At 44.8% G+C, this 113,467-nt stretch overlaps 5 protein-coding genes across 11 annotated transcripts; all 5 read right to left on the reverse strand.

Moving 5' to 3' along the window:
• Positions 1–5,332: 5,332 nt before the first annotated feature.
• kdm5ba (lysine demethylase 5Ba) lies at positions 5,333–48,073 on the reverse strand. 3 transcript variants are annotated; one of them, XM_088921006.1, is made up of 27 exons: positions 47,696–48,073; positions 35,644–35,721; positions 34,607–34,729; positions 33,830–34,000; positions 31,794–31,928; positions 31,240–31,333; positions 29,308–29,408; positions 28,494–28,652; positions 27,054–27,173; positions 26,608–26,766; positions 25,659–25,840; positions 24,874–25,036; positions 23,665–23,784; positions 23,303–23,497; positions 22,720–22,901; positions 22,113–22,237; positions 21,438–21,588; positions 19,579–19,693; positions 18,131–18,486; positions 13,803–13,941; positions 12,913–13,092; positions 12,163–12,321; positions 10,984–11,472; positions 9,010–9,118; positions 7,843–8,036; positions 6,971–7,243; positions 5,333–6,252 (listed from the first exon to the last, which is right to left on the reverse strand). In XM_088921006.1, the coding sequence occupies exons 1-27, from the start codon at positions 47,849–47,851 to the stop codon at positions 6,115–6,117; spliced, it is 4,566 nt and encodes a 1,521-aa protein (XP_088777132.1). In that variant the 5' UTR covers positions 47,852–48,073; the 3' UTR covers positions 5,333–6,114. The 3 variants fall into 3 exon arrangements, with proteins under 3 accessions (XP_088777132.1, XP_088777133.1, XP_088777131.1); XM_088921007.1 differs by having other exon boundaries at positions 19,579–19,678; positions 29,299–29,408; XM_088921005.1 differs by having other exon boundaries at positions 29,299–29,408.
• A 6,684-nt stretch (positions 48,074–54,757) lies between these two features.
• On the reverse strand, positions 54,758–62,991 carry tuba5 (tubulin alpha 5). 2 transcript variants are annotated; one of them, XM_088921009.1, is made up of 5 exons: positions 62,811–62,991; positions 58,933–59,155; positions 57,029–57,177; positions 55,772–56,452; positions 54,758–55,225 (listed from the first exon to the last, which is right to left on the reverse strand). In XM_088921009.1, the coding sequence occupies exons 1-5, from the start codon at positions 62,811–62,813 to the stop codon at positions 54,932–54,934; spliced, it is 1,350 nt and encodes a 449-aa protein (XP_088777135.1). In that variant the 5' UTR covers positions 62,814–62,991; the 3' UTR covers positions 54,758–54,931. The 2 variants fall into 2 exon arrangements, with proteins under 2 accessions (XP_088777135.1, XP_088777134.1); XM_088921008.1 differs by lacking the exon at positions 58,933–59,155 and adding an exon at positions 59,224–59,449 and having other exon boundaries at positions 62,811–62,988.
• A 6,386-nt stretch (positions 62,992–69,377) lies between these two features.
• rabif (RAB interacting factor) lies at positions 69,378–72,597 on the reverse strand. 2 transcript variants are annotated; one of them, XM_088922114.1, is made up of 4 exons: positions 72,451–72,597; positions 72,146–72,309; positions 70,843–71,096; positions 69,378–69,690 (listed from the first exon to the last, which is right to left on the reverse strand). In XM_088922114.1, exons 2-4 carry the CDS (start codon positions 72,281–72,283, stop codon positions 69,573–69,575), a joined length of 510 nt encoding a protein of 169 aa, XP_088778240.1. In that variant the 5' UTR covers positions 72,284–72,309; positions 72,451–72,597; the 3' UTR covers positions 69,378–69,572. The 2 variants fall into 2 exon arrangements, with proteins under 2 accessions (XP_088778240.1, XP_088778241.1); XM_088922115.1 differs by having other exon boundaries at positions 69,378–71,096; positions 72,146–72,597.
• Positions 72,598–74,992: 2,395 nt separating this feature from the next.
• On the reverse strand, positions 74,993–92,865 carry klhl12 (kelch-like family member 12). 3 transcript variants are annotated; one of them, XM_088921421.1, is made up of 13 exons: positions 92,543–92,854; positions 91,263–91,382; positions 88,582–88,788; positions 86,087–86,240; positions 84,706–84,923; positions 82,323–82,472; positions 81,144–81,258; positions 80,432–80,538; positions 79,353–79,548; positions 78,354–78,512; positions 77,861–77,959; positions 77,379–77,565; positions 74,993–75,766 (listed from the first exon to the last, which is right to left on the reverse strand). In XM_088921421.1, exons 2-13 carry the CDS (start codon positions 91,341–91,343, stop codon positions 75,640–75,642), a joined length of 1,800 nt encoding a protein of 599 aa, XP_088777547.1. In that variant the 5' UTR covers positions 91,344–91,382; positions 92,543–92,854; the 3' UTR covers positions 74,993–75,639. The 3 variants fall into 3 exon arrangements, with proteins under 3 accessions (XP_088777547.1, XP_088777548.1, XP_088777546.1); XM_088921422.1 differs by lacking the exon at positions 91,263–91,382 and having other exon boundaries at positions 92,543–92,865; XM_088921420.1 differs by lacking the exon at positions 92,543–92,854 and having other exon boundaries at positions 91,263–91,588.
• Positions 92,866–94,471: 1,606 nt separating this feature from the next.
• Positions 94,472–110,280, reverse strand: LOC148830807 (adiponectin receptor protein 1-like). Its single transcript, XM_088921010.1, has 8 exons — positions 110,159–110,280; positions 107,035–107,243; positions 104,653–104,781; positions 102,915–103,086; positions 102,524–102,710; positions 101,216–101,403; positions 98,627–98,820; positions 94,472–97,197 (listed from the first exon to the last, which is right to left on the reverse strand). The coding sequence occupies exons 2-8, from the start codon at positions 107,179–107,181 to the stop codon at positions 97,069–97,071; spliced, it is 1,146 nt and encodes a 381-aa protein (XP_088777136.1). The 5' UTR covers positions 107,182–107,243; positions 110,159–110,280; the 3' UTR covers positions 94,472–97,068.
• Positions 110,281–113,467: the final 3,187 nt, after the last annotated feature.

Below are 113,467 nucleotides of genomic sequence, written 5' to 3' on the forward strand. Positions count from 1 at the left end.
ATAATCCCCCTGTCTGAACTGGCTTCACCATTCTCTTCTCCCCACTGATAGCTGGTGTGTGGTGAGGGTACTGGTCACTATGACTACTGTCGCATCATCCAGGTGGGGCTGCACACTGGTGGTGCTGGAGGGGAGACCCCATTACCTGTAAAGCGCTTTGAGTGGAGTGGAGTGTCCAGAAAAGCGCTATATAAGTGTAAGAATTAGTATGAATATGACTATGTAATTAAGGGGGCACAGTGGTCACCCTTACAGCACTAGTGCTCTGGGTTTTGCTCCCTGTGTGTATTTTGTTCTCCCATCTGTTCATGGTGCTTCAGTTTCCTCCAACAGTCCAAAGGCATCCTGGTATATATGGTGTGAGTAAGTGCATGTCTGTGTGTTTGTCCTGCTATAGACTGGCATCCCATCCAGAGTGTACCCTGCCTTGCCCCCGTTGCTTGCTGGGATAGGCTCCGGCTCCCCTGGGACCCTGAATTGGAAGAAGTGGTTAGAATTAACATGTAAATTGTCATTTACACTTGCCTACCTTTTGTGTTCTGGATTAGGTACACATCTTAACAGAATACCTTGATGGGCGTAGGGAAATGAAAGCGGACTGGGCAGGACAATGGATAGATAACAGTTGTTTCTAGGTTTTCATTTGCAGTGACTTCCAGAATGTTTGTCACTTGGAGGCTGTGTTTTACAGTGTGTGAATAAAGGGAAAAATTCGGATTCATCCACATACTATGGTCAGACAGGTGGCACGAGGCTGCCCTGAAGACAGTACAGAGGTGAGATACCCATCTCCAGCACTGCCTTTTGGGTCCCACGCAGATGGTAGTCTCCTGCACCAGAGCCACCAGTGGAAATGCTAAGGGGCAGAAAGAAACTGGTGTTCGTGTTTTGCGATCACTGCATTTCCACCAGACACCTTGCCCGCAGTACTCCAGAAGGAGGAAGTCTGGGAGAATGAGAAGGGGGCAGCACTGTTTGGGGACTGCGGTCGGCACCACGAAGAGAGAGGGGCCCTGTTGGAGCTCGGACAGCCAAGACCACTGGAGTCACAGACAGGAACTCTCCCAGGAGTCTGATGGTGAGGGGGTATGGAGCTCTTCTGCCTGTGGGGGGCCTGAAGAGATCTGAAGTCCTCCATGTCCAGATCCAAGAGCTCTGCCATCACCACCCGAAAACTTTCTGCTGCAATGGGAAGGGCAGGGACTTGAACCCTGGGTTCCTGGCTAGCTTGCACTCAGGGATCACATACCTGGCCTGTTTGAAAGTTAATTCACTCGGTGAAGCAGTTTCTCACTCCTTTACCTGCTGTGTGTGTGTGTGTGTGTGTGTGTGTGTGTGTGTGGGGGGGGGGGGGGGGCTTCAATACAGCGATGAATAAAATGGGTCCCCTTCCCCTGTATAAATTGCTTTCGAGATCCTTTCGGATAAAAAGCTCTATACAAATGCAATTACAATGGCTGATAATATTTCAGTGGAACACAGTAGTGCAATGTGGTTTGCACTGCTGCCTCAGAACTCTGGGGCCCCAGGTTGTATTCTGGACATGGGGTGCTGCTTGTGTGGAGTTTGTATGTTCTCCCCATGTTAACATGGGTTTCCTCCCACGGTCCACACACATACAGGTGGGGTCATTGACGTGAGGGAAAAGTGGTCCGGTTGCAAGCGAGGGCATGTCTGTGTCTGCATGTGCCCTGCAAAAGGCTGGCTTCCTGTCCAGCGTGTACCCTGCCTTGTGCCCATTGCTTGCTCGGATAGGCTCCAGCTCCTCCAGGACCACCATGGATGGGTTACAGCATGGTGATCTCACATCTCTTTTACAATTGACCGATGTTGAAAGACTACAGGAAAAAATGTAAGCTTAATATTCAAATATCTGAAAACTATAAAATATTTCAAATAAAGTCTACGTATTAATGGTCACTACACTTTATGAGCAATGTACAAAGCAGTGTCCAGTTTCCATTAAGATTTTGGAATGGGCCTATCTGGATAAATGACTTTCACATGCACACAATAGCAAGAGAGCAGCAGGCTGAGACAAGATGGTGGCCCTTGTCTGGACCACATTCCCCAGCATGCTGCAGCAAATGAGCTGCTGCCCTCAGGCACCAGAATAGCTGCAGGAAAACAACTGGTCAGCGACAGCTTAAAAACCAGGAAGCAGAGGTTTTCTGGGTTGACTAGATCCGCTCTCTAGAGGGCAGAAGGCAGCTCCTCTGTAATGCTAAACCCACCAGCAGAGAGAGAGAGAAAGCAGCAGCCGAAACTGAGGGAAAGGAAACTTGTGCGACTATAGAACTGTGAGTTTGTTGCATTGTGGGAGATTCTGAGTTTGAGAGAGGGCTTTGAACGAGTTTGTACTATGAAGCCAATAAGCTGCTTAGGTGCCTGTTGTGCTAGATCTTCAATTAAGAGTTATGCTTTTGTTCAAGTTTTTCTTTTGGTCCCTAGCTCTGTAAATAAAAGAGCAACTGGTTTGTACTTTGCAGCCGCATTACAGTGGATATAAAAAGTCCACACACTCTTAATGAAATTGCAGGGTTTTGTGATGTAAATGTGGTGCCACGTTTTCTCCACTTATTGATGATAGTCTTCACAGTGCTCCAGGGTACATCCAATGCATTTGATATTCTTTTATACCCCTCTCCTGATCGGCACCTTTCAACAATAAGATCCCGTAGATGTTTTGTCAGCTCCTTGCAGACTATGGCTATCCCAGTAGGATACAACCATGAACGTTTCAAGGCAATCCAACAGGAACAGCTGATTTTTATTTGGGGTTACTCAGAATCACTGTCATTGGTGGCAGGGAAGGTGTATGCTACTTACCTTTGGACATGATTTTGAATGTGATTGGTTAACTCCGAACACAACCACAGCCCCCATTATAAAAGGGTGTGTACACTTATGCCACCAAGGTGGTGTAGGTTTTTTAATTTCAATTATTTTTCCTAATAATGATCTATTTGTTTTTCTCTTGAATTTTGCTGGTTGGAAGGTCAAATTAAAGATGGAAAAACGTCTGACATGATTTATCTTGATTTCTGGCTTTACATCACAAAAACCTGCAATTCCAATAAGGGTGTGTAGACTTTTTATATCCACTTTGTGTTTTACAGAGCAGGCCTATTGTAAAAGATTCCATTACAACATGCACAATCGGGCAGTCACAATATGTAAACATGACTTATCTCTTCTCGTTTTGAACATTGTGAAAGATCATATCACTCAGGGCAGAATCTGTTCTAGCAAGAACTCACCCAGGCAGGAAATGTACCAACCAACCAACCTTCAGTCCACATTGTGGGTAGAAAGATTGGGTCTGCAGATTTGAATTGAACATTTACAAGGCATAAAACTATTCCTCTATTTGTTTTTAAAAATCTCATCACACCACTGCGAGTATGACGTACTGTAACAGAGCTGCAAAAACAACTCCTAAAATATTGAGTCCAACCACAAATGACAATTTAATGAAAAGCTTAGATTGTTTCTTGAAGTATCATGAACCAAACATGACCCCCTCCAAAGAAAATACAGGGATACTGAGGAATAAGGATGCTGAGCAACAACAGAAAGTGATATCAATGCATGTTTTTAGAAAAACTCATGTATGTGAATATGTATACATTTGATGACTTCAATTCAGCAGTCGTGATTCACAAATGACACACTGTGCTCAAATGACCTTGTTGCAGAAGCACAATATTACTTTTCTAGACTATAAACTAGGGAACATGCAATGGTGTAACCCGAAGAAAAACAAACCAGTATGCCCATCTTGGAACAATACCCTTGTCATTGGTAAGTTTGCAGCAACACCTCAGTTGGAGCCACCGACTTGAGCCAAGTCCTCCTTAGCAATCCAAGTTTCGTGTAGAGCAGCCTGATGGAGGACAGCAAGTGTGGTGCTGATCTGCAGTACGATGCTTGCGGTGTACAGCAGACCAATCCATGGGAGGGTCAAGAGTGATGGTCTGGGAAGGAGTGTCTTGTCTTGACAGAACTCCACTCCTCAGCAGTTGATGGAAACCTGACTGCCTGGTGCTCCAATGAGAAAGTCCCTCGGCCGTCCCTCCTTGTGGGCTCAACCTGATGGGATAACAGTCCAGAGGGACGATCTTTGTGCAACAGTGGCTCTCAAGAGAAATGGGAATGAAAGTTACTATGCTGTGGGTGCCCTCTGAGCTCTAACACTCATGAGATGCATTGGGATAGGCGTCATCCTAGGCTCCGAGACCAGAGAACAGACACATGCTTGAGCACGCTCTATAACAGGAACAGACAGATCCCACACAACAGCATGTGCAACCTAATTCACAGCAAGCATCACATTTGTTTAACTTGTATCGCGTCCAGCAGTGGCCACACCATCCACTAGCCTGAGACTCATAGTAGATGTACTGCTGATTAACACAGCTGATAAGAAATGACAATCTGTATAATATATGTTTGTGTACCTGATACAAAAAAAGGAAGTCGTCGCAGCAATAAGTGGTTTCTTCCTTTGCAGAGTATGTTAAGGAATGCATCTGGAAATATTTTGATGAATGCAAACATGGTCTTCACAACATATTAAAATAATACCAAAACCTATATCCTTTTCACTCTCATTCCCATAAAAAAAGTATGTTATCGTCACCTTATTAGTGGGCTTTCACCTCCTCGCACAACTCCTCCATCTCTTTAATAGTACATTAGATTTAGGTTAAATGGTGTGATGTTCCCTAACTGTGGCCCTAGGTTTTTATTCTAGTTGAGCTATGCATCACCAGAGGTAACCGATGTGCTTGCTTGTGTAGACGTCTGGTTTATACTTGTTTCTGCACTCCATCCTGTGTTTCAGATGAACCCACTTCAAGCATATTGTTTCCAACACATTCAGCACACAGAACCTACCGATCTTATTTCTGACATCACACCTCATGACCGATGATCAGTTTAACAGACGGGTGAGAAAGATAGTGTATCGGACAACTCCAAAGAAAGCATTTGTAGATTCTGCTGCAGAGGTTCAGCTGGTTACACGTCAGGCTGCACTACTGAAGGAGGGGAGTTCTGAAAAGTGGATTGGTACAGAAATGATACCAATTACAAACTGCATCCAGAGCTGTCAGAGATGAACACACAAAATCTGGCTTAACACAGAATTCAGAATTCAGCCTGTGGTTAAAAATCCAGCTAGAGGAAAAAGAAAGAACAGCAGTGCTTCAGGACCAGAACTGGTAATATGAGAAAGTCTCTTGAGCTGGCATTCTGATTTGCCTCTGGCAGCAGCAACAAACAAGACTAAAAATGGACCACTCCTCCCCAAAATAAAGGGGAAAATGAATAACAGAACAAAGGGTTTTATTCCACAATATAAACTGCAACATTTGAAACAAGCTACCCCCAAAAAAGAGCCAAAGTACAGCTGTGGCAGTTTTACTTTACAAAGTTCTTCCTGTCTGCTACATCACTAGTCCATCTGTGCGTCCCTACAGTCTAACGGTGAGCGTTCTGTACATCAACCAATGCTAAAGCACCAACACACTGTTCAGAAGAGATTTCAAGCCACTGAACTCAGACATAGACCAGTTATTGCTCAGATAAATAAACCTAAACTACAAAAAAGAAAACTATTTCATATTATCCAGATGCTAGTACTAAGCAGTGGGTTTCCAAAAAAAATAAGTTTCTCTTGTACTTTTTTTTTTAATATTTGGTGAAAGATTCCCTGCACCCAGTATTCTCTGGTTCAGCATGCAGGACAATCCCAGAGGTATGAGAAAGAACGCTGCTCTTCACAAGGTGCTTCACTGATCTCTCTCTCTCTCGAGCCAATGGGATGGAAACCCCTGCAGCACACTTCGGCATCCTGTGACTTTAGACAACCACAAAGAGTTCATAGGAGGAAGAAATCAAAAAATACAAAAGTGACCAAAGAGTCTGAAAGTCCTGGAAAACAGTCCCATGAGGAGGGAAGTAGCACCGTGGTTTTCTTGTTGATTTTTTTTAACAAAGGGGAAGGAGAGAAAAGGGGGAAGGATGGGGGGGGTCAGTTACACACCCAGCCCTGTGGCTTACAAAACAAACTGGTAGGTCTTCTAGTCCCCCACTAGACCTCTGTGCTCCTTATTTCCTTATCTGGCCATCTTTTACAGTACAGCGGACACAAATATAGTCCTCCTTCTCGGCCAGCTCCGAGGAGACGCCCACGCAGATCTGGTGGAACCACTGGTTACAGCTGCCGTCACACTGGACCCAGTCCACCTGCAGGGAGATGAGACAGCCTTGCTCAGAGCAGTGCTCATTGCATACAATCCAGAAGACCACAGTTGATGCGCACTTCCCAGTTTAAACCTGCTGAGCATGTTATACCAAGTCATTACATCTTGGTATCCTTATAGTTCTGGATGTGAACCTTGTAGACAGTCCAGTTGGAATAAAGGCAAATATTTGTAAAGTTGTGACATAGCTAACATCCAGATCCAGTACACAGATTGATGAAGCTGGGTCACAGCATCTTCTCCACTGCCTGGAAAGTCACACTCCAAGCCACAAACACACTATGTAACTCCCTTAAACTGATCTTTGTGCTATGAGTGGGCTGTATAATGCACCTGCTTATTCCATCAACACAAAATGCACGTGTATCATCTTACAAGTATAACTTGTCCGTCTATTTTCTTTGGCCAAATCTCCATGGTGTCAAAAGGATCACATGAAGGAACCACATTTCATTGCATTTGAGAAAATGTGATAAGAGCAATTTTAAACCTGTCCAATTCTGTATGTACATTGCATAGGGCATTACGAAAGGATATGCTTCCCTAAAAACAAAGCCCACTGAACACGAATACCAAGAAATAGCAGAACTGTTGCTTTGTAATACATGATGTAGCATTAGCTGCAGAACCACCAGCTGTGGCATGGTTAGCCACCAAGCCGGAGAGACTACAGCGTCAGCTGCCCCAGTAGCAAGACTGACCTCCTCTCCCTCGGGCTGCTGGCACTTCTCTGCCGGACACAAGGCCATATCCTCCTCCGAGTCATCCGAGTGGGAGAGGTCCGAGTGTGTGGAGGGAGAGGCGGAGGCTGCTTTGCCGTCCCGGGATTTCTCCTTGTTCAGTTTGGGCTTCTTCTTCTGGGGCTTCTTCACTCTGTCCCTCCTCTCGCCACTCAACCCATCCTTCTCCAGACGCCGCTTCTGCTTCTTCTCCGCCCCATTCACAGCTTCCTTCTTAAGACTGCAGCTTCCGTCCTGTGAAAACACGGCAACACTCAGCCACACAGCGAATGCCAGAGTCCTGCATGCTTCACAGGTTCTCTCATTCAATTAATTAGCCCTAGCATTTAATTACAATCAGGGATGGAATGGAAACCAGAGGGCCCTGCAGGATGTAGAAGCACAATGAAGTCTTTTCCCCAATCAATTCAGTTCTGAAACATCTCCCCCACACTGTTCCCTTCAGGCAAAGTTTGTTGCGCTTTCATTAAATCCATATTAACATTTGCAGTATGATTTACTAATGCTAAGCTCTTAGAATCATGAAACAAGTCACGTTGAGAAGTCTTGCAACAAAAAACCAGAAAATAAATCCCCAATCAGTGGGATTCAGACACACTTGTAACTCTGGAGTATGAGGCCTGTGCCATTCAGCTCTGGTTCCTGGCACACCTGTGGCTGCCGATTAGGAAGCAAATGGATGGCATGGTATGATTATACCGAGACGTGCCTAATTGATAGCAACACTACAAATGGATAATTGTAGCCAAGGTTTGTTTTAAGATCTACAGACTTCCAGCAGTTGCATCCTAACCAAACACCTGCAAGAATTTTACTGCCTTGATGCTCAGCACCTCATTTTGTGGTGGGCTTCGTCCCTGAGAGTTGTGCTGCTTGGCTCCAGTTCTTTCACAGTTGGGCCCTGCTGGTGAGGTGTGCTGTCTGGTCAGTCCGTTCAGCAAGATCTGATAGAGCTGCTGGATTTCTGGCAAAGACACCTGCAGCAGGAGGCCTTCTACCATCAACTCCTCCAGCTCAGGACTCAGATCTGAGGAGAAAAAAAGCCACAGTTAGTTAACAGGCCCTATTGAACCTATTTTATGGAGATACTGGCAAGTGCATTTAGCACTTACAAAACAGAGGAGACAGTCTAAAATAGTCTTGTAAGAGAAACTACAACACTCAGGAAACAGGCCTGGAAAAAAAAAACTCCAAACAAGTTTAAATCATGGTTTGGAAACCAGGTCCACAGCTTTTTGTGTCTGTCAGAATTTCTTTCAAAAAGCCCTTAAATGCACCTTTTTGTGGTTTATTTATCGCTCGGTTATCAAGTCTAACCAATATTCACAATATCATACTGCAGCAGAGTCTGACAGGGAACATCACTACCGTTTGAGTCAGAAAAATGAGAGCAAAGCCTTCAGGATACCGCTGCTGTTCTTGCCAAAACCTGCTGCTAAATTACATTTAAGAAACCATGAAGAGTAATATTTCTTGATTTTAATACGACAAGTAAGAGGTTAACAAAATAAAACTTTGATTCTGAGTAAACCGAAGTGTGGCTCTTCAGCAAAGCAGTGTTAATTCATGAGACCCGTGTACTTGGAGGCAGTAAACAATCAAATGCACCTGATCAGCCTTAAAAGCACAGTTAGAACACAGAACAAAACAAAATACCTAAACTCTGCTAGACAGAACTAGACAGAAACTACCAGCTCGGAGCTTCAGATCTCACCCCATCGATTTTCTTGGGTTTAAATGCCCTCTTAATTTCTACTGGCATGCTGAATTGAACGCATGCTCCATGCAGTTTACAGGTACTGGCTTTTACACCCTCTGTGGTGCAGAACTGCTCTAACCACAAGAAGCTTTATATTACAAACCAGGCGTGACTGCTCAGCGTGAAACTGTTCCACGTCTCTACTCGTCTCCGAAAGCACTTATTTAAAAATGCGCATACAGTGCAGGCTGAAAGACAAAGATCAAAATCCAGGAAAATCCCATGTGGCCGCAGCACTGACCCTGAATAGGAATGCATCGCTGTTCCGTATAAAAGGCCGTCTGAGGCTGGCCTGCCCTGTTCCACTCCTGAGTCGATGCAAATGTGGCTGCGCCAGGGCAATGTGCCGGCTGCAATAAGCAAACACAAGAAATGAATGGGGGGAGGGGGGGGGTGGGGAAGCATGGCAAGTGCAGCCTTCAGAGCACAGATTTGAAACACTGCAGAAAGAAGGAAGTGTTAGGAGGAACTGTAAATTACATCAGGTCCCAAGGCATCACTCCACATCGCTGAGGGTACCTGCCTGGCACTATATTTAACAGTAATCAGTGTCATTAGTTCTGCATCTGCAGTGCCTTGAGAGTGATGGAATGAATAATTTTCCTTCCAGCCAGTACCGCCTGTATCAGCCAGAAACACCAACAATCTCTCCATGTATCATCAGGATTTGCACAGATAAAACAATGTCAAAAACAAAAAGATGTAGAGAATTAAAATGTTTTCATAGGCTACAAAAAAAAGTGTAAAAAAATAGTGTAAACACAAATAGACCAACTTGACCTCCAAGTCCAGCTCAGGGCAGTAATCCAGGCTGTACAATTTCAGGGTCAGCAGTAGTTTTTAAGACATGTCAAATCGCAGTGTAACAGGATTGTACCACCGGGGAACAGCATCGGTTACAGCAAACCACAATGGAGGTTAAATAACATTTGAAATCCCTCCGCATTTCCCTTAAGGAGATTTAGGGTTTGACTTCAGTATACGAGCATCTGTCTGGGGTGTGTTCATGTTCATTCTGTGTGAGAGGGAGAACGGTAGACTGAAGCTCGGCCTCTTGCATGTGTTCAATAACTGTACAGTGTGTACATGACAGGAAGATGGGCATGCACCTCATCTGTGGATTCAAAATCGGCCTTCTCAAAACCAGCAGGGAGAAAATTAGAAAAAAACGGTTTTATCTTATATGCAGATCCACCATTAACATTAAGTTTGCATCAACACCTTTCAACTATCTGGTCTTTACAAATTTACTCATGACCGACCCTTTTAAACAAACTGTTTTTCTACACTTATTACTTAATTTAGTATTCTCCCTCAACCCATCATGGCAGTCCGTATGGAAGGCACATAGCATGTCCTCCAGCACCCAGTGATCAGTGTTTTTCAGTAGGTGCTAATGGGACACAAGCCCCACTGTTGCCACTGACTGCTCAGGCTCTCTGTCCCATTGAGCTACGGGGGCCGGTGTTGTTGTGCGAAGAGAAGGCGGCTCCGTGCCTACTTCGTGAATTCTCTGTTATTCAGCCTAGACCAGACATGGTTTCTCTAGTGTTTAGAACTTGTTCCACATCTTTGAGGAGTTTTGTTACTAGATAAACCAAATGGGAGTTTATCTTTTAAAGCAAATCCGGGAAGAAACAATTATTAATTTTACAATACAGAATAGTAAACTCTGTTAAGAAGTCTTTTGGTCTGTCGCTTAAAACGCACTGCTTTCATTTACCCCTTACAAGATGCTTTACTTGAAAGGGGAACTGCAACACTATTGTCATATTTCACGGTTAGACAGAATCAGCATTGATGAGTTCATTTCAAACTAATAAAACATTACTTTTGATTTTGAGACGGTTTTGCAGACAAATAATACTTGTTAACTGTATGCAGATCAAGTTGCAATGTCTGCTGTCTCTATCCGCTCATACATCACATTACATTAGTCATTACAGAGACCAGCGAGTCGGAAGGGGGCTTCACGTCACAAGTCGTGGGAACTCAGTTGGGACTGCAGTTCCCCTTTATGGCTACAGCACAGAACACAATATGCTGACTTGCCAAGCTACAATTGCAACAGTATGCATTTCAAACTCGGGTGTTTAAGAGTCATATTTTCAGGTTATGACTTGGACTGAACAGAAAGGAGGGACCCAACACGCGACAATGACCATCACCACACCACACCAGCCTCGCCGGCGACGAGGAGGACGGAAGGGCCTACCTTTCCATTGGCCTCAGCAGTGTGGAGTGCTGTCCCTGGCCAGTGGTGCTGTGTGGGCGAGGCCCCCCCTCGCTCCCGCAGAGGGGGGAGGCTGTGTGAGGAGAAGACCTGCTGGGCCCTGTGCTGCCAGTTCACAGTCCGTTCGATCATGTAACGTAGGGCATCCCCCTCGGGCAGCCGTACTCGGATGCGCTGCAGGGAGGCCAGCAGGGGTAGGATTTTCTCAAGTGGGGGCTTCTCCGAGCGCTGGCAAAGCGGACACAGCCAGGCCTGGGCGGCCTGTGGATGGACGGGCCCCGGCACGCAGATGCTGTGGAAGGCGTCCCTGCAGAGCTCGCACTGTAACATTGCGCCCGCGGGGGGCTTCAGACACACGCACACCTTGAGGTCAGCACAGTCTGCCGTGGGCAGCAGTTTGGACTCATTGGCAGCTCTGAGGGCACCGAGTGCTTCCATCTCCTTTAATCGAACCTCAGCCAGTGTTGCCATCTGTTAGAAGAATCAAAAGGACATATAAATATAAATAAGGATTTGAGTAAGGTGACTTACTCAGCTGGTATGTGAATTAATTATGCTATAAAAACCACTAATTACATAGCAATAGTTCTCTCAGTCAGCATGCCCTGCCACCAGGGGACAAGAACATCCAATAATACCAGACATCCCGATTCTTCCTTAGGGTAAGACATTACCCCTGCTCCCCCTGCAGATGCAGCATGCCCCGCCAACATCACAAATGTCCCATGTTTTAGGTTTTTGCGTGGACATGGGCAGGAGTTAAATGCAAGCATCTCAATCATGCATCAGAAATGCTAAAACCAGGGTTTGTGAAAGCTCCATTTTCTAGGTCAATTGCCGTTTTGAAAGTTATTGATTTTCAAGCAGATAATCTGCTTGATTAAGGAAACCCTTGTCCCCGAGAGCTCAACATTACTCAGTTCATCAAATCACCTCCTTATGTAGATCACAAACGCCTGCTCATATATTAAAGGTTACTGGACGGGGGGGTTGGAGGGACCTGCTTAACCACCACATCAGTCAAAAATCTCACTGAATCCAAACACAGAAAAAGTAACTAAAACCTGAGGAGGCCTTGAAAAAACGTGAACCGCAGAAAGGATTGGGGTGATGCAGACTGTCAGCCGAGCTTTGCCCAGTAAGAAGCGCTGCTGTACTCACAGCAGAGGCCGAGTCCTTGCTCTCCGATAGGGCTCTCTCCACATCACTCAGACAGTCCAACCTCACACACCGCTTCTTTCCACATTGAGCCGCCTCCTTTGCCTTCTTTGTCTTTCTCTTCTGAGCCCCAGTCCCGACCTCACACCTGGGGCACAACACCTTCAGACACAAACAGGCCGATTAAGAAGCCAGAACTCCATATGAAGGCTTTTACCTGCCTATCACAGTAGCAGTGTGCTACGATATAGGAATTACTACTAACACGATACTGTGCAAAAGTTAAGATTATTCCACTGAAAACTGGAATAATTTTATTGTTCTTTGTAATTAAGTTAAATGTGAACTTGTATCAGTCATGAATAGGCAACTGCATTAGATTGAAAGCCCTGTGTCCACCATTTACCTTTCTCTCCATCTGTTAGAATCACATTTACAGTCCAAGACCAGAAATAAAAGTAAACAAATAGTTAATTTCCAAATGATTTGTAAAATACAACAAAGGTAATTTGTTGATTTCTTCCCCTAGTTACAGGTAGCTCCCTATGACTTCAATTCACTTTCTGGCAAGTCCTTATAATCATTTCAGAACAGCAGCTTCTCCTTTGCTGTCAAACTTTGCTGGCAAATTAAACACTGTGAACTAAGTGCAAACTGGACTGCCGTCTTACATCAAGTGGAATGGGGTAATGCAGGAACGCAAGCATGCAGTCCCTTTTTCTGGTGCTCCCATGGCACCCTGCAGTCCATTACCTCCAAGAGAGAGTAGGGTGAATTCTTCATTAGGAAGGTTTTCGCTGCACACTCCTTCCAAGCCTGAACCTCGGAGACCAGAGACTCCAGGCGTACAAGGGAGTCCAGCTGGACTGGAATGGCTCGACCCCGCAGCACCATTTCAGAAAGGGTGTCTAACACAGGAACACGGCCGCCAAGCTGAGAGATAAACACAATCATGTTTTTTTTTTTTTATAAGTGCAAGACATAGTTGTTATAGCTGAAAACCAAAAAAAACACAGAGGATGCCACGTTTTGATGCACATCACAGAAATTAATGTAACACGCATTACTTCTTTTACACTAAAAATCATCTCGAATATCTTCTCTTTTAAGCAATACATATATACATACACATGTAAATTTTGCTTTAAATTGACAAAATCCCTATTACTCTTACATAGTAATTTTGACTTCGGAAATCCTTCTTAGGTGCATGAATTTCATATCTTTGAAGAAAGAACACAGAGTGCTTTATGCTCCCACTGACACTGTCCATTTACACAGGCAACCTGTGTAAGCTGCATTTGCACTGTCCTGCATAATCATGGCGGCTTGCGACCGTATCAGCACCATCTTTGGAATGACCCCACCAGGGTTCTCAACATGAGGAATGGAAACGATTGACAGCTCTGCCGCCAAGAACAGCACGCAAACTGATTGTTCTACTACAAGCCTGCGGGCAGTGGTAGCTCCCATGAACAATATATTGTTTGCTCCAAGTACTCTAGTTGAGGTGAAAAGATCTCTTTGTCCCCAGTTCAGAACTGCCACAGGTGCTTAGCCAGACACAGAACGGAGCCAGCTTCAAAGCAAAGTAATGGATGCATGTGCAAACATTCAATAAACCACAGAATGAAAGGCCGTACCTGCAGTGCCTCCACCTCCTGAAGCCACTCTTTTGCCTTGTGCACTGAGTCTTTGAGCATCAAGCAGTTGGGCAGATAAGCAGGAATGCCTTCCGACTCCTGAACAGCTGCTGCCAGGGTCTCCAGGCTGTGATGGGGCCTTGTAAAAAGAATGGGGTCAACATGAGAAATGGCCATCACCCTGAAAGCTGTCTTTTGTGTTATCACACTCCACATCTTCTAAGAGCTGGGCAGTGCAACACGGTTCTCTTACACTTTTACGCTTAAGTTGCAAACGTGGACGTCAGAATTAAAACAGAACATTACCAAGATTATACAACCGTGGAAATATCAAAAAAATACTGTTATGCCATGTACCCATAATCCACTTTATCAAAAAAAATGGATCTAAGATTTCCAAAGCTTACCCTTTAAAAACAAAATGTATGCTTGTTACAAGATCAGTTAGGTTTTTAACCATTGGATTTTTAACAACCATGAATACAGGATAAAACTGTTGAGATCACATATGTGAACAATCTTAGAGAATCGTCCTGCTGATTTTTAAGAAAGCCTTCAGGGAAAATAAAACTGCATTTTACAGTAAACAACTTGTTCTGCTGCTCCTCTCACTCCCACCCAACATACTGTTACTGGAAATTTCCAGTCGCCACTGATGATCAGTCGATACTGGTGTATGGTACTGCATCTTACTTGAACCTGCAATAGACTGGTGGTATACTTTATCTAACCGTGCTTGCTTATGTTAAAACTTAAACTAGCTCACAATGAATGTGTCCACCATGACTAAGCACTGGCTCTTAAAACCTTTCCCAATTAGGTTTTAAAACACAGAAGTGTCTCACACATCCTCTTACTGAATATTTCATACTAAATATTGTCACAATTAGGCTTTGAAACACACTACCATGATTTCTGAAAGCAGCCCTATTTGATACAAGACAAGAGTATAAAAACATAGGCTGAAATGAGGGCTTGGTACATGTGTAGGATACCCTGACATTTGGTTTTAAAAAAATACTTTCAAAACCTGAATGAATGCATCTAAAAATATTTTACTATAATCCAAATTAAGAATTAAATGACTTAATATTTAGTAGTTGGTGAACACAGAATATGAATATGAACACGAACACAAGCAGTTTACTTCCATTGTCTTGGAGAAGAAGCGCCGATAAAGTTACTGAATTCAGAATGCTTTAAAACATCACAGCCACAAAGGTCTTAAGAGTAGCATCTAGTAGATGCAACACGAGTTTCAAGCTTCAAGTTGAATCAACTTTAAAACAAGAGAAACACCAATCTATGCAGGTCTAGTCATGAAGTGCAGACCTACACACAGCAACAGTGAGCCAAATACTCTTACAATCATTTGATCCTGTTAATCTCTCAGGAAGTAGCCCTGAACTCTAAATGCAACCCTTGCACATTTTCTGCTGCGTATCAATGGCGGATTAACTTTTCAAGCAGCTTTTCATAAGATACGCGTCAGTCCTGAACCCCTCACAAATGTATCACCAGGCTTCATATTATCACGGCTGTCTCAGCAACTGAGACAATTCACCTACGTGGTGACTATCCTAAACTAATGGTTAAGGTCTCGTACTCCAACAGCTGTGTCCCACAGAATTGCTGGCCATCACACTTTTGATATGATGTACACCAAGCAGTGCCAATCATTTCCCGTCTCATAAAACCGCAGCAACAGCAGTCACAGAACGAGGGGACTTGATAAGTATTCAAAATCTTCAAAGGCTCCGTCAAAAACATCCCGGTGGACCTTTTCAAAACCAACAGTGAAACACAAACAAGACGATGGAAAGGAAACAAGAACAAGAGGAACTTCTTTGCTCAGTAGGGTTATGGGAATCGAGGACAAGCCGTCCTCGCTGTGGAAACTGACAGCCTGGATTCTTTTAAGAAATGGCTGAAGGAGATCAATCTAGCTACTTAAATCCAAATGGGCTAGATGGGCTGATGGGCTGTACTCATTTGCAACCTGTCTTATGTGTCAATAACGTTACAAATAGAGGCAAGCGTGATGAATCTGAACAGCTTATCCAACAAAATGCAATGAAAGCACTGAAATGACGAATTAATGCCAATCCGTTTTAAACCAAAGCACGAAACAAGCACGTGCCTAACATTTAAGCAAGATCATAAGCCCGGTTTGTAGATTTCCAAACTGGTTGAAAGTTAAAAACCTCTCACCATGGGCTGCAGTGCCCACCATTAATAATGACAAAATGACATTCCTCACTGTCCATATTCTCGATCATGCCAAGCTGCAGCTTTGCAGGTGTAAAAGAGCAGGAGCGCACATTCCATCACACACAAGGGATTAGTTACTCAAATATTTCACAGAAGTTCCATGGCTTGCTAACGAAACTAGGCGGTTACGCAGGCAAAGTATGAATAATTTTTCCCCCACTCGCTAAATAGCCAACTGAGGGACTAAGTACAGCAGGGACCTTAATTTAATCAGTTTAGACTGAGAATCTGTTGTACTTTAAAAAGTGTAAGCGGTACTTGATTACCAAATAAACTCTTACAAACCTTATTGAACTGCATGCCTTCATGCCTTTCAGCTTTGAAGCATTAATATAAAGCCTGGTGTCGAACTGTAATGAATTTAAAGTTTGCTAAAGTTTTTTGAGGATACTGAGTTTATTACCTCGAGCGCCAGTAACACGCCTGGTAGCACATTACTGCAGTACAATATGTTCTGAACATGAAGTTTGAAAGAATGGTGTTTTATGAGGCATAAACAGCCAATCAGCTGTAGTAAAAGAAGCAGTAGGATTTTGGTTCATGTGATGCCAAAATAAACAAATCTGTATTGGCTGATCATACTGAAAGTGTTTCCTAATAAAGTTTAATTCCTGAGAGTAAGCCTATTTAATACTCCTATGAAAAAAAGAGGTTTTCTCAATGACAAAAGTCTCTCTTAACCTCAACAGGGCAGGCCTAGCATAAGCTAAGAATTTAGACATACCTGTTTTGAGCTTTTCTCATATTAGTAAGCCATGAAAGAAAATTCCTCTCCGATTAATGTCTGCCTCTTTCAAAGTAGCCTGTCACCATGCTGTTTTCTTTAAAACATCTTTATTTTACATTAAGTTTCATAACTAAGCATTTCTAGCAGCTTTTTAAATAAATGCAACGGAAAATTAAACAGGTTCTATCCAGCCAGATACCACCATTGTAAATTGAGACACTCTTCCACTTCCTACAATTCCCCATTAAACTGACTTCAAATCAAAGTTAGTCTCTTATTACCCAATGCAATGTACTGTTTGCAATACCCTGCACTGAGCTGAGACATGTCTAGAAGGCCTTCACATGTCGGCTCTGCCATGTGGCCCACTGGTTTCACACTGTAATCCCTGAAAGAAAATGGCAGGAGTTCTGTGCCTCCAGAGGACAACATCACTCGCACTGTTAGGCCCCACAGGAGCCCCAGCTTAGGAAGGAAAGTGTGTACGGATGTGGGTTGGGGTCTGGTGCAAGCCAGCCCTAGGTTTCCTTAGACAGGTCTACATGGCTCTGGACTGCCTCTAGTCCATTAGGAGTACAACCTGAATAAACACCCTTCAGACGATGAGACATACTGGAGTCACAAAGGAGGAGAAACTCCATTTCCAGATGGCAATATCATGCACAATCCAGCTCTAGGAAGATGTGGTACGAATATATATATATAAAACCAAAAGACAAACAATAGCCTAGAAGTTATGAAGCCGATAAATGTGCAACAATAGTAGGAGCCATGCCATTAAAAGCTTTTTCGGCTGAAGGGTGACACCGATTATAAATGCACTGGGAGCTAATGGAATGATGTCAGAACTAGAGTGACATGCTCACTTTTTGTTGGTCTTGTTGAAAAGTCTAGCAGCAGCATTTTGCACTAGCTGTAATTGAAATGAAGCATCATCAGGAACACGGACAAAACACTGTTTTGCAAAAATTAATAACAGCACGCTGATACTTTGATCACGGTAAAAGCAAGTCAACAATCTTCGCCAATGCACAGACAACAATGGATACCAATGTATTTCTGAGAAAGGGCTGGACTCAGTCCAAGCAGCAACACACATCTTTCTATTTTAATGTCTGGTGTAAACAGGATTTTCTTTAGCAAGTTCCGATACTATAGCCGTGCTTTCTTCATGCACTATTACGAGTCTGCAAACATCTATTAATAAAAAAAAAACAATTACTCAAAACAAATATGACACTGGAAAGTGTTCTCTCTGAAGGCAAGGCAACACCCAGGTTACTCTGACTTCTTGGCAACAAATCAGACATCTCTGTTGCTGGACCCTCACCTGGCCTTGATCAGGCTGTGGGCCTTGTCCTCCCAGTGCTCGGAGACAGTGAGCAGCTCCTGCAGGCGCGCCATGGCCTTCTCCACCGAGGGGTGGGGGCTCAGGCCCACACCCTGGTCGATGAGCCTCCGCATGGTGTCCAGAGTCAGGCTGGAGGGCTCGGCGGAGGCCTCCTGCACCCCCTCCAACCAGCGCGCCTGTTCCAGTCTCTCCCGCAGTAGCGGCAACTCGGGCAGCTCCACATCAAAATCAAAGCTCACGTCCAGGAGGCGCTGGATCTCCGAGGCTTTGGGTGTATCCTCATTCAGTACCTTCTCACTGTGCTGCTGGAACTCCTCCACCCGACTGAGGAGGTCCTGTGAACACGCACACACATATTTCGGGACCAGGTAAGCTGTCTGACAGGATGACCTTTGAAGACAAATGCTGTGCGATCCCATGTGCAATTACCTTTTCAGATGTTAAGCTGCTGGCACAAAACAGAATACATTTTTACAGCAGCAGCTAAAGGTGTCTGCAGTACAAGCAAATTAATGTATAAAATAGAGTCTGAGCAGATTATGACCAATCAAAACCAGTGCCTAAAACATGAACAAAACAGAAAAAGGAAAAAAGAGCATCAGGCAACTTTATCCAGCCATCACTGGGTAGAATGTATTGCTAATAAGATACTCCTGTAACTAGATTTCATTCTGAACATGTAAAGACATACAGTATGTCAAGTGGTGGTATCCCTAAAAAGGCGAATAAAGTTCTATGTGTTTCAGTGTGATGGAGCTGGTTAGCTGAAACCTAGAACTAAATGCCATCCATCCATCATTGGGAAAGGTAAGGATTATGGCAACCCGGATCCTATAGCAGCAACACAGGGTTCAAGACAGGACTACACCTGTCACCTGTCTATCACAGGGAACATGTATGACCAAGCACACAGGGATAATTAAGACAATTTGTCTTGCCAGCATATGTTTGGAGGGCAGAAGGAAGCTGAAGCACCCAGAGAAAACCCATGGAAACACTGGAAGGTCTTCACAGAGAGGACACCCCAGTCAGCATCAAACCCATGACTCTTGTGCAAACAAGCAGAATTTAATTCAGGCCTGAGAATTTGCTTTCTCAAGCAGGAGGACTCCTCCAATGTACTGACATTTAAGACTGAAGTTTGCATCTGTTAAAACTGAACAGTATATAAAAAAAAAACTACTGACAAAATTACAACATAATCAAATTAAAAAATGAATCCCAAAAAAATCCTGGAAAAATATATTTTTTTCTTCAGATGATGCATCTAAATATGCAGCTTTGGCACCAAATGTAGCTCTTTTACCCCTTCGGGCTAAGGAAGCTACATTTTCCTCCAGAGACAGGGTCTGCTTGACATGGCCTCACATTTTATTCTGTGTCCTTGCAAGACACAATGGCCTTCCTCTGAGCCCCCCTCGGCATACCTTCAGTAAGGGGGCCTGGCTGATCGTGCAGGGCAGGGTGTAGAGTTGCCTGACGAAGGCCTGCAGCTCCTCCACCGTGAGCTGGTTCTGAGATTTCCCTCTGCAGGAGCGATACCTGAGATTCACACACTCGTCAGGAGAAGGACACAGCAACACTGTCCACAGATGCCAGGACGGTACAATTCCTTCTTAAAAATAGTTCTGCTCCTAATGCGTGTAACAGCAAAGGGACTCCATGTTTCATCTAAGACCACCAGAAAAGAATGGACGGAGCTCGTTTTAACATTTTTCTTAACAAGTGCTACTTTTTGACACAAGAATCATCATGTTGGAAGATTCAACAGACAAGCCTTTCCAAGCGGAGAGTGAGAAAAACCTGATAAAGATGAGGATGTTTTTCAAATTCATTTTTACTTCCAAATTTGTTAACATTTTCTCTCTCTCTCATTATTTGAACAATTAATTGATGCCTCTGGTTTTAAATAATGTACTGATGTCATGTATAATGTAACAATCATGGCTATGGCCTTCTGCCCAAGTGCAACAATCAGTTAAATGTGAGATCAGGGTTTAATGAAGTAGAACACAGCAACCTTGCTAGCAAAGGGGATTAAACAGGCTGGTGTAATTAGAAAACATTATAGTGGACATAGGAATATCACAGTGAAATACTTTTTAAATGTGCCAAATTATTTGGATACAAAATATACCTTAGTAGTTTAGTTGTAAAACTTTATTAAAATGACCAAGAAAATGTTAATCATCGCATTTATGGAGGCGGGACCTCAGTTCAAGCCCTCTATCATTTGGATTCAAATGTTCAACAGATTTCCTGCCTCTGTAAATGCAATTAATTACATTATTTAATTAATACATTATTATAACTAAATACATTTAAAAGCAGAGGTATCAATTAATTGTTCAAATTAAGAGAGAGAAAAGTTTTGTGACCAAAATCTGGAGGTAAAAATGAATTTGAAAAACAACCCCAACTATCACTCTAGTTACAAATCTTTGCACAGAAGGGCAATTTACACAATATTTTGTAAAACAAATCCACCTAACACAAACAAGTCACAAGAAACACTGTTTAGAATGTTTCCATAAGGTTTCAAGTTAACCTTTAACCATGCTTTCTTGCACAGCCCACTTTGCCTTAATTCACTTCATCATTCACAACTACCATTTACACTAACGCTCACTCAACAGCTTTTACAGTCAGTTGTGCTCATCTCCACTCCCGCACACTTGCCTGCTATTATTAAAACGGTGAACCTAAAATAATAAATCGGAGCTTTATTGTCATTCTTGGTTAACGAGATTAACTTTTGTTTGATACTGGCAACGCAGATCAAATAATTTCTTTCCTTTATCATGTGTCCTATTTGGTGTGCATTTGAATTATTGATTCCAGATAATTAGCACTTTTCAACATGACTTTCTAGATTTTTCTTAAACCAAAGGATTTTCTTAATCTAGTGTCCCAGCTCACTATTTCACTCGCCACTTCTAAGTCTTAGAAATTCTGCCTTTAGAGCTCATGAATTCACACTTTAACCACTCAGCAACACAATCTACCTACATTTAATTTATTTTCCGTTCACAGTGCCACATTTATTGATCTGCTCTTCCCGATACAGAAAGTGACACTTGAAAACTTAAAATAATAACACTACCGCTCTCAACACAATTAACAATGAAGGGTCCCAGCACTAGTGTTAGTTCACTTTGTCTTAAGAAAAATGAAGGAGACAATAAATTCTGGGAAGGTTCAGATGGGAAGGAGGGGGAAACAGGGATACAACACTGCTCTTAACTACATTTAAACCAGGTGATCTGGTGTGATCTGACATGGTTACCTGGTTTGCCTTTTTCCATTTAGCAGCTGCTGTGCCACAGAGGCACACTTTTCTGCATCCTGAGTCACCAGACGCAGGTGGCGCAGGAGATCGTTGTCTGGAAACCTCTTCATCTCGGATTCCTCTATCAAGGAACGAAACTCATCTAGACCTGTTATTTAACAACAGACTCACATTAGAAAACTGCAATGTTCAGCCAACTGGCCTGTTTTTATAACAGGATGCTCACCGTGACCGATTCTCCTCATTTCAAATGCCCTTAATTTCAGACTTTTTTCTCTAAATGTTAGCCCCATCAGGCTTCATATCCTTTACTGACCTTACTTAACACCAGTGTTTTAACATCTGGAAAACCGCAAAAGATAGAACACTTGCTTCTACTGCATGTTTTTTAGGTAACAATTAATAAGTAAATGTCCATGTGGTATAAAATCCTTTTGAGGCTGGCAAATGTTTTAAATGCAAAAGCAATCCAAAAGGTAAAATTAAAAAAAAAATGGGATTCAAATAACCTCTTATCAAAAAAGCTACACCCAGTTGGGGAAACAATGTTGCTAAAAAGAACCACTTCTTTGAAATGTATCCAGGGACTCGTGTTGGGAGTAGAACTGAAAATGACAGCTTATTAAACAATCCACATTTATGGGACTACAGGGATGAACACTGACAACTCACTTCTCTTCTTGTCCATTTTAGCTTCCAGTAACTCGGTCACATGACAGGCCCAATCATCGTAGGATTCTGCACGCAGCTTTATGGCATTCATCATTGGATACAAGTCATCCAGTGTATATCGATACCTGTCACACAGAAAGTATGGAAAACAAAGGTTTAGCAAATACATAAACAGCGGGAGCTGAAAGCATCACGTTTTATGTTTCCAAGGCCCAATTAAACGCTATGCACAAACTTGCCTTACAGATGAGATTTGGTTTTGAACATACTGGGGGATCTAACATTGCACATCAAGCTCCAATACTGGCTCTATTTTTAATGGTGTCAATTTTGCCAAGAGGCTGAAAAACTGAGTCTTGTCCTATTTTGCAGGGGTACAAAACAGGGATTGATTGAGATTGAACCTCAATAAATATCAAGCCAGTGACAATTATGAGACATACCAATAACTGAAAAAAACCCTGCTATGGAAACATAACTGATTGACATAAGCTGCACTGTGGTGGATTCAGTAGCATTTTAAGGGTATAATGCATAGACAAAACAGGCCAAACAACCATCTTCAATACTCTGGATAAAATAAATGAAGCGGAAGCTGGCAACATACTTCAGTGTGTAGTTCTGCACAGGGCAGCAGCAGAGGTCCTTAAAGTGGTAGAGACACACAAGGCTTCCAGGGCTGCAGGGGCAGGTGACAGCAGACAGGAAGCAGGTGGTCCTACATTTGGCACACTGGCGTTCGTCGTCTGGGAGGAGATCATATTCCTCCCTCTCCGACTTAACCACCCCCTGCGGGAATTCAATATCCTTTCATCAAGTAACCGGTTGCGTCCCCACAAACCTCCCACTGCAAATTCCACGTGACTTTGCTATCTGGATTGGAATATACAGTCCCCTCCAAAACTGTTGGCACCTTTGATAAAAATGAGCAAAAAAGGCTTTATGGTGGATAATAACTGTGGAGTTGTCTGTAATCTTTATACGAGGAATACTTTTTAGTGCTTGCTTAAGAGCAAACTGTCGCGATGAATTACCGGAATGAGAATATTAACTAGCTGTAGCTGAACAGTGCTGAAAAGAGAACATTCTAAACAGACTTACAAATTCTGTTGATGAAGTCGTGCACCTGAAGTGTAATATATTCTGGAGGATAAGTCTTGTAAGGGATTTTGCGTTCAGAGGCTCCTCACCATATTCCTGACTTCCTCGCGCATCGCCCGCTCCGCTTTTATCATGACAGCCATGTCCTTCTGAACGGCAGAGGCCAGGACCACATCAAGGGCATCGGCTTTGGAGGCTATTTTGCAGATCAGCTCATCGTGGGAGAAGACGCAGTACCGGTGGAGGAGACGGTAATGGTCCACACACTGCCGGCCCAGCGGCACCTGAAACACAGGTGGACTCAGCTCTGTGCTCACATTAGAAACATTTTTTGTCAACACAAAATTACTTCGAGCCTACCAACAACAATCTGTTAAAGATTTACATTTTTGCTATTGATGTTGGGATTAGGGCTTTTATCTTTGTAATAAAAAATTAAGACAAGTCTTACCCAGTCCACAGTACAGAAATTGACAGCCTCTGCGAAGTTAAAGCCCTGATTGAACCCACTATGGTAGGCTCTGGGAAAGGTGATCACAAATTCGCCTGCACACTGATTGGTTCTATAAATCTAAAAGAAAACACAAGGACGGTATTAAAAAAAGAGAATTTTACCAAAAACCTGATTAAAGTCATTTCCATATAGGAGATATTCACACCTCAGAAGGAAAAATAAAGCTTGTATATGCACGTAACCAGAGGTACATGCACCCAGGCTGTACAGCTTTAAAAACAACACTGTCCTTGGGATCACAGACAACATAACTGAAGACACCCATAGCACAGCAGTTTGAGCCATTTCAGGTTAGCTGCAGGCTCTTGGCCCTGGACCCAGGTAACCCCAACACCTCTGCTTTTACCATCACTGCATGTGGCAGACTGGTTGCAATAAAAACCCTCTAAAAAACAAAAAGAATTGAGATACAGATGATTCTTGAGAGAACACCTGCCCACACCTACTGTAACAATTTTGATTCCAGCCAGACCATAAGAACAAAAAACGAAGAGCTGCAACTGATGGTTCAGAATACAACTATCCTTCATCCCAACTCCACCCATACCCATCGCCAGGGCCTTCCAGAACAGTTTTGCACCAAAAGTCCCCTTTTCACTAAACTCACAAAAGAAAAGCCAACCCTAGTACCCATGAGGGAAGGACTGTATATTCTAACTTGGGAGGTTCTTTTGAGAAAAAGAGCTGATAAATGACCTCTTTCCCACCCCATATCACATGATATCCTGATTTTACAGTTACTGGTTTACTTCCAAGATGTATTTCCCGCTATTGCCCAAGATAAAGAAAAACAAATATCCCTTGTAAAGAGGACGTACCATACATATTTAACACAAGATCATTTTTTCCCCCACTCAGACATACACATAGGTATTTTTTTCAAAGGTAGTAGGAACCCTTCCAGTATGTTCCTGGGTAAATTTCTATTTCTGTCCTTGAGTGCTGGAGTCCTGGAGGTGTATTTCAAATAGCAACTCACTAAGAGATGGGTGCCTGTAATTGTGATCCAAATAAGACATTAGAATTGGAGCAGGAAAGCGAACCTGAAACCCTGCAGGTTCCATGTCTGGCCCATTTAAGTTGGGGTAAGGAAATGCAAGACAGTCTCTAGCTGAAAAGAGGGGTGTGTAGCACAAGTGCACTTACTGGCACTCCGTGGGCCATGAGTGTGTTGGGGTTCATGATGGTGACAAGCTGATGCAGCAGGTCGGGCTGGGACTCAAACAGCTCTGGGGCGAGCTTCTTCATCACGTCCTCCAGCTGTTCAGCTGCATACCCTGGAGCTCCATACCAGGTTTTTGGCTCACCCCTGAAACAATAAGGTAAGTAAAGCCACTGCTCACTGACTTAACTACATATTTTACAGTATTATAGTACAGAAGTAAAATCAAATTCTGAAGACTTTGCAGATAAAAATAAAGAACATATTTGAAAGAGCTAGGGACCAAACACAATTAACTGTATTATTTTAAAACAAATGTTCAGTGATGAGAGAGTCCAAGCCATGGTAATATTCAGGTACTTCCAGACAAGTCAAAACTTCACCTCACCTCAAACTTCAGTCCTGATTAAATTTAAAGTATTAATAACTGATACTGGAAATTTAGGGAAGAACAAATACTTATCAATTACATAACACTGTAACTGAGCGGAGTCTAAAGGAAAAAACCCATTGAGGAACATATTAAACCAATTATTCTTTAAATTATTGACAGAATTGTCAAAATCAGCGATTAAAACATACAACAGAATGTTACGAGATTGGTTTAAATTGTTCAAAGTTACTTTCCTATGCTGTGTATTCCTAATTACAATTCAAGCTTCAAATAGTACTTAAAATTATTTAATATTTGACACAAACAAAAACGATACCTGCTGCTTTTGACATTGAGAGCTGCAAAATAATTAATCAGTGAAGTGAAGTCGCATACCAGTGCAGGTAGTTAATGGAGTAGCTCCAGTGGTCCTCAATGTGCCAGCAGAAGGAAGAAAAGCACATCCCCACATACAGCCAGGGTAGTTTCATCCCACAGATGTCAGCAGTGACATGAGTAAGGACAGAGGGATCCATCACTGGCATGTTGTTCAGGTTCCAGCCACAGCTGAGGTAATTCTGAACAGAGAGTAAGGTGTGTTCAGTCACAAACTCCACACATCTAAGGGGCTGAGATTGCTGCCCACTTAAGACAATCACATACCTAATGCCATATTCAATCAAAAGAAAGCAGCACAGCCCATTTTCAATTCAATTCCCTGTGCTGATTACGTACAGGATTGTACTTAAAGAAGGACTAATTGAGAACAATATGACATATCCAAACCAGCGGTTCTCAATGCTGAATTTAGAGAAACACTGTCTTCTGCTTTTTTCCTCCTGGAAACTTCTTAACAGAGGATTCATTTCAGTTTTCTATTTTAGCTGTCCTTTTTAAAACCTTTTGAGCTCTTAAAATACTGTATTGGGTTTGCAAGTGGTATTAACCCGGTTTCAGAACTGTTCATTCAGGTGTGTTAGCTGAAATGTAACACACTGGACTTTAACAAATACTTATTGTGGGAGAATTTGGTACATTGCCATGCCCACTGATCTTTATTCATCTTGAACTGACTGCCAATTAAGTGTCTGTGTCAGAATAAGGGATTAAAGTTATGGAGAGACTGCCTGAAGTTCCATGTGCTGAAACGAAGAGCTGAGTGCACAAAAAAAGCAAGCAGTTTCATTACCTGCTTCAATTAACACAAGAGATTAAGGGTCCAATTGGTCCTACCTACAGCAGTCCCTCAAGACCAGGACAGAGAACCACTGATCAAAACTATTCCACTTTATTTTATTCTACCTCATTACGCAACACTAAATCTCAGTTTCAGTAATCTCCGCACCTCATCTTCAGGGGCAACTTTGAACCGGCCATCCTTGATAGGGAAACCACTGCCAAATTCCTTGGATGCGATATCTGCTCCGTATTCCACAGTGACATCTTCTTCAATGGTGCTCACCAAACGCCAGAACTCCTTCTCCACCAGTTCGGTCGGCACCATCTGTAACAGTAACAGAGCAACAGGTTAATGAATTCAGAAACAGATAAACCACATATAAATTAGACTCATTTCTTGTTAATATTGTATATTGCACAGTTTTAGAGAGCACCAAAAACTTAAACTTACTTACCTTAGTAAACGGTAACATCAAGGTGGAAACTAAATGTTCTTGGTTTTAAAAAGCATTTGACTTTTTATAGCCATCAGGATTTAAAATAACATTCAGTTTAACAGAACAGTAATAAACATGAATCATGCCTCACTCATGAGAGGGTATCCATACTTACATGAACTGGCATGTTGAAGTAATCTGACTTGAACGAGTCGGCCATCTCTCCAAAGGCACGCAGGGTGTAGTCTCTGTATGCCTGCTCAAACCCAAATGCTTCCTGGGGCTTGCTGCACTCCTATGAGCAAAAGTTAAAAAGATAGTACGTTATGTACTGCCTTTAGGGTAATCATCCATTTTCTAACTGCTTCTTCCAATTCAGGGTCACGGGGCAGCTGGAGTCTATCCCAGCAAGCAGCGGGTGCAAGACAGGATACATCCCAAACAGGACGCCTCTCCATCACAGAGTACACACAGATACAGACACGCACACACCAGGGCCAGTTTTCCCAGAAGCCAGTTAACCTACCAGTATGTTATAGAGAACACAGCCTTTGGCAGTCACAAGACACTGACTCCTTTCACGGCCTGTCACACACAGGACTGGGAAGCACTCTAAAAGAGTGTGGTCAAACAGCGCTTCTCAGGAAAGTCAGAAACTCATTTCTCTTATGTCTTAAACTGAATAATAACTAGGGAATCTTAAAAAGGACAATAACTACCCATTCTACTTTAAAGACAAAATAAAAACCTACAAGTTCCAATTTGCATCTCCTTCTAATCAAAGGAAACGGCTTTAGTTACCTCTGGCAGGGAACAGTGTGCGTGTCATGCTCACCACAGAAAGTGAGAAATAAAACATGATACTTCACAATCTTGAGTTTTCCATTGACAGAAAACCTGTCAGGATTCTTTTATCTCATCCCCCCCCGACCATTCCCCTTTAAAGAGGTTCCCTGTGGAAGTGAACAGAGGCAAAATATGGGACAACCTTGTAAACCCTGGGGGTCAGAATGCTGTGTATTATGGATTAAAACATTCTACCTTCTTAATATAAATAGTAGGTTAGTCATTATATACAAGTTCAAACAGTGTTGCTGTACAATGTTCTGAAAATGTGCTAGAAAAATTAGTAAGTCCCTCAGGTGAGATTCAAAGCCAAAATCTGGCATGGCTGTGGAACAAAACTCCCTTTCATGGTTGGATGGAATGACCCTTGTTCATTAAAAAAAGATAGATAGATAAATACTTTATTGATCCCGTGAGGGAAATTGCAGAAAGAGCAACTACTGCTGCATGCTGTACTGTTGTGCATTTGATAAATAAACTTTGATTTGAAAAATGTAGACTTTCATTCTCCTTAATGCTAAGCTTAATGAGCTCCTCAGTGGACACACAGTGAATGGACATCTATACACCTTAAATTGGAACAGAAAACAAAATGCCTCCACTCTCAAGGAGAGATCCGTTTTAAATGATCAGATCATTAAACAGAGCCAGAATCCTGTAGTACTAGTTCTCCTGCAGACACTCCTGCTGCCTTCTGTTCCTCTGGGGCATGTTAACTCACTGAAGGACACCTGATAATTGCTTTCATTTTAGAAAGGGCGCTCATTACCTGAGCCAGGCACTTGGGACACCTCCAGTCTCCCTTGGGAACATCGTGGAGGGGTGGGATCAGACAGAAAGTGTGGTAGCTGTCATCACAGCCATCGCAGAGCAAGAGACGGTCTTCGTCATTTCCACTGCCGCAAACCAGACAGACATACAGGTCCACCTGGTTACAGAGAAGAGAAGCCTAAGTGTCTCGTGTCTAACATACCTCCTAGGCACTGACTGATCAAACACACAGAACACTAATTCTAAGTGAAGCCCACTTCACAACACCAATGGGTTACACAAACATACAGGTAAGAAACAAAGCCCTATTTTGATCCAGAACGTGACAGAGATAGGAAATATCAACTAATAAACAAGACACACTAAGAAGGGCAGTAAGACAGCCCTAAAACATCAAAATCTGTTAAAATGTCATAAAAAAAATCCATTTCAGTTCTTGTATAACATCCTACAACTTAGTCAGCTGCACACACTTAAAAGTAGATATGGGGAGATTAACAGATAGGACTCATGGCAACAAATGGCAGTATTACAAGGATCTATTATCTAGCATTTAGAAGAATTTCCACTTATTTTTGGAACTTCAAGGGACAGGAAAATCATACCATCTACACCATTCCTTCAGCAACTAAATGGGGTAATGGGAAGAGCACACTTCTCAACAAGTCTTCTTGTTTCTTAGACCACTGCTTGAAACACGGCGATTTAGATATATTTAAAGGTAGGGGAAGAAATCTAAACTGTTACCTTGCCAGGTAGAGATCTGCATGTCACAACAATGGATCAAGAAGTCCCCCACTTACTATACTCACTGCTGGGAGATATTTTTTATTCCGCAGCTTTGCTTTTTCTGGCTCAGTTATCAGCTCCTTTTCAATGGGCTCCTGTTTCACCATCACAGGAATCTCTTTCTCTGTGAAAAGACAACACAGCTCTGAAACAGCTAGCACGGGGCACGTAGTTTATAATGAATTGGTGATTTATTGATTAGCAGATCTGTATGCTGTACAATGAGGCGACTGAAACCAGCTCTGGATATAAATAAGCCTGCAGGTTTCCAGTGCCCTTAACCCCTCCGTTTTTCAAGATTGAAAAAAAACAGACAACTGACCAAGTAATTCATTCAAATAAGAAATGTAGGAAAACTGAGATGAAAACCAGACACCCTGTGGTTTAGGAAACAGCAAACCCATAATCATTCACAGCTCCTCATGCTGATTAGTTAGTTCAGTGGTGGACAACTCCTGACCACATGATTTGATGAATTGGCTGTTTCTCTTCCCAATTCTTAAAACTACTGAGGCAGAAGGAAAAGCCGAGTGAGCACAAAGTGAACCAAGCTCAATTCACTTGGAAACATCGGTGAGATAAACAAACATAAACGGTGAGATAAACGTGAGATAAACATACAGAATACTAAACGTGTAAACTGTGTCAATGTCAAAGAGGACCAAGTTCTTCTCACCAGTTAAGCAAATTTTTTTGTGGACCAAGATTTTGTTTACTTTCATACTGCCATGTCAAAAGCAGACTGGGTAAAAAACAAAAAACACTGCATCCTGGGATACTGCTGAACAATGAAAAAATGGTATAGCTCATTGAATGAAAATCATTGCTGAAGATGACTGCAAAGCTGTGCAAAGACATTGCCCTAATGTGTCTTTTTGTGCTGGCATTGAAGCACACTTGCCAGTCACAAAAAAAATAATCACAGAATTACATAATGATTACCCCAACATCATTGTCCATCACATTTTTTTTGTGTGGCAGTAAAGCTCTTCTGAAAGCCGATCACAGTCCCTCAGCCTGTTTGTATCATCGATGCAGATGGACAAGCACATAGACAACCTTAATTACCAGTGTGGTTTCATTGAAAAGGGGGCACAAAATCACAGTGCATTCATATTGCACAAAATAAACCAAACTGAGTTCATGCGACCAAAAAAAAAAAATCACCGAAAAGGCCCCAGTTCAGCTTCATTAAAGGAAGATCGGAAAAGAGCCAATTGCTTTGGAGTTCATGTTGTACTTCCCAACTGGGTGTGGTTTGTTTAGTTTGGAAATACAGTCAAAACAAACTAAATGAAGTGTGAACACTCCCAGAAAAAAAATCACTGGACTATGGATCTCCTTGGTTGCCATTGCCTGGAGACATTTAAAAATTGTTTTGCGATGCCACAACTTCACTACAAACAAAACACATTTCCTGCAGCCATCAAGCCTACTGTGCAGTTATCAACACTGAAAAGCATCAAGCAGTGGAAGCGTATGATCGTGTGGATTACGAAACTGTACATTCTTTATAAAGGCAGAAATACCTTTCCTGGTGTTACTTAGTTACGTTCACAGAAGTAACTGACTGTTCCTTATGACGGATCACACAAATTATACAGCACAGGGCTGCACTTGAATTCCACCACAATTCCTTGCATGACAACACTTTTATAGTAAGGCTAGTGGCTTGTGAAGTTAGGAACAAGGCTGTGCACAGCTTGAAATGAGCTACAGAAAGCCCATGGTTTTCATTTCATAACATTTGTTTTCCAGATGGGTCAAAGGAAGAATGAGATTTCCTTTTCACATTCTTCACAAAACTGACCTTCTGTTCAATTAAAATTTGAGAAACCACAACCAACCCTGACATATCTATCTCATCTATCATAACGGTGTATCTAAACCTTCACCTACAACCACAATCTCAAGCAAGTCCTTAACTGTAAGTTAAAGAAAAGAACGGTGATTACCTGGCTCATTCTTCACAACAACAGAACCCATCCTCCTTCTCAGGTTGGGTCTGTTGTCACCAGTTTCTCCAGGCTCAGTCTTCACACAGTTTCCCTTGAAGGAGGAAAGAAAAAGAGGTTGTAAGTCAGCGCAGCAGCATTACAAAATGTGTTTCTCCAAGAAAATGTATTGTTCTGTAGTCTTGTAGTAGTCCTCCAGTCCTGTAAAACATCCATAAACCATGACGACTTCCAACAACTCAATGGAGGAGAACAGAATCCTCACATAGCCTTTCACAAGAACAGGGTACAGCACCAGATCCCTTACTAAGAGCACAATCAACCGATTTAACCTCACTGAATGGATGAGGTTGTGCCTTTTATTTGCATTAAAAAAGCTAAGCTTTTTTAACAGGTTTTTAATACTGCAAGCAGCTATCATTTTTTCGGAATTCCACTCGTTTTTCTAAAGATGAGAATTGTTTGCGATGGGCGTGATCCCTATGAGAGGTAATAAGGGTAAGTAGAAGGAGTTCCTCTGAGACGTTCATGAAGCTCTGATCAAGGGTCTTCACCTCAGCTCTCATCCGCTTGGCCCTGCGTGCGGGGGTGCAGGACTCCACAGGCTGGAAAGACTGCCTCTGGGCCAGGTCGTGGGGCTTGTACTCTCTGTCCTTCGTGTCGTTCATCAGCGTTGGCTTCTGTACACACTGGAAAACGAAGACACACAAAACAACTTGACATTAGACAACTACCCCACTGACAAAAAAAAATAGGTGTGTCTTCTCCACAAGGATTTAATTAACAGGACTAAATTAGGAACAGATAAGACTTAGAAAAGCTGTAAACATAAAAAAGTGAACACCTCAAAGTTTCATAAGCTGAGCTCGCAAAACAAGATCGAGACTATAAACTTAGCGTAGTTTAATGCTCAGTTGTTAGAGTTCTGATAAACACTGATGTATTTCAGAAAATAAAGGAACAACAGGGCTAGCAAATGTTTTGCATCATAAAAGTAAAAAAAAATTCAAGGACAGTATGAAGTGTAGATATATGCACTTAAACTCCCCCATGTTTGCTTTTGATGTGCGACCCATACTTAAGTGCATTTTAAAGGTTACATTAAAGCATTTTCTAACATGTTCAGTCGACAAGTTGTAGGTTTTGCATATTTCCACTATCCTGTTACATGGAATTAATATCTTAATATACATTGTGTTTAAATATATTAAAAGTAGACTTCAACAAACATTGAAAAACAAAAGGTTATTATGTTTTAATTATATATTTGATTTTGTGCTTCAGTGCTTGGTTTACCTTTTGGCATAAATACCTGGTATCTGCATTGTCAATTAAAAAAGCCTACCATGTGGCAGCAGTTCTTAAAACAGCACTCTATATTAAGCAAGCCTGATGAAATGCAGGCCTGTCTTTGGAGTGGCTGAGAGCAGCGCTTCTGCTTGTTTAAGACAGGGAAGCTGGTTATGGCAGTTGTCAGCTCAGAAGGCTGAATGTCTTCCACCACAGATAGCAGGACGACTGAGATCACTGTCTGACAAGGGTGCAGAGGGTATTGAGCAGAGCGACTGGAGGATGAGAGCATGCACTTCAGAAGGGAGGAGCTGTCAGCCACACAAACCAGATGGGCCCCAAGCTTTCAAATGTCAAAACGATATAATGCACAAAGAAAAGAGGAAAGAGATCAGTAATAAAAAAATATAGAAGCAATCAAGTCTTCATTAAAAATTCTACCGCCTGAAGAAAAAAAAAAAGTGGTCGCTAAGACATTAGTATATTTGCAGGTCCTCTAATTGCATGTTTCAGAGTAAGTGGCGAAATACTCAATAGTAGCTAGGCCCTTGTCATCACTCAGTTTGTTACAGCCACTGCTGTACACTTCAAAGTCCTCTGACTCAGGAATTGAGATATATCCAGATCTGGAACTGCCAATAAACTGCTAAGGCACCTAATGCAAAAGAGAACTAGGAGAGTTACTCAACAACATATGTGACCTCTTAAATGTAGGTCACTCACAGACCACTGAAAGGCCTGACTGGTTTCATTTTTATTTTTAGATCAGATGGTAGCAATTATTGAGATATCTTCTAGTATTACACACTTCTCTACTTAAAAAAGACACTTGCACATGCTGATACTTTACAGGTGTAATTTCAATTTTCTAGAACAAACTTAATCTTCATAGTAATTTCTTCCACATGCAAACAAGACATCTTTTTGTCACTGGAAGACTAGTCAGTGGTTTCCTGTGCCACTATTAAACTTGTGAATACACAAAATGTACAGTTTTAGAAAGGCTAAAAGATCAACATTTTTTACACACAACTACATTCAGATAAAACCAAACGGCATTTTAAAGGCATTGTTATTTTCAGAGCTACAGTACGTCCCAACCTGCTCTGCTTCCTATTGTGTAAATGGTCTCCTGCACGTAAGAAAGAAATCAATACACCTTGAATTTACAGCTTCAATCTCAACAGGCGAGTTAGCTCATCTGAAAAGCTCAGAGCACCATCTGCTAATCCAACAGGCACCTCCGCCCTAATGAGGAGAGGAGAGAGGAAGCGGTTTCCCACAGGCTTTCATCACTCACCAGAAGGTTGGCTCCAGCCTGGAATAGGTTGTAAGGGTAGAGAATTCGCTCGTAGTGGGCACGCAAATGAGAGCCCACAGCCTTGCCAGGAGCAAAACCCATCCTCAGTGCTATCTTGGTCCATCTTCTCTCTTTACACACAGCGTCAAAGCCCCCTTCTTCAGCCACCAGCTACAAAACAAAAGCACGCAGGCTGTAAACCTGTCTGCAAGCACAGGCCTCACATGCACCGTCGCCCACAGACACCGTGATGCAAGAGCTTACCGCGTCTTGCCATTCGATACTCAGAGGCGTGCAACGCTCTCAGGAAAACCTGTGACACACTCAGGAAAACCTCCTTGTTTTCCCCAACAGGATATCAGAGTTTTCGAAACAGTCAACACTTCTCGAGCCAACTGCATTTCATGAGTTAAGACTTGGTCTTGCAGCTAGGCTAACACAGACTATCACCTTTTGTAAAAAATGTTTAAAACACTTCAGGATTAGTGCTAAAACTATCCACAGACAACTTGAAATTGAATTCAGCGAAGGTCATTTTTCACAGATTAAAATTCTTAAACATAAAGCTGCAGTTAGGAAATAACACTTTATGAATAATCTAGCATCAGCAACAGATATATTACATTCACAACTTCCATGCATTACTTATGCTGAAGTATTCTGTTCACACTTTAATTCAAATCAACTTTAGAGAGAAGTAACATTGCTTTCTACTTTCTTCACCTTATAGCATGTCATTAACATCACTCAAATGGAAGTTGTGCAAGGTGTTCTTACCTTGTTCAGTTGGTATAAATCCAAAATCTTCCTTTCTACATGTGGAATTTTTAATGTGCACCCCTGGAGCTCCCAGAATTTTGCAATCTGATCAAGGAAATTGAGCTTTACTCTGGTCTGGGCCTAAAGAAGAAAATTAAAAGCGAATTATTTTAACCCAACACACTCAACAGTCCCTGCTAGATGTTTTGCACAACATGCAAAAACAGATTTCATGAAGTAATTAAACAAACCACAATAATAATTAAAATAGAGAACATGAATTTTAAAATTTTCTACATGCTATTATCACTTGATATGCAAAGCTCCCACTCTAATCTAATCATGATTTCTGCTGATCTATAAGTCTAGCCAGCACCTTTGACCCAGCTTGACAGGTGCTCTCTTCTGACTAGGCTCCAGTATTGTTGTGGGTACAATAGACTCCCTGGCTGGAAGTGATGAGACGCGTCATGCTGTAGCCTGTAAGCACCAGCCATCCCCATACAAACAGATCTGCTATTGCTTCCTCAGATGGAAGAAATTACAGATAAGTACATGTAAGAAAGTAACACTGCGCTACATTAAGTAATCAAGGGTCCGGGTGGAAAGATCCAGAGACCTGAGTTGTGTGCCTCTGCCCAATATGTCACTTAATTGAACTCACTGTATGCTTACATGGACAAACTGAAGCCATTTTCTTGTTTTAAAGAAACTGGAGATTTTAAAATGCCAATAAGACCTGCTAGACAGGAGCTCCATAGGACTGGAGATGGGCTCTCTTGTTACAGGGGATCCTGAGTGGTTCAATCAGCACCTGTGGGCTTGCAGTTATATCAGCGAGAGAATTCACCAATCAGTGCCAGCTTGCTTCTAAGGCACTATGGGAGCACATTGAAGGACAAATGTCAGAGGAGTACACACGCGCAGGACCTCCTGCTGGACGACTGAGGCCCTCATTCCACAGTGCGCGAGTCGTAGTGAGACAGCAGAAGGCTTTCAACCTGGATGAAGTATTGAACAGAAACTAGAACAAACCTTCCCAAGTTAAAAGTTACCTCTAGTTCATTGAGCCTCTGGATCCGAGGGGTGAAATGAAGCTTATCAACATCACATGCAAACGGAGGCTGCCAGTCCTGAAACACAACACAGGGGATAAGATCAGTGGAGTCCGACAACACCATTCTGAACAGACAACCTGGCACCAGCTCCACCTACCTCTTTGGCACAGACATGGAACTTCATTTGGAGTCTCGAATCCCAAGAAAAGCGGCAAAGCTAAAGCAGGTTCACTTTGCAGATTCCATCGCTTGTTTTATATTCAATCAGCACCCGTGGAGCAAGCTCAACTGCAGAATGGCCACGACTAACATTTAATTTCTACTGATAAACTCAGGGTCTAGGGGTTCTGTCATGTTACGCTACATGTAAACTTCACCGTTAAGGTTTATATTTCTGAAGTCAGGTTACATGAGTATAAATTAAATGCTGCATTACATAAAAATATATATTTTGAAATTCAGAGCTTTCTGTAATTAACAGACACATGGACAGTGGTACAAAGTGAACTTTTTTTTGTTTATTCTGTCCTATTTACATCGTAATTCAAGAGACAAAACACAAAAAACCTTGATAACTCCCCCCGCCTCTCTAAAACACAGCACATCACCAATAAATGCAGCATGCAGAAAGATGTAAAACCTATACATCAATTCAGAGGACTGAAAAATCACAATTCAAAGACAAATTGTCATTTAGGACACGCGAGTGGCAAACCAATGCCATCAAAAAAAAGCATGGAGACTTTTACTCGGACAACAGCTTTACACATAGATGAAAAGACGGATCAAGAACTGAATGGGTGTCCAGCAAAAGAAGTTACATTCGCTGGGAACATGACAAGGAAGAAAATCCATCCCTGATCATCCCCTGGACTTCTACCAGGAATAGTAGTACAGTACCCAGGACCAGTCTGGTCCTAGAGACTGAGACACCTCTAGCAATATGACAACTGTGAAGAGGCAACAGAAGCCACACGTTGGCTGCGATGGATTTACAGGTGACAACAGTCTCTGACATCATGGACACATGCATCTGCAATCACTTTCTGGAGGGATCCTTTCCAAGAGCTTTGGTGAGGTAATCTTTGAGGAAGATCAAGACTATTTTATACTATAAAGGTCCCTTTTCCTGTGCTTTAAGAAAAAAATACATTTTTTTCTCACGGGAAGAACACACTCCCCATTTTAACCAAAGTGCTTTCCTTTAGCCTTTTTTTAATGAAATGCTAAAATAGCCCTTGTACAGGCCATCATGAGAAGAACTTGTAGGTTAAAATCAGAATTCTACAGATTCTGCAAGTGCGCTTTTTTGCATCAGCTATTAGGAAAAAAGGCTGTTCAGCACTCTGTTAGTGCCACCAAATGATTTATTTATATTCTTTATATTTTTTGACTCCACTGTCCACAGCAGCGTACTATCAGTAGTTCTGATTTGAACTAAATTCAGTTCTGTGAAAGACATTTACAAAACTGTGCGTCATCTGAAGGATTAGCGTAATTTAAAACAAACTACAATGAAAAATAGTTGCAGCAACACTAATTTTATTACATCAGTCATTTTGCGTGACAGTTGACTGAAGTAGCCCCCGTTGGTATACAAATCAATTCTACACACTTTCACATCTCAACAGCTGACAAAGAATGAGTTTAGTCTCTCAATGAATTCCCATGAAGTTCTTCCACCCAAACTCTATCCAGTAGTCAGATGAACGCATTCCACAATATTAAGTCATTAAAAAAAAACTTCTACCACATATGACAAAACTGCCAATCCAAAGCTTACAGCATGCAGGAGCTGTGGTACACATCTGCAGGCCTCCTCTTGAGCTGGACCCTTTGCTCCCAAATAACCAGAGAGGAGGCATCAGCAGTGCCTGGAAGTGCACACCCACATGTAGGTAACGTGTTGGTAGAACCGCAGGGACAAGGACCCACAGGTCAGACAACTCTGCTCTGGGTGGGTTCGGAACACTTCGAGCTAGCCTGTGGTATTTGAAGTCAAGGGTCTGTTATCTGAGAAAAATTCTCCAATAATCTAGATCTCATGCAAAAGAGTTATCTTCTGATTTTTTTCAAGGAAAAGTAATACCTATCAATTAATCCTTCCAGTAAATAAAGAAATTGATATAAACACACTTACAAACATAAATACATACAGAAACAAGTAAAGGCTTAGTCCATGCTGAAAAGAGAAGAAACGCACTTTTCCACAGCTGAAATGTTGGTACTTTTCTACTCTTTTCAGCATGGAATAAACCTTTACTTGTTCCTTTGCAGCCTACGCATGCTGACGCAGCTCCCTGCTTGAACTACATTTGGTATACGCAGTATATGATGGTAAAAGGGCCCATCCTAACAGCTCCTTGCAACTGCACTTCTGAGGTTCTGCACATTAAACCACTAATTCTAATCAAAAACAAAACTTACACAACATAGCAGAAAAGCGCAAACACGCAAAATTTGAATTTCAGATTAAAGAGGCCAATATTCACCAGGTACAGCACAATAACGCAAACAACCTTGGTCAAAGTAAGTCAAAACAAGAAGTTGTAAGACTGAGATGAGATCTATGACATCTACTGAAAAACATCAGGGACAAAAGCAAATGAAGGAGCTCTACAGAGAAAGAAGAGAACAAATATATCAGTTGTTCTCCAAATAAAGGAGTGTCCCCTTCTCAACACAAGGATCACAATAAACACCAAAACAGACAGAGGCCACAAACCAATGAAGAGCAGCACTCTCCCCCCTTCCCAAACAGTCTAAAATGCAGACAAAAGACACCTTGGGCTTTGTTTAGGGAAGCAGACAGCTGCAGCTAAGGGGGGGGAGCAGGCCTTGTGGGACCCGTGCTTGGCAGGTAAACACTTCCTTCTGTCCTCCAACCTCGACACACCTGGCAACAAACCTCCAGTTCACACCAACAACACTGCCGCAGCTTTACACCTCCACCTCTGCCTCCACCTCCTGCTCTTAAGAAGAAAAAGAGCACTGCCTTCAATAAAAAAAGAAAACTGTGGGCGGCCTGTGTGGTCAAGACAGCAGTTTGTGCAGTTGACAAAAGCCCACAACACAAAGTCAGCAAGCGAGGCGACTATTTCCGTTTCGATCAAGAGTAGAAAAACGGCCAAACCAAGCCCATCTACAGACCACTGCAAGTCACATTTTTCACATTGCACGACAGTTTCCCTTCTCATCCAAGCCCAGGCTGACCAGAGGCACTGTTCCGCAAGAATCACTGTGACAACACTGGTGTTACCAAATCCACAGGGCTCTTCAACACAGTCTTGAAGCCTGAGCCAACACTCTAAAGCTTTCTAGTGTAGCGATTGCAAACATGAAGTATTTGAATGTAGCTAAATGGAAAAAGACACTTCAAAATGACCTCTTTACAAACATACATGTTAAAGATCTCTCACGACACCTTGGATCAGTTTTGCTACTGCAAAACAGCAGCAGCTAAATAATACAGCTGAACATCTATAGCAAGTTTTCAAAAAACAGCTCTACCTTCTTTATGCAAGTTTGTACAAGCTACAGTACATCAGAGCTCACTGCACAATACAAATGTTTCCTGTGCATTTGGATAAAGTCAAGTATTCTTTACTAGTACATTTCTTAACGGACAGTAAAGCATAAGATAGGAGCTTACACTCCCTATGGCTTTTAATGAACCGTTCTTGAAGTCTATCACCACCTTGAGGTAGACGCATAAGCCTAACAGGAAGCAATTATCTACTGCCCAAACACCCTCAAGGGTGTCATCCTTCGTGTTCACGCTTGAAATTTAAAACACTACACAAAATATTACAGAGGATAACTTAGCACATCTTAGTATTTTACCTGCCATCGCCAACAACTCTACTATACAAAATAAAACAAGGCTGCAAGTGATAAGAACAAAGACAAAATCCCTCTGACTTCAACAGAAGGAAGAGTGCTTTACAGGTCTTCCTCCAGGAGCTTGCAGCTACTGCAGCATGTCAGCCATGAACATGGTTGTCACGCACAACAACAGCCATGGTGCAGCTCAGAGGCTGTTACATCAATATGGCACTCCAACCACTCAGCTTCCTATGCAGGAGCTAGATGGAGACTTGGGTTGATTCAGAATCCCGGGACACTTTACACTCTACAGTGTCACTTATAATGTAAAAAAAAAACACTTTGTAGCTCGAGTTTCTTTTCAGATTTTAATAATAAAGGTGGAAAGGGGGGAGGTGGGAAGAATCAAGCAATCAGATATGCAGGATGGATGGCCAAGGAGCTCCACACACTTACCTTCTCAACTGTTACTTTGTGCCCTACAGACAAAAAACACTGTGCATTCAGGAATTCTAGGGTCCATTCGTCTTGGACTGATTACATTTGCTGGGAAAAAGCCTTCCACAAAATCTTCCACAAAAAACAAACTGGATTCAGGTTGCAGTACTTCAATAAAAGCCTGATAAATTCATTTCAACATTGTATGAAACCTGTTCCCCTAGAAGTGTCTAATATTAGATACAGAAACTGTGTGTGCAGAGTAAACTGCACTGGAATAAAGAGCCTTACTGGTAGTTAGTAAATGGGACTTCACTTCATGATTAAGATAATGGACACCAAAAGACAGTGAAGCCAAGAAATGGACCCATAAAGTCATTAGAAAAGAAATGACATGCGTTTCCTTTTTAAATTAAACTTTCGGTTACATCATGACTAGATTACAATGTTACAATCTAAAGAAAGGTTGGGTGCTCTTATTATTTAAGAGTTCTGCTTATAAATTACATTCCCAAGGATACAATTAAGTTGCTTTAATGTTCCTTCTAGACTCCGGACTTAAATTTATTTTTTTGCCCCACAGCTAAGTTTGGTTAACAAGACAGCAAGCAACACAGCTGTTAATCTGTACCAGGGTGGGGAATTATCTATCTCAACCAGACAGCCCTTTGATTCCTACAGATGCCATTCAATAACAATGGCGACTCTCCAAAGACGTACTTTGCTTGCAAAACAGTTGCAGCTCCCGCCTGGAAGATCAAATCAGGTAATTCAGAATGTCTCTGGTAACCAACGCAATCCACCCATCCACCCATTATTAGCATGCTGCTTATCCTCGTGGAGGCTGCAGAAAGTCTATTCTGGAAGTATGAGGCACAAGGAGGTACCAAGCACAAAACTACACATGGCCTCCGGTGTGACACTGGGAATGGCTTTGCTCAACTGTTCCCGTCAAACTCCAGGCAGCAGGCCTGCATGAGAAGTGACAAAACCAGGGTACCCCACACAGGTAGACTGTGCAAGCCAAAATCGAACACCCAGGATCTGGCACCTCTGAGACAGCAGCATAAACTACCACACCACCCCCCTGCCCACTCTGTCAGAAACCCACCAAGACCTCACCAGGGGTAACAAGTTATGGCAGCTAACAGCAGAGCTCTTGGCTGCTACTTCTAAAGGCTCAGCAGTGTCCATTGATGACTACATATTCCTGATGACTTGGCACTAGAGTCATATTCTGATTATGTTTCCTAAATAAGATTACCCTGATGATTCCCAAAAAGATGGAAAAATTCACCTAATTAAGTTCTCCCGGGACCCCCAAAGTTTCTTTCAGAGGTTTTATAAAAAAAACAATCTTCATCTTTATTTAAAGTGAAAGTAGCATTAATGTCAACAAGATTTGTTTCTTAATTTTAAACAGTAGCATATCTACAATTAATCTAATATTAAAGTATTCTTCCAATAATCATTGATCAGAACGCCTTTTTTTTCCCCACAAAAACCACCAGGACTTATAAAAAAATAAACTCCATTTAAACATATATACCACTTTCAACTATAGTTCTGGATGAAAGGTTTTAATCTTCTCAGGCAATCACTATGTACTTACAAAATTAAAAACTCACCTATCAGGCCATGATATATTATGCCTTTTTCAGGTGGAGCATTTTATTGCAATGGTTATTTGCAGACTTGCTTAACTTGTGAATCGACTGTCATGTGCCCATTTACAAACGCATTACCATGCGTCTATTTGCGTACATATTTCCATACAGAATCATCAACATTAACTATTGGAAACACTTTCACATAGAATTTAGTGTTCAGGAGCAGCGATTATCTCTGGAATACACAGCAGACGATGTCCTAGTCATACCAAATAAAACAGGTTTCATGAATGAAGCAACCTAGCCTTGGTGGAGAAAAATGAAAAGGATTTCTGTATAAACACAAGCATAAAGTCCAGACAGGTTCGATTTTTCAAACACCAGCTTGGTCTTTCTTTAATTTCCACAGTTTTAACGGCAAGACCTGCTGTTCCAAAACCCCTCAGCCTGCAGCTTCTTTCCACTGAACGAACACTCTCAGCAAGTTTGTCTTCAGTTTAATGCAAAAGTGTAGTGAAGTCTTTCAGCTGTTTCTTTAGTTATTCAGCCTACAGGACTCAATAAGATAGGCGTCACTTTATTTAGACAACTGCATGTTGTCAATAAAAAGGAAATGTTTTAATGTATGTGACTTTCAATGGGTGTGTGCTACAGCCAATTTCAGCTTTGGTTCAGATTGAGGGACAGCTTCAAAAACCAGATTAAAAACAGCCCAGACTTCTGACAGGAGAAATAACTAGAAGGTGTCTAAGGATCCCATACCTCTACTGGTCTGGAGACAGCTGCTGTAATGAACCACACTCCTACAGTGTAAGAACCAAATAAACACACAAAGACAGCCTTAAATCACCAGTATCAGTTTACAGATATTTTTAATCATGGACACAGTAGAATTCAATGACCTGAAGCTCTGGTCATTCCTGTCAGGAGCACCGGAAGATAGCTGTAACCTCCCATTACTGCAAACATGGGCTCGGGGTCTCAAGACGCTTAGGGGATAGCAGCATTTCTGATGCACAGCTCCACTAATTGTACCACTTCCATCACTCACAGGTGTCGGAGGCCTTGTGGTTGGAGTCAGTAATGTAATCTGTCCGCTTCTGCCGAAAGCCACAACTCAGCACTCTAGCACAGTCCTACTTATTTTGATATATCATTTTGAGTACAGTACAGCCCTGAAAGCATCTCAAATTTTGAAACTATTTTATTTAGTAGGAATAAACAACTTTGTGATGATGTATAGTCACGTACAGTTTCCTAGAACCTGCAAGAGCTTTAACTCTTCCCTGCTGAGCTTTCATTGTGTATCAGCAAGCAAGCTACGGTCACTTCATCTTTTCCCAACCTAACTGAAAGCTGTGCCCAATAATATCCCGATTATAACAATGGGTTCAGTTTGCTTCTTTTTCATTTCATTTTACAATCAAGCCTGGCGGAGTGAAAGTGATGCCTGATGCCAGTGCTGCACTATCTCAGAACCAAAATGCTGATCTTTCCTCGGTATTTAGTTACACGACTAGTTTCTCTGGCCTTCCTTCTCTGTGTCAAGTTAATTGAAAATAACAGTTTGGCACCACACTGCATGCTGCATAGGTTAAACAATGACTGTGAAGCATCAGGACTGAAAATTTGGCACAAGGGCAGAAAAAAAAGCCAGCTGCTGATCACCTCAAAACTTCGACCCATGGTGTCAGATTCATTTGATCAAAAGCAAACCAATTGGCCAACACAAACTGAACACGCCTCGGCACTGATGAGCAGCAGTTACTGCTTACAGTCATGAATACAGCTGGGCAGGTTTCCTGCACAGCCATAACCCCCATGCAAATCCAAAACACCTTTACCCTCATAATATTTCCGTGTCATTTCCAGGCATTACTCGGAAACGGCACCTGCTGAGCTTGACAAAAGGCCTTGGAGGCGATTCTGTCCACTGTCCCTTTGGACATAATAATCCAGCTCCTTCGGCACTAACAAATAATTTTTCAGTATGTCTCTGGACTTTCAAGCTGTTTTAAGCGAGATACTGTAATGATAGTGTGGGGAAAAAAAACATTTCCTTGTCAAGTCCTTGTGCAACTTTTGTCGCACACCACCTTCACTCTTCCTTATCTCCTCCCAAGTCTCCGAGTTCTTCTTTTTATACTAAAGATGTCAAATGCTGAAAACTGCACAGTTAAACACCAGATGCACCAACGTCTATGCATACGGTCCAAAATCAAAACTGAAGACACCCCGAATTCAGGCAAACACCGCGAGGTGAAGGAACAAACCGTGCACAGCTGACAGGGAGCCCCCCCCCACTCCACAGCAAGTTCATTTCCTAATCCAGACACCTCTCTTTCACACCGTGGGCCACACTCAAGGTGGGGGGGGGGGAGGGGATCTACGATACCGACTACGCCAACAGCTCAAGCCTACTTTTTACAAAATGATTCCAGTGACCCAAACACAGCAGGTATTTTTGTAGAGCCTCATGCCACAGCAGTTACTTAACTGAAGCAAGGATGCACATAAAGGGTGCAGTAGTGAAACCGGCCTGTTACGTGCAAATCCAACTGATCTGATCGTTTTCTCTAGCAGCTGGCTTTACCTTGGAGCGCACTCTGAAAGACGCTTCAAACTGGAGGAAGAAGGCAGAGTTACAAACCACACAAATATGACTATTAGTAATATTTTATACCTTGGAGACTGTTCACATATTTAGTAAAAGCAATACCTTGGCGGTGTAAACCATGAACATGTTATAAACACGGTCACTGCGCTTTCATTGGTGACCACACCAGTGAGCCATAAGATACGCACATTCTGTATTCTTTCACACAATAGCCCAAAAAACTCATAGCTTTATAAACAATGCAATGTCTTTTTTTTACAATAATCACATTTAGACCACCAGTATAGTACATTTTTCAACAAAAGAATCCAACCAAGGTAAAAAAGCAAGTATTATTTACTTAACACCAGTATACTGCAAAGCACTGTTCTCTCTAATTTGTAGGGAAATGCTGTAAACTACAAAAAGGCCTTCGGAATTTAAATAATCCGACACAGCTCTCCATATGTAGTTGAAACCTCTCATAGCTTTGCCCTGCCACAGCAAAACCATTCAGACAATGACGGCACTGGATCTCCCCGAATGTTCTTAAAACTAAATCAACTCAGACTAATTGGTTTTTGAAATGGAGGGTGGGGTTACATCACAATCTATAGTACAGTGCATCATAAATCGTACAGTAACATCATCATATACAAAGGCTTGTACAATCCTCAGCTTGTTTCACCAGGATTAAAACAAGAAATGGCTAAGAAGCCAAGTCCCCCCGAGAATTAACACCCCCACACACATTAAATAACTGTAACGACTATCACTACCTAAATATTTGATCCCGCAAATGCACTTAAAGACAGGAACAACAAAATGTGATGGGATGCTTCCCTCTTCCTCACTTAATATAAACTATCCTCAAAACATCATTTGCACGTTACATACTTCAAAGCAGTGAGAACATGACATAATGACAAACTATTCTCTTTTCTGTTAAAATACATCAAAAAACACTTCACAAAGGAAAAACTAGTATTTTTTTCTTCCTTTTATTTTAAATTCAAAGCCAACGTCCCAAAGCAGAGGAAAAGAGGATTTACAGCACACACAACCCCTTCTTTGTTTTTGTTTCACAAGAATGTGGCAAAAATTCAGGATGCAAACAAAATACAGGGTGATCAATATGAGGATGGCTCTCAGTAGGGCAAGAGTATCGGGGGTGGGGGGGGGAGACAGTGGTTCTCTCTCTCTCCTTGGTGAGTGTTGATGGTGCAGACGTGTGGAAGAATTATTTATTTTTTTACAGTGGCCATGTTTGAAAGCACACCAGTTCTACACCAATTCAAAGAAACGACTGGATTCAAAGATTAGCATTTCTGAGGCCAGCCTTGAAGGCTGTGGTCATTCAGAAATAAATAAATAAACCCTTAATCCACATCTTTTAATTCTTCCACAATAATCCCAGTGTAGTCTCACAAAATGGCCCAGATGGAGCAGTCCAGAGCCCCTGCTAACCACAAAGCCAACATGGAGGACAACACCCAAGAAACAGGCCTGTTAGGTGTATTAGTATTAGTTTCTTACACGTAAAGTTATTTTTTCAAGGAGGGGAATCATACGTGCACAAAGAAACTCGGGACTTTTTTAGATCCAAAAAATAAATAAAATGAAAGAAACGTGGTTACAAACAACCATATGGTACAAAATTTACATAAAAATATAAATTTGACATGTGGCGTTGGCAACAATGTTATTTAAATAACACAATGCTTCATATCAAGTCAATTTACTTGCTAATCCAAATAAAACGCGTTAAAAGGGCTGTGCTTTTACGAAGAACCGGGATAGAAAGATATGGGGGGGAGGGCTTGATATCTGATATCGTTTGATATGTAACGAGTGAAAGCTTGCGTTTCTGTTCCGGTGCCTTTTTTTTTTAAATGGACATAAACATAAGAACATAAATTGAAAAGGGGAGGCAAGTGTTTTTAAATTGTACTTCCTAGTCGGTTCGATAATGAGTCACCGAGGAGAATCCGGCTCCTGCGTGCGAGAGCACACGTACCGATCACTCCTCCGGAGTACACAACTTTCTCCATTCCCCGAAAAACAGCACATCAACACCGCAAATCACACTGCACGCCACGGCCCGAGCTCTCCCCGGCCCACGGGCGAGCCGCAGGAGCCCCAAACATGTCGAGTTTGGGGAAACAAACAACACCGGAGTAGGAGGGATTAAGAACATTTCTGACCCATTTTTTCAGTGTTGACGTAAACCGATTAGAAGAATAGGTGGCGATGCAGGTTTAATTGTCCGCTCGTCGTCAGTTTTTTTTTTAAAAAAGGTAAACGAGTTTTAAAAACATCCCCCTACACAGACACTTCCCCGTGGGGAGAACGGAGGCCGCCGGGGTTTCTCAAGCCAGCTTGCCGGCCCAGGCGCTCCGGTCCCCGGGCAACGGCGGACCTGCGGAGCCGCCTGTCCTCTCGGCCGGAGCAACGGGTCGCCTCTCCGCGGCCCCCGACCCCCGGGCTCGAGTGGGGAAGGAGCTCAAACTTTCGGACGATTTACACCCTCTCCCCCCTCCTCCTCCTCCTTCTTCTTCCTCCCCCCCGGCGTCACGGAACCGAACAGCTCGGATTTCCACGGACTGTCGCCCGGCCCCACGACACCTCCTCCCCGCACACAAGCGCACCTCGCTCCCAAACTCTCCGGGAGCTGCCCCGCTTACATCAAACCCACCTCCGTCTCTCCCCCCCCCCCAAAAGAAACCGGGGTGCAAGAAGGCGAGGGCTTCGCTCGTTAAAGCCGTCCAGAAACGAGGCGTCCCGTCGCTAATGAGCATGAGCAGCAACTCGACCACGTCGCCTGCTCGGGTCGAGGCGAGGCGACTTCACCCCGGATTTTTAGACACTTTCAGGGTTATAACGACAGTAACAGCGCCCGGGCAGGTAAACGGAGGAGCAGGGGGAGAAAAGGCCGTCGAGGGCTTCGATTTTGATCCACCCAGGATCGATAATCGAGGATGGGGAAACCGTTGACTATTCGGCAGCTCAACTGAAAGTTGTAACGCCAGCAGCCAAGAAAGAGTGTTGGGTGTCTTTGTGAATATCCGTCGACAGCACAGTTTTGAGTTTTTTTTATTATTATTATTACTGGTGGGGGGGCTTATGTTCAAACTCGCAGCTACGACATTTAAATGAGGTCTTGAACTGAATGGGTTTACCCATTAATACTTCAGGAAAGCAAAAGGGGGCAATTTAAAAAAAACACACACGGCGTCAGTTTGCATTTATGCAACTATAAAGCTCTCCTGAAGCTCATGGACGTGTTTTTTGGCTCCCTGATGTGTAAAGAGAAGTAGGGCAACTGTTTTTTTCGGCTGGTGTCCCTGTGTTGTGTCAGAATCTCTTCGCAACCACACACACACACAAAGAACCGTCTTCCCTGAAGCCCCGAGACGCCATATTGAAAACTTCTTAAAAAAATAAAACAAATGCACGTAAAAAAAAACTCCCCCTCCCCCCGCCGCACACACACAAACATACACCCCTAAAACATGACAAAAGTGAGGGACTACGGCGTTTTCTCCAGGGGGCCCGCTGGACCTCTCTTGACCGCACTCACCGGCGGCGGGCGGACTTTGCAGATGCCCGTTTTCTCGGCGATAGGCCGGATCTTGTTGATGAAGGCGAACGGGTCGGCGAACTCCTCCCAACTGGGCTCGAAGACCGGGCACTCCGGGGGCGGAATGAACTCGTCGGGCCGCGGCTGGGTCATCATGGTGGGTCCGGTTCCCAGGACCGGGGGGTGTCGGTGGCGAGAGGAGGAGGAGGATATTGAAGAGGGGGGGGAGGAAAGGGAGGTCGAGGAACAATTCGAACCCTTTTGGCGATCTTATTAACCCAGATCCAAACTGCGCTGGTTTCGAGCTCTGTCCGTAATCCACCGTCTGCTCCACCGACTCTCCGGCAACTGCTCTTCCCTTTAACTCGCTGGGTACTCGCCGACGCTCGCTCTCCAGCGCGCACACACACTCGCGCACAGCCGGAGCCCTGCGCTTAGGCGCCGGCCACCTCCGCCACGGCAACTAGTCCCCTGCAATTCTCACAATTTGGCCTCGATCATGTACGACCCATCGATTTATTTACTTATTTCTTGGCCAGATATCTCGGAAAAGGGTGCTTAATTGGATCGTCGATTTTAAAAAAAATATATTTAATTTTGAGACTGTAAATGTGAAAAACCCATTTCAAGTTCAGGAAAGCAGTTTAGACTATTCCACATTTCTGCGTAATATCTCCAGGTTTTATATAAAAGTGTTGGCTTCACGAACACATTATCTTGAACATTATTTCGTCTTGTATTCCAAAGCTCTTTAAAATACTAGATTTATAAATGCTACGATATACATTTCTTGGACACACAGAGAGCAGAAATACTGAAATATTATTCTCTACGTCTGTCAATCTTCCACCTTCGGTGTTCTTTCATTTGCACCGTTTAATGAATTGTCCCGTGTGTGAACAGGAAACTCGAGTGTTGTGTGGATTAACATCGCGTTTTTACTACCAAATGACTGAAGTACAGCAATAAACCCCCGACATGTTCCCTGTTCGTTTCAAATATGGACGCCACTACTACCGTGCCAGACATCCCGGGCACACAAAGACCAAGGACTAGTTCTTATTTTATTGACGAAGTGCTTAATTCCTAACAAAAAAATACGCGAAACAAGCCGTTTATCGAAAAGCCGTTTGGAAATGACCTTGTCGTTGTTATTGTTTTTAGTACTTCACAGCCCTAGCTTTAACGTTTCGGCCATGACTTTGGTCAATTTAGATCCCACGACACCCCATTCCTTTTCAAAACTGCCCAACTCTACTGTTGACTGACGGTACTGCCGTTTTTTTAAATCCTCCATAATTCATTTGTGACATTTCCCCACATATTGCATCGTCTTCAGGGACCAAGCACAGACTTCAAAACGGACGTCCAGACGCCTGGAACAAGGCAGTGGAACAATTTGAATAAATAAACCCTTGTTATGAGAGACCTAACGACAATCTAAATGCATAACCTTCTTAAAATTCCCCCCACTGCATACTTTACCACAAAAGCACAGTGGGAAACAACGCTCTTAACTCGTTGGGTTTATGAAAATTGAAAATGTAGATGCCTTCCACAGCTCAGTGACAAATACACCCAAATTCAACCAACTATTTTTTTTTTTTACAAAAGAATGGGCACAACACAAGTCTGAGCGCTTCCCATTAATGTTTACTTGGGCGGAGGGATACGCTTCAGCTGACAGCTTCACGGTGGCCGGAACTCGCTCTTTAAATAGACTCTGTGGAGTTGCTGATAGGGCGCAGCTCAAGAAGGAGGGGGGAGCTGAAGGGAGGGGTTTGGGCAAGATTCATTGTTAAAAGCAAAAAAAGTCGAAATGAAGGTTTGGAATAAAAATACAACGTGCACCTAATATGCAAACATGTTTGTCTTGTTTTTTTTTTACAGAAGTCAACATGAAGGTGCGTTGGGTTTCCCCTCCCTCCAGTACATGTTTAATAAAGGGGCGATTTATACAAATAAAAAACTTGCATACAAAATAAGATCACGCCTCCGACGTACAAGGTAGGCAAAGATCCAAAAATAGCGAATACTGTACTACCCACCAACAAAACAGGAAGCTGCGAGGAACAATGTGTAAAACAGACTGGTCAGGATTCACACATCGCTTCCGTGTGAAAAAAAACCGAAAAGAATGAGCCCTTAAGTTTTATCTTGGACACGTAACGTCTTTAGAAAAGACGCTCCCTGACGATTTAAAAAAAATGTCCTTCAACGAGCTCACACCGCCGTGGTCCGAAACATCCACATCGAAATATTCACCATATTTCGCCCTATAAACTACACAGAAGCACTCATATATATATATAAACACTCATGTAAGCTTAAATCTGCCTCATAAATGTCTTAATTTGGCAGCCTGTGACACAAAACTCATAACATGGACCAGCACGAAACCTCCTGTAACAAGTCAGTTCTGTGGCTGTCATCAAAAGTAAATAAACGAAATTGTCTGTACATGATCAGGTGCTACCGTGGAGTGAAAAACTGGGGTTGTTTTACTGTAATGAATATTTAAAAAGGCATTTTCGTCCGCGAGTAAAGCGAAACACTGCTGCTTGAAGTTGAAGTGTTGTGTAAATAGGAAACGTGCTCCGGGGTACCGGAGTACCGGAGTACCCCCCGGCTCAGTCACAGCCTGAATCTTAACGGCAGCCGCCTCGTTAAGCATGAAGTCGGGGATCCGGAAAGCCACCTTCTCAAACGGTGACCCCGAATTTCCTACCTTTCTCGTTAATTAGGGTGACTTTTACCAGATTTCAAACGAGAGTGGAGGTCAGCTACGATTCTTCCCCCACACTGACGCTGTTTATGCAGGTACAACGGGTTCGATAGGTGACTGTCCACTCCGTGTGTTCAATTATCCTTTGATTGATGAGTTTATTGGAAGCATCGCAAAGAGGACCCAAAGGAAAAGAGGAAGACGAAAGGACACATGCAGGCGAGACAATGGTGTTTTAAGCAGGATAAAACACGAGAAAGACCGGGGCGCGATCACACATCAACTTATCTCCCTGCCTGACGAAGAGGAGTGGGTTTAATTAACCTGAATATGAGGCAGGTTCGAGCCTCTGTACCATATTATGTGATTTTATGATCTGATTATACGTCTGTCTCTTAATACACAAAGCCCTTTCACAGTCTAAACAGCAACCTTGATATGTGTACACACGATGAATATGGAGACGATAACACCTAGTTCAAAACAGATCAGTCTCAAAATGCGAAACATGATGTCTTCTACTGTGAAACGGAGAGTAACAGGTATTCTGCAGGAAGGCTGTACAAGGTATTACCACAAAGTGCGCTACAACATCGCGTTTTTATGACTCAACACAACAGCAGTACAGTAAAACAGGAATACGGAAAGTTCACTCGAGTTTCCAATAAAGAAAACTACGGCGGTCACGTCCTTCGAATCACTTCTGTTGCTGTTGTTGTTTTACTTGTAGCGCTTCGTAAAAAAGTTTCCGATCTAAATTTTTCCTTCACTTGGAAGGGAAAGCGGAGGCGATTGGTTTGCAGGCTTATGGCCGGGAGATGCGTCGTTTCCCCCTGCCAACTTATGCGAGTACGTTTTGCCGGCCGGCCGGTTGTACTGTTCTTTAGGACACTGAAAGATTAAACACCATCTTACTCGGTCAGATCGACGGGTTTTGACTCTAAAGAGAAAACCCACCGGGGTGTGATCGTTCCTCTCACTTCTTGATCACAATCCCATTAAAGTACATTAAAATAACACTCCCATATCGGTAAACCGAACTTTCAACAGCTGACAACAATTGTTGTGCTCATCTGAACATTTCTGCAGTTTAATTAGAGATGAATTCTAAATTGACTCCACACAGGAGAAAGAATAAAACGCATTGTTTCAGCTGCGGAACTCGTCGCCGTAATATTTTCAGTTGACGGGTGTTTTTTTTTAAAAAAAAAGGTTTGTACTTTTTACTCAAAATAATTCAAACGTAAGAACAACATTTAATAGACAGGACATTTCTTAGACATTTTATTTCCGTTTATATACACATACTCTGTGTTCATGCCGACTCCATTTTGGGCTTGGCGTTGTGCCACAAACTCGTTGCGTCGGCGGGGCAGTTCAAATATGACGTCTTTCCGTACCATCTCTATGGCCAGCAGGTGTAAAAACTTTTACATTTTTCACAGTGTTTAAAGGGGTATTTATCATCCATCACAATCCCCCAATTGTATTGATTCACCCCCTTTACAACGCTTGTAGAAAGAAATAGGTGTATGTAAATAACGGAACTATGAAAATGTGAAGCGTTAGGATTTAAAGTATCTCGTACGGTACACATTACATAAGATACTTCACCTTCGAATTAGAAGTCCTATAATCAGGCCAGGAGAAAAAAGGAACGATACATTTGAAAGTAGTATATTTAAACGCCTCCCTTAAGGTTCATCGTGGGGATTAAATGTCTCTCCTGCCAAGACTTTTTCCCCATCCTCTCGGGGCGGCGCTATAAAACTCTTTCAGCCTTCAGGTTAAGTCTTACAACTGCACAGCACCTACGTATTAAAGCGTAAAAGCATATTGATGAGGACACTAGTATTTTTTTTTAAATACAATTTTCGTATTTTAGCGACCACTGCTAAAAGAGCAGGGCCAAGTCTGTGTACGGAGCCAGTTCCTGCGGTTGCTGTGAATTCTAGGGACCCCTCAGCATCAACCAGCCGGAGACCCATGGACAGGTTCAGGGCCAGCACGTAGCTCACGAATACGCTGCTACTCGCAAAACGCACAGCTAATCAATTTACACAGAGAGACAGGAGAAAGTGGCTCTTTGAGTCGGCTCGCCGGAAGGTGAAATTTATACCACGTCAAATTTACACAAAATATACCGTTACTTGCGCTGCGAATGTCTTTTCTGTGCGACAGCATTGTAGTGGGAGCGCGATGCTTCCGAGATTCCAAGACTGTGAATGTTTTGGACCAAAGATTTGTAATCCTTTCTTGATAACGGCGTGAGCACGTTTTTTTTCAGGAAACTGACACCTATGAAACACCATACCGCCAGGACACGACAGACGAATGCACGCAGCCCAGATCCTAAAGATAATTTTAAAAAGTCGATCGCAGTACCCATGCATTTGTTATGAGTGAAGGCGAACGATCAATGCATTTCACATTAAATCAGCCCAACTGGACGACGCGCTTTGTCAGAGGAGATACTACTTCCCCAGCTGTAGCTGTTCCGGGAAATAACAGCGCTGCAAGTAGCCTATCAAGTTTTTTAAGTGATATTTCAAAAAAAAAGATACAAACGAACAATAAATGACGCTTATCACCCCCAAAACTATCTCCCACTTCCTCGGTTAACACGTTTCTATACATTCATGACGATAACCAGACAAAACATCACCGAAACATTCTCGCCTCTGTTGCAATCGCCCGGCTTTCAGTGGAAAGAAAAACAATCCGCTGCTTTTTCTCATTTTTTTCTCCTCTAAACTGATGGCGCCTCGCCGCGTTAATGAGGGCTATAACACAGCGGCTCTAGAGAACAACCCTAGAACTCTAGAGACACAACGTGTCTGAAGGGGTGATCGCCACTGGGGGTTAATAGGCAGGCTCACTACGGGGAGAATGGTTGTTGCTAGCGTGGCTGAGTAATGCCACGGATATTTACATAAAGGTGGGGGGCGGATGCAACCGTTTTCCACGTGGCAGGACAGGAGTATAGGTTGTGCAATAGCCGTGGTCTTTCGCTTAAGGGTATTATTCCCTGTACCTCTGTACTTTATTAATCGAGGTTTATTACAAACTGCAGATCAGCCCGGATACGTTTTTTTTTTAACCGAAGCTATACAAACGCTGCATATGGCCGACGCCAGGAAATTGTTGCATGAAAACGTCAGAGAGATGGCACCCACGAGTCTCTGATCCCGAGATCCCAATCACGTGGCGGCCTCTCCGTTGTCAGAACCCCGCTGTTGCAGGTCCGTGTGTCATTACCACATCCTGAGGCCAAGGCCTCAGTTGCATCCGACCGAATGTCACCCTTACCGCAGGAAAGGAGCCCCCAGCGAGTTGTGCAGCGTTTTCCGCTAGAATACGCTACTATCATTACTGACGAAGCACTGTTGCTGCGGTGCGGCTGTAATTTTAGGCAAGTTTGCACACTCCGCGTACGCCGGTGCGAATAATAATGAAGTTTCGGTTTGGGAAAGCGGGGCCGTGCTTCGAATTATTTTATTCTACTCCCTGCTCTCGTATTCTGCAACCTTTTATCGGTGGGGAAAAAAAACAACCTTTACAGCTCGTAAATCTCGCATCCAAAGTCGTCGCGAGTTTCAGGCGTCAGTGGGACACTCGAAGCACCTTCCGTACAGCCAGTATCCAGACATTCATCTGCAGTGGATAATGCAACTTAAAATTCCACCGTTTCGGAATTAGTCTCCTGCCAGCTCATCAGGAATCCGGAAAAGGGCAGTTTATGGTTGTACACGGCCTTCATACAGCGATTACGTAAATCCACACAGCTAATGGTGACGGCTCTCAGGAGGAAACGCGTTCAAAAACGGGAACTCATCCTTCCCATTGCAAGAGCGTGGGAGTAGTTCACACAGCAATTCAACAGGACAGACTTTTAGAGTAACTACGCCACAGTCCCCTAAACTGCAGTGTTGAGGCAATATCCAACCCCCCCGGTTTAAGGATTTTTCGAGCTTTGTGATTAACAAAAGTTGATCCAGTCAGTTCAAGAGTGGATACTCAGCTGTTGACTTGTGCATCTATTAAAGAAACGGTTAAAGGAGGATTTAATAAACTGCACAAATTCTCCTTCCTGTGGAGATAAGCCAGGCTGCTGTGCTGCAAGCCCGGCTCAGTCACCACTGGACTGATTGCAATGAAAATGCCATCAGTTCCAGTTTGCCAGACTGGAAAGTTTTACAATTGGTGGAATACAGGCTGCTGGCAGGACTGGTCACTAGTGGGGCTAGTGGACAGTCACCTTATCCACATACAAAACCCCAAACCAGACTCACCCCCCCCCTTCACTCTGGCATTAAAAACTGAACAGCTCAAATCGATGTTGTTACAAGATGACTTTATTCAGCAGCTGCAAAAACACAAATATCAGGACGAAACGGTCGAGAGACGCTCTGGAGACAGGCTCGAGAGGGGACACAGCAGGGAGAAGGAAGTGCTCGTCATGATGTTGGAGGTCCTGCGCTCGGGGGGGGGGGGGCTCAGGCTGTGCCAGCTCAGTACTCCTCCCCCTCCTCCTCGCCCTCCACCGAGTCCGTGCCCACCTCCTCGTAGTCCTTCTCCAGCGCCGCCAGGTCCTCCCTGGCCTCGGAGAACTCGCCCTCCTCCATGCCCTCGCCCACGTACCAGTGCACGAAGGCGCGCTTGGCGTACATCAGGTCGAACTTGTGGTCCAGGCGGGCCCAGGCCTCGGCGATGGCGGTGGTGTTGCTCAGCATGCACACGGCCCTCTGCACCTTGGCCAGGTCGCCCCCAGGCACCACTGTGGGGGGCTGGTAGTTGATGCCCACCTAGAAGACAAGAGGGTAGAGCCTCTTTGGATCCAATCACTCACACCTGCAGCACACTCTCGTGAGAGGTTTGAGGGTGGAGCAAGCTGCCCAGCCATGATGTGGAAGCCAACAGCTTGGCTGCACAAGACTAGAGAAGATCAGTTAACTACCAAGTACCAGACAGGCTTAGATGGGTGGGCATCACCCTTGGCAAGTGAGGGAGGGTTCAGCCTTTGCTTTTAAACTCAAGGAGCAAAGACTACACACTTCTGAGAGGGGTTTAGCCATCCGTGTCCTAACTACTTCTTCCAATTCAGGCTCACAGAGGAGCTGGAGACAAGCAACAGGCACAAGGAATACACTCCGGATGGGATGCCAGTCCACTGCAGGGCAGGGGCACAGACACCAGGGCCAGTCAACCTGCCAGTACATCTTTGAACTGTGGGAGGAAACCAGTGTACCCAGAGGAAACCATCCGAACTCCACAGATGGTACCCCAGTGCCTGGCAGTGGTTATTCAGGGTAGTTGGAAGACTTATCAGGAAGGGCAGGTGCAGCACTTACCTTGAAGCCGGTGGGGCACCAGTCCACAAACTGGATGCTGCGCTTGGTCTTGATGGCGGCAATGGCAGCGTTGACGTCCTTGGGTACCACGTCCCCGCGGTACAGCATGCAGCAGGCCATGTACTTGCCGTGGCGGGGGTCACACTTCACCATCTGGTTGGAGGGCTCGAAGCAGGCGTTGGTGATCTCCGAGACGGACAGCTGCTCGTGGTAGGCCTTCTCGGCCGAGATGATGGGCGAGTAGGTGACCAGGGGGAAGTGGATGCGGGGGTAGGGCACCAGGTTGGTCTGGAACTCCGTCAGGTCCACGTTGAGGGCGCCGTCGAAGCGCAGGGAGGCGGTGATGGAGGACACGATCTGGCCGATGAGCCGGTTGAGGTTGGTGTAGGTGGGCCGCTCGATGTCCAGGTTGCGGCGGCAGATGTCGTAGATGGCCTCGTTGTCCACCATGAAGGCGCAGTCCGAGTGCTCCAGCGTGGTGTGGGTGGTCAGGATGGAGTTGTAGGGCTCCACCACAGCCGTGGACACCTGGGGGGCCGGGTAGATGGCGAACTCCAGCTTGGACTTCTTGCCGTAGTCCACCGAGAGGCGCTCCATCAGCAGGGAGGTGAAGCCCGAGCCGGTGCCGCCGCCGAAGCTGTGGAAGATGAGGAAGCCCTGCAGGCCGGTGCACTGGTCCGACTGGGGAGAAAGAGCCGACGTGTGGGTGAACGTGCCCGAGCTTCGGCCCTGCCTCAGGCATGGTGGCCAAGTGACAAGAGCCCCAGGCCTCCTCCTCCTCCTCCTCCTCCTCCTCCCCCGCTACCCTGTCCTGCAGCTCCAAGACGAGCCCTGGGCAGTCGAGACTCTTGCCCTGCCAGGCCCATTAAAGTCAAACCCAGCTTGGCTCACTTCTGCCAAAACTCTCCCAATGCACAGAGCCAGAAACCAGTCTCATGTATGAGAGGGGCTCAAGACATTCTACACAAAAAAAAAAACAGCACATGCATGTGGAATGTGTGCACTCGTGACTAGTCAATGAAGCAAACCACACTCCTAAACTCAAAGCTTAGTTCAGCATTGAAGTAGAATGGCTCTGGCTGCAGGACTGGCTAATGTGGAAGGTGGCTAGCCTGTCCCAGAACATGGGTTACACTCCACCGGGGGTCTGAAAGGAGAGTTAATGCCCCAAGAGTGTTGTAGTTGATGTCTTCCTGCCCATACATACAAAACAGATGGGGGGTGGGGTCTGTCTCCCCTCCTCTGGGCTTTACTCACTAGCTTGCGGACACGCTCCAGCACTAGGTCGATGATCTCTTTCCCCACAGTGTAGTGCCCACGGGCATAGTTGTTGGCAGCATCCTCCTTCCCAGAGATGAGCTGCTCAGGGTGGAAAAGCTGCCTGTATGTCCCAGTCCTGACCTCATCTAGGAGGGGGAAAAAAAAAAAGTTACAACCTCCTCAGCAACTTGTGCATCTTCACAAATCCCATGCTGCACTGCTGTGACACCATGGGAAATGGGAAAGCCTTCAGAGAAGGCAGCTAAAAGCTCTGCAATGTCTTTTCACAGGAAAACAGGTACGTTATTTCCCCAATCTGCTAGGCAGTGGGGATCAAACCCTCAGCTCTTCAGTCAGCACGTCAAAAACAAAGTTTGTTAACTGAATCGGCCTGTGGAGGCCGATCTCATGGGCTGCCTCCTCTTGCACAACAGGGACACTTTTCATCCGTGACAAAATCCTCTCTGGAAAGACAGCAGTCCTTCACGGAACTTGGAAACCTGTTCTTTGTGGGAGACAGTGCAAGCTTTCAGCAGGAAACACAACATGTCTTGGCAGTGTCTGCCAAGGTTTAAAAACACTTCGGTAAATGTTTAAGGATTACAGACTGTTCTATAGGCAGACAGTTTAGCAATCATGAGGATAACCCAACATCAGGTCTCCAACTCCTGCTTTGCTTGAAAGTTTTTGCTAGTACTTTCTCCTAATTTGGTAAAAAAAATATTACTTTAAGGTCCTGCAGTAAAGCACACTGCAAGCTACATTATGAATGAGGCATGTGCACACTAATGAGAATTTGATGCAAAGAGCTGGATTTTCAGGAGAGCTGATCAGAAGAGACCAAGCAGATGCAAGTGCGGTTCAGAACCAGAAATGACTGCCCCAGCCTAGTTCCGCTACATTACAGAGGTGAAACAAGCCCATCAAGAAGAGTCCCGGCCCCTTAGTCCAATCCACAGGCACCTGTCCATTAACCCCACACTTGGAGGTCTGAGGTGGGCTGCTCAAAACAAGAGCATTTCATGCAGTTACCCTTCCTTCCATTGGCAATACTGAAATTAAAGTTCATGCACTGCCTGGATTGCTGCTACCTTTTTTTTTTTAAAAAAAAAAAAACATGGCAGCTTCTTCCAAGCCACATTTTAGGTTAGCAGAAAACACAGCACAAAAGTAGTCATGAATATTTGATTACGAGTCCAGCCTGAAGGACTTTGTGGCGGGTCAGAAGTCTTATCTACAGGGAGAGATTTTATAAAGTCATCCATTAGCTGCTGTTTGTAGGCGTCGGATGAAGCTCTGAGCTGCTGCGTGTTACAGTAATGTACAGAGACGGGGACAGCCCTCAGGAGTCACTGTACAGACTGTTCTTTGTTCCAGTGGAACGGAGGGCAATCGCTGGCCAGGCCTGTAAATGCACAATCTGCACAAACAAGCTCCATACAAGCTTGAATAAAAATATGCAACACAAATCAAATGGAGCCGAAAGCGTTTATAGTTTTTTAACTAGGCGATTAGGTATTAGTGTAGTCACCAAGAAAGGCATCTGAATCACTTTAAGACTGATTTACACACTTTGTTTGTGTGCCACTACACAGGGAGGACCCCTAAAAAAAAAAAGGGGTAAGATTTCAATTTAAAGACCACAGCTCTGCTTTCAAGTCTGTAATTAGTCAGCTAAACAGGGCTGGGGGGCAATTTCAAATCCAAATGGCCACCCCCAATCAGCCATTTTAAAAATAAAAGGCGTTTTCAGCTGGAACGAGCAACGCTCGCTCAAGCCTGCTCACCCCCTACCCAGGCCTGAGCCCAGCACCCGAGTGCCACCGTCCCAGGATTCCTGGGACCTCTCCCCACCCCACCCACCCGCCCCCCCCAGTCCTCCCTGTCCCCAGCAGACTCACCAATGACCGCAGGCTCCAGGTCCACAAACACAGCGCGGGGCACATGCTTTCCTGAGCCCGTCTCGCTGAAGAAAGTGTTAAAGGAGTCATCCCCGCCACCAATGGTCTTGTCGCTCGGCATATTGCCGTCGGGCTGGATGCCATGCTCCAGGCAGTACAGCTCCCAGCATGCATTGCCAATCTGCACGCCCGCCTGGCCCACGTGGATGGAGATGCACTCGCGCTACACAAGCACACGCGGCGGCGCAGGACAGAGAGAAACAAGACAGGGGCGTTAGGCCGGGTCCTTACCAACCACTGTCGGCTCCAGGTCCACGAATATGGCCCTGGGGACGTGGCGGCCCGAGCTGGTGTTGTTGAAGAAGGTGTTGAAGGGGTCCCGACGGGAGCTGACCATCTCGGCCCCCTCCTGCACCACGCCGTCGGGCCCCACCCCGTGCTCCAGGCAGTACAGCTCCCAGCATGCATTGCCAATCTGCACCCCCGCCTGGCCCACGTGGATGGAGATGCACTCTCGCTGCGGGCCGAGAGCAACAGCATCATAACACCGCCACAGCGCCTCCAGCTGGCGGAACCACAGCAAGTGCAGCTACGGCTTCCACACCCTGGGGCTGCGAGTGGCTGGATGCCGTAATATCAATCCGTGGGAAATAAAAGACACTTAATGCTTCCTGCACGGCTGAAGTCTATATCTAAAGAGCGGTTTAGTTCAGTCTTTCCAGTACTAGGGAAAACTGATAAGTAATTCAGCTCACAAACAGTATTCAAAAGGGATAATTTATAAGGTACTCTAAAGGCCAAGGAACTAAAATTGGGGGGGGGGGGGGGGGGGGGAATCCAAATTCAAGAACACACCTTAAAGAAAAAGCCAGGAGGAGAAAACCGCTTTAAATGGCTGAAGTGTGGGAGTCACAGACTGAGCTCTTGCCAATATTGAAAAGTTCAGGATGCTGAAAGCACAGTGTTGAGTAACACCAAATATCTGTTTGAGCACGATTTTGCTACAAGGCTGAAGCCACATTAAAAACCAGTTTACATTGAAGCTCGTTGATTCTCTACTCCAAACTGTATGGCAAGTGCTCTGTAGATGTCATTTATTATAATGAAGCTCCAAAGGCAGGACAATGACCACAAGCAGCACCAAAAAAGAAAAAAAAAACAAAAACATTTGTAAGTCAGAGCTGTGACCAATCTTAACCCACAACTCCAAGTATCCTCCTCCATGATCGGATTAAGTGGACTAATTGCACTTGCAAGTCAGATCAGGAAGCCAAGAGAATTTCTCACTCCAACACCGATTTCGACACTGAAATGAGTTTGCGGAAAATGTTTCCTTTTGGAAAGCAGGCACGGCGTTTCGCAATTTGAATACCCCAAATTCCTGTCCTCATGCTAAATAGGGCGTGTCAGCACAGGTGTGCTTCTGGAAGGGAGATTTTGCACCCCAATATCAAGCAGGCTTGTGCCCTGTACTCCTACACGACGCTGGACAGCGTCGGTGAAGGGCCTGGCCCAAGACTGTCAAACTACAAAGTTCTCTCTTCGCCTGACCCCTGAACGAATGTCCTCTTTACAGACCTGGCTACCTTAATGGCCAACTGGTTTTACATTAAAGTGCTGCAGGGTTGCAAGTTAAGTCTTAAGTTCTGGGTAAACTGCTTTAATCTGTGTGTGAACATGGCTCAGGTGAAGTTTTTTCTGGCAGCTGGTTAACGAGGGAGGCAGCCTGCTGCCAAGGTCAGTGGGGAGTGGGGCCTTCGGTTTCCGAGCTCCAACAACAACCTTCAAAGCTGAACTGGACTGGGGCTTCTGGGAAGTCGCAGGCAGCAGTCCAGCGAGAGAGCACGAGCCCGTTTCCTACTCCGAAAAGCAAGGTTAAGTCTCCCGTCACAGGGCTACAGACAATGGTGGCTGTGGTGCAGTTTCCTGTACACCTCCAGACAGGAAATAAGGCTGAGCTGAAAGTGTTCTGTAAAGTGTGGCGTGCGCAGACGTCCACGCCAGTCTCCAATGAGAAAGCCCCCTGCGTCATGTCAGACATTATATGCAAACTCACCAGCAGGCTTCCATGTTAAGTGGACTCTTGAAAAGTCATTTAAAACTAACTTGTGCATTGGGGGCCAGCACTCCGCGGAACAGCCAAACAAAGAGGGGCCTGGCCAAGTCGAGCGAGTCCACTGGCTTTCAGGAAAAACTGGCACCGAACTCCGGATTTTCCTTCCGGAAGGAATCAACCAGCAGCCCAGCCAATCTGCTCCAGTACAGCAGATTCAACCTGTGCCTTCTACTTGGACATCAAACCTGTTTACTATGATCTTGAGAGGATGAGAAGGGATAACTTCTGACCAGCTGTGCACCAACTACTACCATCTACACAAGTGCTTGTTCCATCAAACCTGACTTAAGAGTATCAACTCCATCTTGTAAAAATCAACCTTCTGATCTCATACATGGAAACATGGTTACATGGAAAACCTCTACTTGCTAAACCTTTCCTCACATCCGCCTAAACAATCCGTTTACCACATTTTAGAAGCGTCGCTAGAGAGAAGGTGCACAGAAACCCGACATTGTAGAGCTCCGAGGACGTACTCGTCGGCCTTTTAACAAAGGAGGCGGCTTTAGTAACGTGTGAAGAACTGGGCCAGACCGACAGGAAAACGACTAAAGGAAGTTCGTTTTGATGCACTAAGCCGTCAGACCAGCGGGTAAAACCCACCTAGAGAAGGCAGCTGGCGGTGCTAGTCAGCCTCCAGATCTGCGAAACCCGACACGTCCGTGTCAAGACACCGCCTTATACAGAAGGCGTGGGGGGAGGGAGAGAGAGACCGTAGGGCAAAGTCGCGTTTGCGCTCACAGATGAGCCATCAATCATTTGCAGGTGAAGCAATGAGATCCCACAGCACCAACATGGGTGGTCGGCGTAGGACGGGTCTTTATTAGACGTCCCGTTCCATCCTGCGTCCTGCTCCTACAAATCCCAGCCCCCGATGCTGGACTTGCGACTTGCTCGGAACAGCAACCACTTATCAAGACACTTTGCGACACGTTTCGGCCTCATCTGAGCCAGCTATTCGCCTGTTCCGGAGAAAGAGGCGACACGCTTACAGCAGAACGAGCGCCCCAGTCTCTAATCTCCGACAACACTTTCCTTACGATCGCTCATCGACAATCCGCCACTTTTTAGTGCAAAGTCGGGCGAATCTGTGCCGTTTCACAAAGAACGCGTGGCGGTAATCCTCCACCCTCACCAGGCCACAAGTTACAGCGTCGTCTAAAGATCACTGTACGCACAATCCATATATCCTGGTGTCAGGGAATGGACTTTGATCAAGCACTTGAAACGCACCTCGCCAACACCCTCCGCACTTACACGGAAAAGATCTTTACCCCCCCCCGAGGAATCGTCCTCGCTGCACCCAGATCTCCCTCCTAAGGCCCCCCACGTCCACTACACCCGAGACAAGAGACAAGTTCTGGCTCCTTAGGCAGATCCCACACATCCCAGCGGTGGATCTTATAACAGTCCTTTCCTGCAGTACTAAAAGAGTTACAAAAGCTCTTTTGACGCACCAAAAAACGCTTCCGCGAATTTGACCGAATCATCATTGCATAATCCGCAACGCTAAGGAACACTTTCCATTTCAGAGACGTGCTAAACTACGCTCATTTTATCAAATTAAAAAAAAAACATCTCCCCCCTCTAAAGCGGGCAGCTATTGCCGACGAACGTAACAGTAACAAGTTATGCCCGTTTCAGTCTCGCATTGTAACTCTGGGAGCGCAAACTGCAACATATTCAACTTTGGCGCCTTTCGGGAACGGTAACTATCAAACGTGTGCGGTCGAAAAACAGACATACAAATAAAGTTACTTACCATTGCTTCTTTGGTTGTGTCTTAAAAGCAAAAGTTGTGGGAAACAAAAAAAAAAGTGCACGGGTTTTCCAAAAAACTATTTACAGACCGCTTTTTTTAGGTCTAGAGGCTGCAGGTTTTTCTCTTAGCTCCGTTGACTACAGACGCGCTACGGGTCTCCGCCAACACAGCAATGTCAGTGCATAGAGGGGATGTTCATTTTATACCGAGCGTGTAGCACGGCGGCTCGACAGCGCTGGGTTTTCATTGGCGAGTCCTCAAGTCAATCTCCGCATGCTTGGGGGTTTTATTGGGTGAAGAACCCGTACAACCAGCGAACCAGTGTCGGTATTGGTTAAACCGGTGCTGTAACCTCTATCCCAGAGCCGGGGTGAGCAGCGCCTTGCAGAAACGCATTTAAAACTCCTTTTAAAAGCCTCTTTAAACGGCACTAAGTCGGGGTCGACTACTCCACTGAAGCCTATAATGGTTTAATTTAATTCTGAATGGTGGGATAGTTTGTGCTTTTATGGACGGGAAGAAGGTGGGGGGGCACTTTCAACAATTCAAACTTATTTTTGAAATACGTAGGGCTCGAGTTCGCCAATCACCATGAGGTATTTTCTAAAATAACACTTCCCTAACCGGTTTGATCAGTAATGTGTTCTAACTTGAAGGTGACTATTCGCCGCAGAGATGGATATGTAAAAATGCAGTTCTGCCTCTCCTAAATCAAGTGGAAATGGAAATGTGATGGAAATACGATCAATGCATTTGGGAAAGAAATGGAAAAGGCAACTTTAGGAGTAAAACACATTTCATTGCTGATATATAATCCATCCACAGACTCTCTCACAATCATAAGAAGCTTATACCGCAATATCTGTGCGTTTTAGTGAATCAGATATATAGAAAACTAGTTCAGGTGGGGAGCTGTGTCAGCATGTGCAGGCTGCAAAGGCACATGTAAAGGTTTATTCCATGCTGAAAAGAGAAGAAAGAAAACAACGTTTTAGCTGTGGAGCCTTCTTCAGCTCCACAGCCGAAATGTTGTGTTTTCTGTCTTCTCTTTTCAGCATGGAATAAACCTATTACTTGTTCCTATATAAAAATCTATATTTTCTAGATTTCTATATCTATTTACTTGATGTAGAGAAAATTATTTACACGAAATCATTTTAGGGCCGTTCTTCAATGCAGACTTTCTCATCACGGCATGATACTAACCAGCATACAGCATGATACATTTCAAATATTTGGAATTTGTCTTTTTGCCTACCCTAACTTGCTCTCCATGAGACACACAGACAAGGAAAGAAGCTTGGGGTATGTGAAAAGACAAATCCCTAATACAAGAAATTGTAAATGGCCAATAAAGTGATCTTATCTTAATGAATTATAAGTCATACAATGATAATACCACTGCACACATTAAGTCTAGGATAATTATTTTAACTACATGCGCTTTTATATGGAATTTTCATCATTATAACATTATAGCCATTTGTACTGCACCCCTGGAACAGTTGGGGTTAAGGGCCTTGCTCAGAGGTCCAATGGAGTAGGATTTCTCTGCCAGCTGCAGGATATGAACCAGCAATCTTCCAGCCATAGGCACCGATCCTTAGCCACAGAGCCACCACACCGGCCTAAGTGTTGTATAAATGTATACAACACTTATTCCCCACAGCATACCACATGGAGGGGTGAGAAATTGCCTCACCTGTGGAATTAAGAGGTGACTTCAGGACAGCCAGATTGTACAGACCCAGAGGACATTTAACTAGGACAGCAGTGTCAACACAGCTATTCTTACAGATCGTGGACAGAGATCATTAATGACCAAGTAGTGTGGACGTCAGATTATAATATCCCATTCGAAGGACAGTACCTCCTATACTCACAGCTACCAGCCTACCTCTGGACTGGGGGAGACAGCCCAAGAGAACACAGGGAGAACATACAAACTCCGCACAGATAGTACTCCAGGTCCGGATTTGAACCCGTGCTGCCCCCTGTGGGTTATGTTATGACCAGAGTTAACCAGTGTTACCAGTATTGCCTGGGTAGGCCGGAAGGGAGGGGGTCCTCAGCCCGTCCACTTGCAGTCCAGGGAGCCTTTGATCTGGCAGTGTTGTCAGTGACAGCAGATTCACTTATCTAGTCAGTGAAAACGCCCTTATCAAAGCAGCTATCAAGACAGGGCTGACCAATTCTCATGCACCCGAGATGGTAGTAAAAGATAAAAGAAAATAAAGGAACAGAATCAAGTTCCGTCACTTTATTTGGTGAAATAAGATTAGAAAAACACCAAATCCAATGAAGGGACTGGACAAAAATATGCCAGACTTTGACATTTTGTCCTTTTTCAAGAGAACATTGATGTAACACGGGATCTAGATTTATTAAATGCAGCTATTAATTAGCTTGCCATGTGCCTGATTAACAACCTGAAATGTTTAATAACAGATTCTCTATTTGAAACACACTTTTTTTACACAGATGAACATGATGGTGTAATCCCTGACTGGGTGTAAAAAGAAAGTTGTGAAATGCGTGTGTTCATTGATTAATTGCTTAATGAAATACACAGCAAATAAAAAATAATGGGCTCCAGGGTTAGTCAGGCAAGCTGTTGTGAAACAACACGTCAATACACATTTTGTCCATTTCACAACTAATCTGACAGCCCTCAATATTAGAACAGCCCATGTTTTGACTCGCAGAAAATCTCAAGAAAACTTTCAATACCAGAAGAAGTGGCCCTAATGTCTGGTCCTTGACATTATTCTCTTCCCACAAGTTCAGATACCCCAGCTGTGGCCTGACCTCAGTCCAGAACAGATCAGGTGTCTGAGGTAGAACTACATGGTAGCATCTCTTACACAGACAGACATTAGATGTGATTTATTCAAGGGCAAGACACAGTTTCCCACGCAATCAACAGGAGTAAAGGGAACGTTGTGTATACAACGCACTTCATAATAACTTGTTTGTTTTGCTGTCCGATGAGGATGGTTGGATATTGTGGGGGTCTGGAACATCCATCCATTTTCCAACCACTTCTTCCAATACAGGGTCATGGGGGAGCCAGAGCCTATCCTGGCAAGCAACTGGCACAAGGCAGGATAGACCTTAGACAGGATGCCAGGTCATCACAGGGCACACACAGACACACACACACTCACAACAGGTAAAATTTTCCCAGAAGCTAATGAACCTATCAGTATGTCTTTGGACTGCAGGAAGAAACCAGAGCACCCAGAGGAGCACGGGGAGAACATGCAAACTCCACACAGATACCCAGGTCTGAAATTAAACCCAGGGCCCCAGCATTGCAAGGCAGCGATGCCAACCACTGTGGCACCTTGGTGCCAGGTCTGGAACCCTCTGTCAGTACTGCTCTGGAACAGGATTCCTTTGGATTCTTCAGGAAGCAGTCTAATGAGATCAACACGCAGCAGCTATGAACGCAAGATGAGCTAAACACGCTCGTCTTGTTTACACCTGCACTTCTGCTCTGAAGAGACGTTTACTTGTCAAGAGCAGCTGCTGAACAGGCAGGGATGTGAGATTGGCACCCTGGGAGAGAGTTCAGGAAAATATTTCCCAACCCATGGAGTTTATTTAGCAGTCTGTTACTGCCCCTGAAACTTTTATTTGGCTTGGCGCGTGTGGTCTTTGAACTGGTACTCCAGCCTGCTTTTGCTTAGGATCAATTAACATACACTGTGTGAACGAATATCTAAACAAAGCCTGGGTGGTAATGGATGGTATCCGTTGCTCAGCCGAATGGAAAAAATGCAGCTCCCTGCCATCTTCAGCTGTGGAGTACAGCGGTTTCATTGTCTTTTATAAGCAAGGGATCATTTTTCCTTTCGAAAAAGGAGCTCTCAGACAGCTCGCCAGTCTGAGATCTTACTTAGAGAGCAACCCAGCTGCAGGTTTTGAGAAAGATGTGGAATCTCATCCTCCCTACTGCATATTCCAGGCCTGTGTGATGACTGCGTTCGCTTGTTGTCTGGAAATCCTAAAAATGATTTTGATTTCCAGACAAAGAGATTGAACATGCTGGAAGCACAGTTTTTTTTTCATCTCCTACTTTATCTATAGGAGGTGAACAGGTGAAACTCCAGTAGAATCCAGGAGAAATGAGACCTGCAGACAGCACAGTGGTTAACATCTGGTTTCCTCCCACAGTCTTAAGACATACTGGTAGGTTGTCTTCTGGAAAAAGTGGCCCTGGTGTGAGTGTCTGTCTGTGCCCTGCGATGGACTGGGGTCCCATTCAGGGTGTATCCCACCTTGCACCCCTTGCTTGCCAGGATAGACTCCAGTTTGCCTATGATCCTGTCCTGGATACAGTGGTTAGAAAATGGATGGATGTTGCAAACTCCACAGAGACTGACAGGAGCTCTAGGCCCAGCCTGAAGGTGGTGAATCTTTTGTCGAGTCCTCAGGCATTTAGGAAGTCATTGGCTACTTGCTGGACAGCAGAGAAATCCCTGAGCTCGACTTGTGTTGGGAGCAAGCTCCTGTACTGCAGCCCCCAGTTGCCCTGTCTTGACACAGGTTTTCCTACCAGTCCAGACACTGCTATACCATTTAAAGAAGGTTTATGACACTTTTACTGAACAGGCTGTATACTGGGACGCCATGCATTCGTCCCATCAATCATATACACCTGTGTGCTCACATTGTGAAGAGCTGCTGTACGTACGGTGGCTCACTAAGTACAAACAAGAAGTGTTTTTACACTTCTGCACACTCAGCCTACCCCCGGCTGTGCCTGTCAGCTCCGGCATCAGACTGGACGCTCTTTCTCCTGCCTCTCCTGCAACAAAGACCCTTTGTTTCGATGGTCTGAGCCTAACACAATACTACAGCCGCAATACTGACGCTGCTGTTAATCACGGGTCTTTAGAATAGAACCACCCCTTCCACACACACACACACCTCTTTTCTCAACATTTACTCCCCCCTAATTCAGAACCTAAAATAACAGTATGGTATGTGGCTTTTACAAGAGCCAGACTGGGGTCCCGTTCATGCTTTGAGCTAGCTGGTGAGATTATAAAGACAAATGTGGTTTGTAAATACTAGCCTGTGATGAGCAAGTCAGCAGACAAGACTGTTCCGTTTCAAGAATGGCACATGGTGACACGTCTTATTCCAACTCAGGGTATAACAAGGAGCAGCGGGTCCAGAGTCTGGTCTGTTACTCCTCTTCGGGCTTTGGGAACTGTTGGCCGTGCCGATGAAGACAACCGCCACAACAAACACTCTCAGCAAAACTGGCAAAGGGTGCCCTACAGGCACAGCAAGAAGACAGCGGGGCGACGAGTTCGATGCCGGGGAGGGACCCTGGGCACGTGAGCCGCATCTGTGCTTTATCAGCCTGGCTGAGGCCCTCGCCTTGACAGTAACTTAAACAGCAAAGGAAAAACACGGCCATACCTGCTAGCTAGAGACACTGCGCAGAGCAGCCTGTCCGATTAAAACACAGGAGCAACACATCCAAGATCAACCAAGAAGAGCCAGCTGAAACAGAAGAATGCACATCCCACACAGGCAGTGTAGAGCACACAGAACAGACACAAGTCCCCCCACTGCACACGGAGGCTATCAGAGTTTCACTGTCAACTAAGGACGAGGAGAGATGGGCACTCTGTCCACCTTACAAGACCTTCTGAAAGTCTGCCGTTCAGCAGGCATTCAGAAGCGTTTGGATATTTTGCGGACAGGCCGCTCCATAATGCTGTAGGGGCAGCTGTCAACTTGATGACAGATGACAAATTACAACTCTTAAAGAGATGCCAACATCAACTATGAGGCGTTTATGTTGGCTTGTTGCAGTCTCTAGCTCAATAAAAAAAACCCAAAAGTTAGGACATAGTGAAGAGTGTAGTATTCAAATCGAAGGTATGGTACGACCATAGAACCCACAGCTCAGATCTCAAATATTGTGTTCGGTTTTGGATTTCCAGGTTACAAAAAGGACAACGCTGGCCTAGAAAAAGCTCAAGAGCAATCAGATGAATTCCTGGTCAAAAAGGCGTACCACATACAAGCCACTTAGAAGATCTTTCTCTCTTCAGTATGGACACCGGAGATGACAAGGACAACAGTACCAGTAAAAATCCTGATGTGTACTGACAAACACCGTCCATAGGAGTATTTAACGATCAACACTGAAGCAAGGGCACAGACCAAAGGGACCAGTGTATTCTAGATTATGTTCAAGCAGCTATCTACTTGAACGGAACAAGTAATAGGTTTATTCCATGCTGAAAAAAAGAAGAAAGAAAACCCAACGTTTCGGCCGTGGAGCCTTCTTCAGGTGTCTTGCTGGACCTACTTGAACTACTAGTGTATGCTAATGTATGAACCAGCAACCCAGCTAATCTAATAGACCTTACGAGAAATGACTAGACAATGATTCTCACTTAATAAGCTAGTAGCAACCAAATGACCAGGATGATTCATACCATTTCCTATCATTTGTACACTTTCCTATTTTCTTAAAGAAACGAAAACACCAGAAGGAACTCTCCTCAAACAGGAAAAAAAGAGACAGTATCACACGTGTTACTCAAAACAGAAAGTTTTAATTTTCTTCTCCAACACGGGTACGACACACTGACGCTGGTTTTCGGTGGGAGGGAGAGGGCAAAGTCCAGAGGGAAAGAGGAAAGCAGGTGGGTCCAGAATTGCTGAAGCCTGGTTCCAGCTGGTGTTGAGCCTGGGCTGGACCGGGCCAGGCGCAGACCTGGTCTCAGGGAGTCACGCCCTGCTTGCGTCATCATCCAGAGGCTGTCCTGAGCTCTCAGTAGTATCAGCACTGCAGGCCAGCACTGTCCCCACCACGTACTGTACATCCTTTACATGTTCATGCTCTGGTCTTTAAGGTGTACAAAAGGAATAACAAGCAATCATAATACAGGCACCTTTAAATGGGAATTCATAAAAATGAAAGTGGACAATAACCTTGGAATTTATCTACAGAATTTCCTTATCACTTGTCCGATGGGGTGTGCGGAGCTCCAAAACCCAGGGTTGGTCCAGTCGAGAGGGGACCGGCGTGTTTGCAGGACTTCTTGGTCTCTTTAAAGCACCTGTATCTGCAGTGCAATGGGTCCGATTATCAAGCCAAGGTCGTTAGGAGCCGAGGTGGAATGGAACGCTATAGACACGCCGGCCCTCCAGGGCCAGGACTGGACACAAGGGTCTTGGGTGTGATGTATGCCTACATCTGATGGCCATTCTACATCGAATTCTGCTAAAAGCAGCTCTCCTTCTCTTATGGGCGGTGTGGCTGATAAAACAGCACTGTGCCGAGCTTAGAAACCCACTGATGGAGCACTGCACACCCCAAAAAGCTGGTTCTGTACGTCCCCCAGTCACATCCGTTTTTTCATTTTCTACAGCCTGTCCAGGAACTAGACACAACAGAATCGTATAAAAAAGAACTTACAGAAGAACATAATGAAACAAGACAGAACGGTGCATTTCATGCCCTCTATAATAAGACTCCTCGATATTGATGCCTAACGGATAAAGCAAATACCGGTTAGCCCGTCAAGTGGTTAGTGCATGCAACATTAATCACTGCTCTCTGATATACACAGTTAATCTTATTAGATACTACAATACTCTCAGTTTACAGTTCTAACTAACCCCTATGCTGCAGCCTCATGACATCCTGGTAATTGAAGATTCAAACAAAATGCAGCTAAAGGTGTGAAAAACTATTGCTTCATACATTTTGCTCCACCCCCTCCAGATGAGCTCCTTGTTTCCTCATCTAGCTCACGAGAAAGTCATTTACTGAATCGACGTTTGAGTAAAAAAAAAAAGATCTCATCCTGCCCGGATCTGTGTTGTTTCACGCTAGATCTGGACTTTTTAGCGACTGTAAAGCCAATCAGAACATCGGGAGCGACTCCGGCTGTGTGCGTTGGTGTGGCCAGCGTGTTCCTCAGGTCACCTGAGAGAGAAGGCACTCCCCCCAGTCAGAGCTGCCCCCTCCGCGTCCCCCGGCAAGGCCACTCACGCGTGCGTGACCCGCTCCAGCGCCACGTAGAAGCTCTTCTTGTCGTCCAGGCTGTGCCAGCCGATGGGCCCGATCTCGCAGTCCGCACAGATCAGGTACTTCACCTTGCCCACCTCCTTGGTGAAGCCCACGTTCTCGAAGGTGTACATGTCATCCACCAGCCAGTGGGCTCGCAGCACATCCCCCTCCATCGCGCCCTCCTCCTGGGAGCTGCTGGGAGCCCCGGGCTTCTTGCGCATGGAGGGCAGGAACAGCTGCCAGAGAGGGGGGGCACACAGTCAGAGAGAGGGGCTCCCAGCCAGAGAGAGGGGTGTCCTGTCAGAAGGCACCCAGCTAGACAGAGGGGTCCCCAGTCAGGAGTCCCCCAGCAAGACAGAAGGGTACTCACTCAGGAGATACCCAGCTAGACAGAGGGGTCCCCAGCCACAAGTCCCCCAGCAAGACAGAAGGGTACCCAGTCAGGAGTCCCCCAGCTAGACAGAGGGGTACCCAGTCAGGAGACACCTAGCCTCAAAGAGAGGTACTCAGTCAGAGAGGGTAGCCAGGCAGCCAGGGGTCCCCCAGCTAGACAGTGGGGTACCCAGTTAGGAGTCCCCCAGCTAGACAGAGGGGTACCCATTTAGGAGACACCTAGCCTCAAAGAGAGGTACTCAGTCAGAGAGTGGAGCCAGGCAGCCAGGGGTCCCCCAGCTAGATAGAGGGGTACCCAGTCAGGAGACACCCAGCCAGAGTGACGGGCACTCAGGACTACTAGTTGAAGAAATGAACTATAACAGAAATGAACTATTTTCAATTACCCTAAGACAGATATCTTCTTTGACAGTCATCTTTTATAAACAACCATTAAGGCTGGCTGTCACCTTTTTTACTCCCTGCAATTGGATGAAGACCACGCTTTCCGTGTGAAGCCCGCAGAAAAGCTTTATCTCCACTTTCATTTCATTCACATCTATAACATGTCCGGACCCTTCATAAATTCTCCCATCTTGTCGGACATTGTTCATTTAAAGCTATTGTAGGCCGTACCTTTCCGTGAAATTAAGCAACATCTCTGTCGTGTCGTGTCTGATTTCGAAATGAGATGATCTTGTGAATTCCTACCAGCCCACAGCGGAGTGCCGTTAAGGTTTGGGTTCACCGACGGCAGGGGAGCGATGGGCCACTGCCCGGCGGCTCTTATAGGTCTCTCTAACAGTCTTATTAAAAGCTAAAAGCGCATCCATGAACCACGTCGTGGTTACAGCTTCCAGTACTACACACAATTCCAATGCCTACAATAACTATTAAAAATAATGCAACTGACCTCTTTCTCTGTGAACAGCGCCATGCCCGGACACAAAACCTTGGAGCCGCATCGCTGGCACAGAACCGTCTTCGTGTTCTTCCCGTCCTCCGACACCAGCCCGGACCGATCCGGCGAGCCCGCCTCCCCGCTTTCCATCTGCCCCTCCGCCCTGGAGACGTCGCCTGCAAAGGCACGGTTTCAGCACCGGGATCGCACTTCGGGCGGTGTTTCGTTTCCTTAAACCGACAACAGCCACAGCACCTCAGACACCTAGCCGGCAAGCGTCTGAAGAGGCCCCAAAATATCTTTACTTGGACACCCACCTAAGTGCTCAGAGGTCTTGTTTCCCCTGCAGCTCAGTTTTTTCCTTGTTAATAACAGCTTTTCACCCCCATCTAACTGACCCCATTCTAATGAATCGGCACAGCTCTTACACAGAAGCTAGACCAAGACACGGCGTACCATTACGGCTTCCCTCCGACGGGAAACAAAAAACAGAAGATTAACCGTTCCGCTTTGTACAGGAAAGACAATTTCTTTGTGTTAATATTAAACGAATTAAGTGAATGACCGTCCACATCGAGGCTGCAGGGAGGAAAGCATGAAATCTTTATAACGACGTACAGTACTCACGTATCTCAACGGCAATTGCATAAACAAAAGCAAAACACAACAGATCACATTCAAGTTTGGTTTTGGGAGTGAATATATCCTACTGTACTATTTTTAAAAATATGTTGACATAATCATATATTGTTGACATAAAAAGCCTGCAGGGGTTACAACTGGGGTTGGAGATCCCCAGTCCATTAATTTTCTGAAGGCTGGTGAAATCATTTTTTTTAATTATTATTCATAAATTAAGCAAGTGATTTTTCTCATTTAATTCAGAATTATGGGTCTTGAGTGATGGCATGGTGGTGCCATGCTTAGCATTGCAGCCTGGTAGTGCTGGGGCCCTGGGTTCAATTCCTGGGTACTATCTGTGTGGAGTTTGCATGTTATCCATGTCTTTATAGGGCTATCCTCCCACAGTATAAAAAACACACTGGTAGGTTAAATGGCTTCTGGGAAAATCAGGCCTGGAGTATGTATATGTCTGCATGCGTCCTGTAATGGACTGGCCGCCCATTCAGGCTGTACCCTACCTTGCTACCTTTGCTTGCCGAGATAAGGTCTGCTCCCCTGCCCCGGGAGCTACAATGGTTAGAAAATGGATGGATGGTTCTTAAGAACTGAAGTTTACAGTTACAAATAAGGTCGCTTACGAAAAGGGTGAAAATGAGGAATTGACCAAGTGGTTTAGTTAATGAGTTAAATAATTATTCATAGCCCCCAACATGTGATTTCTTTAGAATATACCCGAGCAGCTGGTATTATTAGAAGCATGTGAGTTCTTTATTCTCTTGTACAGCTTTGTCAAGAGGAGTAATAATCCAGGCACACTTGGTTAAACAAGTATTTATTACAATGACGAGACACAAACTACACTACACACAACAAAACATACAACACACAAGTTACTCTATGTACAGTATTTACAAACAAGGCGTTTCAGAGACCTGACATTCTGGTCACCCAGAAAACCCCAGACTGCTACTAAGCATTAAACTCTTAATGCCTACAGAGGCCACATAAGAGATGAGCTGCCTTCTAAATACAACGCAACCTGCAGTTAAATCTCTCTCTCTGCACACTGGATGCCACAAAATAAATGGGAGCCTATATCCCTATCCATAAAATGCACCCTAAGCAGGAAAGCTGTTTCTAACTGAGGTATCTTTTATCCAGGAAACCTAAGTTCCCTAAAAACACAGAATAGCATGCTCTCTCTAGCAAGGTTCCAATACTTAGATCCAGTCAGGTTTGGTTTGGATGATCATGAAGTAGGGGCTCTCGTCTGGCGACTTCAACTCACAACTCCTCCGGACTCTTGTATCGCCTCTCCTTCTTACCTGCTTCTTGTTTCTTCTTTCTTCTCTGTGCTCTTAATGTGTGTGTGTCTTATATTGTGTGTTTCTATACTGCTCATTGATAATCATTAACACCCATCTTACCCAGGTATACCAAGATAAACTGTACAATTGTTTTTGCTGAAGGGAGCCCCCCAGACCTCAGCCAACACCCTCTCTGGTTTGAAGCTAGTGTTTACTCTTCCAAGTGTCACAAACTCTATTTTAAATCGAAGAGACACTTTTCAGTCACCTAAAGCTACAACAATATATTATTTCTAATAATCTCTAATTTACTTAAATTGGCATACCACCTACTTAATTGCTCCCAATTAAACTGTTCCAAATCTTTAGAAATAGGTGATTTAGGGGTGACCCTCAAGTTGGGATCTCCAGGAGCAGGGACAGATCACTGGAATGCTGTCTCTCAGAAATGCTGAATGTTTTTTTTTAAATTGGTACCCTTTTCTGAATTTCAGAATCCCCCCTTTAGGAGTGTGAAAGGTAAACAGCTGGAGTCTACCGAAGCAAACGATTCAGTTAAAGGCATCAATTAGTTCTGGTAACTCAATGCACAGCTGGGACAAAATCTAATAGACACAGCCGTACCTCACAATTCAGAAAAGGGAACCGCTGTTATAGATCAGCCCGAGTTAGGAAAATAATCTGTTAAAGACTGGTCTGATCGTTAAGCACACATAATTTGATCTTAAACTCTCCTAAATTAGTTACTTTAATACATAACCGGCTTATCTGATAACATCTAAATTGGTTGGTATCTTTAGAAATGCCATTCCTCGCTGCAAAGCTAGTCTAAAAATGGTCATTTTTAATTTCACCAGCTAAGTGTATCTCACTAATTGCAGCTAAGAAAAACAATAGCTTGAGTCACAGAATGAAGGGATATAGTTAATTTAAGCAAAAACAGTTTATTGTTTTTGATCTACTCTCTTCCACACAAACACAACAGAAATGACAATCGACAGGTATCCTTCAAGTAAGCTGGAACTCTCTTTCACAAACAAGCCAGCATCCGATTGACACCAAAGTCGCCCACATGATTGAGAGAAAAATCTCCATGATGTGAAGACGGGGGCCTCACTGTGCTCCACTCCCCCAGCACACAGGGCTGTGAGCAGCTGTGTGCGAAGGTATAAGGCTCTGTGTGAAGTCCAGCAGTCGATTCGCAGTAAAATATTGCACTTTAAACAAACCTTACATCATGTAAGTCCATACTGAGGAGAACCAGGTGGATCACAGCGATGGCATTCATGCACAGAGGACAATGAGAAGCTGCATCTTTTGACTCGAAAATGAAAAACAATGCAAATATGAACACTTCCGTCCCGGCCCTGTGCACAGATGAAGGATGAGCGCCTCTCACAGTGGCAACAGAACCGTACGAAGGAAGCTGATGACCCAACAGAGCAGGGGGCTGGACAACCCAACTGGTGTGGGATGGCAGGGTTTCCCCCTCTCCTATGTGAGTTACTCAGCTGTGGCGCTGCCAGTCTCTCTCCCCCTAGTGTTGCCCAGTCTGTGGGCACTGCCCAGGCCAGCTCACTTCTCCCTCAGAACACACACGCCTGCGTCGCAGCGCTGGGTGGCCATTGAGGTCACCACCTCCCAGCTGTCGATGACGGGGTCATAGCACTCAATACTGCTGAGGAGAGAGTTCCCATCATACCTGGAAGAGCCGGAGGAAAGGAGTCATTTTATCGTATATAGAGCCTTTCATGACACCATCTCAAGCGTCTGTACATTGCAGCAAGGTAGAGGCAAAAACAAATAAGACAGTACATAAACTAATACAATATAATAAACAGAATGAATAATTTTTAAATGTTAACTAACTTGCATGATCTGACATAGGCTGGGAGATCATTAATGAGCTTTGGAGAAATTCAACAGACACCTGGTCTCCCAGTGTTTGGAGGCTGGTACTGGAAACTGAAAGAAGGCCAAAAAGTACACTGTGTAGTATAAGGAGTTCACATTTCACTGATGAAGGCAGGAGCCAAACTATTGAAGCCCCAAATGGTTCTCAGCAATATTTTGAATTATATCCTTGAAATCCAGCACAAGGAAACAAAAGGGACTGCTGGATCTAACACATGATTACCAATATCCTCATCCGTTATAAACATGGATCATTGCTTCTTCCATGAAACAAAAGAAAAATCCAATCTGCTGACACGTACAGATCCAGAATAAGGTACAGAGTTTTCTGTGGTTCTGCAGTTTTAAGACTGAATCCATTTGCCAAGTGCAATCTAGATTTCACAAAGTCACGGCAGAAATGGCTGAAAAGGATTGGCAGACCGGTAGCAAGGGGAAGCTAAAATGCTTGACTAAGGGTATATGACTGAAGTGCCTTTGGCATTTTATGTTGCCTGGCATATTCCTAGTTGAGGAACATGAGGATGTCATTCACTCTATTCTAAAACACTGCTGAGACTTACTTAGGCACATACAGTAAATGTCAGGTACAGTGTGCGTTACCCCATCAGCTCAAGGATGGATTACAAAGAGCAAAGCAATGCCACAGACCACCATTCTGAGGATTCCTCATGTGCCCTGCTAATGACGTATGTAAATGCTGTACAATTGCAGGGTTCAAAATGTAGCAGATGTGAACGTTTCTCTAATCCTATAATTCACCATCAAGTCAGATCCATTATCGAAGAATGTTAAGACTCAGCATTGGTTTGTTAAGAAAAATATTACTACGAAGGGAAAGGAACTTGATAACTCGGCAGTTGTTTGGCAAATTCATCCATTTTCTATCTGCTTCATTTAATTCAAGGCGGAGGGGAGCTGGAGTCTATCCCGAAAAGCACCGGCTGCAAGACAGGATACACCCTGGACAGGACGCTAGTCCCTCGCAGGGCAGGTACAGACACAATCACACTCAAACCAGAGCCAGTTTTTCCAGAAGCCAATTAACCTATCAGTATGTCTTTGAAAACTGGAGTACCCAGAAGAAACCCACATGAACACAGGGAACACATACAAACTCTACACAGATAGCACCCCTGGTCCAGAATTCAACCTAGAGCCGCAGCACTGTGAGGCTTCAATGCTAACCAATGTACCACTATGTTGCCCAACTGTACGCATATATAAGATAATATATTCCCATGGATGTTTGACTTTCACTTAGGTTAATAGTGTGCAAGAAAAATATCTGACATACCGTGGGATATACACGAGTGTTTGGGATGCACCGCTGGACAATACAGTCTAGCCATATTAATGACATTTAACTTGCTCTATTTTTCATTAGCCCGAGTCCTTACCCAGCAATGGCGTAGAGTCTACCTCGGAGGACCGTCGCGCCTACGTAGCAGCGCGGCGTGGTCATGCTGGTGACGGTGGTCCAGGAGTCGGTGCGGATGTTGTAAGCTTCCACTGACGCCAGGTGTGCCGTACCATCGAAACCTCCCACCACGAAGATGTGGTCATTGAGCAAGGCCACTCCAGCCCCTGCCACACACACAAGGGCCCTTCACTCAGTGGTCCAAGGCATGAGTGTCAATAGCCAGGACAAGAACACCAACCACCTTGCCTGCAGAGATCTTTATTTCTTGAATATAGAGACTGAGCTCTTCAGTCTCTTCGGTGGTCCACCACTTGTATGCACTTGAAAATCACAGAGGTTCACACTTAATGTATAAAGTTCAAAAGATTATTTAAAAAACAAAAACAAAGAAGAACTGACATCTGTGCACTGTAAAGCAAAGGCTTCTGCATGCAGTACTGAGGGAAGCAGCTGACTGACCTGAGCGTTTGGTGGCCATGGGGGTGACGTTGGTCCAGTGTCCTGTGTGTGGGTCATACCTCTCCACTGAGCTCAGGATATTCAGACCATCGTACCCTCCTAAAACCACAGCAACAACCACATCCTCACACCATCGTCCTCTCAAGGTTAAACGTATTCTTAATCTATTTCTTAGCACCGCAGATGCAGACCATATTTTGTTTTGCTTTTTTTCAGGCAGTTTGCCACGATTACTAACTATACAAGCAGAAACAGCTACTGAAGACATCACTTCAGAGCGCTAAAAGCAAGATAAAAAGTACAGCAAATTAACAACCTAGTGTGTACTGAAGAGCAGTCATCATAAACCTCATTCTTTACCCTGACAAATCTTCCTGTAGGAAACGTGTCGATGAAATCGCGAGAAAAGCAGATGGTATAAACAGTATCTCCTTAATAATGGCTCATTTTCCGCAGTGAAGATACAGTACTAGCCAGGCAGCGTCAGACGCACCGAGACAGTAGATGAGCCCATTGGCCACCACCAGCCCAGCTCCCTCCCTGGCAGTCTGCATGTCTCCCAGCATGCTCCACTGGTCGATGTTGGGGTCGTATCGCTCCATGCTGGTGTGCCGCCGGCTGCCGTCGAACCCCCCCGCCACGTAGATCATGTCTGCAGGCAGAGAGCGCAGATGAGCGCTGGGCTGGGATACGGACGAGCCACGTCCAGCGCTGACAAAAGTCCACGTGAAGACGCTATGCGGTGTTCCAATTTCAGAACAAGATTGCTTGCAGGCATTTACAGGAGAAAAAAGGCCTTGTCCCGAGCCCCTGCCCATGCTGTAAATATGGAGAATTGTCCTGCAGCTGACTGTGAGAATCTGTTCATCTGCAATTATAACGGACTGAAAACCCATCCATCTATCCATCCATTTTCTAACTGCTTTATCCAGTACCGGGTGCGGGGGAGCCAATCAACTGGCACAAGGTCAACCTGGCTCCATATATCCTGGATGGGATGCCAATCCAGCGCAGAGCACAGACAGGCACACACACTCACACCAGGGCCAGTCTTGCCAGAAGCCAAAGTCTTTGGACTGTGCGGGAAGAAACCAAAGCAACCGGAGGAAACCCACACAAACATGGAGAGAACATACAAACTGTTCAGACAGGACCCCAGGAAGTGATCCCAGGCTCCCAGTGCTGCGCGGCAGTATTGGCAATCACACTGGTAACCATGCCGCCCGACCTGAAAGCCATAATAAGCAAATTACCAGTTCTCCCCTCAGAGAGGAAATCCTGGTACTTTTTAACCAGTTTCCATTTAGAAATAGACAGCTGGGACATTCTGTGTCGTGTTCACAAAATCATTAGTAAAGAAGTTGTGGGCCTTCAGAGCACGACAGCGCGCATTACAATCTCACAAAGCTTTTCTCTCCTGGCTGCTTTTTAGAGACGCACGGTTTTTCAAAAGGCCACGTGTGTTCAGTGACTGAGGCGAGGGTGGGCCCACCTCCCAGCGTCGTGGCGCCTGCCAGGCCACGGCGCACGTTCATGGGCGCCACCGAGTACCAGACCCCGTCCTCATCGCCGGTGTAGTCCAGACACTCCACGGAGCTGAGTCGCGAGCGCCCGTCGTACCCTCCGATCACATACACGCGGTCGTTCAGGGACACCGTGGCCACGTAGCGCCTCTTCCGGGTTACGCTCTGCAGATACCAGCGAGACCAGCCCTGTCACTAACGATCGGGAGCAGAGGGGCCGCAGGAGAGAGAACCGCCTGCTGCTCAGCTGGGTGTCGTCAGGGAGAGGCAGCATTCTGAACCACTGTGGACGTTTTTAAAACCGAACCACGACTTGCTGGATCCTTCCCTTCCCCAGTGTGCGAGAGAGAGGGGAAGGTAAATTAGAAGATTTTTTCGATGGATTTTTACTGGGTACAAAATATGGCTTTCAATATTTTTCTGGAAACCAGTACACGCACAAAACTTCAAGTATCTAATCACCTTTTCCTACAGCTCTTCACTCCTCGTTCAAGGTAGAATATCAGGCTCCTATTGCAGAGCAGTTTGATCCGTTCCAGATTTTACAGGCAACAAGATCCAGTTTCACTAATGATACAAATGTGTTTCTCAATCCTCGACCACCTGAGAGATCACAGATGACATGTAGCCTAACCCTGATGTTCAACACTAACCCTGATACTAGGTCCAATCCCTAACCTAACCTTACAAACCAAGGTTTCTGCTGGTATTTTTGCTTTCTTAAGATGAAGGAATTAGCATACAAAATACTTCTTCCTGTTTTAAATTAATTTACTTTAAAAGATTACAAATAAAGATTCAAAATGATACCGTTTTACGTCAGCAAAAAGAAAAAAAAAACAAAAAACATTACTGTTGCTCACAAAAAGACACGAATCACTCACTAAAAAATGTCTGCACTTATTCCCTTCTCCTTTTGAAAACGTGTGTTGTTCAGTTTTTTAAATACATTTACAAGGTGTGTGAAATGTCTAGCACTTAGTGTTCGCTATTATGCAAGAGCCTGCAGCCCATGAGCAGTCTAGTAACTAAACCAGGAGGTACTTACTGGCAGAAAGCTCCACTCCTGTGTCTTGGGGTCATATTTCTCTACAATGTCAATGGGAGACTGCTGACTTCCGAAGCCTCCAATCACCAGCAGGACCTCGTTGGCTCCTGTCAGAGCACAGAAGTGTGTGCTGTCAGGCACAGATTAATGTGATTCCACTGCCTTTGTTTTGCCTCAAGCTGACACTAGACGAGGCTATTTGTTTTTTAATGTTACTGATCAGCTGAGAAAATGGCAGAGAGCCTTGGGTCACAATAGTGTCATGTTGGTCCCACAAGTACACTCAGATGGTCACACCAAGACAATCCCTTGGCTAGCTTCCCCAGTCTGTGGTTGGCTTACACTCCCAGAGTGGCAAAGCCAGGATCTAAACCTGCAATCTCAGGGACACAGAGTTCAAACTCGGTAGGAAAAACTGAATAATCAGCTTCCTACCTCTGTGCTACACAATCATTAGGCCACATATCCATAGCCAGGCTTCTACAACATCAAAAACCCTTCAAAAGCAGTAGACAGCATTTATTTTTTAACTTTGAAATTTTAAAATGAGTCTTACTTTTCTCTTCCTGTAGTTACAGTTAGTACAGTTGGTCAGTCTGGCCACAGTGGGCCTCTCGGTTAACTAGCTTGGGGCCACAAAGGAGTGACCCTGAAAAACTCCCAAAAGGCTGCCCTCTTGTTCTTAACTTTCTAAATCTTAGCGGTGCAGTACCTAGTCGAGCACGGGTGCGAGGCCCCTGCATCTGGCTCCTCAGCTCTGGCCTCAGGTGGAACTTCTTGGCTTCATCGACGAGGTCTCTGCACTGCAGGCTGCATCTAATCAAGGGCTGGGACAGGACAGGGGTGGCTGGCCTGGGTCCAGAGAAGAAACCCCTCCCCCTCCAATCCCAGTCTGCCCCAGCCCAAGGAGACCACTAGAGAAGCCCTACTTAACAAGAAGCAAGTGTTACTTGTCAAGGAATCCCTCCTATCAACTTCAAAAATTGAAATTAGGCTCTTATTGCACTGCACTGCATTCTGGGATTTATATGCCAACGCTGAAAACAGGTGATGGGCATCTGAGGTTCACTACCTCACTACCTCACTACAGAGAGTGAATTTGCATAAATAGCCACAAGGAGTTAAAATCATAATAAGCTTTCTACTTCATCATTTTGACCTGAACTGGAGTCTGGGAAAGGGAAAACCTGAAATGGACCCATCTGTTTTGCTGTGTTTCCCACAGGCTGAGCTCTGGATGACTGTTACCAAGCAGGAGCAGTCAGTCCTCTGTTTAAACACTGTGAGAGCACAGCCCTGCCAGGATGACATTCCCCAGAACCCTCTGGGGGAACAAGCTGCTGCTCTGTCACCTGACCAGCAGAAGAAGGCCAGCTGGTCAGCTGACTGTTTAAAAAGCAGGAATAGGACACTTCACGCGCAGTCAGGGGGAGTGGATGTCTGTTGTCCGAAGGGGCAGAACTGAGAACCCCTGCGTGCACCACTTGGCAGAGGGAGGAGGACTGAATGCCGAATAAAAGAACTGAGTTTTGGAAATTTGGTGAAGAGTCTCAGGGAGAGAGACTTTGTTCAGATGGAAGAATTTTAAGAAGAGATGGGTTCTGAGAACTGTTTATTTGAAGGCTGGTAAGCAATTTAGCTGCTCTGCCACTTTAGTTAGTGAATTAAAAAAGAAGTGTAGACAAGAGCTCAAAAGAGCTTTGGCTTTTGTTTTCGGTTGTGGTGTATTTCGATTCCCCCGCCCCCCACACTATAAATAAAAAGAGCACTTGGTTTCATTGAGCCTTGCAGCTGTGTGGCTGTCGACATGGACCTGCCTACTGGATAGTTCACGTCACGACACGCCCGACGGTTTTGTCACAACACGCGCAGGCGCGCCCAGAGACCCCACCTCGGTGTCGATGACGTCGGTGATGTAGCGGGGGGTGAGCAGGGGCATGCGGACGTACTGCAGCATGTCTGGCAGGAAGGGCTCCCTCTCTTTGCGTGAGTGCTTCACCCAGGTCAGCACGGCCTCAAACACCGGCTCCTCCGAGTCCACCTGGCAGGTGTTTCGGAAAAAAAAAGAAGCTTGCTGTGCTGGGACATACCAAAGAAATGACAAATACCAAAGAAATGACAAGCTGTCGCACCTTGAGGGTACATCAACTGCGTGGAAGGATCTTCATTCTACATTGGGGATCTACCCACCCGACCATTTTCTAATGCTTCATCCAATTCAGGCTCGTGCAGGCATACAGGACAGGACAGGACTCCAGTCCATCATAGGGCAGACACGCAGACACATACACTCACACCAGCAGCCAAACTCCACACGGATAGCACCCCAGGCCCAGAACTGAACCAAGGGTGCCAGTGCTCCAAGGCAGCAATGCTAACCACTGTGTCACCATGCTGCGCTAAACGAGAAAATAATGTGGTTAATTGTTTAATTGACTACTCAGGCCGGAACAATGAATATAAGCCAGCAGGCTCTCCAGGAACTGCGTATGTTGTACATGAAAGATGCCTGGATTTCTCTGGGAAGGCACCGAAGTGTAAAGAATGGAATGTCCTCAACAAACATGCATGAGGCAGGACAGATAGGCATGCTGCCGGTTCAGATTCCACTGGGCCGCCTCTTCACCCATGATCCATTCTGACAGCACGACTTATAAACCTGCCCTTCAAATTGGAATCACAGTCCTAAGTGGATAAAACAAAAACATTCATATGTGCATTTATACAAATAAATATTAAAACGGGGCTACTCACTAATTTGGGAAGGCAAATACACATTATTTGGAAACATGCATCTCTCTGAGGTATACTCTAACTGTTGCTCAACTTTCATCACAGAAGGTAAGATATTCTTGCACACTATCGCAGCAGAGATATAGGCTATATTACTACTTTTGCTGTCGCAGCTGAACATCAGCTCTGCAATACAGAGAGCTGAATGGATGGACAGAGCCTGATTAGTAAGACAACGTTTGGGCCCCAACTTCAATACCAGCCAAAACTACACAGGAAACAAGTACTGCTCGCCAGCAGGTTAGCACAAGCCCGTACAAATAGCCGGCGACATAAAGAGGTAAAGAGATTTCAGCCCACTGATAAGCGCCCACTACTGCACTTACCACAGAATTTCCACAGACCACCTACACCAAGCCACAATCTTTTTGTCCAATTGTCTTTTTGTTCAGTTGTCTTCTGAGTCACTGCAAATTTATTTCATTGTTAACTTTCACCATGCCGGAATGAGGCTGTTGAAAGTTGCCTGTTCTTGCAAGATGGAAATGAACACAAAACAAACAGAAGGACTTCCTCTTTTCTGTATTTTCCCTTTTGCTCTCTACACTGCATCTTGAAATCGATGTGCTGAGGAGGCTTTCTGGAGCCACACTGGTGGGCAGTGTGCAGCAGATTCACAAGAATGATTCTCATTGCAAAGCACAGTGATCCATTTCAGGCTTTACAAGTTGCCATCGCTGATCAAGCGCCTGCTGTTGGTGGAACAATAATAAGATGGTTGCCAGCTGGTAAGCTGGATAACAATAAGATTAATAAGTTGGTTTAGTATTGATCATGAGCAGGCATGCATAGACTCATATCATGGCATTTGCCAAACCGCTTTATACCACATGGTGTCGCGAGAAGCCGGAGCCTACCCGGCAAGCAATGAGCACAAGGCAGGGTACACCCTGGACAGGGCGCCAGTCCATCGCAGGGCAAGTGCAAGCCAATCATACCTGGGGACAATTTGGAGGCCACAGTAAAGGCTGAGAGGGGAAATTTGGCCTCAACACCAGGATAACTCCCTACTCTTATCGAGAAATGACCGGGGATCTTTAATGTCCACTGAGAGTCGGGACCTCAGTGTAACCTCTCATCCGAAAGATGGCGCTCACTACAGTATAGTGTTCCCTCCACTATTCTGGGGCATTAGGACCCACACAGACCGCAGGGTGGGCGCCCTCCACTAGTTCCAATAACACCACTTCCAGCAGCAACCATAGCTTCCCAGGAGGTCTCCCATCCAGGTACTGGCCAGGCTCAACCCTGCTGAGCTTCAGTGGGTTGCCAGTTGAGAGCTGCAGGGTTATATGGCTGTTGGCTGCATAGGCTCATAATCAGCACTAAAACACTATTGACTGTGTTGTTTTTCAGCTTCCTGCAATTTATGTAGGAACATGGTGCTCTTAAAACCTGCAATGAATCAGATGTCTACACAGCCTTTCCCTGGCACGCACACAGCGCTGGGGTCATCCCTCCGCGAGCGTGGGGCTGCACACCTGGATCTCGTCGCACTTAATGAGCTTCTCCACCTCCTCCTTGCTGAGCAGCATGAACTCCTCGTGCTGCACCACGTCGGGGAAGTTCTTCTGGCTGAACACCTCCGCCGCCTGCATGAGGTCCACGCAGTTGTGCGTCTCGGCGAAGTCCCGGATCCCCAGGCAGTTGGACGGGTCCAGCTGGCTCTCCAGGAACTCGCAGCACGCCTGCTTCACACCTGAGCCCCCGGGGGAGGGGGACAAACACACGCAAGCGCGCATGAGCGCGGGTTTGTTCTCTCGGAACCGCTCCGCCGACAAGTGGGGCGCCAATGAAAATGTCTATAACCCTTGCAGAACAGAACCTCGCTGTTCCATGACAGGCTGTCGGACACTGAGTTCACCTTAATAATAATAATAAATTCCTTACGCCTATATAGCTCTTTTCTGGACACTCCACTCAAAGTGCTTTACAGGTAACTGGGACTCCCCTCCACCACCACCAGTGTGCAGCTCCACCTGGATGATGCAACAGCAGCCATCGTGACCAGTACCCTCACCACACACCAGCTATCAGTGGGGAGGAGAACAGAGTGATTAAGCCAGTTCAGAGAGGGGGATTATTAGGAGGCCATGATTGGTGAAGGCCAGGAAGAAATTTGGCCAGGACGCCGGGGTAACACCACTACTTTTTCCGAGAAAAGCCCTGGGATTTTTCATGACCACAGAGAGTCAGGATGAGGATGCCCCCTACTGGTCCATCGAACACATCTTCCAGCAGCAACTGAACTTGAACTTTATTTTAGTTTTTCCCAGGAGGTCTCCCATCCAGGTACTGACCAGGCTCGGACCTGGTAAGCTTCAGTGGGCTGCCACCTAGTCATCTTTATCTCTTGGTCAAGATAAACCTGCTTGGTGGTGGTGGTTTCTACCCCAGTCCAGTTTCAATTCTTTTATGTGCATGTCATTCTGCAGGCACTGAGTCATCAGTGGGTTCTTCTGTAACCTGTATATTTTTCCTCAAATTACTGGCAACCTTCACTATCTGGGTCCTACTGAAACATACGTATTAACACAGCTTTCTCTCTCTGAGCTCTGAAAAAGTGTCTTGTCTATGAATTAGGTTTTACTTTAAGATTTAATGCAACATTGGGTACACTGGTTGTGGTATAACTGTGAATGAGTGCAATGTCACAAAACAAGAACAGAGAATAAATTACGTGCTTGCACTAATCTAACAGCTTGCACCAATTGTGTGACGGCACAACAGGAAGAGGTTACAGAATGCAACTGTTTTCAGGTTCTTGCCCACGCCGAACTGACTTCCTGTCACGTGTCTGGGACATGTACAGTACCCTATACACAGTCATGCACATCCCAGCATGCCCCACTCCCCCCTCACCTTTCAGCTGCAGCAGACAGGCAGCAGGCAGCAGCTCCTGCACGTTCTCCACCGTCACCAGGACCGTCTCCGTGTACACAAAGTCCAGCAGGATCTCCATGGTGGAAGCCGTCAGGCCCTGGATGTCCACGAAAGGCTTTCCCTTCTCCGAGAGCTGCAAGCACAGAGCAGCGACAGGGCCTTCAAGAGTTCAGCTGCGCGCTCTCACACACACCGGTGGCAGCTGATGCAACTTGGGGCAATCTGCAGGCAACTGCTTGCAAGGTACAGTTTTTTCCCCCAAAGAAACAGCCATTTTATCTCATTTTGTATCAGCCCAATATAAAAATAAAACTTGGCGCCGCAGCCAGAAACACCAGCAAACCAGCTGTGTCGACAGCAAACCATGCACAGATCCATCCACAGCGATGCAGCTGGAGTGCAAAGCACATGTCCCACTGCTCCAGATCGATGCATCGAGCTCAGGTCAAGACTGAAGCATCAGCATGGGGCACCTTCAGGGAAAAGCCCAGTGGAGTGGGGAACAACGCTGAACAGTGCAAACCAGAGTGCGTTTCTGTTCAGACAAATCCTGGTGCTGAAGAGGATGCAGCCTTATAGCAATTCCCAGGCTGCTGGATCTGTTCTAAATGTTTTCACGCTGTAGCTCTGCATCACTCACAAGATCGCTCAGTAATGGAACAAGTAATAGGTTTATTCCATGCTGAAAAGAGAAGAAAGAAAACACTACGTTTCGGCCGTGGAGCCACCTTCTCTCAACGACACTCATTTTCTTCTAAATTCTCTCTATTCATTGTAGGTTTCATTTCACACCTCTCTTCACCTGTCCTGACTTCACACTACCTGATTGGCCACTCTGTCTGTCCCCTGCTCCCGCCTCCCGCCCCTCCCCTCTCCCAGCTTTTGTTTACCTTTACCTTTGCTTACTGCCCTGTCTTTCTCACACCTGAAGAAGGCTCCACGGCTGAAACGTTGTGTTTTCTTTCTTCTCTTTTCAGCATGGAATAAACCTTTACTTGTTCCTTTGCAGCCTACGCATGCCGACGCAGCTCCCCACCTGAACTACATCTCTCAGTAATGTATTAAATGTCATAAACACTGTCGTTGCCATCATGTTTGTACATTGCATGTCATTTATGTGATGGCTGTGACATTCTAGTGGATTACATAAATTAATTCAAAGGGTAGAAATGCTTATGTCTGCAATCCAGCAGGTATCTGTTATTGCTGTCACAATTAATAGCTCTCTGAACCTTGCCTTACCATACGTCTCTGGGGTATACAGTTTTAATGTACCATGTCATTTAAGGATTGTTAAAAGCTACATAACCCTGCAACTCCCAACTGGCAACTCACTAAAGCTCAGCAGGTGTGAGGCTGGCCAGTACCTGCATGGGGGACCTCCTGGGAAAGTTAAGGTTGCTCTGGAAGAGGTGTTAATGGGACCAGTAGGGGGCGCTCACCCTGCAGTCCTAATGTCCCAGTATAGTGACGGGGACACTATACTGTAAAAAGGTGCTGTCCTTCGGATGAGATGTAAAATCGAAGTCCTGACCCTCTATGGTCATTAAAAATCCCAGGACATTTCTTGGAAAGTGTAGGGGTGTTACTGGCATCCTGGCCAAATTTCCCATTGGCCTTTACCAATCATGGCCTCCTAATAATCCCCATCTCTGAACTGGCTTCATCACTCTGCTCTCCTCCCCACTGATAGCTGGTCTGTGGTGAGCATACTGGTGCACCATGGCTGCCGTAGTATCATCCAGGTGGGGCTGCCCATTGGTGCTGGTGGAGGGGAGTCCCCATTACCCGTAAAGCTCCTTGAGTGGTCTGAAAAGCACTATATAAGTTTAAGGATTAATATTATTATTAAAATGTACCTGGTCTGATCCTGATGTCGTCATCACTGACATTAACAATAGCATCAGTTTGCTGTTGCAGAACTATGCAGATTGTTTCAGTGGGTTGAATGAAAGTCATTACTATTTAGAACTGTTGCATTTGAAAATAATCACTCATTTAAAGGAAGGTAACAAGGACAAAATGCCTGGCACCTGTTAGAAACAGAAGTTGAATCTGGTCCCTGAGCAACAGCTCAATAGCACCTTCTAGTGATTGAATGAAGTCAAAGTTCCTCCAGTCCCTCAGCTCTTGAGATTGGCTCAGATCTGTGCTGTTTAGCCTTACCTCTCCCACTGACACATCACTCTGTTTCAGTCAGGCCCTCAGAAACTCATTTCAAAGATCCTTAATGGCATGACCGAAGAAGTACAGTTCTGCCAAAGTAGATTTAGTTAACAAACATTTACAGTAAAAACATATTGCCGTCACAAACTCCTTCTCTCCCTCTATCGACCCCTGTTCCACGCTGTCTCGCAGTCCCTGAACAGTGAAGAACTTTCTGATGCACAAACTGTTTAAGCTAGACTGCTCCAACTCCCACAGAACAACTGCAAAATGACAGTGACAACACACTTCTGGCAGCGAAGTGTTACCTCGCTGGTGAACATGGCGCAGAAGTAGTCGCTGCAGGCAGCCAGGACGATGCGGTGGGCGGGGAAGTTGGTGTTCTCCACCTTAAGGGTGATATCACACAGTGTGTTGCTCTTGCGCAGAGCGTTCATGGAGTTAAGAATGGACTTCGCGTGGGAGTTGGTCATGATGTCCTTGGGAGCCATGGCAACAGGGATGGGGACATTCACCTGGAAGAGGAACCCATAAGGATCATTTTGTTTGTAAGCTCATCTACAGTGCAGGTTACTCTGAAGCTTTTTACAGAAAACATACTGAAGCGGAGGGCACAAGTGGAAACTACATGGAATTGGGGTTAGGGGACTATTCACTTCAACTATTTGATAGACTTCAGCTATCCTTAACTACATTTTACAGGTGTGCTGTTGCTCACGTGTGATATTTGTGGTTTGGCTACAGCTCGGAAGGCGTTGCGGGGGGTGATCAGGTCAGCCCACTCCATTATTGGAGTACAGCTCTCCTCTATTGTGGACATTTTTACAACTCGCTGCTTTCGGAAAGCTGGAAGTATTGTTAAGGACAACAATCATGCTGGTTTCTCACTTTTCTCTCCCCTTCCCTCTGGTAAGCATTATTGAAACATAAAGGCAAGTACCTCCAGATTCGGAGACAATTTCTTCCCGCAAGCTGTCAGATTATTGAACTCTACCCCTACCACTGACTCACACTGATGGGTTTTTTCCCACACTGCTTGTGCTGACTTGTATTTAAGTTGCATGTTTTTTTTTAACTTTGTTGTTGCTGCTGCTGTTTTGTGTTTCTGTTTTGGTCTGTCCTTAACATCTTTGTATTGGAGCATACATGCAAATAAGCATGTCATTGCACCTGTGCATATGACAAATAAACTGAATGGAACTGGGAGTGTGGAAACAACTGCCCCATCATGCTGTTAAAGCTGATACCCTGGCTTCTTTCAAGAAACAGGTGAATGAGATCCTGAGATCAATTTCTACAATACAATAACTACTGACTACAAAACAGGCAAGGGGAGACTATGGCCTCATCTTGTTTGTAAGCTATGTCCCTATGTCCTGTTTAGGATGGGTGACATGGATGACGCCTGAAAAGCAGTGAAATGAAGACAGCCTGGGAGTTTGCAGATAGCGTGGTACACATGGGTCAAGTCAGTTCTCAGCCAAAAACAAGGCATTCAGAAACACATAAGAAGAACTTTGCTGTCCTGGTCAAAATTCAAAGCAATGTGACTAGGTTAACTCCTGGCCATTAAAGACACAGGTTAGAAAAAAAAAGTTCTTCAGTCTCCATCAACGAAGATTAAGACAGTACCTTACAGAAACATTAGAAAATCCTGAAAAGTACCAACAAACTGAACACAATGGATTACTGCAGGATCAACTGGGAAATAAGGATCCGGGAACAACAAAGAATATTAATGAAGAACTTTTAAAATTGTGAACATTGCTTTATACAAAAGCTATCTGGAACAAGGAATAATTATTGATAATTTACTAAACACCTGTTGCATAAGACAATTTCCAAATGAGAGTAGGAAATTTGGTAAATATGTACATTACTTATACATCAACAGCCTGATGAAGCAGATTCTCTCTTGTCTACCTGATCTTCTGTGCAGGGGGTCTCCTGGTGCAGAATGGCTTCTGTATGTCAACGAGGTGACAGATGCACTATAGCCTATGAGTGAATTCCTATTATGGAAACCTTTTTAGAAACCTTTAGGGTGAACTGCACTTTTTAGCCCCATATGAGTCTGGTTGATGTAGCAGTGTGACAGCAGTGTCAGCACCCTGTAGCTCGATCTCATGAGATCTCAGAGGATAAGCAAGGTTGGACCTGGTCTGTACTGGTATCTTCAGGATAAACAGGTCATTGTTGTAAGTGGCACTTGTGGACCAGAATCTGGTACCCTTTTTTCTGGACTTGAATTTCCAAGAACAAGAACCACCAGCAGTGGCCCTGTGTCCTGGCCAAATTTCTCCCTGGCCTTTACCAATCATGGTCTCCTAATAATCCCCATCTCTGGCTTCATCACTTTGTTCTCCTCCCCACTGGTAGCTGGTGTGTGGTGAGCATACTAGCACTCTACAGCTGCTGTTGCATCATCCAGGTGGTGCTACACATTGGCGGTGGAGGGGAGTTCCCTTTACCTGTATTGCATTTTGAGTGGAGTGTCCAGAAAAGCACTATATAAGTGTATGGAATTATTATTAGTAATTAACGTAGTACACTGGCTGAAGATACTATCCTTCACAAGAGACATTAAGTTGGTCATTAACGATCCTACTGCACTTTTTGAAAAAGTAGGGTGTTGTAACAGTATCCTGGCTAAATTTCACTCTGTGCTTGTACAGTGTGGCTTTGCTCAAGTTCCCCGTGAATGTAGCTAGAAGTAATTTCTCAATTTTCCACCTCATCAACTGTTTTGCAGCACCGCTGACAGAGAACAGCTGCCACACTCACTCAGGTGGGAACTACTCATTAATGATGGATGAAAAAACGGGGTTCCCTCCTTCATGTAAAGTGCTTAGGGGACTTTTGGGATTAAAAGTGAAATATAAATGCAAGGAAATTTTATTAATACTTTTTTAAATACAACATATATACAACATAAATAACATAAGATAGGTTTTGTGAAAAACAGTGGTAGAGTGGTTAGAATTGCTACCTCGTGGAGCTGTGGCCCTGGGTTCAGCTCTGGACGTGGGGTGCTGTCTGCGTGGAATTTGTATGTTCTCCGTCTGCTCATGTGTGTTTCCTCAGGGTGCTTCTGTTTCCTCCCGGTTTCCTCCAACAGTCCAAAGACAATTAACTTGTAGGTTAATTGGCTTCTGAGAAAACTGGCCCTAATGTGAGTGTATGTCTGTTTGCCCTGTGATGGACAGGTGTCCATTCAGGGTGTAATCCTGCCTTGTGCCTGTCGCAGAGATAAACTCTGGCTCCCCCACGACTTTGAAGTGGAAGATGCCATTAGAAAACAGATGAACGGAGGAACGTTTTTCAAGAAAAGCATTCTTGTCTTAGCTGGTACTGTCAGACTTCGTGTTATCTAGGTGAATTTTTTTATTTAAATAATTTGAAAACAATCAAAAATTCACGTAAGAAAATAGCCACTGGCTATCTCTAGTAACCGTTTACAGTATAAACTACAGTACATTGTTCCTAAGGAACTAATTGTTCCTAAGGAAGCGCACTACTCCAGCGCATGAGCAGAACCATTGTGTACGTCCATGGCCACTGATCCTTGGTTGTCATGCCAACAAAGGTCAAAGGTATTCCGCTTCGAGCGCACGACTTGAATATCAATTTGCAATATTCGTATACAAAATAAACATGTTTTTGTCTGAAAATTGAAAGTCTGTATGTCATTATATGGGTAGAGTAACACAACTGTCTTTTGTGGGTACAATGAAAGTTGTTAGTTTTTCATTTCGTGGCGTGCAAAAAAAAAAGCAATTATGTAATACATTTCATGTTAGAAGTGTAATACGACAAACGGCGCCCTTCAGTCCTCGGTACCCCACGACACGTACAATCGGGCATCCGGGTCACCTTGCCAAAGCTCACGGCCGATCGATTTCACAAAGCTTTGCTGCTAATGCTGGTCCGAAAAGCACCAGTTAACATAGCAGTTTAACTTTAGAGTGTGCCAAATACGTATTGTGCACAGACCCGTATCTGACCGCACGATTTAAGAATGATTTACTAAGAGAATCCTATTCGAGCACGAGGTATCATTATGAACAGAATATGAATCCAGTGCTTACAAGATGCAAAATACTGAGATATATGATATTTATTTTCCTAGCCGGTGGACATGTTTATAACAACCAGATCACCTCAAGAGGTCAAATGCAACAGCCCGTTATGTGATTTTAGAGGTCAACAAGCTCAGATGTAATGTTATTTGAATGCAGTGTACTTTATTACGGACAAAACGTTATTTACCAGCAGATGAGACGCTCCGGTGATTTGCACAGCTACAACCCCCAGCAAAGACGCTCCATACTCCGGCGTATCCGTCACTCCCACACCGCGGTTCTTCTCCGCGGCCCGCGTCTGTTGGGATCTTTCTAACTAAAATCAAGTGTTACCGAAACAAACGTCCACGTTTCTAATCCTCTCAAGACAAGATAGTTTGGTTAGCTCGTAACTGTATTCAAAATCCCCACAGTCACACAGTTTTCATGAAAAACACTGTGCTATCCAGGAAGATAAAAGTCCCAGGTACCAGTTGCAAACACAACACAATGACGTCATGGTCACACACAAGGTGCACACGCCCGAGGATTCCCACGGCCGTGAACGCGCCTTCTTTTCTCTATTAAAAATGCTTAAACTGCTATTTAATGTAAAGAATCTGTGCATAAAATCACAGTTATGTTGCAGTTTACATAAATGTGTAATACATTTACGTGATAGCAGGTAATTATTTGTACGAGTATTTACATATTTAAGTATTTGTTTTGACGTTATTGTTTTTTTTTTGGCTTTTCAATAACCCCAAAAAGCACTCGACTCTCCCCTTTCCTGCCGCTTTCACAGTTCTTGTGTAGTATGGAATTAGAAATTATCAGAAACACTAAGACAGATGTTTCAGATCATGGAAAAAAATATTATGAGGAGACGGTTAACTGCAGTGTTTTTGTTTCCACCGGTTAATTTAAATAAAGACAGCATGTTCATTACTGGAACAAAAAAGCAAAGGACACAGGGGTAGTTCCCAAACCGGGGCTGAGAATCACAGCTCCAGGTGCTGCTGTAAGTGGTGTTGTTGGGCCAATAGGTGGTGCTCTTCCATCCTGACCACACTGTTCAAAAACCAAGGTCCGAGTACGATTGGGATGATGATCGCGGACACCGTGCTGCAGGAGGTGCTGGTCTTCGGGTGATACATTAATCTGAGGTAAAGACTTTGTTTAGTAGGGGTGTCAGTTCTGGTGTCCTGCTTAATTCTACCCTGGGCTTGTACCATGTAGCTTCCCCTTTATCTTCCCTTAATTCAGTCGAAGCAGTTGCTCATTTCTCCCCCTGACCAGCTGTGCAGTGGGGCTGCTGGTGCCTACCAGTGGTGCCTCTCAGGTGGGGGCTGTGCTTCAGTGCTGGAGGAAGAGGGGGCCTATTTCTTTATAAAGAACTTTGGAATTCTTTGGGATGGAGAGCACTAGTAGAATGCAGCTTTGGTCTGTGTAATTATTTCAGAACCTTCTTAAGTACTTGCCATACCTACAAGAGATGCCAAAAAATAAAAAGAGGCACAGCTCATCGTGCAGCAGAATCATGCTTTCCTTTCAGCAGATGAGGCTGTATTATGATTTGTAATTGTAAGTCTTTGACAAGGAAAAGGATATGAGCAAAACCCAATGCTCTGAGGTTGGGAGGCAGAGGCTGGGAGTTTAATATGTAAAGAGTAACAAGATAATCCATACATTTTCTAACGGCTTCTAACAATTCAGGATCGCAGGGGAGCCGGAACCTAACCTGGCATAAAACTGGTGCAAGGCAGGATATACCCTGGACAGGACACCAGCCAATCACAGGGCACGCACAGAGACAAGTACACACACAGTCCCACCAGGGCCAATTTTCCCAGAAGCCAATGAACCCACCCGTGTATTTTTTGGACTCTGGGAAGAAACTAGAGTGCCCAAAGGAAACCCACACAAACACAGAGAGAACATGCAAACTCCACACAGATAGCACCCCAGGTCCAGAATTGAGACCAGAGAACCCCATGCTAATCACTGTGTCACTGTACTGCCCCCTATACATTAACCACTGATCACAACTGCTAGAGTCCAGTGTTGAACTGGTCAATCATCAAGGAGAGAACCGAGGGGCTTCTTGAATGGGTAACAAAGGCAACAAGAGAAATGGTTTCTAACTGTAAGCTTTATTAAATATTTAATAGAACATCTTACATCTAGATATACAGGCTGTGGCTGGAAGGGAGAAATGGATGATCACAGGCCTACATGAAAGGACACGCCATGCGTGTTCAACGCAGTGTTAAAAAGTCTTTGTTAAGCACCCAGCTTTAAAGAGACTTAAAAGAGGCACACCCCTGTCTACGAGCACAGCAGCAGAACAAGCTTATCGATGGGCTTCAATGAACTCTAACTGCCAGATCAAAATGAAAAAGCCACAGATGGAAGAAAGAGAAAAATGATGTCGTCGCTCTATATCCAGGTCAAACTGATTTAGTTGCAACACATTCCGAACTGGCTGCTCCCTGACTGCTCCTGGTGGTTAAAGTGCACCAGACCTTTACAAAGTTTGTCCCTTTTTTATTTCCATTTGCTTAAGGCACAGAAAATACTAAGGGAACACACTGCATTTGGGAGAATAACTAGTTAGATTAAAATCCACCAGATGGTTTCTTTTTGCCCCATCAAAGGTAAAAATGTTAATCATTTGCTGGCAAAGTGGGTTAAGCAACCAGGGGAGTTTATGTCTACAATTTCCACTGATGCCCACCGCACTTTAGATCTTGCAAAGTACATGCAGTGTTTCCTGGACAAAATGTATAAAGGGAACAACTCCTAGAGTACATCAAACTGGAGTCATCCGACATTCGTCTTTGATCTGCACTAGGTTTGAGATGCAAAAGGTAGCAGTTCAGTATCAGTCTTTGCAGTTCCAAACAGTGTTTTAACTGGGATCCTTGTATCTTAAATCAATATCTCATTTTAATGTACAGCAGTTAAAGTAAAATCATCTGAATTTTCCTGCATCTTATTCAATACGTTGCTGTGTGCGAACACAGCTGACATGGTTGCATATTAGACTGATATTGACCATTTTCACTACTCTAGCAAATACAGTTTCTGAAAATGAATATCTGGTGATGTGGAAGGAAATGGACAGGGGAAGAAAATTAGTGTTGCACCATACAGCCCATCGAAAAGACCTTGTGCGTTATAAGTCTGTGCAATGCCAATAAGTTACCTGCTCCATTTCCTCCCAAGCCACAATGAGGAAGTGATTTTAAGAGTATGTGTTTAGAAGAAAACTGTTAGATGCCTAACTAACGACTGCTTGTGTTTCCAGTCAGGTTTTTACATGACGGCGCTCACGAAGAGCGTCAGTTAGCAGAGTTCTTCACATGACAAATTCTGCCAAATTCGGTCACCAGGTTCCCCGCCAAATACTCAGGTTTTGAAAAGAGGGGTACACTTCACTAATCAGTCTGTCCCGAGATCGTAGACAAGATCAGAGCTAATGAAGTTACAATAGAGAACCAACTGTCTCTTCGTTTTTAACCGGCCTGCAGAATTTCCATAAAAAACAAAACGGGAAATGAATGTAAAAACCCAAGAAAATAATGTCCATCACAATTTCTCAGACTTTTGACAAGAACAACTTTTTAATGGCCACTGATTCCCCCCTCTCCGCTACTGATTATCTCCTGGCAGTTTCAGGTGGCGCCCCTGAAGCTTGATTCGCATTCCTGCCTCTTCAATTACAAGTAACATCTAAAATCCGACTGTAACTCATTCACTACCACTGCTATGGGCCTCTCCCACCCTCATATAAAGCCTGTCTCCCTTCAGCCCTACTTTTCTGCTCCAGAAGGCGACAGCCTTCTTTCTCGAATTTCCTCTGCCATCACAATCTCACACCAACAGCTTAAGAGAAGGATCTCATTAGGAATCAGCTGGACCGATACAGTATATAACACCTTTCTCCAGAGGAGAAAGAGTGACGATTTAAACAGACAAGAGGTCTGCGGGATTACAGCTCTCGAGGACCAACTGGGGATCTTTGAATTCATGGATTGAAGGGCGTCTTCAAAGCATTTTCACGCCGGGATTCAGAGCTGTATGGATCTGAAAGGCAGGCTCTGTGCGAGCCTGTGGGCGGCGTTACAATACCTAGATCAAACGAACCTGAAGGACGAAGAGCAGGAATGAACGGCCAACGGACTCAAACCGACACCTGAGCCCAGGGAGTCAAGAGAGACCAGCACGTCCATAGCTGACTTGTAAAACGCTAGAGTCCAGCACCTTCGCTCTCTGCCGATTTCCTTTCCGACTTGGTGTGCGCCCCGCGAAGGACTCATCGAGGCCTTCTCTAAATTTTTCCTTTGGGTTCGGATCACACCGCGCCTCCCTAGCTCCACCTACAGGAACGCGGCAGCCTCCGGGAATGCCTGTCGCCGAATCTCTCGATCCCTCACGGCGAGCCACGTACTTTTGTTCAGCACAGCCCTGTTCCCCCCCCCATCAGAAATGTATCGTCCGAAGGCTGGAGGATCCAAGCAGGAGCTCCAGGGAGAATGCCACAGGGCCCACCCCCCCACGCTCCAGGGCCCGAGGCCGGTCAGAAAGGAAATCGGCAGGGAGAGGCTGATTCTACACGGGGTCCTGCGAGCCCCAGTGGCACTTGGGAACAGTGGGTGCAGGCTGCCCGGGTGTGTGTGTCTGTGTGTGTGTGTGTGTGTGTGTGGGGGGGGGGGGGGGTGCGGTGTCCTCTCAGAGCAGCGAGTCATCGGTGCAGCCTCCTTCCAGGCCGTAGCGGAACTCCTGCAGGTTGGACACGCCGTAGAAGTGGATGAAGGCAGCCGCCACCACCAGCACGTGGAAGATCTGGTGAGACTGAAACTGAAGAGGCAGAGCAAGGGGGGGGTAAGAGAGTGAGATCATGAGACACTGTGAAATCCCTCTGCTGAAGCCCTGCTTTCAAGAGCAGAGTTTTTTTTTTACTTTGTATTTAATGGTGAAAGTTTTCCGATACAACATAATAAAAAATAAAAATTACAGCTTTTATCTTTCATTTTTTGATGAGAATTTTTATCGAATGAACTATTTACATTATGCCAGTATAGATGGGAGGTTATATATAAATACAGTCCGCAAAAACACAGCAAATAACCAACAATCCAGACAAAAGACTGCTTCATCCTCTTTTACAGAACAGAATCAGGTCTCAATTGGGCTACAAACCCACTCCAGGCCTGCCAGGATTTACTAAACCTTTCTGCTTGTAACCCAAGAGAAGAGGTGAGCTTTTCCATCATATAAATCTCCCTTCACAACACTGATAAAAAAAAAAAGATCTGATATAAATAAAAGAGCCAACACTGTAAGAGCTGGGCGGCACAGGTGTAGTGAGAGATAAGCTGAAGTAAAAAGAGGAAAGAGAGGTAGAGGCAGGAAAAGTGGAATGGAGAGGGAAAAAGATGGAGGTCAGGAACAGCAGGACAGAAAACAGCGCGACTAGAGAGAAAGTTACAAGGGGTGACAGATCACAAAGGGTGAGATATATTAAGTGAAATGGCTTATTCCTGCTGTAAAGACCTGTGTATTTTATTTTCCAGTAAGTCCGCACCACGTGTTCAGGGCTTGAATAGCCACTTTGCAACATGCATTTATATATTATAATATTATTATTAACAACATCACTCTATTAACCCTATACAATTTCTTGCATTAGGAATTTGTCTTTTCGCATACCCCAGCTTGCTCTCTATGAGACACACAGACAGGGAGAGAAGCTTGGGGTCAGAGCACAGGGTCAGCCATTGTACAGTGCCCCTGGAGCAGCTGGGGTTAAGGGCCTTGCTCAAGGTCCCAACGGAGTAGGATTCCTCTGCCGGCCACAGGATTTGAACCGGCAACCTTCCAGCCACAGGCGCAGATCCTTAGCCACAGAGCCACCGCTATAGAGTCTAGGAATAAAATGTCTAGTGTGTCTAGTCATATACTCGCCAACAATGTTTTTTCAAAGGAAACAGCAGAGAAACTGCTTACACTGGACAGCAAGCAAGAAAGCCAGGCCAGCCAAGAGACCCGAGCACAGTCCCGGATAAAACTGAAAGAGTGCATGGATCGGGCCCTGGAAAGGGCGCAAGGCCAAGCCATCAGATGCTGCTGTGTTTGTGTTTGCTTTTTTTGTGCTGGGTGATGTGCCAGATAGATGTTATCAGGATGTTAGGAGCTCTCCCTGGACTGGACCCGGCTCACAGGACATCCCCGTGGGGGCAGGGGGCACAGACCTGCAGCTCCACAGGAAAGAGAAGCGCCGTCTTACCCAGATGTCACACTTGCCGGGGAAGTAGCGCTCGGGGATCCTGGCGGCGTACAGCCCTGCGCCGGTAATGTACATGGCGCCCATTAGGAAAAACCAGCCCATCTGGCCCACGGTGGTCGCCTTGACGAAACCCTCAGCGATAGTGAAGTGCATAGTGGGCACGATACCACTCAGGCCCAGGCCCATGAACACTCCTGTGGGGACAACACATGCTGAAGCAGAGGGCAGAAAGACAGACACGGGACAGGGAGCAGACATGCCAAGCCAGGGGGTAGACAGGGGGGCCTGAGGGGCACAGTCTACAACCCAGTGAGTTGAAGCAGGCAAGTGTTTTTATCATTGTTATATATCCATCCAATCTGGAACTGCCATTTGTGTGCTTCTCATGTTTCGGCTCACAGCTATGACCTCTCAAGCACTGATGGGGGAGATCAGGGAAGATGAGGCTCCTTCGAATTACCTGCCTTTGAGCCCGTTCTCCTTTGACGCGCCACAGGATACGTGGCCCTAAACAAGAGACTAAGCTCCTGTCCGAGGAGAGTCACGTCCCTCGTGACAGCACAGGAACTTCTGCAAGCACCCAGGACGTGACGGGGATCTCTGTGTTACTGCTATCTGATAAACCGCTTTTTGGCTGTCAGGAAATCACAGTCACAGTGGGCTAGTAACTTGGCCTAGGCTCGTGAACCTGCGATGCCTGGACCGTGGAGCTCAGGTAAGAGCCTTGAGGGGTTGAGCCACTTAGGAGTCCCAAGCAGGGTAAGATTTAAACAGGTGTCAAACCTGCTGGGATGTGGCCCTGGTCTGGACTGGAAGAGAAGGACACTCGTTTTTAGGATGTGCATGATGTCCTACTATCCTGCTGCATTTAAAAAATTTACAGAACAGCAATAACAGACTATGGAAGTGTCTGAAACAAGATACTGGAGATACTACTTTCTCATTTATTCACATTAAAGTGACCATGACAAATACGGTGCTATAGTAAGTACATCCCATGAAAACATATTTGCATATATGGATATTAGATCTTCATTTCAACAATACTGATAGATAAAGGTGATCTAATTAAAAGGTAATGAAAATTATTCTTTGCAATCATTTATTCAACAAAAAAAGTCAGAAATGCAATTGTCTGCTGTGGAAAAAATAAGTCCACCCCCTAGCTTCAACAGCTGGTGTTGCCCCCTTTGGCAGAAATCACTCCTTGTAGGCCTTTCTTGTAATTGTCTATCAGCCTCCTACAGTACATCGACTTGGAGAAATTTTTGCCCACTCCTCCTTACAGAGCTCCTTCGACTGTGTGATGTTTGAGGGCTTTCTTGCATGTTCTGCCCGCTTCAAGCCCCACCACAGCATGTCTGTGGGGTTAAGATCTGGGCTTTGACTTAGCCATTCCATAACCCTCCATTTCTACTTTGTGAGTCATTCTTTTGTGGATTTGCTTGAGTGTTTTGAGTCACTGTCTTGCTGAAAGGTCCACTTACGGTTCAGCTTCAGTTTTTTGACAGATGGCCTCACATTCTCCTCATGTACTCTCTGGTACAATGTGGAATTCAGAGTTGACTCCTAATGGCAAGCTGGCCAGGCCCTGAGGCAGAAAAACAGCCCCAAACCATATTGCTTCTACCACCATGCTTTACAGTTGATATGAGGTTCTTCTGGTCAAAGGCAGTTTCTGGTTTGCGCCAAACATGACGTCTGGCATTGTGGCCAAGCAGCTCTATCTTTGTCTCATCCGTCCAGGGCACATTGTTCCAATAGTCCTGATCTTCACCTAGGTGTTGTCTGGCAAATTTCAGTTGTGCATCTATATTCTTTTTTGAGAGCAGAGGCTTCATCCTTCCTGACCTCACATGTAGGGTAAAGTTGTGCAGTCTCTTTGGGATGGTTGACTCATGCACTTTGACACTGACTGAGGCAAGACTTGCCTGTAAATCCCTTGATGTTATCCTGAGGTTCTTGGAGACTTCCTGCAGCATCTTTTGGTCTTTTGCATTCCTCTTGATTTAAATAGTACAAATGAGTGCACAATGTGACTTTTCAATGTTATTTTTTAAAATTAGATCACCTTTATTTATCAGTGTTGTTGAAATGACAATCAAATATCCTTTTGTCCAAAAATGTAAAAAAAGACAAACCTTTTCATGGGCTGTACTTACTTTTTCACACCACTGTAAGTGTACTGCTGGTTAGGAATTTTTTTCAGTCATTTGTACACACAACTACTAAGTACTGTAACCATGACTGTGTTAAATTAACAGCTGAGGATGAATTCAGACCACTGCTCCACATTTCAGTTGTGCTCAATACATAAAACAGGAAAAAACAATGGTATGAGTACTATGTAGGATAACCTCTAGATAAAACACAAAATAGGTAAAAAAAACGAAGTTATTTTTGCAGTATGTGTTTACGTGTTGATCAGTATTTCTGGGCTTGTTTGTTCTGGTCTGAGCAAAGGTCCCGTTGAGGAGTGTGTTTCGAACTGTGTTTTGTGAGGTCCCCTGCCCTTGGGTAGTTGGGCTACCGTGTCTGCTCAGCCTTCCGCACTATAGTGCCCCCCATCTGGCAGGGACGTGGTCTTACCTGCGCGCGTGGGCCGGTGGCGTGGGGTAGAGAAGCGGTCCCACTGCGACACGATGATGGCGGCGATGCCCAGCACGCAGACAATGGAGAGGTAGATGAGGCGTGGCTGAGGGGAGCAGTAGAAGGAGTAGTACAGCCAGGGCACGAAGGAGCCCATGATCAGCAGGGCGATGCCGGAGTAATCCAGCCTGCCAGAGGGACAGAGACAATCAATCAACCTTTCCCTTTTGAAACCAACTGTTTCTTTTAAAGCCAGCTTAGACACTCGCTAATGACTTTCTCTAATTGCAGTCTGGTCAGACGTGGAGGAACTTCTCCATTAAAAGGGATAATTGGCCATGAATTAGCTGTTCATTTTGCATTTGTGAGGATTAATTGAAAAATTAATTGAAAAAGTGACCTAGAATCCCATAACCACAGTGGAGAGGTGCACATTTTTAGCCTTTGGGGTGGTGGCCAAATGCTTGTACTTCATAAAAAATGAAGTTTTTAATTAGAAAGCATTAATGCCTTGCATTTATGCTGTCAGATTTAGAAAATAAGTAACTTTTTAAATTGCTAAGCACTCTATGTTACTACAGATAGTGACAGATACTTAAGTTAAAAAAATTAACGCAATTCTTTAGATAAAAAAACAACGTTTTAGTACAGTATTTCAAATACAGCAAAAACAAACATCGAACAGTAACAAGCCCATTTAGAGTGGTGTGGCAGAAACAGACTGAACAAAGGATCTAAAAAGATTAAAAAAGAGATCACAACTGTGAGACAAGGAAATAAATGAATGGAAGAGAATTTAGACTGAGGCAAATGCTTCAGGGACTAGTGTCCTGTCGAGGGTGCAATCTATCCTTGCTCTCTGTGTTTGCTGGGATAGGCATTGCCTTGGTGTACCCCACTAAAGGATGAAGCATCTCTGGATAATGATGTTTCTGATGTACTGAAAGTACCTTTGCACTAGTGAGTGAGGCATGTGTTGCTAAACTGATGCGGTGTCACTCCCGCACTGTGAACGGGTCTGATGCGGCGTCACTCCCGCACTGTGAACGGGTCTGATGCGGCGTCACTCCCGCACTGTGAATGGGTCTGATGCGGTGTCACTCCCGCACTGTGAACGGGTCTGATGCGGTGTCACTCCCGCACTGTGAACGGGTCTGATGCGGTGTCACTCCCGCACTGTGAACGGGTCTGATGCGGTGTCACTCCTGCACTGTGAATGGATTTGATGCGCTGTCACTCCTGCACTATGAACGGATCTGATGCGGTGTCACTCCTAAACTGTGGTGTGGGCAAGGCAGACAATCTTACTTGGAAAAGGTGCGGGACACTTTCTCGGAGTGGCAGTACACCGTATGGAAGAGCCAGGAGAAACACAGGCACAGCACAGCACCCAGAAAGAACATCCCGAACACCACCTTCTCCTGCAGGGGCGCCATGAAGTAGACATTGGGGCGCAGCATTGTCAGGATGCCCAGGCACAGGAACAGGATCAGACCTGAGGAAGCAGATTGAATGATGTTTAGCCTTAATGGATGGGCAGAGGCAGAGAAAATCAAGGTGATCGTAGGGGAGACTGGGAGAGGAGTGAGAAGGAGAGGATTGCAAGATAACAGAGAAAACTGAGAGCGTGAGGTGAAAGGTCAAGGTGGATGAGCGTGGGGCTACGTGGCTGTGTCTGGGGCAGTGCTTTGAGGCTCACCAAGCAGGTGTGTCCAGATGTTGCCGGTCTCGGTGTGGATCCTGAAGATGCTGCCGAAGCAGGCCCGGAAGGAAGGCATGGGCGGCCGGTGCCCGTGCAGCAGGTAGTCATTGTCCTTCAGCCACTCCGGCAGCACGTGGTATGGGATCACCCTCCAGCGTCCTTCCCACATCTGCAAAACACAGCCATTATTAGCAGGAACACTGGGACACTGCACATACACTGAAGTCCCGCTCAGTAAGCTTTCAGTGCAAAACATGACATTGCGCAATGAAAACATTACAATCATAAGTCAAGGTAACCTCACTGAGCACTAACCCAATCCTGCGTTAGGGTTACACCCAATGCAGCGTGTAGACTTGAGCAGCCCAGGACAGGCTGCTGTGGGATGCTTTGCCACTCAAGCTGCGTAGCTGTAGTCAGCAGGTAAAGGCTGGCTGGAAGTGGCCGACTCCCATTGAAGGGCAAGCCCTAACACAAACAAGGCTTTATGTTGTGCCGTTGTAATCCTAGTACCGTGTCTTCTTGCATTGCCACACAGGAAGTTGACGTTTCTAGAGAGGCCCACAGGAAAGGAAAAACTGTTGGCTCAAGGCCTTTGTTAATGTGTGGCGGAGAAGGAAGCCTGCCCTCAACCTGCATTAGTGGAGTTTGTTTGAGTTAAAGGAGATTTCTTCACACTTTACACTTCAACAGCCCCACCACTTGGCTGAGACAGCAGTCGGCACAACTCTCACCACTTTTCACACATGTGTTCTTCAGTCAGGATGGGCACGGGCCAAACAGAATCCATTGGTGAATAAGTGAATTAAACACTTCAAAACTCTGTCCTGACAATAAATGTTCTGTGGCCCACACAAATTTCACTTTTGTCTCTCATCTGTTAATGCTACCCCTGAACAATCTCCAAACATGCAGTCCATTTTCATGCAGACAGAGCCTCAGTTGAGGTTAGGGCTATTTCTTCCTGGCCTGTGCTGTAGCAAGTCTCAGGAAAGAGCAGTGATTCCTTTGCCTTCTAGGATGTGACCTGTCCCTGTCAGAGCAGTGATTTCTGGTTTCTCTGGACTAGTCTGCTGATTGCTGAAGCAGAACACCTCATTCCCTGGGCAGCTTCTCTCAAACTCAGGCCACTATCAATTATTCTGATCGCACTTTAGCAGTCTCCATTACTCAAGCAGGGGATCTTTTGCTGTGCTTGTATAAATTAAAACAATATGTTTTCAATGTCTAGTCATACAAGTCCTTAAATCAATTAATTTCAGCAATTTCAAAAGCTCTTTGTGAAAGCTGTAGAAAGCTTTATATGAAATCTCATGACTTGAGTTCAGTATTGTGTTATACCAAAGAACAATATTACTTAATCAACACCTCTGTCTGCACACTGTTTGAAATTTAAATAACATTATGCATGTGCCCATCATGACACTGACTGAAAATCCGATCATCCAAAACTGTTGTGATATGTGTTTACTTTTAAAAGCGGCAGAATAATATACTCTCCAGGTGGGAATCTATGGAACATTCAGTCTTTGCTGGGCAACACGCTTAGCTTGGGCACAATGCTCTCCGAGATACTGCATGTAGGCTTGAGAAATGGAAAAGTTGCTTGAGCACAAAGCAGAGCACGTGTGTGAGGCTTCTGGCACTGCTTGTTCTCATTAAAGCTGAGTGCCTGTCATGTGGGCACTGGTTCAAGCGCACCCAGCCTGGTGCCAGCATGGCACTGACTGCCTACCTTGTACACAAACTCCTCCATCTTCTCCATGGCATGATGGGCCTGCAGCGGCAGCGTAATCACTCTCACTCCTTCCTCCTCCTCCTCCTCCTCTTCCTCCTCAGGGCAGGCTGCTGCCCCTGCTGGCCCCTGCAGAGGCACAAAGCCACATTAGCCCCTGCAAGCAGGCAAGTGATACTTACGACGGTTTATTACAGTAAACATGGGCTTTATTTCTCCCTTAATCCAACTGGTAATATGATCAGATCCCACTTCTCCATCTGATCTGCTGTGTGGCAGAGCTGCTGCTGGAGCAAAATGGCAGTCAGGCCCAGGTGGATGCTACACTTCAATGGTGGGATTCTGTCTCCCACCTATATGTACAGTACTGAGAGATCCTTTGGGATGAATGCAAGCAATTACTGCTATTTCCGTAACCTTCCCCCTACATCTACCATTCTTGTAATAATCCACTCACTCCGAACTGTCAACCCCGCGGACAGCAGGATTAATATAGTACAAGCCGGAGGACACGAGTGCCAGCTAAAAGGAAGCTCACTTAAGACAGAAAACAGGAGGCTCTTCTGTACACAAAGAGTTGTGGGAGTATGGTACAAGCTACCCAGTCATGCTGTTCAACCCGATATGCCCAAAACAGCTAGATGAGATCCTCACATTAATTAGTTAAGAGCAGCTTAACTAGTTAACTAGCAAGAGTTACAGTAGGTGGCCTCCTGTCATCTGTAACAGTCCTCAAGCTTATATGAAGGAGATACTGGGTACGGTTTGTTGTTCATCCTGTTCTGGATGCCGACTACGCCCCTCCCTCTTTCATGTTGCATCATTGTGTGTGGTCTCACCAATTTTCTGCTCCTGATTTCAGTTGCATTACTATTTGCCAGATGTCCTCACTAAAGGCGTGCCTGTGTCTATGTTGTATTGTGTTTTCCCACAATCCCCTTTACATTACAATTCTATCCATCTGGTATTGAAGGAGGAGAAACCTGTTTAGACATGTCATATGCAAGCAGAGAGTTGTGTGCTGCTTAGCTGTTGAGTCAGGGACCTTTCAACACCAGTCACTGGTAAAGTGATGGTCTGGATCTGCTCAGCTACTTCTGGGCAGAGTACATCTTTGCTAAAGGCCTTTTGTGTTTTTTTTACGTTCCCCTCAATCAGAGAGGCTTGGATCATAAAAAAGATCAGAATTGAACCTCCCCCTGTGATAAAAGTCTGATTATTATCAGTCTATACTAAAAACACAAATAAAATACAAGCAAAACACCAGACCCGTATGGAAGCTTATTAGCGCCACTGAGAAAAATATATTTTTTGTGTTCATATAAGATTGTACTGCTTTTAAACTTGAAACCTTTCGCATTTGTAAGAGACAGTATTGCATTTAAACGAGCTAACATACAGTTAAAATGCGATTAATATGCGAACAACACTGTTATTGTTGGTTAATTGTTGACTCTTTAAGCATAAAGCCCTTAAAAGTTTTTGGACTACACTATGCTCATATCAAATACATTTGAATTTGTAATAACACAGCAAAATGCAGGAAACATGTCATTTAAAGGAAGAAGAAACAGTATTTCTGTGTCCAGTGGCATAGACATGAATGTAAAAATGATAGGGGAATGCCAAAACAAAAACAGTGGTATGGAATGATGGGCACACAACCCATGATACAGTTGTTAGTACATCGTTGGCTTGCTCTACCAACGATTACCAACAATAATACCAGTTACAGTAAGTCAGCAATAGGTGGACGTCTTACTGTCAAGTCATCATAAATGTATTCCGTTCAATGTTTACAGAGAAGGCAAAAACCTATGTACAGTTCCTTTTTTCTGCAGTTTCACATGTAGAATAACATGTTTGGAAGGCCACGTGATTTCTACTTTTCACAGAAACGGCAAAACCGAGACTCGTGTAACCCAGGAATGCTCACTGGCAGGGAGTTCTACTCCATGTATACAAAAAGAACTCCACGCGCTCCTGTCGCTTAATTCTTTTGTGCAAAGAGGAGTGTCACCATATTCTTCTGTTCTTAAAGTCAGTGCTAGTGTGTATGGGACAATACTATTGTATATATATATTGCAACATATCATTATAGCAGGCGATATTGTTCGCAAATTAATTATCCCGTTTTAAGGCAATGTTTACTTGTATAAACTCAAAAAAGTTTTTAGTTTAAATGCAAGACTATCTGTTTTAAACTTTTTTTTTTCCTCTGTAGCGCTAAAAAAAGCTTCCGCAGAGCTGAGGAGCTGGATATAAAACGCACTGTGAAGCTGTGTTAAGTCACGCAGTTAGCTTCGCTAGCTTTCTCTGACTGGAGCGCCAGTGTCTGAGACCCTCTGCATCTCCCTCCCCCTCAGGTTCAGAGGACTCACCCCAGCTGTGGCCCCCTGTGCCTTGCCTGGCCCCCCGGACTCCTCCAGCAGGGGGCCCAGCTCTGTCAGCTCCACATCCTCGGGGGCGCGGCACACCTCGGTGATACGGCACTCTTCATCGCTTGCCGAGCCGTTCCTGGCCGACATGGGGAGATCGCCCTCTTGCCTGGCCTGACCGCTGTGCCCCACGTGCAGGGCACCCTTTCTTGCTGCAGACAGACACAGACACACAGCAAGATCACAACCCCCGCCGCCATGCCACTGACACATCAGCCCTGGTAGGCCACAACAGGGACCCCTGCTGGCCAATGAGACGCACTGCTTGCACATCCACACTTAATTGATCAACCGGAGCTAACATGGTGTTTTATTCCCACATTCCTGGGAGTATCCATTTACTGTACTAGTGATGGGGCAGAAAATCTCCCAGAATGGTCTCAAACGGCTTCGTGACCAGTGTCTTATCTTCTCCGTGCTTTGAATGTTGGGATTTCGGAGGCTGAGAACAAGAGTAAGCATTTTTTCGAATACAGGTTTCGTTTCCTGAAGCGGTGTCTGACCCCTCCAGTCCAGTTCCAGACGCTTGTAGAATCTATGCCAAGGGGCACTGAAGCTGCACTGGTGGGTCATGGTGGCCTAAAGTTAATACACTTTATATTGGTGTTTTCTTTATTTTGACTGTTACCGTGCTGTATATCAGCACATATTCAAGGTTCTAGTCTTTGTATTAAATATGTAAGGAATATTTAAACAGATACGTAAACCATACAGCTCTGTATCGGTGACCAAACTCCCTCAAGGTCTGTTAAAGTAAAATAAGAACTGACTTTGTAAAAGAAACGGTAATTGGTCAGCTCCTAACAGAACAGAACATAAACCCCTTGAGCCTGAAACAAACCAAACTCACAACTCCAATACTTTGAATTGCAGTTAATGGTGATAAAAACATATACTACACCCAGAGCACAATGAATACAAAGAGCTATATACAGATGTAGCTAAGACTCAATGATTCCTTTTAAAGAGAGGTATGATGCTGTCAAATAAACGCTGCCAAAGAGATACCAAGCACAAAACGGAGCAGACACAAACATGCCAACGTACCTGGTGTAGCTGAACACGGAAAACCAGACAATTCCACGGCGCTCATTCTAAAGTTGCAGGGCTGTGTGGGTATCTAATGCATTTATAGTGCCAAAGTGGCAAGTGAGCAGTCAGAGAACAAACGTCACACATTAACGTCATTCTACAAAGCAAAGCTTAAAGCTTCTTTTGACCCACAAACCATCAAGGTCATCGCTGCCAACGACGTACAGGCCGATAAGATGACAGCTGAAACGGTCAAGTCTCCGCATCAGAAATAAGAAGGACGGACGTAGCTGAGGGCTTTGTTTATGCTGGAATTGCACATGTTGTACTTTGGTCCCATTCTTCTTTTCAAGCACATAAACATTCACCCACAACTGCCAAACTGTCCTGTCTGAGGCTGCATACGCTGTCTGGACTGAAGCTGCACTCCAGCATTGGGCTTTGAAGGGACAAAGCCACACTGCCAGATTTGGAAAATTTATCACCTTTGGATGGGGGATTCAACCTCAGTAAATTAAGAGTGTACTCCGACTATAGAAGTTCTCTAAGGTCGACACTTCGTTTTTATTAAAGTGGCTAATTAATCTTTACTCTCACCTCCTGAGTGTATACAGACAGCACTGAGTAAAACAAAACTCAGCTTATTATACTGTACAATTATATTATAACTTTATTACATATTACAGTGTACACTGTAGTCTGTGTACAGTGTACTGTGTCATTTACACTGACAGTGTAAATATGGTATATAAAGAACAATAAATCCATCTATTTCCTAACTGCTTCGTCCAATACAGGGTCACTGTGGAGCTGTAGTCTATCCCAGCAAGCAATGGGATCAAGGCAGGATACACCCTGAACAGGACACCAGTCCATCGCAGGGGAGACAGACAGACACACACACTCACACCAGGGCCACTTTTCCCTGAAGCCAATTAATCCTACCAGTAGGTCTTTGGACTGCAAGAAGATACCAGAGCACCTGGAGGAAACCCACACAACCACAGGGAGAACATACACACAGATGATCCCCCCGGTCCAGAATTGAACCCAGGTCCCCAGCGCTGAGTCAGCAACACTAACCACTGCGCCACTGTGCCGCTCAGGAACAAGACAAAGAAGCAAACATCTTGCAGAGCACGTGCAGATGGCTCCAAAAATCAGGAAACCAGACAATATTTCCAGCACAGAATCAACATCCACACAGCACAGAAATAGGCTTCTGTTTTAAGAACAATGCTTATTCTGATTTCTACCGTCGATCACAGTCACGACCTTAAGAGCTATCATCTAAATAATACAGAAAGAAATGATCAATCTGACTTGAGCGAGTAGCACCAGTAAAGGCTTCAAAGGGAATAACTGGGTTCGGTCTGGGGGTACAGTATTAGTTACATGCCGGACAGTCAGCGCTAAGATCAGTCACATCGAAAACATATCACTGCTCAATAGGTATGCTTCAATCGACGGCATGGATTAGTGAACAACGGTCTGTCTGTAGAGGGCACCAATGCAGTATTAAGCCGGCGACTGCCTACTATATGTTATTATACTTGTGTCACGCAGCTGCAGAAACTGCAGATGTCTGACACTCCGAGGGCAACTTCGCTCAGCAGATGCGGCGGCGGTTTTCCTTCTCAGATCCACGGATATTCCCACCCGAAAGGCCGGATGGTGGCTTTTGGGTTGGCTCGGCGAGATCCGGCCGCCTGCCCCGCACCGATCCAGGGAGACCAGCTCGGCTGGGAGCTGGAGAGCCTCGACACCCGAACGGAACCTGCTGACACCGGAACCGAGCTCTGAGCGCGTCCGGTGCCTGGAAACCCGTCACTTTCCGAACATGCCTCGGCGGCCAACCTCAACTCCAAACTGTCAAGACCTGAACCCGAACCCACGACAGCCGCTTGTGTAACTCAGGAACAACAGACCGACGTGTGCGCGCTTGAATGCCCGGGGCTGAAACCAGCGTCGGGCGGCGAACCCGCCGGTTTTCTCCGCTTCTCAGCAGAGTTCGGAAAACCCTGTCCCGTCTTACCTGGTTCTACCCGACTGGACGCCGATTCCGACCCAAACTACAGGTCGCTTCTTCCGGCTTCCTGGGAAAACAACAAGCCCGGTGAGGAAACGAAGAGGCTTCTCTCTGCGCAGGCTCCGAAACGCCGAAGGCCCAGTAGCGCCACCTGCTGCCCGACGCGGAGGGCGACGCTTCAAACGTCCTGTGCGGTTGTTTTCAATACCTGCTACGTGCTTTGTGGCCACGCAGATTCACCAAGCTAAATTCAGGGGATGGGAGCCCAACGGAAACGAAAAAAAAACAAACACATTATAATCAGCAGGTTAATATTAGCATCCAGTGAATCCTCACATCATAAATTTGGTTTTGAAAATTACTTTTTTTTTAATAATGTTAAAACTCTAAATAAAAACCCCTTTATGGGTTTAGTAGCTATTTTTTTCGAGGATCTCATCCAGGCGTTTCTCACAGAAGCTAATATATCGGCTTCAACAAAAGGGCTGAGCTGCTTGTTCCAGACCCCCACTACCCTTTGTGTAAAGTTGTGCCTTCTTTTTCTTTGTTTAAAGGCACTTTAGTTTTCTTTTGTCTTATGCCTTTGTCAAAGCCCCTGGTGATTTTGAACACTTGAATCATGTACCCCTCGTCGTTTTCTCTGTTAACAACTAAAACTATTTTAGCACAAATAATTTTGCCTGTCGCAGTAGAACTGTCCTGTGACAATGGGAGCGTATCCGGTTGTTCTTCTCCGGTCTGAAAGACTTCTAAAGTAGCAAGATCTCCTGAAACCCCTTATCTGTACTGGCCTCTTTCCATTAACCAGTCCAAAGACATCGTTTACTTTGCTTACCTTCTCCCTAAAACTTAAGAATTCATATTTTATGTAGAACTTTATTAAAATATTTCTAAAAATATAAATATATTTACAGTTCTATTTGTAATCATACAGTTGTAGCTTGTTCAAAAGAACTATAACAGGTTAAACTAGATTCGATTCAATTCAATTCAATTTTATTTGCCATTATACTTACACAGGGATAAAAGTATAAAGTGTTTCTCATTAGTCTCTCAGGTGCAGTTTATATAGAGCAGACGAGACAATAGACAGGAAATACAATTACAATAACAATGTAAACAACGAGTATGGTACCAGTGTGACAGTACCCATATACTAGATCTGCCTTTTCCACGTCGACATTACCTAACAGAATCTGTTTCCTCACACTCTGCTCTAGTTCCAATTCAAACAGGAACGTGACTGAATTGTTTCGGGCTGTTTTAAGGGACACACAGTAACGGGTATTACCGGTTTGACAACCGGTTCTGCAAGTGAATTATTTTTACTAATAATGTACAACGGTATTTTACAGATTTTCAATGTGAAAAAATGTGACATGTTTAGCATTTATCTACAAGTTAATTGTACATTTAATGTTATTCTATCGGGTCGTCTTGTCTTTTTATATACAGATAGTATGTGTAATTTCAGTCAATTTACTGGCTATCCCAATTGTACAATGTGTGACCGTTACCTTTATTGCTAGGTATTATGCCATAATTGTCTTATTTTCTTCTGGATTTAAATACTGTATATGTTAAGCTTTTTATTACGCAAGGTGAGGATTTCGTACTGAATCGTCACGAACAGTTCTTTAAACGTTACCGTAATAGTCTGTAACTTTAATTGTATCCGATATCAATGCATATGCCCGAATGATCTGATTGCTTGTCTTGTTAATTACTGAGTGAATACACATGCATTTAATTACTGTCGTGGAGCTTTCACTCGTATGTGAGCTGAAGACTTATGTTGAAGTACAGAGAGTGAGACTACACACTTGCAATTTTGTCATCTGGAACCCGTATTTACCATTCTCATAATTACATATGTTTATGGACGTGGTTTTCTGGAGGAGCATCGTGTTGTTTCTGAGCGTTATAGTTTTAGAATCTAGTTTGAGAAGCTGCGCTTCCCGTCTGTTTTCACTGCACTACGGCGGACCTTGCAGCTATAGGGGCTGTGATAGACTTAAATTAAGGTTTAATAGTGCGTAACTACGACAGGGAAATAAACTAGTGAGGGAGTTCCTGCTGGAGCACTGCATGGCAGGAGATTTCGAAAAATGGGTATCCCATCGAAATTATTTGTCTTACATTCACTAAACGAAGAAGCAAAACGAACACACCAGTCACCCTAATAGCGTTATGAGTCTTTTTATATACATTGCCCAGAGTAACTCTCGCCTAACGAAAGTCTTTTGTATTGTTAATCAGCTCTTCTCGTTAATCAGAAACAAACAAAAAAAACATTAACAACTTTAGCTCTTGTCCTGCAGGCGATGGGGCACACACAGATACCGCCGCCAGATGAAACCCTCAGCACCGTTTTCAAGGATTTCTCTTTGGCTGCCCCCTACGCCTGTCAGAAGCAGAAGGTTTAATTAACTCAGCTTTGTCTACCCGGAGCAAAAAATACGCGTGGGCACCTGGGCGATAAAATAAATCTTCCCGATGAACTTCATCCGCTTCTACAAGGAGACCGTCACCCGCACCCTGACCCGCAAAGTAGCGTGACGCTAGCTCCATTAAGCGACTCTAGCTTGGCAGCACCTTTCAAAATAAAAGCCACCTAAACAGATATTTAAAAAGTCAGTTTAAATCCGGGTCGGATCGCATTCGGAGCCGACAGACTTGGCTTCTTCGAGCGCGCCCTGCTGGAGTTCCTCAGGATCACCGAGACCTGCATCACGACCGGGGAAATGACGGAACGGTTCCTCTCTGCACCCAAAGAGAGCGAGACCCATCCCGTGTGTGTTCATTTCAAGTGAGGAAAATACAACGTTAACATAATGCTGCCTCCACCGTGCTTGTCCGAAGGGATTCGGTGACGCATCGTGCGGTGTTGAGTTTGCACCAAAGACAACGCTTTGCATTTATACCTAACGCCACAGCCATATCAGCCTGCAATTCTCATCTGGCAGTCCTCTGAAGCTCAGCAGGTGTGAGCCTGGTCTGTAACTGGATTGAAGACCTCCTGGGAAAAACTAAGGTCGCTGCAGGAAGAGGTGTTAATAGGGCCAGTAGGGGGCGTGTGCCCTGCAGTCTGTGTGGGTCCTAATGCCCCAGTATAGTGATGGGGACACTATACTGTAGAAAGGCGCTGTCCTTTGGATGAGATGTAAAACTGAGGCTCTGATTAATCCAGGGTCTTAGGGGTGTTACCCTGGCTTCCTGGTCAAATTTCCCAATGGCCTTTACCAATCATGGCCTCCTAACAATACCCATTTATGTATCATCACTTTGTTCTCCTCCCCACTGATAGCTGGTGTG

Source organism: Atractosteus spatula, chromosome 7 (assembly GCF_055471065.1).
Source record: "Atractosteus spatula isolate fAtrSpa1 chromosome 7, fAtrSpa1.hap1, whole genome shotgun sequence".
Taxonomy (NCBI): Eukaryota; Metazoa; Chordata; class Actinopteri; order Semionotiformes; family Lepisosteidae; genus Atractosteus; species Atractosteus spatula.

Excerpts from the sequence above, each read along its gene's own strand:
- klhl12 (XM_088921420.1), bottom strand. The coding sequence starts at position 91,487 with ATGGACACCTGTCCATCACAGGGCAAACAGACATACACTCACATTAGG. Across the intron at positions 81,259-82,322 it reads CCGACGTCATCGACACCGAG|CCCTTGATTAGATGCAGCCT; the intron begins GTGGGGTCTCTG and ends GTCCTGTCCCAG. Across the intron at positions 77,960-78,353 it reads TGGGCTCATCTACTGTCTCG|GAGGGTACGATGGTCTGAAT; the intron begins GTGCGTCTGACG and ends CTGTGGTTTTAG.
- kdm5ba (XM_088921005.1), bottom strand. The coding sequence starts at position 47,851 with ATGATGACCCAGCCGCGGCCCGACGAGTTCATTCCGCCCCCGGAGTGC. Across the intron at positions 19,694-21,437 it reads AATGGAAAAAGGCAAACCAG|GTATCGCTCCTGCAGAGGGA; the intron begins GTAACCATGTCA and ends TGTGAATCTCAG. Across the intron at positions 7,244-7,842 it reads GAAGCCCACCACAAAATGAG|GACGGAAGCTGCAGTCTTAA; the intron begins GTGCTGAGCATC and ends GTGTTTTCACAG.
- tuba5 (XM_088921008.1), bottom strand. Across the intron at positions 56,453-57,028 it reads TGGAGCGTGTCCGCAAGCTA|TCGGACCAGTGCACCGGCCT; the intron begins GTGAGTAAAGCC and ends CTTTCTCCCCAG. Across the intron at positions 55,226-55,771 it reads GGTGCCCCACCGGCTTCAAG|GTGGGCATCAACTACCAGCC; the intron begins GTAAGTGCTGCA and ends CTTGTCTTCTAG.
- rabif (XM_088922114.1), bottom strand. The coding sequence starts at position 72,283 with ATGGAAAGCGGGGAGGCGGGCTCGCCGGATCGGTCCGGGCTGGTGTCG. Across the intron at positions 71,097-72,145 it reads CGCTGTTCACAGAGAAAGAG|CTGTTCCTGCCCTCCATGCG; the intron begins GTCAGTTGCATT and ends CCTCTCTGGCAG. Across the intron at positions 69,691-70,842 it reads CTGGAGCGGGTCACGCACGC|ACCAGAGCATGAACATGTAA; the intron begins GTGAGTGGCCTT and ends TACACCTTAAAG.
- LOC148830807 (XM_088921010.1), bottom strand. The coding sequence starts at position 107,181 with ATGTCGGCCAGGAACGGCTCGGCAAGCGATGAAGAGTGCCGTATCACC. Across the intron at positions 98,821-101,215 it reads CCACCGGCCCACGCGCGCAG|GAGTGTTCATGGGCCTGGGC; the intron begins GTAAGACCACGT and ends TTGTCCCCACAG. Across the intron at positions 97,198-98,626 it reads CCGGCAAGTGTGACATCTGG|TTTCAGTCTCACCAGATCTT; the intron begins GTAAGACGGCGC and ends CTGCCTCTTCAG.